Genomic DNA, 144,179 nt, shown 5'->3' with positions numbered 1-144,179 from the left:
GGGTAGTATGGTGACGATTTATGATGGATTACCAAGAATCCTGTAAAGCAATTGATTAATCACCTCATTAATGAAATGCGAGCCGCGATCACTCACCAATTCCAATGGGCAGCCGAATCGTGATATGATTTGCTCATATACAAATTTTGCAGTTGTTCGTGCATTAGCTTTCTTTGAAGTTCTGGCTTCTACCCACTTCGTGAAATAATCCGTGGCTAATGATTATGTAACGGGCTTGTGATGGATGAGCTGCTAGACTAATCGGCCCCACAAAATCTATTCCCCATTTCTGAAATGGTTGCCTGACAATGATGGGGATTAGTGGCATCTTGTCACTTTTTTGTGGGACAGCACAACGTTGGCATTCTTCGCATCTTTTGACGAACTCTATGGCATCCCCGAATAACATAGGCCACCAAAGTCTAGCTTGGAGCACCTTTCGAGCTGCAATCTCTCCAACAAAATGCCCACTTGCTATCCCAGAATGAGACTCTTCTAGTATGGTCACCCAGTTTATACAATTCTTTGGCAATCAATTGATATGGTACTGCAAGCTTTATAAGCCTCCGCATCTTATCTTTGTTTAAGGGTACATCCTGCGGGGGAAGCCATAAGCCAAATACTCTGAGATCTCATCACTCCACTCAGGTATCATATCCAGTTTGAATAGGCAAGCATCAGGAAGTTCATCGTCGTCGATGCCAGTTGCTGGTTCTCCATTTGGAACTCTGGACAGGTGGTCGGCCAACACATGCTGTGTTCCCTTCCTTATCATGTGATAATAAAGTCAAATTCCAACAACAATAGTAGCCAACGTGTGATTCTTCCTGTGGTGCAAGGTTTATTCACTAGATATAGCAAAGCTTGATGGTCTACAAAAAATATGAACTTGTTAGCCAAGAGATAATGTTCATATTTCTTGACTGCGTAGACCATGGCCAATCCTTCTCTTTGTAGTTCACCTCTACATCATTCAATTGACGACTAGCAAAGCAAACTGGATAGTCCAATTTGAACTCACTAGGTTGGGCTAGCACGTAACCAATTGCAAAATTTGATGCATCGATGTGTACGTGGAATATGAGATCCCAATTGGGGGGTCACAAAATGGGTGTGCTTGCCAAGGCTTGTTTTCAGACGATCATAAGCCTCTTGACACTCGTTGGTCCACTCAAAGATAATGAGCAGTTTATACAAGGGTCTGGCTATCTCTGCATGAAATACGATGAAGCGTCAATAATAACCCACATGACCCATAAACCTTTGCACACCTTTGTAGTTGGTAGGCGGTGGTAGTTCCAAGATCAACTTGACCTAGGGTTTAGTGATATCCGATATAATCAACAACATTCAAACACCTTCCTTAAACAGTTCAAATGATCTTCCCATTGAGAATGTGCACATAGATCATCAATAAACACTTCCAACCACTTCTGCAAGTAGTCCTTAAAAGTTGTGTACACTTCCAACCACTTCTGCAAGTAGTCCTTAAAAGCTGTGTACATTAACCTTTGAAAGGTTGCCGGGGCATTTGCGAGACCGAACGACATAACCTTGTAAGCGAATGTTATGTTGGTGTTTTGGTGCTATGGACACCTGATTGTATCTAGAAAACCCATCCAAGAAGTTGTACGCTTCCCTTCTAGTCACTCTTTCTAAGACATGTTTGGTATTGGTAATGGGTAATGGTCCTTATACAAGTGGCTGCATTCACTTTCTTAAGATCAACACATACTCTCAGTTTCCCATTCTTTTTAGGTACTATCACAATAGGTGGCAAGAAATTCGTATGTTCGATTTCATAGATAAAGTCAACAGCAGCCAATGAGCTTATCACTTTCTTAAGATCAACACATACTCTCAGTTTCCCATTCTTTTTAGGTACTATCACAATAGGTGGCAAGAAATCCGTATGTTCGATTTCATAGATAAAGTCAGCACAACCAATGAGCTTATCAATTTTCTACTTTAGAAGTGCTGCATACTTTGGATTCATCTAGTAAGGTTTCTGCCTGGGCAGGTCGTGATCCTTCCATAATTGGAATCGTATTTTGTACCACCTCGACGGGCGGTACCCCTTTCATTTCCTTGTATTCCTTGAGGAGAGCAATGAGCTCTTCTTCCTCTGTAGAGGTCAAATCTTTGGCAATATATACGGGCCTTGCTTCTTCCCCTGATCCCACAATATCAACCTCCTTGACTGCTATTGGGCCATCGTATGATGCTGGCAGCCCTTCTTTTTTTAACCCTAGTGGCTGTTAATCGGACCACTCTCCGATCATCAATTGTATAGTTCTTGAAATGGTTAGGCACAGAGAGTACATTCGTTTTGTCCTCATTGTCTGTTTTGGTTTTTTCCATGATTTTCTTGGCCTCACGTTCTGCCTCTGCCAAGGCTTTGTTGTGTTTTCGTCATCCTGATTTTGTAAGTTTGGTTGTATCGGTTTCCTTAAGGGTTATTTTCTCTAGATCTCTCCCTTCCAACGATATTTTACTCAACTCTTGGCCCCCCCAATCCTTGGAGAATTCATCATGTACCCTTGTAGCCTCAAGGTATCTCAACCATTGGGCATCCGTAGGTCTGCTTTTGCAGCAATGCGTTTTGTCGGCTTAGGTACCGTTTTTGTCTCCGCCATCGCCTGATGCGTTGATTACTAGTACGAAATCACACCACGGTACCTTCTGTACTTTATGTCTCCTCCATTGACTCCCCATCCATGGTTTGCCAATCAACCATGTGGATAGAAGTCATAGGGATGTTTCCAGATTCCAAATACTGGGTTCCCTTAGGTTGCATCACATCAATTGTGGCCAACACATGCATCCAATTCTCACTGAAGTCCGGGGGAGGTAGTGATGCATACATCTCCGTATCCTCCTCATCCTTGGTCTCCCCCTCTGTGGGCTGGCATATTTGTAGGGATGTGGTTCGCTCCGTTTGTTGTGACCGAGTCGTTACCGAACAATTGCCCTTCCATGGGGTGTGCCTTCCATGCTCTTAGATCAATCTTCAATATTTGTGAGTCCCTGCGTACATATACATGATCCAAGGCCCAATCATGCACCAACTTGGATTCCCTCATGAAGGGTCGTCCAATATTATGTTATATGTATCAGGTTGGCATAGGAAGTCCATGACCACAAATGTATGACAATAGTGGAACGTGAAGAGTCTGAACTTCACATTTTCCAAGAGCCCGATGGGTCTCAAAGATGTTCCATCAGCCATCTTGATGGTTAGTCTGCTTTTTTGGGATCCGGCTTCCCCCAATTTTCCCAGCAATGTTTGGTAATGATGCTAACACCTGCCCCACCATCCAGGATTTTTTAGATCCGGCTTCTCCTAATTTTCCAGCAATGTTTGGTAATGATGCTAACACCTGCCCCACCATCCAGGATTGCCAATGCCTTGTATCCATTATGATGAATCGGGATGGTAGCATTCATGTGTCGTCACTCTCAGATAGTAGCGTCCCAGTTGGTTAACTGGTATCTTAACTACTCGCGTTCCTTTGTATGCCTTAAGGGTCTTTCTGCCAAGGGTGGCAAAGCATCCTCAATATTATCAGCTGGCCTTAGACCTCCTTCGACCCATTCTTTTATATATGTCCATAAGGTGGGTGAATATACAAGTGAATAGGGTGTGTGCGGGAACAAGCCCTTGGTTAGAGGCTGTAAAAGAGAATGTGTAAATGTGAAAGAACCTGTGAAAAGGTGAGAAGAATCTACTCGGAGAGAATAAAGGGTAGCATGAGAAGATTTAGGAAGTGTGGAGATATTTTGGGAGATATTCTGGGAAAAGTGAAGAGGTGGAGAGAATCAAGCAAAAGAGGTGGAGATATTCTGGGAGAGGTGGAGTGAATCAAGGAGAAATCAGTGGGATTTGATGCTTGGATGTAAACTCTATAAATTGAGGCATTGGCCTAGTGAGAATTTGCTGGTTTTTTATTATCCATACCTACATTAAGCTATTTGTTAATTACTCACTAATCACATTGATGACACGAAAGCGGTATAGCTGTATATGCCTTTATAGAGTGTCACACTTCTACACAGTGATACAAACACACCCAGAACACCAGACCCAAGAGCATGTACAAAACTTAATTTCAATACAAGTCTTCGTCTTTACAAAGTTGAACATCCATTCCTTTAGCCCATCACAGTCCTCCCAGGACCATTACCAGCCTACCTTCTCCCTGGCCACTCTATGCAATCGATAGCCAGTAGCCCACGACGACTCTTCCCCAAGCTCCTCTCAGTACATCATCACCTCGGCCCTCGAGCTGCCCTTCAGACACCAGCGCGGCAGCAAACCAACAAATCACACACATCCCTCGGCTCAGACACCAGGGGGCAGTAACCCAACGAAACAACCCGCACACTCTTTCACTGGCAGTGATACTAACCAAAAACAAAACACGAGCTTCTCAGAGGCATCTACCTAATCAAAACAACTCACCTCTGAGCTCTGCAGAGCTGTGGCAGTAATACGAGCAAACGAGCAAACGACAAGCCAGCTGCGCTACCAGCCATCGACAGCTAAACAAACAAGCACACCACCCTGCGCCGCTCAGAGAGGCGGTTACCCAACAAGGTAACACACAAAAATGCGGCATCACCAGCCTCAGAGAACTGGCGGCCAAACAAAACAAAAAGAACCCATCCTCTGTCATCGCCACTTCATTGGTCGCCTGATATCATGCTCCAAATGTCCAGATTGTAGGCGAAGAATCGCTTCTCAGTCCTCGGCAGAGCCCTTAGCTCGACACATAGGCTCCTTACCCTTCATCAACTTTTTCAAACTACGAGCTACACCCCAACAAACACATACGCTCCCACTGACCGCACACCCTCGCTCCTCAGGAACTTTTTCCTCTTCACACATTTTTTCTTGCCGACTTGGCGATCAGGGTCCTTCATTTCTGCAACCGCCATACCCTCCTCCCGCAGAGCCCTACACACTGTAGATCATGTATATATGCTACGATGGCCACGACCATCCTCTCCTGTACAGCCGCCACACACTTTTGTTTTTGCTGCACCTCAACAAGGTAACCTCTGCTGCGCTACCAGCAGGCTGTGCCAAAAACAACAACTCTGGTGCTCATAGCAATATTCTCCCTCTCCTTGCTACCAGCCCCCCCCGCAGTCAGCAGAGCCGACAAAGCAAACAAAGCAAGACCTAAAAACTCCCCGCTACCCAAGGCGGCAAGCCCAATGAAAGACTCCCCTTGTCGCCAAAGTGCAGTCGACCTTCTCTGTCTCCACAGCTTCGCAGTGTATGTCACCTTCTTCTCCTCTACATCTCTGCAGTGGACGCCACCACCTTCTTCTCTCTGCTGTCGACACCACCTTCTTCTCTCTGCTGTCGACACCACCACCTTCTTCTCTCTGCTGTCGACGTGCTCTCTCTCCTTCACTGCTTCGCTGCAGTCGACGTTCTTTCCTTCTTGGCTTCGCTGCAGTCGACACCAGCATCTCCTCTACTTCTTTTTGCAGTGGAGCCTTCTCTCTCTGCTTCCTTGGCTTCGCTGCAGTCGATGTTCTCTCCCCTTCACTCTGCTTACAGTCGACGTCTTCCTCTCTCTCACTTCGCTGCGCTCCCTTTTGGCGACTCTTTTTTCGTTTCTCCCAGGGATTCTCTCCCCCCCCATACAGTAAGCTCAAAAACTTGAGGCCACGTGGTCTCTTCCATCCTCCTTGCGCACGCGTGAGGGTCAATGTGCCCAAATGCTATTGGTGGCCGCCACCTTGATTTTTTCTAGAAACTTAAAGCCTCTATTCTCACACTAAATATTATTATTTAAGGTCGTTCACACTGTGCAGCCCCTTAAACCACACCCCCATGCCACTTATGTCTTTCATTCTTTGCCCACATGCCATTAGCACATACACTTCCATTAAAGTCTAAAGTTTGATTGCCGCATACAACCACACATCCAAGATGCCCACACTGAGTCAATGAGTTCTCCCATGACTTTACCACAATACGGAACATCACTCATGTACACATGTACAAGTTGAGTTTGGGGTTTTTCAAAATATTCACACGTCTTAATTATTTGCTAATCACTTTTTGTTAATGATGTTGATTCTAGTATTTGATCCACCATAGCTCATCACATTTCTCTAATTTCAACATAGTATCACAGCCATGCCTAGAATCCATCAGGTTTATGAGCCCATTATTTAATTAATTAGGATTAGTATATAATTAGAAAATAATCAAAATTTTAGTTATTTTTTAACTCACCTCTGTACCTTGAGCTGGTGGAGGAGCTCTAGCTCCTTGCACACTCATCATTAGGCCAAACCCTTTTAACCCTAGCTAGCCAACTCATAGGAGCTCCAGCCAGTCAAGACAAAAGCGCAAACCGCCGCCGGCTGCTACAGAAATCGATGATTTATCAAGAGCCTTTTTTTTAAGGAGATTTTGACATTGCTGCTTCATCCAATCAAATTGCTCTAATTTCTCTTAGCCCCAAGGGTTTTCAAGCATGCTCTACAAGCTAGTAAAGACAGAATTCAATTTAATCAAGTCTACAGTGAGATCCAAGCTCTTCATCAAATCTGCAGGTGACTTTGGTAAAACAGAGATTAAGCTTTCAATATTTGGTCAAGTCTTGTGTTTCTTGGCTTAATCCTCTACTAGATTCATTGCTATTGATGGCTTTGAAAGCATTTGAGCTCATTTGAAGTCTAAGGCACTAAATCTGGACTCCCCTCATACTCTATTTTCTACACACTAAACAGATGATTAATTTGTTAATCAATGCTAATCACTATATTTCGGTGCAATTGAGGGTTCAAATTAACCATTAGGTATCTAATACAGATCCCTATAACTTCAGATTGCAATTCGGAGTTGGTTTGATACTCCAACCATTCCGTACAAATTGGTTACCCTTGATTTAATGTAATTTTTGGTAATTTTATGCTGATAAATTTATTGTAATCATCTCTTAAACACCAGATTGAGTTGTAAAAGGGTAGACACTGTTCTTGAATCTTGAAATTGGATCAAGAGATAAGACCCCCTTCACATCATCATGAGTACAGCACAAGAAATAGCCAAATTTAATGGGGAGCAGTTTTACACATGGCAGACAAAAACCATGTATTTGCTCATGAGGAAAAATCTATGGGGGCTAGTTGAGGGAAGAGATGAATGCCCAGAGACGAGAGGAAAAAATGAGTGGAAGAGCAGGAATGAAAAAGCATTGGGACTTATTGCACTCAGTTTAAATGATGAAATCATTCATCACATCACAGGGATACAATGGGCAAAAGATGCATGGGATGAACTCAATAAATTATTTGGCACACAAGCTAAAAATTCAAAGATAAATCTGTTAATGCAATTCTACAAATTGGATATGAAGGAAAGTGAACCTTTAATCACACACTTAAACAAATATAAAAGCATTAAGCAACAGCTATTGGCAAAAAGGTAGAAGATGATGAGGCACTAGCAGTGCTTCTGAAGAGTGTGGACAAAGGTGAATATGAAAATATTGTAGCAACACTAAAGAATGTACCTGAATTGAAGCTACACGAGATAGAAGCAGCTCTACTAGAGCAAGAAAGCAGAGGCAAAGAGAAGAAATGGCTCGACTCAACAGCAGGAGAAGAAAAAGCATTCTTCACCTGAGGAGGATTCTCTCGAGGACGAGGAAGAGGCAGAGTGGGAGGAAGGACCTTCACTTGCCACAACTGTGGAAAGCTAGGACACATGGCAAGAGACTGCTACAGCAAACCCAGCGGAGAAGGAATGACATCGGTAAACTTCATGGAGGCTCCAAAGGAAGTGGAGTCGGATCATCTTTTCTGAGAGAGAGAGAGAGAGAGAGAGAGAGAGAGAGAGAGAGAGAGAGAGAGAGAGAGAGAGACCCCACAACCCAATGTAACCTGCCCCAATAAAGTAAAACCACCTCTGAGCCACACCGATGATGTAGGCCACGTGGTAGATAGATGTATGTGTGAGCACTTTAGTCAAGGTCGCGGGCAACTATAGTAAGCCTTGGACACATAGAGAGAGAGAGTGTCAAGGACTATGAGTTTAGGGACTTGAGGCACTGGTCGTGGGCTATTAAGTAAGAGAGAAACTTGGTACAGGGTCCAGGTGTGTTAAGTTAACTTGAGGGGAGGTGTGCTAGACACTGGTCCAGGTGTGCTAGGAGTATTCACTTGAGGGGAGGTGTTGAAATATACAAGTGAATAGGGTCTGTGCAGGAACAACCCCTTGGTTAGAGGTTGTAAAAGAGAATGTGTAAATGTGAACCTGTGAAAAGGTGAGAAGAATCTACTGGGAGAGAATAAAGGGTAGCATGAGAAGATTTAGGAAGTGTGGAGATATTCTGGGAAAAGTGAAGCGGTGGAGAGAATCAAGCAAAAGTATTTTGAAACCTTGGAAATCTACACAATGATGTGTCATGATTGCCCAATTTTACACAATGTGCACAATACAATAATGGTCTTGCCCTTAATTGTGGACATTCAGTGGTGGTATGATTTAGTCTGCACATGGAACACCACACCAGTTTCCCTATGGTAAAGGTGACTATGCCCATGGCCTGACATCCCTCTTCCTTCCCTTACCTTTAATTTCTCCAATATGGCATTGCTGAGCTCATCCACAATTATATGTCCGACTTGCTTGCTTTGAGTTCCAATTTCTTGATGACTCGAGACACGCGAAGTCGTGGTTACTGTCGATGTTCTAACATCCTCAGGTTGTGGCAATTCTAACATGTTATCTTCATATTTGATTGCCAATTTGCAGCATGCATCAAGGGTAGCTGGCTGGGCTAGTACCAAGTAATCATGCATTTTATGGTCTCTAACCCCTCTCTTGAAAAAACAAGGTAACAATTGATCATCTGTCAATCTTTCCCGAAGTTTGCATCTTGAATTCAAGTGTTTCAAGAAAGAAACATAGTCTCTCATAGACTCATCTTCCTTCTGTTTGATGTTATGTAGTTGGGCCACAGGGCTCCATCTGTCATTACATTACGTGCAAAGCTGGGCACAAAAACATTTTTTAATCGGGTGAAGCTAACCTTGTCCTTAGGCTTAAGGGTTCTGAACCACTGATGAGCTTTTCCTTCTAAGGTCAGCGAAAAAGCATGTATCATAGTCACATCACTGACTGGTCCACAAGTTTCACATGTAGATTCAAAAATCTCTACATGCTGGATAGGATCTCCATCTCGAGAGAATTTTTGGACAAGTTTTGAGATGATATGGGGTTTCATCTGGGAAGGTCGGGGTTCTAGAGTAGAACCTAACTCCCTGACCATTCCCCTACCCATCTCAGCTGCAATATTTAACAAGTCTACCCTTGTGGCTCCATTAAGGTCCATGGCTGGATCGTTTCTAGGTCTCTAGGGAATTGCTCCCCCCCCTTCCTAGACCTCATCCCCTACCCATATTGGCTCTTCTTGGTATCTTAGGTTTGTGGACTTGTCCGGTTGTGGTACCCTAGTGGGATTCCCCAATAGTAGCCTCTGTGCATCTTTGTGTAATTAAGAGCTCCATATCTTGTAAGAATGTAGGGTGATTGATCATTAGCTCTATGTCCTTCTTGGTATAGAGCCGGTCCTCAACTTCTACAGCCAAGTTAGCTATGTTACCCTCTCCTTCTCTGGTTGTAAACCCTTCCTCCATTCTGGATTCCTCATTGATGGGTTCCAGGTTCAGAATATCCCCATCACCTCTTCAGATTCCTTTCCTCGTGATTGGAGATGGTGGTTAACATTATCTGTCTCCTTTCTCTCAGCTCTTGCCCTACGAGTATCAATCTCGTGATTGGAGATGGTGGTTAACATTATCTGTCTCCTTTCTCTCAGCTCTTGCCCTATGAGTATCAAGCTCTTGTTTCCTTAAGCTCAATTCTCAGAGTTTTCATTCCACCTCACTTTGTTGGAGGTCCAATTCCACTTCCTCGGTGGTGGGAAAAAATATTTGACCTGTCCTAACTGCACTTTTCATATCTCGTCTAATTTGAAGGGTGCCAATATTTAACAGCCTAGAATTCAACGTCTGGAATGGCGCTTCTTGTCTTGGACTGAGTCCAGCGTTAGTTGATGGACCCATGCCGCAGATTGCGCTTCTTCATCATGATTGGTTTGGAGACCAAAAAATCCTCGGGCTATATCAATGATCCCACTGGACTTGGTTGGAGAGTGTGGTTTGTCACCTTCCCCAAACCCAATGTATCTCAGCCCTTCTTCCATGGATTCCTCACTACTGGTTTCTGTGGTGGTCAAGTTTCTCAAGACACTCAAGTGTGAGCTTGCGGACTATCCCAATCCCACACTTCTTTGGTAGGAAGTTCCTAGATGATTTGATGCACTATCGTCAGCAGGCGGTGTAAGATCGTCTCCGATGAGTTTTTCAAATCTTAAGTGTATATATGTATGATTTGAAAAGATATTATCCAACCCAAATTGATTCAATTCCTAGTTCTATCGCTCTGTTCAAGAGGCGTGAATTAGCAGAGAATATTTCACGTCGTGAAATAACAGGACTCAGTTCACGTTATGAAAAAATGGTTCACGTCATGAAACAAAAAGTGTTTCACGCCGTGAACTGCTTCAAAAATGGTTCACGTCGTGAAAGTCTAGTGCACTTTCACGTGATCCAATTTCCCTCAAGATTGAATTCCTTCTTTAGCCGACCCTCACAGCCTTAGTTTTGTCAATTCGTTGGTTTTGGTCTTCACGTGAAACAACAAGATTTAGTTCATGGCGTGAAACAAAAAGTGTTTCACGCCGTGAACTGCTTCGAAAATGGTTCATGTCATGAAAGTCTACTGCACTTTCACGTGATCCAATTTTGGCGGACTGAATCGTGTGTGTCAGAGATGTCAGGATAAGGGTTTCTATTTTAAGAATGTAATCCCGCGATTTTTGGCAAAAATCCCGACACTGATTTAGTGAGCGACTCGTGGCGTGAAATTGCAGGAAAATGGTTCACGTCATGAACAACTTCTTGCACTTTCACGTGGAGTTTTTCGCATCGACAATTTGTAGTCTTGGGTACATAATACTTATCCAAATGTTGAAAATTAGATTGTGCCAATGCTAGGGAATGAAATGCAAGTTCTTGGCTCAATCAATGGTCCCTTATGTTTTTGATTTTTTGAATTTTTTGAAAAAAAAGAAGAAAATAACGGCCAACCTGCTTCTTCACGTTGGTGTTTTTTGTGGTGCTAACATCAAAGTTATCAAGAGTAACCAATGAATCCTTTCCTAAACTACTTCACAACATTCACAGCATCAAAACTATAATTTTTTTCTGAACCACACACACCTTATCCTTCCATTTTCCACACAATGCATTACCAAAATGCAAAGGCAACAATGAATACTATGCAATGGGAGCTGAAACTCAAAGAGTATGGAAGAAACAAAGGTGTTTCCCCAGCAACGGCACCAAAAATGTTATGGGCTACCACACCTCTCCAAGAGTGATATCTACACACATTCACCTATTGGACAAGCAGTAGAACACAACCGTTGTGGGGTACTTGCTCATGTCTCTTGAGGCCTCCAAGCTCGCTTGTATGCTCCAAACTCCAAGCTCCACCCCCACACTGTCACTGTGGAGTCGCTCACACCATCACATAGGCCAATCACACTCTCTCTCACTCTCTCATACAAGCATAAACACACAAGCATGAAAGCGGCACAATGCTAGAATGCTCTCACTCCTCACTCTCTCACAAAGTACAAGGGAAGAGCTCTCAATAGCACAAAGGGGATTGTGTCCTTTTCATTATGAGAAAATACCTTATATACAATTGGCTCTTATTCACACTTGGGCGTCCAAAACTTACTAACTAGGCCTTGGGTGGCCAATCTCTCATAATGTACAACCTTTATAGTGCCTTTACATGACACTTATTAATGTCCTCACTTGAGGATCATGGTGTTAATCCGAATGGAATTAACAGGGGATAAATTCACAGCTGCATGCATTTACAAACTCAAATTGGGCTGGATGTTACAGTCCATGAGTGGTTTTTGCTTTCACCTTAGTGATTCATGTATATCATGGCTCAACAAGAAGCAACCCACTGTGGCCACTTCTAGCTTTGTAGCTAAGTACAGAGGGTAGTGTATACAGCTACAGTTGAGTGTGTTTGGCTCAGATGCCTTATTATTGATTTGGGCATTGGTGAGTCCTTAGCCACTACCATCTTTATTGAAAGACAGAGCGCTATGGCAGTTTATGAGAAATCCAGCTTTTCATGCTCACACAAAGCACATTGAGGTGTATTATCATTATGTCAGGGAGAGATGCTCCGCAAGGGGAATTAGCTTGGCTTATGTGCCAACACAGGATAACATGGTAGATTTATTCACAAAGGCTATCTCGGCCAACAAAAGAGAAGTTTAAAGCTTTGAACTTACTTTCCTTTGGGGATTAGTCTAGGCTTCCTCTCATAGTCCAAAGAGTGTGGCATATCTCTATACTTTTAGTGCTAGCTCACCCCTTGTCCCAGGGGGGATTTGTAGCCATATTTGGCAGTGATGTGTGTGAATGCACTAGGACTAGCCAAGGCACTTTTTCCCTCTTTGAGAGGTTTTCTTCCCCCATGCTAGTATACACCCATCTTAGGGTATACGTATCATCTTTGTATAGCACACATTCATTGTCTATCTATCATCTCATTTTGTGCTCCCTTGAGCTTCTCCACTGTGTGTGTGTGTGTATGTGAGTGTGCCTTGTTCCCAACACTTCAAACCTATTTCCAACAAAGATTTGGGTAAATACAACTTAAACTAGGCCATAATTTAAGTTGCCTAGCCATATGCGAATGAACCTACTTTTTGTCAAAAGTAGGTACTTACCTATGTCGGATTCAAACAAGAAGAAGCAACCCTTTAGAGAATTTATAAGGCACAAGTGTACCGGATTTCATGCCAAGGCGGTCCCTAAGTCACGATATTTTAACAAAATACACGTTTTTGTATATTGCGAGAAAATTTGGAAAAAAAAATCGGCAGTCTCCCTTGTATTTTAGACCAAATTTCAATTTTAACTTGTCTAAAGAAGCATAATTGGGTAATTGATAACAAAAAAGGGAAGGAATAACTTACCCAATTGTAATTAGAGTGATCAATTATTTCTATAAATAAACTTAATTAATGGCCAGAAAGCATGCATATTATACCAAAAAAAAATCAATAAAAAGCATAGCAAATGCATCATACAAGCCCTATTTCCAATCAAAAGAGACTAAGTATGACTCAATTACATCTTAGATTCATTTCAGTTTGGTATCTATGCATCTATGGCAAAGAAATCAAAAAATCGATAAAAAAACACATAAAAGCATAGTTTTCAAGGTTTTGGATCACTCGCCGAGAGAGATTATGAGAGTGCTGGGTGATTCAACTTGGTGCAAAACGGTGAGAGAATCCCTTAAAAGCAAATCATGTTGCTCCTCAGTCCCATTTGCTTCAATTCGCAAAACAAAAGCCATCTAAGATTTGATATATCAACAAATTGTACATCAAATATGTACTGGGGACAAGATCACGCTCACTTTTAAGATCATGTGAGACTTTTTCACGTATGTTAAATATGGGGTCAGGCTCATATTTACATCATAGCACCCGGAGTCAAAACAACTGGGACTTGACACACAGGGCAATTCCACAATACAGTTCTTACATGTGCAAGACCATGTTAGATTGTGACTGCGTCCACCTGCTAAAAATAGCAAATGTGGACCCATGCGTGGTATGTAGCATGCAGGTTGAAAATTTTACGCGAGGCACACTTTGATTGCTTCAGAAACATGCGTGCATGTGTCAGATGGGAACAAGATTTGATATTCCTATAGAACGGTGTACTAACTAGGCATATACCAGGTCTTATCTGCATCTAAGGTCAATAGTCCCCTTTTTTTTCCAAATGTGAACCCCGTCTAAGCCAATAGGGCTACAATTGACAGATCACATGTTTGAAGTAGGCTTGATGTCCGTTGGATGCACAAACAATGTCCAATGAGCCCAAGGTTTGATATGCTAGTGCTTTGGTATATGATAAAGTTTTGTGCATGAGCCCTTGGCATTTGGTCAGACCTAAGGCAATGTTTCTTCCAAATGTGGACCCATGTATGCCTATGTTTGGCATTAGGTCAAATCTTTGCCTAGGAGCATTATAGACAAGCTACTTTTGGTGCCAAACTTGCCTAGAACAATATGGGGTTTGACATGCTTGTAGTCAAGGCATTTGACTACCTATGTATGAGAGCCTGTAGCAAATAGACGATGGTAAGGTCCCAGAAGAAGCAAACACGGACCTCCTACAGGCTAGGATAGCAACAACTAATGCAAACAGTGCTTCATGATGTACCTGGAGCCTTCTAGATAGGGTTTGACTAGGCTAGGATTGTCGGCTAAAAAGTAACAGTTTGGCTTTTGAAAATGTAAAAAATTGCCTTTTGCCTTTTGTTAGTATGTTCCCATGGGCCAAATAACATATGATTGGAACCATAGAAGGTCCTTAGAACCCTAAACAAGTGTAAAAGGTTTGGTTTGGATTAATCGGATGTCAGATCTAAGGTCATCCAATGGATTGATTAGAACAAGCTTTGTGTGCCGATCAATTACTAAAAATAGACTCCACATGATCCCAATCTTAACCAAACTTGGTATAAGTCATCAGGACACATTCCATAATACTCATGTTAAACCTCATTGAAAATCAACAATTGTGAGGCCAGTAGTTAGAGTACTGCCTTAAATTAGAGCCCAAGTCCAAAAATGTGACTGTGTGAACGGGAGCTTAAGAGAGTAGCTCCAAGTTGCACTTGGCCAAACCGGGTCAATCTTTGTAGAAGGCTGAGCAGGGATGCTGTAAACTTATATTCAAGAGCTTGAAGAATTCGAACACCATTACATCCTAAATTTTGGCAAGATAAGATGTAATTTACATGTATTTAGCCAAGGTACAAAAATATGTCGAAGGCCCAATTAAAATAGTGTGAAAACATAGCAAACATGATCAGACAGACTCAAGACCTAACATGTACCAAGACTAGGGAAAAATTTGCGCACATACTAGAGGGCATTGCGTAATGTTGACCAGAAGACCCTATTTTGAGCCCATGACCATACCATCTACGAATTTCCCAGAAATCAAATTTTTAAACCTATTTACTGCCCTATTTTAGCAACTAGGTAATCCAGAATGGAACCATACTTGACATACATGGAAACCTATGTGCAAAGCATAGATTTGTATGAGCATAGGGAAATCGAATTAGATTACGATCAAATTTTTACCAAACGTGAACCCTTGATGAGGTGGGGCTGAAAATTATGTCCGAGGCCCTGTTCAGCAGCTTAAAAAAGGTCCTTCAATTGCCCAGAACAATTCAAGATTTGGTATGCCTGCTGCAAAATAGTAAAAAAACTACACACCTATCAGAGGGTGAAGTTGTTTGATGAGTGGAAGCCCGTTTTTTTACCAAATGTGGATCCCTGATTAGGAGTAGTATTATCTGGTTTAAAACAGATGATTTTTACCAGTTTGAAGCCCCGTGGAAGCAAGTAGACTATCCAGAATTGAACCAAACAGTTCTAGTTGTTTTGCTCTGCCAAGTGTGTGCATGGGGAAATCTAAGTAGATTACGGTCAATTTTTTAACCAAGCGTTGAGATTTTACTGAGCCGGAGGTGAATGCAGTGTTCGGAGCCCAGTTCAGCTGCTGTAGAAAAAGTGACCTTCCTTTGCGTGGAATGGTTTGAGGAATTATATGCATCATGAGCAGCCATTGGAGTGTACATACACCAAGGGATGAAGAAAATTGAGGAGAGTAAGCCCCTCTTTTTCCCAAACGTGGACCCCCTATGTGGGCATATGGCAAGAGGTGTGTGATCAAGGTTTTGAAGAGGTTTCCCTAACAAATGACCCCCCTATCATTAGTAGATGTGAACCAAATCTTGTGTGCTTGTAGAGGGACATGGGCAGGTGCGTTGTGCAATTTTTTGAAGTAACCTGTTATTAGTAAGGCACACATCTAGCCAGACTTAAGTTTCCACAGACGAGTTGTAATGCTATGTGCAAATCTTTGCCTGAGTAACTTAGAGCAGGTCAAAAATATAGTGAATAAAGTCTAAACCCTTCTTATTTGATATGCATTTAGGCCAATGTACCCTTTAGGCATGTGCAAATCTTTGACTGCATCAGGAAATGAGAAGAGGGTGTTGTTACCAAACGTGGACCCCCTTTGAGCAGTTTAGGTGCCAGTTGACCTTCTTAGAGGTTTCTGAATGTCAAGAAAATTCACAAACTTGGGAATAGAAATGAAATTGAGGTTTTCATACTGCAATTGGGCAACTATAAGGCCTTCTTCTAGCCAAACAGTCTCAGTAAAAAGAACAGTACATATGACCAACTTTACATATCCTTGTCTGGGGCCATCTTTGAGCATTCCAAAATCATAGCATTGACGTCTAGAATCCTTGGATATTGGACATGCCTAGAGTCCATAGCAATTTTTTTCCATATGTAAATCCTTGATACTATACGACAGGCAGAAGAACCCTATTTTACCAAATGTGGACCCTTGATGAGGTCGTCCTAGGACGGCTAAAAAATCAACAAAGTTTTCATGTTTTTTTTCCCTTTACAGTAGTTAAGTTGGACAAAATGCAACTAAACCTTAAAGACATCAAGTACTTAGTGTTTTGCACTCACATACATGAGCATAGGTCAAATAGATGCTTTGAAGGGGTACTACTTCCAAACATGGAGGCATGTACATAAGTGGCCTTTTCAAGTGTCTGGTGCTCAATTCTACAGCTTAGAATATGCGCTTCAGCCTATCAAAAAACCGTTTGACCTATTAAGAATCTAGTACATACATAAGACTACTCATATGCAAGAGGGATCTGCAAAAACCAATGAAGATAAGGCTGTGTTTTTACCGAACGTGGACCCCTATAGGATAGCGTCACACCAGAGGTCCGCCAAGGGATTTGAAGCAGTTGATGATGCCAATGAACCCCCATGTGATGTCCGTTGTTGATGAACCCCCATACAATGTCAATTGTTGTTGCCAATGAGACCCCATATGATGTCCGTTGGTCACCAAAATTCGTAGGCCTATGAAACTAGATACACTTGGAGTCCTGCAAAGGCATACTAAAAACTAATAGGTGGAAGGCCCCTAAGCTACCAAACATGGATCTTTACTGCCTATGTTTGGCCAAATAGTCAAATCTTTGTCCGGGACCATATTGGAGTAATAAAAAAACATAGCATTTGTACCCTGGAACAACTTGACCTTTGATATGCCTGTAGTCCATAGGATTTTCTACCCATGTGAAAAAAAATGTTACCATATGACAAGCACAAGAGCCCCATTTTACCAAACGTGAACCCCCTAGCAGGCAATTCACACTAGTTATGCACACAGTGTTTTGAAGCTATATTTATGGCATTTGACCATGGTGCCACTACCTGAATTGGTTCAAACTTTGCAGAGGTGTTAATTGGTGTTAGAATAGATTACATGCAAAATATTGGTGCCTTCAAACTTTCAGAAGACTCCATGATGGTCAAACTTTGACTTTTCAACTAGGTTCTTTGTTGCCAATTTTACACAGTCCTCATGAGACAAATGAATACGCTAACTTAGAGTCCCTAGATGGGCAAGCTATTTCACCCATGACATATCCATATTGAATTTAGTAGCATGGATCCAGTTTAGTACCAATCCGGTCATCAAATATGCAAAAGGCAGCATACTTTCTAAAAATAGCGAGTGTTGAAAAATGACTTTCTGACCTCTGATCCCAAATCCCTCTCATTGACATAATTGGGAAATATAAAGGCGCATTCTTATCAAATCTTTCACTATTCCGATGGAGGGAATTGCTAAAAATAGTAAATATGTCTTTAGCTTTACTAGTCCAAAAAGATGGTCATAGCCCAGCCCTCCAAGGGAAGACCCTAGCTAGGTGCATCTATTCACTTCCATGCTTTGTATGCCTAAGTATCCACATGAGAACATTAACCCTATGTAATATCTCAGCAATCAAAGCACGATTTGTCCCCTTTTTGCTAGTCTAACACTTCATTCTATTCCTTTGGTTATACATGTAAATCTGTTACCATGTGGCTATTTGGAGTGCACTAAAAACATAGCATACCTGCTCAAATAGGCTCAAGAATTGGTATGCTTGTAGACACCATGATGGAGAACATACCTATAAAGCCTTGCAGACATCTGACATCATCCGATATTTTGTTTTGCCAAACGTGGACCCCCTTTGAGCTTATCTGGGCCACTTCATCCCCACCCTTGTCTTGCGCAGGCCATAACTTTTGATTTACAGCTCCAATTTGCAATCAAATAGTCAAAAGTTATTTATTGAAAACAAGGATTCCAATATGAAAGAACTTTGCAAAACTAGGAATTTCCTCAAAAATTATAGCTGATTAGGTTAAATGCAGTTAAGCATCATGGCATATAGCTACCCCATGAACCTTCAACTTGAACTTACTTGCCAAGAACCTTCGGCCATGCAATGGTCTCTCTCTAAACCCAGAAAATAAACCAATAGGAGGTTGAGTGCTATTGTCTATACCTGAATTAGGTATTGAGCTAGAGGGTAGATTGCGCATAAGCTCATCAATCCTCTTTTTATCATCCTACTGATATCCCTTGGTCCACAATTGTTTTTTCATTGTCATTTTGATTTCCTAGGCACAGTTGTTCCTTGTTATCCCATGTGTTTGCACACAACCTGCCTATAGGCTTCCATTTTTTAATAATCTTTTTTCTCTTTATAACCTTGAAAGTGGTTTTCAGAGACCCATCCCTGGCTTTGTGTCCTTCCACTACCTGCAAATCCACAGCGGATGCTTTCCAAGTAATAGGGCATAAGTTTCATGTTTTGATCCATTTTGCTGTTGATGTTGGTCTCAGGAGCTAGGCTAGCTTGTTCACTTTTCCCAGCAAGGGTGGACCCTTTTTCACTTCTCAACAACGGAGTTGGTTTTACAGCATGTTGGCTCCACTCATCATTGCAGAGAGCTTATTTGGCTACCCAAAAGGAGTTCTTGGCTTTGGAAGAAGTTGGAAAATATCAAGTCCTTCTTGGAAACCCATCTTCGCTAGCCTTTTTATGTGGGTTTAGAGACCTAACCCACTGGCATGCTTCTCCTTTAAGGCAAATTCTAAATGAACAGATCCTAGTGGCATCATCAATATGTCCCATGGCCTCATAAATTTGATCGAGCTTCTCTAGGTACTCAATGGGATCTCCAGTTCCATCAAATCTGGTCTCATTCTTAAGATGTGGATTGGAATTTTGCCTAACTCTAATTTGTTATACTTTAATTACCTAATAATTATGAAGGATAATAATTTTCCTTGGAAGTTATAGCTAGTACAGATTGTATAACAAGAAAGTTCTCAAAAGACTTGAGTATGTACATCCTTACAAGTCTTCAAGGTCGTTAATGATTGGCTAGTACTTACCTCTAGACTCACGCTACCAAGCTTATCTCTGGAGGCTCACATGTCTAGACTCATAGCTCATATGTATAGGTTCATGTCTCATATCTCTAGGCTAACGTCTCACATGTCCAGGCTCACATTTACAAGCTCATGTGTCTGTGCTAACATTTATAGGCTCACGTGTCTAGACTCATGTTTGGTGCAAGACTGTGGGCTCATGGGGACAACGCGAGAGCTATTTGGTCTCATTTTTTAAAATTTTAAAGATTTTTTGGACTTATGGGATCATCAAAGATTATAATCTTAGTTAATAGTTATCATATTACCTATCCCACTCTAATTCACACCTAATTATTTGATCTCATTTTTAAAAAATTTAAAGATATTTTGGATTTATGGGATCATTAAAGATTATAATCTTAGTTAATATTTGTCATAGTACCTATCCCACTCTAATCCACACCTAATGGAGCTTAATGTTAATGTTTTTAGAGTGGATTCCACTCCTAGTCACAATTGATAAGCTTTTCCTTGGCTCAATGTGATGAATTCTAACCTTGTGGGCTCTAAAATCATGTAAATTAACATCAAATAAGGGTTTTTCCCTTCTAATAAGAGATGAAACTAGAATTCCCTAATGCAAATAAACTTTACAAAAAAATCAAAAGAAACAAACTAAACACATCTAAGAATCCAAAACTATATGTTTTTCATAGTTTGACCTCCTAATCAACATCGAACAATAATATTGGGTAATCCCAATAGCTTAGAATGTATGGATAGAAGGATATAGTCCCTAGTTTGTCCCAGGTAGTGGCGCCAAATATGTTCAAGTCAAGAGATTACCTTAGCCTTTCCAAAGCACGTGTCGTTGGGCCTTGCCTTAGAGACATAGTTGTAACTTCCCGATGTGGGTGTGCTAGCTTATTCGACACGTCCTCGCTCCATTTTGTAACACCAAAATGCTCCTTGTTGATGGGGTTGAGGGAGAGCTCTCTTTGCTTAGATAGAGGCAAATGGAGATGGTCCTTCATGATGGTTCTCTTTCAAAAGATAGGGGAAGAAGAGGAAGCTATTAAGCTGCAGCTCCCTGCAAATGTTCTAATAGGCAAGAGCGAGGGACATAATCAAAAGCTTTGTAGAAATCCACAAAGCAGCAATATTCGATGGCCCGTATAATCTAAGGCAAAGAAATTCCTCCTAAGCCTACCTATCTGTACCGCAATCTCTCAACCATAGAGCTGATATTTTCCTCTAACGCTGCTACATAGATCTTGGCCATTTTGTGGCCAATCATAATGGTCATGTGTTTATTCAGATCCTTGGGGTCTCCCATTTTGTGGATGGGCACAATGGTGTTTGTGGTGCATGATAGGGGAAATCCTTCACAAAGATCTCTATTGAAGAGATTTGCAAGGATGGGAGCAAGCACATGTTGCTTATGGGCAAAGTGTTCCCGCATAGAGACATGACCTTTTGCTCTCCCATTATGCAACCTCAATTGACATTAGTGGCATTGAAGAGGAAAGATGATGTGGGTCGTCTCGTGGGATGTGTGCCATGTGAGTATGGGCTGATCTAACACATCACACACAAAAAAATAGTTTGAGGTACAAAACCAATCTCTAAAATGGAGATCCTTCATAAAAATTTAAGTCATTTCCTCTTGGTTGGTTACACTTAGTAGTGGTTATATGACACTACTTGCATGGCATGATTTTAGTATTAAAAAGGAATGAGATTAACTAATTAATTCATGGTAAATAGCTACGTCCCCATTGTGAAAGTGGTAGTATGATAATACCCTAAACAACCTTGCTATTATGCAATAGATTGTGAAAGCACACAATTGTTGATGATCCAATCAACAAATTATGCATTAACTACATTGCTTTCATGAGAGATAATGCCAAGGTTTCATGTTCAATAGTCTCATAGCACATAAACATGAAGTGGATGTCCTTAAGAACCTTTCTTTTCCAAAGTATCCTTCTAGGCTTTCTTTACTTCTAAAAGATAAAAATGAAAAAGGTTTTGTATGCTCGATCATAATATCATGAGCTTTGCAAAAATATTCCAGATAGCATTAGACCCATGATTGTTGACCAAGAGAAAGAGAGTATTATTTTAAAAATCCCAAGTTTAAAGATAAAATCCATTTATAAACAAAACATTGCCAAGAGAGGGCATAACATGATTAAAAAAACTAGTTGTGGAAAGTGAGTGTCATATAATTAAGAATGAATCTCTGATCTTAAATAAAGTCAACTTTCATGTGAGAGAGAGAGAGAGAGAGAGAGAGAGAGAGAGAGAGAGAGATGCATGCACATGCACATGGACATACGTCATACACATATTTAAGAAAGTTGTAGATTAGAAGTATATGAAAGGTTTTACTCTAAACAGAAGCCTTAAGAACAACAAATAATTCATAACACATCAACATTTTATTTCCCTATACATTATAACACATCACACATGTAATAAATTTTTATCTTAATTGGTCACATCTTCACAAACCTATTACATAACATGAATATGGTTCCCATTATGTTCAAGAAGATGAAAGGGGAGAGGGGCATACTTGGTAAACAAAGCAAGAGATGGATAAGTGATCATCTTGAGCCCCTTGACTATGCATATGATGAGGAGTACATGACAATAACTCCCTACATCCACATGGTTAAAAATCCCATTTGTACTATAGTGCTCTTTGAGAAGGTCTAGCCCACCCTATCATAGGCATTCTAGAAGTTGAGTATAAGTACTACAAGGTCTTATCATTGTTGTGCTCAACTATGGCCATTGCCTACCAAGAAGTGAAGATGTTATCCATGATGTTCCTTTCACAAGTAAAAGCATATATGCATGCCATGATGATGTTGGGAAGGAAAGGCTGAGCCACCCACTAATTTCTTTAGCAAGGATTTTCTAGGTAATGCTAAGGAGGGTGATGGACCCTATTCTTAAGAGGAACCTTTGCACAATTATTTCTTTCTTGTGGGAATCCATGCCAATGTGCATGATGATGATGCTTGCCCCCATCATACAAGCTTCACATACATTTGACATAACCATCATGCCGATGTGCATGACAATGTTGCTCCCATCATACAAGCTTCACATATATATGAGAAAATGCTGGTAGATGTGCCACAATCCTAAGCTTTTGTATCTCTTTTAAGATTACAAAACTCAAGTTCCCAAATCTTTCATGCCCCCCATAGCTTCCTTGTCCCAACATCGCCTTGGGCTGATAAAGCTGACATCTTATATAAGTTGTTGCATCGGATTCCTCCCCCCTCCCATGACATTGTCACTTGCATCTATGATGACTACACTAGCCTTATCAAAGAGAACCTTCAAGTCACGGTCAAATACTATGGCTACAACAAACATCAAATTTCTCTTGATGTGTGGCACATAAAGGACATCGAACAACTTCTTTTAGTACCACCATTGCGAGAAACAAAAGAAATGGTACCAACCTATGAGGGAGCCCATAATTGGTACCATTTCTCTTCAAATAGCAGACTGACATAAAACAAGCTTTGTCTAGAGCCTAATCTCTAATACCATGTGAGAATACATAGCAGAAAGAATAATCTTTACAATATAAAGTATTGAATTGTAGAAAGAAGCAAGGAGTAAACAATATTACTAGCTTGCAAACTTTGATTACAATAGCGACAGTGGCTGTCCGCGCCCGCTCGTGTGCCCCGGGTAAGGAGATCTAGGTAGATTCTGGAAATGTCTTGTTTATAAGAGTGCTTGAACATAATGGACTCAATGATGAACAAAGGCTACAACTAGCTAGCTAGTCTATATTTATGCCCAAGGTCGGCACCACAGATATAGCATGTCAACCAACCCACGACTTGGTCCAAAATGACTAACTAACCATATCATCCGCCAATTGGGATTAAATTAGACTATAAAAAATCCCATAGGGACTGCATGCAAATCCCACGATTGTCTGAGACTATCTGGACCCTCAAACAGCCCCCATAACCCAAGAATAGTGTGTCCTTGGTTTGCGGTATCCAGCACACACATGCAATTACATAGCCTAGGCACAAGCATCCATTCTACTTGGCAGAGGTCAAGTCTACGTAAACCATCTCCTAACCAGATACCACATTTTGCCACCATCCAATGTCTAAACTGGGAATTGTCAAGTGTTCCTTGAGTGATCACTTGGGTGCTGCCCGAGTGATCACCAACCACAATAGTTACTCCCTCTCCTGATTCCTCTCGGCTGACTCCTTCCTTCTCCTTCATCGGCACTTCTTTCTTCCTCTCATCTAACTCCTCATTACTCGTTGTGTCGATTGTCAAAGCCCCGAAGTAAGGCGCCCAGGGACAGAATCCCTATTGCAGAAAAAAAATGAATCCTCTTTCCCACCTCCTCTGCTTCCTCTCCACATTCTGCATCCTCCCTCTGTCTCCTCCAATTCTCTGCCTTCCCTGAACCCTCTACCCCCTCATTAGCCCGTACCCCTTTGATTTCACCGGTAACCCCTTTCCTTGGTCAAACGAAAACCTCTCTGTTGGTTCGTACTTTCCACACGGAATGCATTCCGATTGCATCTTTGAACCTTACGAACTTCTCAGCTTGAACAGCAGACAGGCACCACGATGGGGCAGCATTGCAACAGCTGCAGGCCTGACTACGTTGGGACGGTAGCAAATGGTCAGGTTTCCTTTCTTGGCCATGTTTACTATTTTGGTTGAGTTTACTTTCTCGACCAGGTTTACCAAAGTACCTATCTCATAGAATTCTTTCTGAGACCTGTGCCCTGATTCTGATAGCCTCTACAGTTTGGCGCAAAGGGAACGGAATTCCTGATGTGGAGTCAATACTACAGAATCCTACAAAAAAAACAGCTTTGTACATCAGCATGCTTGACTTCCTCGTGGCCATCCCTTTTCTTCTTTACTCACTGAGGACAGTGAGAACTCTAGGTGGGCAACCTATAGCCACCAAGGGTGCCCATAGTGGACCAACTTAGAAGAACCAGCCGAGCAAGTGTACGCTATCAACATAGCAAGCACCACACTGACACGCAGCTGCCACCGCTACACCGCTGTCGCACTGCCACTCCAATGGCATCTTCCAGGGATAGGATATTCCACTAAAGGTGCTACACTGACACTCCAACTACCTAAGGCCACCACGTCGAGGGAATCTTCCAAAGATATAGTGGGGATGCCGCCTACTCAACCGGGGCATATATGGTCCCTCGACGGATCCTAAGGGCATGTCCCGTCTCAGTCTACGACATTTTCTTGCACACCTCTTCTCATACCTTTGTAGTCTATGTTTGCGGTTGTTTTGTATTTGACTGAGTTGCACATCGTCTCCCTCTCTTCAATGTGAGCACTGTTGACTGTGTGTGGCACAATGACGGCTTGTATCAGTGTTCTCATAGTAGTTCAAGTGTCTTGCTCCTCTTTGCAGTCTTGTCTCCTTGTGTTGTGTTTCCTTTTGTCTATCTTTTGTATCCGTTTCGTGAGTAGTGAGGATTTCGGAGAGAGAGCCAGCCCATCACTTAGTGTGCCGGGCAACCGACCCTGCTACACCAAGACAAGGTTTGCACGATTGGATGGTGCTGAAACCACATCCGTGTTTGTGCTCAAGGCATTTGAAACAAAACCAGCCGGTGGAACCCACTCGCCTTGAGCTAGAGTTTCCCTAGAAAGCCCACCTCGTTGCTTGGCCTACCTTGGTTGACATTGAGGCCACAACATGTTGTCTTGGGAGATGTGAATCTCATTAGGCCACCACCCCTCATACCATCCGCGATGGGACGGGGGACCATGGTGGACACAAGAACGTTTCGTATTCTCATCCTTTACCACACCATCCATTGATTCATACTGCCTCTATCCTGAGTGCTCAACAATGCCAAATTCCTTGAGCCCCAAAGGCTACCTAGCTCCATTGCAACTATGGGCAAAGCCAACTACCCTACATCACCAATCTAATGATCATAATTTCCCAAAAAAGGGATGTCGTAAATGTCAAAGAAAGCAGTTAAGCTGGAAAGGTCTTCATGTTGAAGGAATGCACACACATTGACACACCTTCAACCCTTTGTCCATGCATGTCCAGTGCCCATGTGAAGAGGAATGAACACATGAACACACCTTCAATCCTTTGCACATGCATGTCCCCTAACCTTTGTCCATGCATGTCCAGTGCCCATGTGAAGAGGAATGAAGACATGAACACACCTTCAATCCTTTGCACATGCATGTCCCCTACCCATTTCGAGGAATGCACACACGAGCACACCTTCAACCCTTTGCCCATGCACGGCACCTACATATTTCACTACGGATATCATAATTTTTTCACATCTTTCACGGTTTGCCCATAGACATACACCTACACCTAACCTCGCCAACACCAACTCTCCAGGTACATCTCTGATTGGGGAGACCATGGCAGGCACAAGCATGGCCCATGGTATGACCTAACGCTTGGAGAACCCTTGACCTTCTAGGTACCTCCAAAGAGCCTCAATGTATGCAACCTCTGCTTTGGGTTTCAATTCAACACCAACACAACCTCACGCAACCTTGCATATTCTCCCACGAAGAAGCCCAATCTCTAGGCATCACTGTGAGCTTGGGGTTTCATATCATATCACACCAAGAAAATAGTCTGCCATATACACGATAAGTCACTCCATGGTGGTCTATTTTACTCGCTCAAATGAGCACTTATCCTTTGTAAAACGATGCTAAAATATATAAAGCGGCCTTCCCTTGTGCTTAATGTCAAATAGAAAAAGTCTATGGACTCCATTTACATACTTGCTCAAGACTAGTAATAGAGGTCGGACCATTTTTAAGATTGACCGATCTAGTGTGAAAACTAGCCACTTGTATATAAGTCATTTTTGACAATAAGCAATTAACAATCATTTCTATCTAATTGAATACTTGTGAGCTCCCCTTCTTCTCTACTCTTCCTTGCTTGTGCTCTATTGAATCTTGCATGCTTGATAGGATTGATCGTAGGATTTCTACTTGTAATAGCTTCCTCTTCTTCCCCCACCTTTTGTGAGAGAGAACCACTACAAAGGACCATCTCCATGTGCCTCCATCTAGGCAAAGAGAGCTCTCCCTTCACCCCATCAACAAGGAGCATTCCAGTGTGACCATGGAGTGAGGTTGTAATGGACGAGCTAGCACACCCACATCGAGAAGTTGGAATTGCGGCTCTAAGGCAAGGCCCAACATCACACGCTTCAACAATGCCTTATAAGATAAGATCTTGCCTTGAACAAGGCACTAAATCTGTACGAGTACTACACTGATGATGAGCCAGTGTGTCACATGACACCTTAGTGCATGGGTGCATGTGAGCATCCTACACTCTTTAGTATATACATTGATGAGATGCAAGCTTTTGTTGTCCATTGAAAATCCCTTTAACAATTTATTGTTACAATCGTAGGAGACCTAATTTTCAACGTTGTTCCTCATTGTAGCCCTCCACCACCCTTGGAGGTAGAGGTTCACCACTCGCTCATGTAGTGGTGCCCATATTCTTGTATGCAAATAACAATGTCTTGATCTCAAATTCAGCCAAGTTTTACATAGATGCTGGAGAGGTTTCGCATAGAGAGACCTTACCGTCAACCTTGACAAGAGAAAAGTGGCCATGGTCTTTAACACATCCTATGATCTTGCATCACGACTATCCTTCTTGTGCAAGGATGCCCCTCGAAGTGACCTTCATGGGCCTCTGCTTCTACATGACGACGGCCATTTCTGATCGACTAGATCAACTAGCCAAAGGCCATGCATCCCTAGCCCCTTTTCAAGCCCACTTCCAAGAGCCTCACACTAAGTATTCGAATTTTGACACTTTGGTATGCATAGCAACCATGTATGATGTAACTTTTTTGGGACCAAGGCTAGGGGGGTTACCTCTAGAAGAGCATAGAGACACTACATGTTATGATGCTCATGCATGATTAGAAGTAAGATGCCCATGCCACATAAGGTTGTGCTAACAAAGTTCGAGGTGGCCTCACTCACCATAGATGCATCATATCCATATTGGTTGAGGAGGTCGGCTCTAGGTAGATTTCGGGGTGCCTTAATATAGCCTGTCATCCGGCTTTGGGACTTAGAAATTTTTCGAAGTCCCAATGCCATGTCCAAACATTGGTCCGTGCAAAATGTTACGAACATATCTACAGACACATGTCTAGACGTCACGTGTATAGACGTGGGAGGTGGGATTCAAACCAAGTACCTCCCTCATCCCAAGCACGTGCCTTACCAACTCCACTATGGCACAACCGTGACCAACCCATGTTTGCGCATGTATATAGCCCGGTGTTTATACATAGGTGCCTACACCCGCGGGCAGGGGCCGACTACCGGCCGTGGGCCCGATCAAATGGGGTGCCGCGTATTGAGGCACCCCGAAATCTACCTAAAACCGAGGAGGTCATCCTTACTAGTTTACATTTTTAGTTTCATACAAGGTCACTTGCTCACATCACATCTGTACACGCTAGTTATAATTGTTTTTCCTTTTCTCTCGGTTACTTTTTCCATGGCCAAATATTTCCATGTACCACTTATGGTCTCATAGACCCTTGAGCTCTTTTGTAGACGTCTCTCTCTCTCTCTCTCTCTCTCTCTCTCTCATGATAACATAGATTCTATGACGATGATGATCCCATTTTGTATCATATGACTCGGATTTGACATTCCCTACTCATAGCTCTAGTCTTTGTTTTCTTTTGTACCATGATGAGATTACATGGACACTATTGTATCACTTTTGGTGTCATAGACCATTGGGTCTTTTGAAGACGTTTACTATAACCTTCTCTCTCTCTCTCTCTCTCTCTCTCTCTCTCTCTCACACACACACACACACACACACACACACAGCCTCTTCCGGGAGGGTTTCGGGCCACTATTGGCATGGGCGATGCAATATGAGGAACATAGATGTCTCAGGATGACATAGGCACGGAGTAAAGAGAGGACATGCTGAGAGACAATGCCAATCAATACAAGACGTTACCCAAAGATCCATCACTAATTTCTTCACAGCACAAGCATCCACATCAGCCACCAACATTGACACTGCCGCATCTACATCGGCTCATACCAACCCTACATGGGCCATAATCACATCCCAAATGAGTCGTAAGTGGGCAGGCCTACTCCATCCTACGTGCCAAGCACCCTCGACCCAAAGCAATGAGGATGTCCACCACACATACAGATCCATGAGATTCTCCGATGACATGGCATGCCCTCACCATCCCATCAGGAGGCTTATAGAGTCATGATCAGTTTCAGTTTCCGTGTTCTTTTTTAGTTTTTTCATGGCACTGTAGTATACCCATGGTATCATTGTACTATTCATGGTCTCATAGGCCTTTCGGGTCTTCTGTAGATGTTACACACGCACATTCATATAGAAAAATACAGCCCGTACACTTCTATACTTCCAGACTCTCAAATAGAAAATTAAATGCTTAAACACTGCTCCTCCTGACAGCGATCAATTTATGTCTGTCAATTGTAATGTAAATAAAATAAAATATTGTATCGAGTCACAGCCATTACTCTGCTTCTATCAAAATGAAAAGAGGTTTATCTGCCAACCTCTCCCGTCCCTGCACAAGTACAAAAACGACCAAAAGCTCAAAACAATTCACTGGAATCTCTACTTCAACCATACTTGCACTCTAGACTAACCTTGAGTTCAGGTATTTCAATAATGCATGCGCATTCTACCACTTCAGCTCCAGCCCTCTCTGGATACACAAAAACAGCACACATGATGTGCATTCTCTTCAACTTTTAAAGATGCAATAATCTGTTCCATTTTTAGTTAACACTGGTATTTTTGTTCTTTTTTTAGCTTCTGAAATTAGTATAGGAAGCGAAGATTACCAAGCAATTTAACGGCAGCACACAACGTGCCACCTGTGGCGATAAGATCATCAACTACAAGGGCCCGATCACCTGGTTCAACTGCACCCACGTGCATCTCCAAACGATCCGTTCCATACTCAAGCACGTACTCTTCATAAATCACTTCACCTGTCCGAAACGCAAGAATTCCACACGATTATTTAGATGAAAGAAGCACACCCAATCCAGGTGTAAGCTGAGTAGAGGAGCATGGGAAAGCTAGAAATAAGGGCAAAAAAGGATTTCACTAGATGCAACAAAATACCTGGTAGCTTTTTGGGTTTTCTCATGGGGACAAACTTGGCACCGAGTGCCAAAGCGATAGGTGGACCAAATATGAAGCCCCGTGCTTCAACCCCTGCAAAGAGCAAGAATTCTCTCTCTCTCTCTCTCGCTCTCTCCCAACAGACATGATCTAGGCGCTCTCTCTCTCTCTCTCTCTCTCCCCCCCAACAGACATGATCTGGGGGATCATTGCATTATATGATTCGGTCATAGGGCGGGTGAGAGGCCCAAGAGGATTATCAGAGGAGATCTCCAGTACCATCAGGGTGAAGAAAGGATGCACAGTCTCCCACTCTTTGGCCTCTACATCGACGAGATTTCAGCCTTCATTGACATAGGAGGTCCATACTTCTTTATGCTAATGACATTGTGCTTATTGCACATTCTCCAAAGGCATCTTAACAAATTACAGGACTTTTGTGCGCAGTGGGATCTCACAATAAACTTGGGAAAACCAAGGTTATGATCTTCAACACATCCCCTCTTTTCACATCTCACTCAGTCTCACCTACATAGGCAGCCCAGTGGAGATTGCACACTCATATGTATACTTGGGAGTCACTTTTATTGGACTGGTCTTCTCGATGAGCCATGCTGTAGAGGCTAGACTAATGTGAGGGGGTACTTCTCTCACTTTCATGGAGAGACAATGCTTCCATGCCCATTTCTAGAAGCCGAGGACCAAGATGTGGCTATTTGACTGACACCTTGGTCACTCCGGCATTGATGTATGGAGCACCTGATCTTATAGCAGTCAAATGGCCGAAGATAGAGAGGCCTCGGATCATGATGCTCTCCCGTATGATACGCAGCAAACCATCAGTCCCACATGATATTATCCTGGCAGAGTTTGCTACGGCACCCATGGTAGTTGTCACGTGCACACCCTATGGGTTGCACAATTGACATGGCATCCATAACCATTTAGCAGGCATTAATCCATTTATCCAGGCATTCATCCATTTATTTTGGCATTCAAGCATTTATCACAGCATGTATGGGACTGTTTCAGCTCCTACATCCGCACATAAAGCATACAATAGCATATAGAGCATTTACTACATCAGATCGGGCCTGTTATGACCAGCCGACAGCTGCATCAGCAGCTGACAGCATTAATAGGGCATTTATTGCAGTCATGAGGTCTCAGACACCTGGCCGACAACAGCATACCTGCCCGACCAGCATCAGTACAGCATATATAAGCAGCACATCATACATTCAGTTGATCATCTCGATTATCTCATCATCGTTTGTGGTCTTCAGCCCCAAGACCCTAGGTGAGTGAGGAGTTAAGCATTTAACATCTCATATCTCAAGCCTCTTCTCAGTGTTTCCTATCTAGGGAGCAAGGAGAGACCACAGTTCAACATACAACAGATCAGCATCTTCATTCAGCAGCATACAGTTCATCTTCCTACCTGCTACATAGAGGAAAGCCCGCATCTAAGGGTGGACCTCAACATTGGAGAAAGGATCAGTCATTCGTCATCAGCATCCAGCATATCTCTCTCATCCCAAGAAGGATATTCTTTAGGACAGCATCATAGATCTGTTTAGATCTCATTGTAAACGCATTCATTTAATATAGTTGCATTGCATTACATTGACACCTTTGTCTATCTCTTAAGTATCATTAAGTGCAAGTATTGAACCTCTGTAACACCGAAGATAGACTTTTTGGCGTTTATGTAGAGCCCATTATCTCGCAAAAGTTGCAAGACTTTCTCATCTTTCGCATGCTACTCCCCAGTGGCTAAGAATATAAGTATGTCATCAAGAAATATGAAAACACACTTACCCTAAACATCATTTTATTGAAGGTTGCGAGTGTATTGGTAAGCCCAAAGGGCATGACTACAAACTCATAGCGACCATGCTCTATCTAGAAAGTTGTTTTTGAAATGTCAACTTCAAAAATGCGGACCTAATGCTAAGCACTTTTGAGGTCGATCTAAGTGCACCGTCTAAACGCTCCAAAATGTACTCAATCCTTGGCATAGGAAACTTACTCTTAATGGTGAGTTTGTTTAATGCCCTATAGTCTACACAAAGGCGTGTCCTTTTGGACAAATAGGATGGGTGCAGCAAATGGTGAGGAAGATGGCCGAATTGAAAAGATGTAGGGGAGAAAAGAGCTTGAGCTCTTGCAAGTGTACACACACTCACAAAACCCTAAAAGAGAACACACAAGGTGAGAGGCTGAAAATCTTCTTCTTCTTCACACAACACTCAACACACCATATACAAAGATAAGAGTACACGCAATATGAAAAGGTACTCAACCAAATACATACTAGGGTTCTCTATAGTGTGAATCCAACTAAATGAGCTGGCGCTACAACTATGTCAATCTCTGGAATGGCTGATACATAGCCTGTCATCCCACTGGCCGCATATCACCCATGATCTCACCAACCATGCCAGTGTTGTAAGTGTGGGACCTATCCCACAAGCGGGTCATCAGTGTCCACCGCCTGACTAGATGAGCTCGATATCTCAACACTCCCCCTCGAGCTCAACTCCATCTCATGTACACCAAGCGAAGCTCTGAATCTGCGGAGCTTCTCTGTACCCAATGCTTTGGTGAAGATGTCAGCGACCTGATCCTCTATGCTAACATAAATAAGATCAACGTCTCTTGCCAAAACCTTCTCTCTGACAAAATGGTAGTGGACCTCTATATGCTTCGTGCGAGCATGAAAAACTGGGTTCCTGGCCAACTGTATACTGCTAATGTTGTCACAGAAAATGACAACTTGTCTATCCACTGATAGACCCAAATCTGCAAGTAGCTTTCTCAACCAAGCTACCTCACATGCTGCCATAGCAGCACCTCTGTACTCGGCCTCTGTACTGGATAGAGCAACCGTAGGCTGCTTCTTGCTGCTCCAAGTCACAGCAACACTCCCCAAAGAAAACATGAAGCCACTAGTAGATCTTCTATCTGAGATACTACCAGCCCAATCAACATCTGTGTACCCATGTACACATATCTCTGTCCCAATTTCATAAAATAGTCCACAATGCAAAGTAGACATCACATACCTCAGTATGCGTCTCAATGCATCCAAATACGGCTTCCGAGGAACCTGCATAAACTGACTCACCAACCCAACAGCATAGCTCAAATCTGGCCTGGTGATCGTCATGTAGATCAAGCTTCCTACTATGCGCCTATACATAGTAGGATCCTCCAAAATCTCTCCTGAATCTGCACTCAACTTGCCATTTTGATCCAATGGCACTGAGATAGGCTTACAGCCTGTCATACCATACTTGGACAACATGTCCAAGCCATACTGTCTCTGCAGTAATCCAATACCATGTGGTGACCTAATCACCTCAATGCCCAAGAAATATCTGAGCTCCCCAGATCCTTCATCTCAAACTTCAATCTAAGCAAGATCTTTACATCAAAGATCTCTACATCATGGTCTCCCGTAATGATCAGGTCATCTACATAGATGACAACAAGCACAACCCCTCTGTCACTGTGTCCCACATACAGTGAGAAATCTGCATTGACTACATGAAAGCCCATAGTGACAAGATATTCAGAAATCTCATCAGACCATGCTCTTGGTGCTTGTTTTAAGCCATACAAGGCTTTCTTCAACCTACACACATGCTCGGGGTGACTCACATCCTCATAACCAGGTGGCTACAACATATACAGCTCTTCCTGCAAATCCCCATGCAAGAATGCATTCTTTACATCCATCTGATGTAAAGACCATTGCTTTGACGCAGCCACTGCTATTATAACTCTCACTGTTGCCATCTTGACAACTGGGCTGAAAGTTTCCTCACAATCAATGCCATATGTCTGCGCATATCCTTTGGCTACCAATCTAGCCTTGTACCTGCTTATGCTTCCATCACTGTTATGTTTTACTTTGTACACCCACTTGCATCCAATGGCTTTCTTACCTTCAAGCAATTGCACTAAATCTCAAGTCTCATTTCCATATAGTGCATCCATCTCCTCATCCATAGCTTTCTCCCAACACACATTTCCAACGGCCTCATCAATGCATGTGGGCTCTACAACCTGTACAACTTTTGCCATGTATGCATAGTGATGTGCCACATAACCATCATAGGTAAACCTCTGCACAGGATTCTTCACTCTCCCAGATCTTCGCAGCTTTGCATTCATGGCTTCCATAGCCTTCTTTACACCAGGTGTTCTCATAGAGCTGGTATCCCAAGATCCTCATCAAGGCTCATCTTTGAGCCACTAGACTCTCCATCAACATGAGAATGCCCTATAGAAATGTCAGGCATACTAAGGGGCTCAACCACTTTCTCTTTGCCTTTATGTGATGTACTAATCACATTTGCAGGACTGGTATTATGACACAACTTGCCACTCCATGGTCTATCAACTGAACCACTAGATGAAGACTCTCCTGGTCCACTCAAAGACTGTGATTGTTGACTTGTATTCTGTGCAACCATATTTCCACTCACATCAGCCCCAACAGCTTCTTTTTCAGCAGCATACCAACTGCTCATCTCATCAAAAACAACATCCCTGCTTACCCTCAACTCACGTGTAGTAGGGTTATAACACCTGTATCCTTTTGCTAAAGGAAATACCCAATAAACACACATTTTTCAGCTTTTGGATTCAGCTTACTTCTCAGCTCATCTGGCACATGCACATATGCAATGCATCCAAAGACTTTCAGATGAGACAAATCAGGTTTTTTGCCAGTAAACCTCTCCTCTGGAGTTACATCATGTATGGCTGCAGTTGGAGTCCTGTTCATGATCTAAACTGCTGTAGAAACAGCCTCAACCCAATAGCTATGCGGCATATTCTTCTCTCCCATCAATGCTCGTGCAATCTCAGCAATGTGCATGTTTTTCCGCTCAGCAACTCCATTTTGTTGCGGAGTGTATCTGCATGTAAATTGTCTCCGAATACCATTCTTCTTCAAAAATTCAGAGAACTCATTGGAAAAGTACTCTCCCCCTCCATCTGACCTTAGGCACTTTACATATTTCCCTGTTTGCTTTTCAACCATAACTCTGAAATTCTGAAAATGAGTGAACACCTCACCCTTTTCCTTCATGAAGTATACCCACACTTTCCTTGTGTGATCATCAGTAAATGTCACATAATACCTGCAGCCTCCCATGGACATGGTCTTCATAGGACCCCATACATCTGAATGCACAACATCTAGTGCATTTCTGCTCACATTTCTGTCACGTGGAAATACATGCTTTGTTTGCTTTCCAAATTGGCATGCTTCACATATTTTCTGCATACCTTCAACTTTAAACTTTGACAGCCCTGTCACAATTCCTTTAGTCTGCATAGACTTCATTCTCTGCACATTCACATGTCCAATTCTTTTATGCCAAATATCTGTGTCTGCAACAATTCCTGAACCATTTGCAAACATTGCAACACTCACTTCAGGCATGTTTACATTCAATGTAAACATTCTGCCCACTCTGTTGCCTTTTGCAACCAACCTGTACTTGTCTTTAAAGTCTTCAACATAACAACCATCAGGGTTAAACAGAACTTGCAAACCCTGCTCAATCATCTTACCAACTGAAACCAGATTCTTTGTTATGTTCGGAACATGAAGTACATCTGCAAGGTACCTCACTTTGCCATCCTGCATACACAATGGCACATCTCCAACATGGACAATTCTCAAGGTTTTTTATCTCCTTGAACTACTCCCCATGACTTGTCATGTAGTTCGAAGCACCTGAAAATCAACGTACCATACATCATCTTTATGTGTTGCTTCAACATTTTCAGACATGGCATTAACGACATGCTGTATAACAAACAACCTTTCATTATCCTCATTGTTTCAGCTCGAGGATGCATAGTTGTTTTGTTACAATTTTTCACTTTGCATGTCAGCCTGCTTCTTATAGCAATCTGCCTGCACATGTCCAGGCTTATCACAATAAAAGCATCCACGTGTATCATTATACTGTCTTTGCTAATTTCCACGACCTCTTTGACTCCCCCTGCCTCTGAATTGGCCTCTTCCACCTGCGTGTTGTTGTTCTGAATTCTGGGACTGTTGTTGTTGCTGCTGCTGGCCATAATTCTGATTACCTGTTCGGCCACCTCCTTGGCCACGTTCACGGCCTCCTCTACCTCGTCCTCTTCCTGAACTTGTGGTGTTGCTCTGAACTATTTTTGTTTTGTGAAGACTGTTGGTCTTCACCCAAGCTCTTCTCTTCTATAATCAACATAGACACCAAACCTGTGAAATTGGGAATGTTTTCTCGAGTCTGAATAGACGTCTTGAATGCCTTGTATTGTGGCCCGAGACCACGTAGATAGACTTCCACCTTATCATCATCATCTACTGAAACGCCAATAGATGCAAGGGATTCCATAATACCCTTGATCTTCAATGCATAGTCATTCACAGACATACTCTTTTTCTCCATAGTATGAAGTTCATTCTTCAACTGTATCTTTTGTGCCTTGGTATTCGTTTCATAGAGTTTTACCAAGGTATCCCAAGCCTCCTTGGGGGACTTGGCATCCTATATGTGCCCAATCATGGTGTCCTATATACTGATAGAGAGCCAATACATAACTTTTCTGGCTCCTTGGTTCCAATCCTTGAACTCTTTCACATCTGCGGCAGTCGGATTGATCTCCGGTATCTCCGGTGCCTCTTCATGCTCATCTTCTATATAGTCCCAGTAACTCTTTCCCATCCGGAAATTTGTCAACCTGAATCTCCAAGCATGGAAGTTATTCTTATCAAGCTTCTCAGCAACAATCTAGTTTATGCCATCACTTGACATCTTGCCAGACACCCAAATTTACCAGAACCAGCACTCTGGTTTGTCCTGCACAAACTGCTGTATTTTCTGCAGCGGTACTGTACTACACTCAAATGTCACAACCAGTGACCTCAATGTGCATACATACACCCAATGGCAACTGTTGACCACACACAATGTCTGCACAACCAATCTGTCTTCTTGCAATTCTTAAAACAGAGTTCTACAGAGAAACGATGACTTACCCGCAACATAGCAGCTATAAAACGCGTTTTTTATATATTGATAAAAAACGTGAAAAAAAAATATTTTTTTTCAAAAAAAACTTTAAAAAAACGTTTTTTAAAAATAAAAAACGTTTTTTATAATAAAAAACGTTTTTTATTTAAAAAACATAAATTTTTTTATCATTAATAAAAAACTTGCTGAATGTTTTTTTTTCTAATACATACATTAATAAAAACCTTTTTTAATGCTTTTCATGTATGTATGCATGTTAACACCTATATGTATATGTACATATATGAGTATATACACGTGTATATGTATATATATATATATATATATATAACCTTTTTTGATGTTTTTCATGTATGTATGCATGTTAACACCTACGTCTATATGTACATATATTTGTATATGCACATGTGTATATATACATGTGTGTGTGTACATATATGTATGTACTATGTACACACACGCGCACACATATATATATATATATATATATATATGTATGTATGTATGTATGTATGTATGTATGTATGTATGTATGTATGTATAGGAGACCTCCCATCATGTAAATTTATGAGCATATAAATATACTGCACTAGATATTACAAAAAAAAAAGTATGTATATATGTATATGTATGTATATATGTATATGTATGTATGTATGTATGTATGTGTGTGTGTGTACATACATTATATATATATATATATATATATATATATATATATATATATATATATATATACACGTTTTTTATTATTTAAAAAAATGATGTTTTTTATTTTGGCTTGATAAAAACGACGTATTATACACGTATTATACTTTGCCGTATTATACGTCCCGTCCCGTACCTGACTGCTATGACCCACAATGCTCGAAATCGCCTGCTTTCTGAAAAACGGAGGTCCTAACGCGCCCGAAACGTGTTTTCGGCCTGAAAAATAGTTCCAATGGGACCCAATAGGACAGTATAGTTACCCTATAGCTTTACTCCCGCGAAGAAAGCTCCTCAATCAGAGATCGTTTGCCGGTGCCTCCCGTAGAGTTCCCGACAAGGGTATAGTCGCCAACACAAATAGGGAAGAGTAGATAAAGCTCTTACCCTCGTACCGCTTCCTGTGCTTCTCTTGCTTGCAGCTCAGCCCTTAGTATGAACCAGGCTCTGAACCATGAAAAGATGGAGGAGAAAAGAGAGCTTGAGCTCTTGCAAGCACACACACACTCACAAAACCCTAAAAGAGAGCACACAAGGTGAGAGGCTGAAAATCTTCTTCTTCTTCTTCACACAACACTCAACACACCATATACAAAGATAAGAGTACACGCAATATGAAAAGGTACTCAACCAAATACATACTAGAGTTCTCTATAGTGTGAACCCAACTAAATGAGCTGGCACTATAACTATGCCAGTCTCTAGAATGGCTGTCACACAGCCTGTCATCCCACTGGCCGTATATCACCCATGATCTCACCAACCATGCCAGTGTTGTAAGTGTGGGACCTATCCCCCACGCGGATCATCACTGTCCACCGCCTCACTAGACGAGATCGATATCTCAACACGAATGAATCCGGCTTGGAGAAGCTCAAATAAGTTCTTTTCTCGCTCGCCCTCTAAAGTCTTGGAAAGACGATAGGGGAACCTGCTAGGAGGTTCTAATCCAAGGACCAAATCGATATGATGGTCCTCAGGACGGGATGGGGGAAGACTGGGCGAGAGATCGTCCCTAAGCATAATGTCCTGGTGTCTAGATAGGAGGCCTGCTAATTGTGGGACTAGAGATGAAGATGAGATAGCCGCTATCGAAGAGATAGAAGCTATATGAGCACGAACATAAATCAACGCTTCTTCCTCTCCCTTGCGGATAGCTCGTCGTGCCTGGAGATGAGAAATCAACGCGATGCCAAGAATGCTTCTATCTCCACGAATCATGATGGACTCAAGAAAACCTTTAGAGAGAGTAAAAGTGACTTACCCCCAATTGGGAATAGGCTCATACTGACGAAACCACTAGATTCCTAAGATCATGTCACACCCCAAAAGAGGCGAGACAATGAAATCTCGTTGGAATGAGGCCTTTTGAACTACAAAGACAAACTGTTGTGCCTTTTGAGATATGTGGGTGCAGAGACCAAGTGTGAACCCGTCCACATCCAAATGATAGAGCACTAATGTACATCTCATTTTGGTAGCCAACTGCGGAGTGATGGCATCCTAAGAACTGCCCATTTCAAATAGGACTACAAATTGGAGGCCCTTAAGCTCAGATGAGGCTTTTCTGTGCAGCATCACTCTCACCCTCCTACTTAGCATCAAATACCACGAATGGCATAGGATGCATAGAAGGTAAAAGCTGAACTGTGTTGGTGATAGTAGACGGGGCTAGAGGAGCAAGAGATGCTGTGGCAACTATGGAAGAAGGTGGTTTGGAGGCTTGCTCGGTTTGCCATTTATGGCAATCCTTCTTACCATGGTATGACACAAAAAATATATGTTCTCTGACTAGTACTTCCTTTGCTCCTCTAGAGGAATATAGCATCTAGTGATGCCCACTTTAGCCTTTTCCTCAAAGATTTTCTTAGCCCCCTGACCTAGAGCTAGTACTGTTGCTGGAGTTTGGTACTACACTACGGTTGCTTAGGCTTGCCTCCATTTATCTTCATTTCTTCATTTTGAGCCAGAGTCAAAGCCCGGTCATATGTGATGGATTTAAAGTTACGAACTCTGAACCGGATGTTAGGATCTAAACCACGAATGAATTGATCCATCTTGGCCTCAGATAACCCTTAACTATTGTGCTAAAGTTATAACCTTACCGAAAATTTGAAGCACGGTTGACCCATTTTGTCTAAGTCCATAGAACTCATCTGCCAGGTTGGTCAAATACTGGGGAGCGAGAAATCTGGTCTTAAGGTCATGGGATGTGACATGTGAGGTCTTTGACCGTAGTAATCACAACCTTGGTCTAACTAAACTGCACTTAATGATGTTTAAGAGATAGACAAATATGTGTCAATGCAATGCAATGCAGCTATATTAGATGATGAATGCGGTTACAATGAGATCTGAATAGATCTATGACGCTGAATATGCTGCCTATATGCTGAATATACTGATATGCTGAATGAACTGCTGTCCCACTGTCTTTCCCTTGTCTCCTGGGAAGGAAACGCTGAAGGGATGGCTTTGGGACTGATGCAATGCTGATGTGATGCTGAAAACGCAGATGTTCTCCTGTTACCTGGGAAGGAAACGCTGAGGAGATAGATGCGATTGGCTGAATCTGCTGTTTACTGATGTAGATGCTGAACTGAATGCTTTGCTGGACTGAATGCGTTGAGGGCTGAAACGCTGCAGTCAGATGATATGATGGACTGAAATGCTGAGGTCTCTATTTATATGGGGAACAGGTGCTGGTCGGCCAGCTTGGCTGCAGTCGGCCAGATGCACATGCCCACGACTGCCATATAATGCCATAAAAGGCTGGTCGGCTGACTTAAATGCTGTCGGCTAGATCTATACATGCTGTCGGCTGCCTCCACAATGTCCCAATGCTTGTCTAGATGGCTAATGTGATGCTACAATGCTGAATCCAACCCATACCATGTGGTACATGCTGAAAACATTCATTTAAATGTCCATAAAATGCCTGATAAATCCTGATGATGTTTATGATGCTAAAATGATGCCATGTCACTGTACACCTGAATGGTGTGCACGTGACATGGGATATCCCAGCAAAAAGTTGTGACACCTGTGATGTGGTCTGTATGGATACTAGACCAATGCTGCCACCAAGTGACTGCCTCACCTGTTACGTTGACTTTGTCTTGAGGATCTGTTAGCTTTGCCAATGGAAAATAAGCATTAAACTGATGAATAAATTGATTGACAACTAAATGATCACACTTACCATCATACTCACTAAAATTCAGTTGAGTTCGGATGACAGTTGTTGATGTCGCGGGATGCTGGCTAGGGCACCTATGGGTGGGGAAACTGAAGAGAGGTGCTGATATTTCAGATGCAAGGCCTCCTTTTCCCGTTGGTGTTCGAGTAACGTGTGCTCTCGATCGAGCTCTCATTGGTAATCCCGAGCGGGAAGTTCAGCCTAACGCCAGTCTTCTTCAAGCCTGCGTTGGGCTCCCTCATAGTCCCGTCTGTCTGCTTTTTTCTTCTTACCTTTTGGATTCAACCTCTCGTCTTTGTTGTTCCGTCTCAAAGAAGAGGGTGACGAAATCAGGGATAACTGGAGGAGTGGGTTTTACTACTGTTGCCTCCAAGAGTTGGAGACGCTCCATGAGAAGCTGGTTCTGTGCTCGGAGTAGAGCTATGGTATCTGTAGTGGTAGTAGGCAAGGTCTCCTTCGAGGGAGACGTCTTCCTACTGATGTGTACTCTCCTCTGTAGACATGGTACTGAAGTCGGTGGTCATGCTAGAGCGAAGTATGACCATCCAAGGATGCTCTCACGCTAGGATGTGGTGTGTGTGGACAAGCTGAATCTGATACCAATGTAACATGCAGCGGAATTATGCGTAATGAAGGATTCTATCACACAACGTCTCGCACCGCCTTCTTTATCCTGACTTTCACGAGTCTTTAGCAATCCACTTTCTCACTTCAAACTTTAAGATATGAGAGAGAGAGAGAGAGAGATCTGTACACCTTATTGGGTCCCAAATTACCCACTGAAGGGCCCCCTCCTATTGCTAGGAGTATTTGCTTTATTATCTTTGAAGAGAATGACTTTATGATTGACTTGGGACTGTAGATAAGACTGAGGATTACAATGGGTCACGGCGTACGACAAATATCAAATCCTAAAGGGTTTTACTACTGTACAATGTTGCACTGATGATGAGTTGTCACCATGCACTACAGTGCGGAGTGCATGTGACATGTAGCATATGAAAGTCGTTGGTTGCAACATGCAGAACTCCATTTGTAGGTTTATGAGAAAGAGCTTTCAACAGTAATTCATGCTCTCACGATGTGGAAGCATTATTTGTTGGGAGTTGAATTTATCATTAACACGGATCATCGAAGTCTTCGGTACTTTTTTAGTTGTCTGAAAAGCATATGAGATGGGCAAACGTCCTCTCTATGTTGCATTTTCAGATTTTACACACTTCCGGAAAGAAGAATATAGTCCACCTTATGTAGGACATAGGCTTTGGAGAAGTTTTTTTTTTGGCCTCAGATATGTAAAGACATTGATGATTATGTACGCCAATGTCTGGTTTGCCAGAAGGTCAAATTTGACAGGCGGTCAAATTTGACAGGCATAAGACTCCAAGGTTGCTTCAATCGTTGCCGATTCCGAATCAGCCTTGGAAAAGTATCGCCATGGATTTTATCATGGATCTTCCAAAAACACAGCAAGAAAATCATGCTATTTGGACTATTGTGGATCGGTTCAGTAAACAGGCACATTTCATTCCAATACGAAAGACCATAAAGCCAGAGCATATGGCAAAGATATTTTTTGGCCCAAATTTTCAAGCATCATGGCATGCCAAAGATAATTGTGGGGGACCATGATCCTCGCACCACTAGTCTCTTTTGGCGCACTCTATTTGATAATACGGAAACTAAGCTGAATTTCTCTTCTATTTCTCTTCTACATTTCACCACAGACGGATGGGCAGAGTGAAATTGCAAATTCAGCAATGCTTGATTTGCTGAAATCTTATGTCTTTGACCGCAAGTCAAATTGGAAGAAGTATCTACCACATCATGCATTGTCCAACTGGCAGGCAACTTTAACTTCATGGAGATTGTAGGCATATGCTCACTTATGGTAGTGCTATGTGTGAACAGGGCTTAACCAAGGGCACTTTTTCCCATGTACTAGTGACACACCAAGTGCTTCAGACACTGATATGTCTTGCATTGTATCTGACAGACAGAATGCATCATGGTATTTTGATAGTGGTGCTTCAAGCCACATCACTTCATGCAAAGATGTATTTCAGCACTTGGTTTATGCTTCAAAAGGCCGCACTGTATCATGTGCAGATCATACCACATATCCAGTAAAGGGAATTGGTAATGTCATACTTATTGCAGCCAATGGTGCCAATATTATTGGGGTAAAGGCATTATGCCCACCCTTATAGTGTGTACAAGCCCATAAGTTATAGTACATAGTACACTTAGTACTTTTAATGTACTAAGTGCACTATGTGTACTAGTGCAATATACATGTGTGATAGGGGAGTCACACACTCAATGCTATTGAGTTGACTTATCCCCACAACTCTCTCTCTCTCCCTTCTTCTCTGTGTGTATGTCTCCCACATGAAACCCTAATTATCTCTCCCATTCAACTGGTATCAGAGCTTAGGTAGCTGTCTTGATCCTCTCTCTCTTGGCGCTGATTTCTCTACTGGTCGCACTGTCCATTCTGCCCAACTGGTCGCCTTGCCCAGTCCATGCAGCCCAGCTAAGGCTGCCCACGCTGCCTAGCGCACCCAACAGAGCGGGTTGCCCAGCCAACCAGGCGCATCCAGGCGCCTACAGCAGCAGCAGCAGCGCCCGCAGCAGCAGAAGCAACACCAAGCGCACGGCAGGTGGACATCGTGGGGAAGCGTGTAGACGCCTGGCCACAAAGCGTAAGGCTACAAGGCGGAGGCGGCGAAGAGCTTTCAAGTTTTAGGCGGAGTCGGCGTCAACAAACAGGCCAGCAAGCCGTTGCGCGTCAGACGCCTGGCCACAAGGCGTAACAAAGGTGAAGGCCCAGTCGCGTGCAACGCTGGCCACTAGGCGGAGGAGGCGTCAACAAACAGCGTTGGCTTCGCGTTGGCGCTGATACGCTATCGTTCATTGCTTGTGCCATCAAGAAGCAAACTTGCGTGTAGCGAAGCGATTGCGCCCCAGCAGCAAGCACCGGCTCAAACATCACCTAGCGCCGTACAGGAGCGCATGTGTTCATCTCTGGGCAGCACAGGCGTTTGCAAACTTGGCCAGCTGTAAGCGACGTTGGTGTCTTGGCAGGCCGTGAAGCGCAGAGCTCCTCAGCTATTGCCCACTTGCACAGCAAAATTCTTCTGCAGCAGCATCAGCACGACCCCCCCCCCCTTTTCCTGCAATCAAAAATTGCCTGAGGTATTTGCTTCAATTCTTTGGGAATTTCTTATCAATTCAATCAATTGAGCAGGTACAGGTGCCAAATTGCCCAATTTTGAGCGAAATTGGCAAAATTGGGTGACATTGGTCACAATCAGGATCAATTTGCAGGAAATTGGATGTCAAAATTTAGGGCTTTTGATGTAATTGTGCAATTAAGCATTCATACATGCTATATGATGTGAGAAATCGCACATTCGGGCAAAATTGCAACAAATTGCAGTGCAGATCAAAGGGCTTTTGTGCCGATTGGATTGATTTGCATGCAGGTAATCGCATTTGATGCTTTGGGCAATGTGTTGATGCCTGACAAGCACTCAATGTGCCTGTAAGTCAAGGGGCTTTTATGTACTGGATGTTTATGTGGCCAGGGGGAAGCACTGTGAAGACTCTAGATGCCTTCATGTGCGTTAATGTACCATGTATGATCAGAAATTGATCTCAAATCAAGGGGCTTTTCAAGATTTTATGCTTGTTGAGCTTGGCAAAGCAGCAGGCAAGACTTTTATGCTTTGAATCCTCAGAAATCCACTTGCAGTCAAGGGGCTTTTGCTCAATTTCAGTCCGGGACTGTTGTATGCAGTGGTGGGGACTGTAAAAGTCTGATTTTCACTCATTTAAACAGCCAGGAGAGCATTTATTGCTACTGTACCTGCTGGTACAGATTTGGTACAGCTTTGTACAAGTTTTGGCATGGCTGCACATTGATTTGAGTGAGCAAAAATCTCAATTTCAGCTGCTGTACTTGCCGGTACAGTTTTGGTACATCATTGGTGAGCACTTAGTACTGCTGTACAGTACTTTGGAAGGGCAACAGAGCACATTTAAGGTGCTGTCCTAAATCTGCAGCAACCAGATTTTGGTGATTTCATCACATACAGTGGGAGTAGAGTTGCATTCGTGCTTCCGCAGTGGGAGATAAACTTTGGGAGAACAACTGTGAGCACTTTGTGTGCTTTTGGTGCAGTGTTTGCACATTTTGCAGGGAGTCAGGCATTGACAGGTTGCATATTGCTATGGCAACCACAGGTGAGAGCTCTTCATTGCTTCACATCAAGAAGCTTGAAGGCTCACATAACTATGATATTTGGCAAACACAGTGCTATAATGTGTTGCTCCAGAAGAAGCAGCACAAGCCTATCAAAGAAAGGGGTGTAATGCCCGCTTCTCTTACTGCTGAAGAGTGGGAAGATATGGATGAGCTGGCAAGATCTACTATCATGTTGTCTGTGTCAGACTCTTTACTTTTCAGCATTCGTGAAGAGAAGATAGCTTGGGAAATGTGGCAAAGATTGCAGGACTTGTATGCCCAGCGAAGTGCCTCAAGCAAAGTGTATTGGTTGAAGAAACTCATAGGTCTTCAGATGAAGGAAGGGGCGTCTATGACAGCCCATCTAAATGAGTTTAATGGTATTGTCAGCCAGGTCATTAATCAAAAGTTGGCAATGGACGATGAGTTCAAAGCCAGTTTTCTCTTATGCACTTTGCCAGAGAGTTGGGACACATTCAGGACAGCCACTAGCAATTCAAATGCTATGTTGTCATATGCAGATGTTGAGGGTGCTCTCCTTCAAGAGGAGATGAACAGGAAAAACAACTCTGTTGGAAAGTCCAATGCAATGAATGCACGTGGGAGATCCCAGCAAAGGGGTAAAAGCCAAGAACGGGGAAGGAGCAAGTCCCGCTCCAAAAAGGACTTGGAATGCCATTATTGTGGCAAGAAGGGACACATCAAAAAGCAATGCTACAAATGGAAAAATGATCAAAAGGAAAAGGGAAAAGGCAAAGACAAAGACAAAGATGAAGCCAAAGATGTAAAGCCAAAGGGCAAAAGTGGAGTCAAGATTGAAGAAATCAATGTGTCACATGGAGGTGACAGTGAGGATGAGGTCCTATTCACGTCTTCACTTGATGCCCATTCACTTCTTACAGGAGATAGTCATGGTATGCACTCATGGATCATTGATTCAGGTGCCTCCTTTCATGTCACAGGTTGCAGAGACTTGTTTGTCAGGTATACTGCTGGCAATGAAGGAGTAGTTTATTTGGGTGATAACCATGCATGCAAGATTCTTGGCAGAGGTGATGTGAGGCTTGTGTTTTCAGATGGCTCGCAACTTATGCTGCATGATGTTAGGCATGTGCCTGAGATCAAGAAGAACCTGCTTTCTACTGGACAGCTTGATAATGCTGATTATGTTACCACGTTTGGTCGTGGAAAGTGGAAGATTAGTAAGGGCTCACTGGTTGTTGCCAGAGGCTCTAAGGTGGACACTCTTTATTTCATGCATGCTGGTGTTTGTCACCATGTTAATGTAAATGCGACCGAGCTGCTGGAAATCTCTATGTGGCATAGCCGGTTGGGACACATGAGTGTCAAAGGAATGGAGCAATTGTCTCGTTTGGGTTACTTGCCTTCTCTAAAGTTTTCAAGTTTTCAGTTTTGTGAGCATTGTATATATGGCAGGCAACTCCAGTGCCCCCACAAGAAAGCTCTTGGACAGAAAGATGCTCAGTTAGAGCTTGTGCATACAGATGTATGTGAGATGCCTCAGCTTTCTTTGGGAGGGGCAAAATATTTTGTGTCTTTTATTGATGATGCCACACGCAAGGTGTGGGTTTATCCTCTTCATTTGAAGAGTGATACATTCTCAATGTTTGAGAAGTTTGTTGCTCATGTTGAGAATCAAACTGGCAAAACACTGAAGGCTTTGCGTTCCGACAATGGTGGAGAGTATATGTCCAAACAGTTTCAGGACTTTTGTGATGCTAAAGGCATCAAGAGGGAGCTCTCTACTCATGATCCTCCACAAAACGGGACAGCAAAGAGGATGAACAGGACCATACAGGAGAAGGTCCGTTCTATGTTGTCACATGCTACATTACCTCATGGTTTTTGGGCTGAAGCTGTTATGACAGCCGTTCATCTTATAAACAGGTCACCTAACACGAGGCTTGGTGGGAAAGTGCCAGAGGAAGTATGGACAGGGAAGCCTCCGTCATACAAGCACTTGAGAGTGTTTGGTTGCGTTGCGTACGTGCACATACGCAGGGAAATGCGCACCAAACTTGATCCTAAGTCTCACAAATGCATATTCCTAGGATATGGTGACAAAGATGAAATGGGGTATAGACTTTGGGATCCCGTGAATAGAAAGATTATACGCAGCAATGATGTCATTTTTGATGAAACATGCATGTATAAGGAGCCTGCAAGACAACAGGAGCCTGGCAGAGTCATCTTTGATGATGATGGACATCATGGACAACAACCAAGGGTTGTAAATCAGCCATTACAGCAGCAAAACCAGCCCTTAAATGGTGCTGAAAATGGTCCAAATGGACAGCCAGAGATGGCAGAAGATATCCCTATGGATATACCACAGTTAGAGGAGATACCGGGCATGATTTTTCAACCATATGGCATGGAACAGGAGCCACCAATGGGTGATATGCAGGCTGGACAGCAACCTGCAAATGATGGTCATTGGGTACGGAGGTCCACAAGACCCTCCAGGGCCCCTGACAGGTTTGTTCCAGGGGTTGACTACTTGATGCTCACTGACTATGGGGAGCCCTCATGTTATAAAGAGGCTTTACAGAGGGTAGACAAGGCTCTTTGGGAGCGTGCCATGAAGTCAGAGATGGATTCTCTGCACAAAAATGGAACATGGAAGTTGGTGCATTTGCCTACAGGCACGAAAATTTTGCCATGCAAGTGGGTTTACAGGCTCAAAGTTGCACCTGATGCAAAGCCAAGATACAAAGCCAGGTTAGTGGCTAAGGACTTCAAGCAGGAATATGGTGTGGACTTTGATGAGATCTTCTCTCCAGTGGTCAAAATGACCACACTTAGAGCTATATTAGCTTTGGTTGCTCATGATGATCTGGATTTGATTCAGATGGATGTGAAGATTGCTTTTCTTCACGGTGATCTCCATGAGGAGATATATATGCAACAGCCAGAGGGTTATGCAGTAAATGGAAAGGAGAAGCTTGTATGCAAGCTGAAAAAGAGTCTTTATGGGCTCAAACAGGCACCAAGGGAATGGTATCATAAATTTGATACATTCATGAAATCCCAAAATTTCAGGAGAAGTGACATAGATCACTGCTTGTACACCAAGAAAGCTTTGGATGGCAGTCTATTGATCCTCATCTTGTATGTTGATGATATGTTGATTGCCGGGAAATCTCGTAAAGAGATGGATGCCTTGAAGAAGAGGCTGCATCAAACCTTTGATATGAAGGATTTGGGTGATGCAAATCACATTTTGGGTATGCGGATACTTCGGGACAGAAATCAGCATGTGTTGTATTTGTCTCAAAAGGAATACATTGGCAAAGTCTTGCAGAGGTTCAATATGGATGGGGGGAAGAAGACTAGCACTCCTTTGCCTCCATATGTGAAACTCAGTGCTATGGACAGCCCACAGTCAGATAGTGGCAGGGCTGATATGGCCAAGATTCCGTATGCTTCAGCTTGTGGCAGTCTCATGTATGCCATGGTTGCTACTAGGCCGGACATTGCATTTGCAGTGGGAGTGGTTTCTAGATACATGGCCAACCCTGGCAAGAAGCATTGGAAAGCAGTGAAAGGTGTCATGAGATACCTGAAGGGCACACAGGATATGTGCATTTGCTTTGGCAAACAGGATGCATTAGTGCATGGTTACACGGATTCGGATTATGCCGGTCATCCACATAACCGGAAGTCTACTACCGGTTATGTGTTTACATTCACAGGAGGTGCTGTGTCATGGATATCCAGGACGCACAAGTGCACAGCCTTATCTACTACAGAGCCGAGTATATTGCAGCCACAGAGGCTTGCAAGGAGGCATTATGGCTATCTCGGTTAGTGGTTGATTTGGGTTATACAGGGGATATTCCATTGTTGCATTGTGACAGTCAGAGTGCCATCCAGTTGGCAAAGAACCCTGTCTTTCATGCAAAGACGAAGCATGTGGATGTGAAGTATCACTTCATTAGAGAGGTGATAGAGAACAAGCAAATTCAGCTTGTTAAGATTCATACGGATGACAACCCGGCTGATCTGTTGACAAAGAGTTTGCCTCCGGAGCGGTTTGCTCATTGCAGACACTTGATGGGCATTGGATGAGACCAGTTTCGGCCTTGATATGGCTTTGTATATTATCATGTACATGCTGATTTTTCTTTTCCTTCATTTAAGGGCACTTTGCCTTTAAGTGGGAGGTTGTTGGGGTAAAGGCATTATGCCCACCCTTATAGTGTGTACAAGCCCATAAGTTATAGTACATAGTACACTTAGTACTTTTAATGTACTAAGTGCACTATGTGTACTAGTGCAATATACATGTGTGATAGGGAAGTCACACACTCAATGCTATTGAGTTGACTTATCCCCACAACTCTCTCTCTCTCTCCCTTCTTCTCTGTGTGTATGTCTCCCACATGAAACCCTAATTATCTCTCCCATTCAAATATATGTATGAAAAATGTACTGTATGTTCCAAGGATAAAGAAAAATCTGCTCTCCGTCTCAGCCATAAATGACCAAGGTTTAAAGGTTGAATTTGAAGATGGGAAGTGTTTGGTAAAAGACCCATCAAAGGGTTATGAAATAGTCACTTCTGGAACACGATACAAAGGCTTGTATAAGCTGGACAGCTATGACAAGCGCACTTATGATGCAAATACAGTGGCAGCCCACACTCCTGCTATGCATGATGCAGAGCTATGGCATGCTCGTTTTGGGCATGTAAATTTTCAGAGTTCGATGCTTTTGCAGAAGCATCATATGGTTGATAATATGCCGCCTCTTGAGTCTCCACCAAGACATGTATGTGAGGGGTGTATTTTGGGAAAGATGCAACGAAAACCATTCCCCAAAGATGGAGCTGTTAGAGCTGAAAGTAAATTACAGCTCATACATAGTGATGTATGTGGTCCGATGAAGACACCATCCATAGGGGGGCATCTTTACTTTGTCACATTCATTGATGACTACTCCAGGTTTGCTTGGGCTTACCCTTTGAAAGCGAAAACAGATGTGTTTACATGCTTTCGACACTTTGTAGCAATGGCTGAAAATATGTGTGGATGTAAAGTCCAAACACTCCGCTCAGATAGAGGTGGAGAATACATGTCAAATGCATTCAAGGATTATGTGCTTCAAAAGGGCATCAAATACCAATGTACTGTGCCTTACACACCGCAACAGAATGGTGTAGCTGAAAGGAAAAATAGATCTCTAATGGAGATGGCAAGATGCATGGTGAAAGCACAAAAGTTGCCTCACAAATTTTGGATGGAAGCTATAATGTGTGCAGCTCATGTGTTGAACAGGTGTCCAACAAAAGCTTTGAAAACCATAACACCATTTGAGGCTTGGTATAGCCGAAAGCCAACAGTGGATTACATGCATACATTTGGGTGTTTGGCATATGCACATGTGCCAGAACAACTCCGAACAAAGCTAGATGACAAAGCAATTAAATGCATTTTTGTGGGCTACAGCAATGAGAGCAAAGGATACCGTCTTTATAATCCAACTACACGAAGGATTTTTGTCAGTAGAGATGTGGTATTTGCTGAAAATTCAGAACAGCCCATGTACAGCTTGTATAAAAGCAATGATACAGGCATACAAGACATGTTTGATGGACTTTTACCCATTGCAATTAGGGGGGATTCAGATCAGCCACCCCCTACACAAGAAAATCCACATGTAGAACATGTGGACCAGCCAGCCATTCAGCCCCCTTCTATGGAAGAAGTGGAAGATCTTGTCAGGGAAGAGCAAACAGCCATAGACACAGCCAAGTCAGTGCCAAGATGGTTGCTGAAAACTTTGCAAGAAAGCAAACTTGCAGCTCCACTCACAGGTAGAACAAGGGCTAGTTCCAGCCATGCTTTGAATGTACATCGTGGAGAGTCAGCATTCGCAATGGGTGGTCTCTTTGATTCAGAAGAGCCTTCTTCTTATGAAGAAGCACATGAGAATGAGCATTGGTTGCAAGCTATGCAAGCTGAAATTTCTTCTATCATGAAGAATAATACATGGGATCTTGTGGAATTGCCTAAAGGCAAGCATGTAACTCGAACAAAGTGGGTGTACAAAGTCAAAAGAAAGTCTAATGGTACTATTGACAGGTACAAAGCAAGACTTGTGGCTAAAGGCTACTCCCAAAAAAAGGAAATAGATTATGAAGAGACTTTTGCTCCTACTTCGAGAATGACCACAATAAGATCTGTGATTGCATTGGCTGCCCATAAAGGATGGAAAGTGCATCAATTGGATATCAAAACTGCATTCTTAAATGGGGATTTACAGGAGGAAGTATATGTAAATTGCTTAGTATGATAAGATACATGCTCATCTAACCAGCCAAGGTTATGAGAATAGTCCAGTTGAAAGCACATTGTATGTGAAGAAAACCGATGCCGATATTCTCATAGTCATCTTGTATGTAGATGACATGCGGGTACAAGCATAGCACAAATTTCAGATTTCAAAGCTGATTTGAAAGCTGAATTTGATATGTCAGATTTGGGACCTTTACTCTACTATCTCGGCATACAGTTTATGCATACAGATGATGGCATTGTTATGCAGCAAACTAAGTACATAAAAAGTTTGCTAAAAAGGTTTCACATGGATGAATGTAGACCCATTTCTACTCCGGTAGAACCAGGTGTACGGCTTACTATGGAGAGCCTTTTGAGGCCGGCATTTACAGCCAGGCAGTGGGATGCCTCATTTACTTGTGTAACACGAGGCCAGACATATCTTTTGGAGTGTCTTTGTTGAGCAAATTCATGCACAGCCCAGGCACAAAGCATTGGCAAGCAGTCAAACGCATTTTTCGTTATCTTAAGGGTACCCTGGATCTTGGTTTGTTCTATCCTAGGGGGGCAGCTTGCAGCTTTATGCATACAGTGATTCAGATTGGGCTGGTGATTATGATACCAGGTAATCCACCAGTGGGAATTGTTTTTTTCTTGGCAGTTCATGCATATCTTGGTTGAGTAAAAAGCAACCCACTGTTGCTTACATCTACTTGTGAGGCTGAGTGCAGGGCAGTCTTTACAGCTACAGTAGATTGTGTATGGTTGAGGAGACTATTGGCTGATCTTCGTGAATGTCAGCAGACACCCACCACCATTCTCACTGATAGCCAGAGTGCTATGGCCGTGGCACGAAATCCAGTATTTCATGCACGTACCAAGCACATAGAGATTCATTCTCACTATGTCAGAGAGAGGCTACATGCAGGGGAGATCAGTTTATCTTATTGCCCTACACAGGATAATGTTGCAGATCTATTCACAAAGGCTTTACCTCGAGAAAAGTTTGAAGCTTTCCGCAAAGCTTTGGGCTTACTCTCATTAAGAGAGTGATCTGCTACCTTGTACAGGTTCACACTTCCACTACAGGGGGGATTTGTAGGCATATGCTCACTTATGGTAGTGCTATGTGTGAACAGGGCTTAACCAAGGGCACTTTTTTCCATGTGGTTTTTCCCCTTGGACATCAACAAGTGTGAAAGGACACTCTAACATAATATATTTTGTACTTCTATATTATATGGATGTGGCACACATGCAAGAGTTGACTTGCATTTTGTGGATACCACACTTTTGGCTCTCTCTCTCTCTCTCTCTCTCATTTCTGTGTGTGAGCTTCTCTACCCTGCACCTAACCCTAATGTGCAGGTTTGTGTGTGTGAGTGTGTGAGTCCAACACCCAACAGAGACATCACTTAACTTCTTAACTATTGGAAAAGGGCCAAAACTACGGAATGAAAGCTTGGGACAACGTTTGCCCACTTGTTTCAATCTCTGCTTCATGATACGCAAATAGACCCAATCCCCTTCCTTGAAGTGGACATCTCGTCTAGACTTATTTGCATGTCTGCTATATGCTTCCTGAGCTTTGGTCAAGCGGTCCTTGACTGACTCAATGATCTCAGAAAATGCTTCCGTGGTTTTATTAGCCTCTAAAGATGGAGACACCATTCTCGTCAAAAGAGAAGAAAAATGGCGACCAAAGACTACTTCATATGGAGTCCGACCGACACTGGATGAATGAGTGTCGTTCAAGATAGCTTGGACCAATGGAAGATAGTGCTCCCATTTGGACTGCTGGTCATGACAGTATGACTTGAGGACATCAAAGGCCAACTGGTTATAAATTTCTGTCTCGCCATCTCTCTGGGGATGGAATGCACTAGACAACTGCAACTTAGTTCCGAAGTTTTCGAATAATGCCCTCCAGAAATGCGAGGTAAACTTGGAATCTCTATCTGATGTTATGGTGCTAGGCAAACCACAAATTGGATACCAATGCTTGAGAAACAGACGGTCTACGTCCTCGGCTGTGGCCGTATGCTTGCATGGGATGTGCATGCAGAATTTACTAAAGCGATCCACAATGGTAAAACAATGAGTGTTACGGGATCCAGTGGATGCTGGTAGAGGCACTACAAAGTCCATAGATATGTCGATGAAAGGTCCGTCGGGGATAGGCGAAGGTTGAAGTAAACCTACCTTCTTTGTATGGGGAACCTTGACTTTTTGACAAATCTTACAGGCTTGTACATGTGCATAGACATCACGCCTCATCTTTGGCCAATAAAAGGACCGTTCTAATTTCTCGAGGGTACTGTTGATACCCCTATGTCCTCCAACTAAGGAGTCATGGGCATCGTGGAGAAGAGCAGAACGCTTTTCCCGAGTAACACAGAGACGGTTCTTGTAGAACAACCAACCGTTCTGTACTAAATAGTGGCCAGGCTCAGAAGTGAGTGCCAAACTATACTGAGTACCAAACTCAGGGGAGTCGACATATTGGTCTTTCATACTATCCAAGTCCTTCCCCGTGATTTCGAGAATGGTAGCTTCGTGGACTGCCTGGATATTGGACTTTCGACTGAGAGCATCTGCTACTGGGTTATGCTTACAAGGGATGCATTCAATCATACCTCCAAACTGTTGGAAGGTTTGACTCCACTTGGCCTGTCGATCACTCCACTGGGCACTTGGCATAGTCTGAAGCCACTTAAGTGCTTGGTGGTCTGTTTTCACTGTGAAAGCCTGTCCATAAAGAAAAGGCTTCCAATGTTTGAGCGCTGTGATCACACCCAAAAGCTCTTTGTCATATACCGAATAATTCTTTTCGGCGACATCCAACTTTCTGCTATAATATGCCACGGGTCTATTGTCCTGCTGGAGGACTACACCTATGGCTACATTGCTGGCATCGGTAATGACCTCGAAAGGTTCGTCCCATGATGCTAACTTTAATACAGGTGCTTCTGAGGCAGCTTTCTGGAGTGCATGGAATGCATCGAGTGCCTTACCTGTAACTGAGACTTTCTGCTTGCAAGTCTTCACCTCCTCGAGCAAGTCGGTAAGAGGTGCTACAAGGTTGGAAAACTGATGGACGTGTGTGCTATAGGCCTGACAAAGACCTACGAATGAACGGATTTCTTGGGCGGTCTTAGGAATGTCCCAATCTAAGATCTCCTGAATCTTTGATGGTGTAGCCCAGATACTGAACTTCCTTAATACCAAAGACAAACTTTTTGGCGTTTATGTAGAGCTGATTATCTCGCAAAAGTTGCAAGACTTTCTCCACATCTTTCTCATACTCCTCCGCAATGGCTGAGAAGACTAGTATATCATCAAGGAATATGAAAACACACTTCCCAATGTGGACTGCGAAAATCCTAGACATCATCTTATTGAACGTTGCAGGTGTATTTGTAAGCCCAAAAGGCATGACTACGAACTCGTAGTGACCACGCTCTGTCCGAAAAGCTGTTTTTGGAAGAATGTCAGCTTCAAAAATGCGGACCTGATGGTAACCACTCTTGAGGTCGATCTTAGTGAAAAACTTAGCACCGTCTAAACGCTCCAAAATGTACTCTATCCTGGGCATAGGAAACTTATTCTTGATAGTGAGTTTGTTTAATGCCCTGTAGTCTACACAAAGGCATGCAGACTTGTCCTTCTTTTGGACTAATAGGATAGGTGCAGCAAATGGGGAGGAAGAAGGCCGAATGAATCCGGCTCGGAGAAGCTCAGATAACTGCTTTTCTAACTCGCCCTCTAAAGTCTTGGAAAGACGATAGGGAAACCTGCTAGGAGGATCTGATCCAGGGACCAAATCAATGTGATGGTCCTCAAGGCGAGAGGGTGGGAGACTGGGCGGGAGATCGTCCCTAAGCATAATGTCCTGGTGTCTGGATAGGAGGTCTGCTAACTGAGGGACTGAAGATGTAACGGATGCTACTAATGAGGGAGGGGCTGTTTCAGCACGAACATAAAGGAGTGCTCCTTCTGCTCCCTTTGCGGATAGCTCGTCTGGCCTGGAGATGCGAAAATGGGATGCCAAGAATGCTTCTATCCCCACGAATCATGACAGGCTCAGGAAAACCTTTACAAATAGTAAAAGTGTCCTGCCCCCAATTGGAAATAGGCTCATACTGACGGAACCACTGAATTCCTAAGATCATGTCACACCCCAATAGAGGTGAGATGATGAAATCTCGTTGAAATGAGGCCTTTTGAACTTCAAAGGCAAATTGATGTGCCTTCTGGAAAATGTGGGTGCGAAGACCAGGTGTAAACCCGTCCACATCCAAATGATATGGGATTAATGTGCAGTTCAATTTATTAGCCAACTGGGGAGAGATGGCGTCTTCAGAACTACCCATATCGAAAAGGACTACAAATTGACGGCCCTGGGCAGAGCCATAAGCTCGAATGAGGCTCTTCTGAGCAGCATCGCTCTCACCCTCCTGCTTAGCATCAAATACCACGGATGGCATAGGATGCATGGAAGGTAAAAGTTGAACTGCATTTGAGGTAGTAGGCGGAGCTGGAGGAGCTGGGGAGGCTATGGCAACTGTGGCAGAAGGAGCTTTGGCGGCTTGTGCCGCTTGCCATTTGTGGCAATCCTTCTTACCATGTCCTATAATATGACAGAAAAAACATCTATTTTCTGACTGGTACTTCCTTTGCTCCTCTGGAGGAAGATAACCTCCAGTAATGCCTGCTTTAGCCTTTTCATCATGAGTTTTCTTAGGTTCTTTAGCCTTCTTACCCCCTGAACTGGAGCTATTGCTGCTGTCCTTCTTAGCATCTTTAGAAGAGGCGTTACCTTTCCCTGTCTGTGCAGCTGATTGCTGCTCTGCTGGGGTTTGGTACTGGACTGAGATGCCTGCTTGGGCTTGCCCCCGTTAAGCTTCATTTCTTCATTCTGAGCGAGAGTCAGAGCCCGGTCAGATAACCCTAACTGCTGTGCTAAAGTAATAACCTTACTAGAAAACTGAAGCACTGGGGATCCGTTCTGTCTGAGTCCATAGAACTCGTCTTTCAGACCGGCCATGTACTGGGGCGGGAGAAATCTGGTCTTCAAGTCATGGACAAAGGTGTCCCAGTCAAAGGCTGTGACACCTGTGGCCTAGTCTGTATGAATACTAGACCAATGCTGCCACCAAGTGACTAAGTGACTGCCTTACCAGTGAGATGGGAAGCCGCTAAGTGGACTTTGTCTTGTGGGTCTGTGATCCTAGCTAATGGAAAATGAGCATTAAACTGATGACTAAATTGATTAACTGATGAATAAATTGATTAACTGATGAATGATCACACTTACCATCATACTTACTGAAGTTTGGTTGACTGCGAATGATGGTGGTTGATGCTGCTGCGGGCTAATGGCTAGTGACACCTATGACTGGGGAGACTGAGGAGAGCTGCTGATACCTCAAGTGTATGGCCTCCTTTTCCCATTGGTGCTCAAGTAACATACATTCTCGATCAAGCTCACGTTGGTGTTCCCGAGCGGCGAGTTCAGCCTGACGCCGGTCTTCGTCGATCCTGCGTTGGGCTTCCTCATAGTCCCGTCTTTCTGCTTTTTCTCTTTTCCTTCGGGCCTCGTCCTCTCTCCTTTGTTGTTCCATCTGAAAGAAGAGAGAGATATAGTCGGGTGCTGCTGGAGGTGTAGAAGAGCGTGCTGCTGCTGCCTCCAAGAGTTGGAGATGCTCCATGAGCAGCTGGTTCTGAGCTCTAAGAAGAGCTATGGTGTCTGCTGTAGGCGGAAGAACAAGGTCTCCTTCGGGAGAGACGTCTTCCGGCTGATGAGTACTCTCTCCTGTAGACATGATGCTGAAGTCGGTGGTCGTGCCGGAACGCAATCTAACCATCCAAGGATGCCCCCACGCTAGGATACGGTGTGTGTGGACAATCTGAATCTGATACCAATGTGATATGCAGCGGAAGTCTTTGTATTGGAAGATCCTGTCACACAGATGCTCACACCGTCTTCTGTATCATGAGTTTCGTGAGTTTAGCAATCCATTTCAATACTTCAAACTTTAAAGAGATGAGAGAGAGATATATGAGAACTGTACACCAGATTGGGTCCCAAATTACCCACTGAAGGGCCCCCTATCCCGATAACGAGATAGTATTTGCTTTATTTCTTTAGAGAGAATGACTGTGGATTGTAGATAAGCCAAACGCAAGATCTCGGAGGATCGGAGATTGGTTGATCTGTACACGGCTGTAGAAACACCTCGATGACCTGATCTCAAGCCTATGCACTCTTCCCAAGGGCATGAGGAAGCGCTGCACACCTGAGGCTGAGAAAAGAAGATGGTGGACTGTTCTACGCTATGTTAGAATGCTGTAAACACTTATGAATGCTATGTTACCTTCATCAGATGACTGTTGCATGTATGGATGATGCACAAAAGGCTGGATACTGATGTAAACTGTTGATTCAGGGCTGAGAACTGCTGTGGACAAAAACGCAGACCTGTAGGGAAGCTGCTGGACCGAAACGCGGGTGTACTGATGCTGCTGGACAGAAACGCAGGGGTACTGATGCTGCTGGACAGAAACGCAAGTATGCTGCTGTACGGCTGGATAGAAAACACAGATCTACTGGCTGAAACCTGGCGTTGAACTGGGGATGGTCTGTATGCTGAATCAAGGCCTGAAGTGATGCTGAATGCAGGCTGATTTGATGCTGATGGCAGGCGCCTAGGGCTGACTGAAGCAAGGGGTTCTCAAGGGGCTGGAGAAGCAAGCTTATAAGCTCCAAGGGCTCGATTAGTCTAGGGCTGAAGGCAAGGATACTCCTAGGGCTAAGGAGGAGAGCTCTTAGCACAATGAAGACTGAATGAGAAACTAAGCCCTATGCAAGCCTATTTATACTAATTGGAGGTTGGTCATTTAATAAAGTTTATATTTATAAATACCCAATAATGCAAATAATGCTAAATAAATACTATTAAATATGGAAAAAATACCAAATAAATCCTAGTAAATTCCCTAAGACTTCCGGGATGTTCTAAATGATGCACAGGCATATGAATGCATATTATGCAGGATGCAGAGTGCTTTCTTATGCAAACCCTAAGGCTTCTACTGGCTCTACATGCATGAATGATTCTCTCTAAGTGGGTTAAGGGACTTGACTGACTGACGGACCCGCTAAGGCTGAGGAATGACCTACGTAGCTCGTGCCTGACTTATCTTGGACTGAGGATGTACAATGGGATCACGGCGTACGACAATTATCATCCTATTGAGTTCTAAAACTGTACAACTGTTGCACTTCTGATGATGAGCCATCTTGTCACCATGCACTGAGTGCAGAGTGCATGTGACAAGATTGTCTTTCACAAAGAACGAAAAGCGTTTGGTGGCAACTTGTTCATAGATATCTGGTTAAATTCAAAAACCACCCAGCACTTAATGCAAAGTGGGTTGATGAAGATTATTTTAAGGACTACCAAAATCTCCTTACTGCATATATGGACGCTTTTCAATTGCGGACAACTAATTAGAAGCCAAGGGGGATGCTACAATCCTCCAGAGATCTGTGACATGCGGAAGGATTTCCAAGATGTTGTCTTGGAAGAATTCAAGAGCATGATGGATTCACTCATGGAAGAGTTGGTGACTCTAATGAGAGATTAGAGTTGGTGACTCGTAAGTCAATAAGAAAAGTTGGTGACTCTATATACTGAGTCTATACACTCACGCAGGGGTTGGTGACCCTAGTAAGTGTGTGAGCTCATGAAAGAGTTGGTTACTTTGTTCAGTGAGTATGTGAACTCATGGAAGAGTTGGTGACCCTAGTGAGTTAACTAGACTGATGAAAGAGAAGTTGCCCTCGTGAGTACAGTACTTGGATCCTGCATGGGTGGTGCCCATGGTCACCACTATTTTGATGTACAAGATGGCAAGTTGGGAGATTTAATCCAAATCATTGCACACAAGTATTTGCCTGTGAAATGCACCTTGCATGTGTGACTTGTTTTGTTTGCCTGGTATTTTGCCTATGAATGTCCACGGGCATCAGGGATGCCTCGACACCCCGTGGACACGTGTGTGCACACCTATTTGGGACTAAGGCGGTGATTTTGTGTGTTTTGCAAGTGGTAACCGTGCACATTCAACAATATTTAATTATTATTCCTTTGTCTACTAAAGTTTATGGTCGCAGGTCACACTCATTAAAGTTTGAGCAGACAAACTTATAAATTATAAGAGAGTTCACATCTGGTTGAACTTTATTGATGTACCGAGACCAATTATAAGTGACGGGCACCCGAGCATTGGACCAAGGTCCCACGAGTTGCTAAAAGAAGCTGAGGAGCTATTTTTGAGGCACACGAGTTGCTTTTTTGGGAGCATGGTGTGTTGAACAAGCCAAAGCAGCCAAAAAGAGCAAGTCGACTTCTTCTTGGGAGAGCATAGAGCTGTTGGACAGCAGGGAGAAGAGACTTGAAGCTGGCCGACTGCTCCTACTGGTGCCAGATAGCTGGTCGACTTCATGACGACATGTTGTATGGCTGGTCAACTTCATAAACATGTACTGTAGGGCAGGTCGACAAGGATTTCTCTCTTTTCCTATGCTGGCCGAGTTGTATACAGGCCACAAGAGGCCAGTCGAGTTGCATACAGGCTCTCTAGGGCTGGTCGACATAGTCTCTTGCTTCTCTACAGGCTGCCTGTGCTGTTTTACAGCATAATTCCGAAAGATATCAAGGGTTTCTTGGATCGGAACCGATATGGTTTGTGCCTGGCTTCAACCCTATACTCTGGTTGCTAAATGATATGGCCAAAGTGCCGTTTTGGGGCTGTTGGATTGCACAATTGTGTGGACAGCCCTTAAATCAAGAAAACAACAGGTGACTATTTTGCCCTGGTTGGTGACCAAGGGTTTACTTTCACTAGAAGGCAGTTGGTGACTGCTTAACTTTCACTGAAGGGAGGGGGAGGGCGCTGGCCCAACTTCAGCCCCTAGTGCTATGTTTTGTGCAAGATTATCTTATGTGGTCTCAGGATGTATATATTTATGATGCCTAATGTATGATGTATGATGTATTGATACAATCACTTGAGATGATGGATGCTGAATATGTGCTGTGTTTTGGCCATTAGTTTCTGTATTCACGCGCCCACCTGTGACACATGCTTTTCTTCCCATGAAAACATGTCTGCTGCCCACATGAAGCTTCTGCACAGGCTGTAACAAGCCTTTGCTACAGACTTCAGGGCGCAAACCCCAACCCCTTGCATACATGTTCACCAAACATGTCAAGGGTATCATATGAGTACTGATTCGCAGCCTTTCAGGGAGTTAAACCAGAGGGAAAAACTAGTGTTTCATAAGGGTCTTCTACACATGCGCATTCCCCCTCTCTAAGGATCCACATACAAACATGGCAATAACCCTAAACACCATATCTCTTACGAGACAAAAACAAACTGTTGTGCTAAGAGAAATACCTTGGAATCCCGACGCGAAATAAACCATGAAAGACACGCAAACCTTCGTGGACTCTGTTTAGGTGACTCTGATACCAAGTGTATGAGGCCTCCCAGGCCTGTCTAACCAAGATTTCCTAAACACAATCCAACACGAGATTAGAGAAACCAAATAAAAGGGCTGCAGGCAAGCTCACCACCCGATTGTAGGATCAATACTTCGATCCATCCCCGAGCCAAGGGCTAAGGTTCCAGTCCACAAATACATGCCAGTCAGCACTACGTCCCATACCACCAATGCTTGCCCACAGGGGCCCTCAGCAAGACTATCTACGATCTGCCATGTCCATGGCAGGAGTAGAAACTTTGGTCCAAGCACATATCCATCAGAAGTGCACCACACAATTGACTACACGATAATAACCTAAGGCATCACTTATATAGTGATAACTATCCCTATAAATAGCTAACCTGCTATAGATACCCAATGGCCTAGTTTTATTAATTCTGAACCTTAGTCCTCTGTATCTGCCTTCTATCTCCTAATCCCAGGGTCCCCTAACCCTGCTAGATTAGGCCTACTAATTAGTGGATTAGCTCTAGATATCTCAGCAGAGCAACAAACAATCCCACTCCTCTGAGAATTCAGAGAAAGCTTTATATTGGAGCTCTACCCGTTATCACTTGCAGGGCGAGTGGTGGTAGCAAATGAGGTTCTTCTGGCCACCATGTGGTACATCACTTCATGCTGGGGCGAAGGTGGCCTAGCACATACTAATTGAACCTCAAGCTCAAGGAGGCTTGGACTTGATAGATCCCATGACCCAGAGCAAGGCCCTTTTGGGCAAGCTGATCATGCGAGGATTGCACCACGGGGAGGAACCATGGAAGGATTTCTTGATCAGCGACATTTCCTCCCATCTTTCTGCCCACAAAGGCCCCTGTACACCGAGGATTCGATGGATCTTTTCAGGGCCCCCCTCCGCGATATCAGCATTGGTTTTGAGGACCAGTTTGCAGCAAGTCTCTTCCACACTTGGCAACTTCTCTGCTTCACCCTCACCCAAGTTTCCCCCACCTGTCGAGAGAGAGAGAGAGAGAGAGAGAGAGAGCCCTTGAACCCTCATTTCTGCCTTCCCTCAGGACACATGATCGGCACCCAATCGCACCTCTCGGAGGGGGGGGGAGGGGGGGGGGACTCTAGGCACCTGGCAAAGCTACCGTCGCCTCCTGGAGCTGACACAACAAGACCGCTTGGGCACCCTGAGAGGAGCCTCCACTATGATATGCGACATGGACCTCTTGAGGTCAGAGGTGTCACATCCTAGTGCTTATGACTTTGGGAGAACATCCTGTTGGCTCACGTACAGTGGCGTCCTGGAGAGTGGCAGTGGCGAGACCCATTGATTCATGATCCCGAGGAGGCCATTTCATTGTTTGATTACTCGGCCTCTTAGCCCATCAGAGCTTAGCTATGTGCACGTGGCTAGCCATTACTGGCAGACCAGCAAGCTGTTGCCGCTATGACAGCCCTAAGGAGAGCAAGAGAAATTACCAAAAAGCATGGCCCCAGGTACAGCCAGTATGGCAGCACATCCTGCACATATTTACCTCCGATCCGAGCACTGCCTGCATTGTCACATGGGGGACTGTAGCTTGGGTTATAGAGGCAAGCAAGGCCCTACTTTACAAGGATGATGAACGAGGCCTAGCATTGAGTCTCACCCAAATGCACATCACTGTGAGACGACTGTAGCGGCAATTTCCTTATGGTCATGGACTCCAAAGTCACAAACCAGCTTGCGATGGGAGATCATCAAATAGCAACTTGGCAAATTTAGCAAGCATGGTGCAACAAGGCCATCTCCCCCCCCCCCCCCCCCCCAAGCTGAGGTCATCCCTTCCATCTAGGTGGACCTCGTACACACCTTCCGCCGCCATTGTGGCGCTTGATCGGTGATTTGGAGTGCATGCAGCAGTGGCGTGAGGCTTTCTTCGATGCCTGGCCCCCGGACCCTTGCTATCCAGGGAGTATGGTGAAGTTGCTTAGCAGTAAGGGCTTTTTCCTCGGTCTCCAGATGTAGCCTCCCTCCTCTAGAGTGACCAACCGTAACACGCGGAAGCTCTGGGAGTCTTCTTTCAGCCCTAAACACTACTGAGAACATGCTGATGCAAAAACACAGACAGAAGGGAGAGTAGAGAGAGAGAGAGATAGCTGGAAATTCAGTATATTCATATGGTACAAAAAGGTACCTACTTCTACAGCCCTAGGTTGCCTTCATACAAAAGGTGAACATCACCCCTAACTTGGACCCAACTCATATGGAGTTGAATGAATCCTACAATGAGCATGCGCCCCTTTTAAAGCCCCTTCGCACATCTTGGAGTGCTGGCCAACCAGCAATCGACCAGCCGACTGGTCACATAAATCCATAAAGCTGCGCCACCTGGTCTTCTTGCTATATCTTGATGCGCTTTCAGCCGCCTTGCTATCTGGTACAACCGACGCCTTCTGTAAGCAGCCGACAGCGGCTCCCATGCCTTCCATGCCCTTGCTCCAAGTCCACACTGCCAAACAGCACTCTGTGCTCCATGTCTTAGCTCTAGTGCTCTTTTTTTGGCTGCCTCTTTCTGGACTAGCTCCAGATAATGTCCATGGCAATGCTTGCACATGACACCAACCAAGGAGGGAGCCCCCCCTCTCATATGTATAACTGGACTGCTTTTTAGCAATGTTGTATTCAGCCAAACGAGGACTAGTTCACCGACTACCTGCAACTCCTCCAAGCATATCTCAAGGCTTTTCGGTCAAATGTTTAGAAGCTGAGGGGATGCCACCATTTGGCCACCTAAGTGGTCCTCCCCAGTCTCCTGTCGCTTCATGGGACAGGCTAGGCATCCTTTGTGCCGTTGTATTAAGACCAGTGTGTGGACCCGAGTGCCCAGGATCCCTAGCTCTTGCTTTCCAATGAGCCAAACTTGTGCCCGAAAATGCCTGTATTTTGTTCCATGAAAGGGAGATTTTTCCATGGCAAAGTTGCACATGCACACATGTTTGCATACTTGAAATAGTTTTCACGTTCACGGGCGAGTGCCCTGTCATGAGAATATATTTTAAGTCCTCTTTAAGAATATTATTTTCCCCTCTTGAGTAATTTGGAGACGCCTAGGTTACTCTTGCGTCATGCCGGCTAGGTTAATATCGTGGGTGACACCACTATAAATATTAATACGTGCGGTATATGACGTATGCTTGGGGCCGTCTATGATTATTTCAGTTAGGTTTGTATGGCAGGGTGATTCCTGGGGTACTTACGCCTGATAGTCATGAGTTGGTGATGGTTTGTGCTTGTTTAATATTTGTGGGATTAATTTAATTATTAATTGGGCTTATATTTTCAGGTGATGAAAATTACGAGGATTGATAAATAATGTTGAGGAGAATGTTTCTTATGCGCATCATATTTATTTTTACAAGCGTAGCTTGTAACCTTAGTAATTGATTTTTCCATTTTGATACATTGAAAAAAATACATTTATAATGTTGAATTTATTAAAGCCTAAAGGCTTTACCCTAGCCCCAATTTTTGGGACACTCTATTTTTGTTGTGGAAGAGCGCCGTGCTCTCTAAAAGCACACTTTGTATATTTTTGGAGGCTATGGCCTATTTTTGGTGGAAAAAGCTAATAAAAATACTCTTGTGTGGAGAAGGCCACGCAGAAGGGGGGAAAAGATTGCACCCAGCATGTTTGTCTTGGAGCTAAGTATTATGTTTGCTATGCTTTTGTTCAATTTATTTGATTTTTGTTGAAACCTGCAAAGCATGTGTTTTCATGGTTGAATTTATGTGTTGAATTTCTCAAGTGTTTCACAAGCTATCCTAGAGAACGATTCCGTTTTCAGTGGTATCAGAGCTTGGGCTAAGAGATTTGTGGAAAGGTGGGAAAGGTCTTCATCAACACAACTCTCAAGAAAGTTGCAGGCTTTTAACCGGTGGGCAAAAGAAGGGTTTGTGGTCTTTAACCAAAAATTCAAATTCTCAAACTAGCTCTACTTCTCAAACCCACTTACCTCTTCCCAAAACCATTCTTCTTCATCAAAAAGTGGTTTTGCTCAAAGCTTCATGAATTTCAAATCCAACCGTATAGATGGATTCCCCATAGCCAAAAACCTCATGTGATTTGCTCAGTTTTTGCAAAGGTTCAAGGTAGAAGCAACCTATAATGGACGGACTGCATGCTGTGTGAGCTTTAGCCATGAAAAAAAAAAAATCAAGCAAATTTGAGGCGCCGATTTGCAGCCTCATGGGCAAAAAAACGTGAGAAGAAGACTACCAAAAAAATCAATTAAGTTTACTTAATCTCAATTAAGCCAAATCCTCAACTTAACCCAATTCTACTTTTCCCAAGCCCAATGCATGTCACATCAACTTTTGGAGCTTTCACACTACCTATTTTTCTATTTCAAGGAAAATTCCAAAGAATTGCAATTTTCAGATTTTTGCGTGCAGAAAATTGATTTTTCAAGGCTCAAAGAGGCTTAAAAAGGCCAAATAAATGCCAGAAAATTCCAAAATAATTTCTGAAAAATTCTAAAAATTCTCAGAAATTATCACAGAGGTTTGGCCAAGTTTTCAAAATTGTTTGAGCAGTGTTTAAGGTGCAGAAAATTATTTCTTCAGCACTTCGACTAGCCCAAGTCTCCTAAATTACTCGGAATTGCTCGGGATTTGTGCGAAACGAAGGGAATTCGACCCAACCATTGAACCAAAGTCTTTGTTCAGTTTCAACACAAATCGAATTGTGGGAGAATTAAGATAAGTACAATCATTTACTTTATTTACATACATCAAATAATATCAATTTTACTTATTTACATTGTTTGCATGAGCACTATGGCAAATTTTCCTATTTTACCTTCAATTCAAGAGCAACTCCAATCTCTACAACAACAAATTGTAGAAGAGAGAAAGATGCGAATTGAATTGGAGCGACAGCTCACGAGTCGAAGACGTAAGCGTGACTCTTTGCCATCTTATGATAACGAAGACGACATCATCCAAAGAGCTGTCAATACTACACTTCAAGCACAAAATTCACGGAAAGATTCTAAATTCAGTCATAAAGCTTTTTCATTTCAGAATTACGATGGCAAGAAAGATGCTCGAGTCCTTTTGACATGGCTTAGTCAATCGGATGACTACTTTTCCGGAGAGAAATTTTCCGAGAAGGACAAGATCAAATGTGCGGCTAATCACATGGTGGATAGCGCAGCTTTAGGATGGCGCGTCATCAAGCAAGGACGTGACAAACCGGATTCATGGAAAAGATTTCAAAGGCTAGTGAAAAAGCATTTCTTACCTTCACAATTTAAATCTAAAATTAGGCATCAATGGGATACATTGCATCAACTTGAAAAAGAAAGCATGTCTCAGTATGTGGAGAAGTTTTGGAATACATTACTACAGGTACAGGTTGTGGAGAAAGTCAATGAGAAGGAACAAAAGAGGAAATTCATTTCGGGCCTTAAGTCTACAATTAGAGCCGATGTGAATATGTTCAGACCTCATTCACTTTCTACAGCTATATCTTTAGCAACAAATTCCGAACCCAAAAATGGTTTTCCTAGAGAGGCCAAGTCATTTGAGAGTAACCACTCTAAACCTTTTTCTAAACCTTTTTATGCTTCAAGAAATTTTCTTAAGCCAGGGTTTGACAAAGGCAAGGAGATGGTCAAAGGCGAATCAAATTCAAAGAAAGTCAACGGTGGCAAGCCCAAAGGTCCTCCAATCCAATGTTTTCGATGTCATAAAGAAGGACATATAGCACCAAATTGCCCAGAACGTGCAAAGAATCCGACACCTGCGGCACGAGTCAATATGCTTTAAGGGGACGACAATGAAGATGAATCGCTCAAGCAAGAGGGTAACTCTGACCCCGACTATTCAGAAGCAGAAGGTAAGCCTCAAGCTCGTTCGCTACTCAAAATAAAAGGAAAAATTAATGAGCATGAAGTTATTGTTTTGCATGACGATGATAGCACTCATGACTTTATTTCTGAAAAGGCAATTAAAGCTTTAAACATTCAACCTTCACCTACACATTATAGAGTTAAAGCTGCATTTACTGGAACCAAGTATAATTGCATGCAAGAGGTGAAAGGTTTAACTTTAAGCATCAATTCCTTAACAGAAAAAAGGAATTTCTTAGTTGCACCTTTACAGGGCGTAGATGTAATATTGGGTATGCCTTGGAGACATATGTACAACCCTATTATAGACTATGATACACATAGCATTTGTGTAAGGAAGGACAATGAAAATATTTTCCTCCAATGTCTAGTCAAAGGAGAGACGAGTCCTTTATTGAGTCTTACTCAAGCAAAGCGAGCTCTTAGAAAAAGGGAGAAGACTTATACGGTTTGGGTTAACCAGCTTAGCACTGAGTTTAACACATCCAAAAGTCCAAAACTTGATCCTTATATCTCCAAATTCAAGGATTGTTTTATGGAAGATTTACCTCGAGGATTACCTAAGTCTAGGCCTGAAGACGATAGCATTGACTTATCGCCAGGCAACTCTCCACCTTGTAAAGCTCCTTATAGAGTTAACAATTTAGAGCAAAAAGAAATCCAAAAACAAATCGAGGATTTGTTAGAAAGAGGCCTTATTAGACCTAGTAGTTCACCCTTTGGAGCTCCAGTCCTTCTTGTTAAGAAGAAGAATGGAACTTTCCGAATGTGTGTTGACTACCGAGCATTGAACAAAATCACTGTCAAGAACAGATACCCTATCCCTAGGGTAGATGACTTACTTGATAAGCTTAGAGGTTCAAAGGTCTTTAGCAAGATTGACTTAAAGTCTGGTTATCATCAAGTACGCATGACTGAGTCAGACATATTCAAGACTGCAGTTAGAACCCAGACTGGCCATTATGGGTTATGTCATTTGGTTTAACCAATGCTCCAGCTACATTCAGTCGTATGATGAATCGCATTTTCCTAAAGTTTCAAAGCTTTGTTGTGGTGTTCTTTGATGATATTCTTGTTTTCAAAGAGAATCGTCAAGAGCATGAGCAACACTTGGAGCCAGTGTTTAACCTTTTGAGAGAAAATGAATTATATGTCAATCTTGAAAAGAGTTCTTTCTTTCAAAAAGAGATTGAATACTTAGGCCATATAGTGTCAGCTGAAGGAATCCGTGTGGATCCTAAGAAGATTGAGTGTATAGCCTCTTGGCCTACACCTCGAGACATTCATGACCTTAGATCTTTTCTAGGTCTATGTAGTTACTATAGGAAGTTTGTCAAGAATTTCGCTCATATTGCACATTCTTTGACGGAACTTCTCAAGAAAACTACATTTTTCCATTGGACCGAAAGTCAAGATAAATCTTTTCTAGTACTCAAGGGTGCATTAACTCATGCACTAGTCCTTACACTACCTGACTTTCAAAGACCATTCTTTGTGGTAGTAACTGATGCTAGTGGCAAAGGTTTTGGTGCTGTGCTTATGCAAGACAACCATCCTATTGCCTATCCAAGTCGAAAGCTAAAACCTGCTGAAACAAATTATAGTACATATGACAAGGAATTAGCATGCATGCCTTGAAGATTTGGAAGCGTTACCTAATGGGTTCAGAATTTCTTATCAAGACTGATCAACAAAGCATTAGGCATTTGCTTTCGCAACCCCTTATTTCAGATAGACACATCAAATGGGCATCTTCCATACAAAGTTTCTAGCCCATGATTCAATACCAACCTGGAAAGGAAAATGTTGTTGCCGATGCTTTAAGTAGAAGACCACATATCAATAACATTTCCGCTATTGAAAGTGAACCATTTGTACTTATGAAAGAAACTTATGAAGTAGATCCAGATTTTTCTCAGATATAGATCAAATTGCGTGAAAACAATTGGACACCTCAAGGAAATTGTCACAAGCCCCTATATTCTAGGGACACGCGGATGCGTGTCAGGCCTAGAAACATGCGGATGCATGTATGTATTATACCTGGGCATGTGTATGGATCATATGAGTGGATGCATATGAGTCCAAGGACATGGCAGGACATTTGTGGACTTTCGGGCGGTGTCCGTGTGGATTCCGGCCATGCACACATGGTGTGTTATGATGGCAGGCGGAATATTTTCAAGTACAAGAATGATGATAGGTGGTTCTCCAAGTTTACATGTGCACAATGCATAAATGATGCATGCCATAACTTTATTTTACTTAAAGTGACATTTGCCTAGACAATGCTTGTTATTTTGACTTGTGAAGTCCGAGGGACCGGGGACGCCCGGGCACCTTGTGGACACGTGTGTACACTCCTGTTTGGGCCTAAAACTGTGGGCTTATGGGTTTTGCAGGTGGTAAGTGCGTCCACACTCAATTTACAGCTTACTTCATTTACTACTAAGGTTTATTGGTTTGCAGGTTCACACTCATTAATAAGTGGCCGGACAACTTATAATGCGTTCGCATTTGGTTGGACCAAAATTAATGAAGTCCGGACAGCTTATGGCCATTTCCCATTTGGTTGGACCTAAACTTATAGAAACAGGACAAATGGAGCACTATGGGCTGGACACCTACCTGGACACCTTATGAAGACACATGTCAGCCAGCATGTGTACCCACCAGGCCCCTGAGGTGGCACCTGAAAAAGGCGCCTCCCTTAAGAGACTCTTTTGGGCTGTTTTACTCATTATTCAACATATTGGAGAGCTGGTTGGAGCTTTGGGAGTTGCTACAGGGCTAGTTGCTTGCTTCCCGGACTCACACAAGCTTGGACAACGATCCCCTCACTCTTCTAAAGGAAGGGGGGTCAGCCTATCATCGACCCCTTTATGTGGTGTACTGTCATTTTCACCTTTGTGGTTGTAATGCTCAAATGTTAAGTGCTCTGAATCTTGTTCACATTTATACGATTCCAATACACGCGTCCGCCTCCCGTTACATTGGTATCAGAGCTCAGTTTTTTTCCCACTGGAAAACAGCCTGAGGCTTGGAATCATAACTGGTGACCTGATTTGAGTGTCATGGACAGCCACATTTCTGACAGTGTGGAGAACACACAGAACCGTGAATTTCATGGTACAAGGGATGCAAGAGATGCTGCAGGCAATGATATCTATGGAGATGCAAGTACTCATGACACTGCATTCTGATTTGGAATCTTTGAGGCGTCAAGTGCGACGCTATAGGACTGAAACCGAAGAGCTCAGGTCATTGAAAAATGACCCGGATGTACAAAGGATGTTGGCTGCGAAGGCAAAGGCTTCGGTCCATAAAGTCACTTTTGAAGCAATTGCAAAGGAAATGGATGTTGAGAAACCCCGAGAGCTTGCACTTGCATACCTAATGGTTAAGGATGATGTATACACCGAAGCAGATGGTAGATTGGCTTTCAAGAAGCCATCCCTCATGGCTGCCCGTGACGGTGCACATGATGCACAACAAGCAGGAAGAGCACAGCAAGTGCCAAATGCTGAAAGGACAAGAGTCCCTGGTGCTAGGCTTGATGCAGGTCAAGAGAAGAGTCAGGATGAGGGATCCTCTACTCATTCCCACTTTGCTCCAAGAAGACATATCCGTTCTCGTGTTGAGCTTTCCACTCATTCGGAGAGTGTGGCTCAAGAGAGAACGAAGAGGGATCGTGAATCTTCATCGCGGCATCATCACCATGGAGATAAACAGGATGTACATAGGGATGCACATAGAAGGAAGAAGCCTCGAGAGTTCAAGTCCGGTGACAAGGATGTAAAGTTTGAAAACTTTCAGGGACAGATGGACTCTACCAAAGCACTTGCTTTCATTAGACAGTTTGAGATAGCTTTTTGCAATGAAGACTTTTCGGAAAAGTCTATGCTCAGGCATGTGGGAATGCATCTCAAGGATACGGCAAGTGATTGGTGGCTTGCAAAAATACTTGATGGAAGTGCTGCCCCAACTTGGTCTTCTTTCAAAATTCAGTTTTATGATCAATTCTTACCACCAAACTTTGCAAAGGATGTACGCAAGGAGTGGGATTGGCTGTCCCAAGATGAGGGAGAGTCCGTTGCTTCATACATAGCAAAGTTTTGGAAAGTCCTTCTTAAGGTTACTCCCTTCATGAAGATTGGAGAGGACGAGAAGAAGAGAAAGTTTAAATCGGGGCTCCATCACATCATCCAACAAAGCTTGGGAGTGTACCCAAATAAGACCATACAAGAGCTTATACACTCAGCCATGATTGCGGAGAACTTGCACATGAAAGCACCCACAAATAAGCCATTTGCATGTCAAAACAAGAGCAAATTCAGGGCTGGTTATGACCAGAAAAAGGGTGGACAGCCACCTAAGAATGCTCCCAAAGATGGCCGAGATGCAAAGGATGACTCCGAAAAGAAGCCGGGGGGTAAACGCCACAATTTTGAGCTCTCAAAACAACAATTGGAAGAGTACAGGACAGCTGGAAAATGCTTTAAGTGTGGCAGTAAAGATCATATATATATCCTAAATGCCCACAGAATCCTAAGAATGCTGAGCCTAATGTGGAAAAGCCTCTTGTGAATGTTGTACCCGATGTGCAGGGTAATACAGGGCATGAGCCCAAGAGTAGAGTCATATGCAAGGCTTGGGACAAACTGAAGGATCAGCCCGCTTTGTTTCTTTTTTATGATGCTTCCACAGATAACTTTATATCCGTACATATGGCTGCCGCCATAGGTCTCAATGTGGAAGACATGGGAATGCAAATGAATGCAGATGCCGCCTTTGAGGGCAAACAGATTGATGTAACTCCGGTCATTGGTAAGCTCCGTGTACATATACAGGACTACCTCGACCATGAGAGCTTTTTAGTGGCTCCTCTTACAGGTTGTGATGTTTTGTTGGGGATGCCCTGGCATCACCGTTTAGAGCCTATTAAGGCTTACAAAGAGAAGAAAATCAGCTTTGTACATAGAGGCCGTGAGCACTCTATAGATGCTGGTACTACTGGAAGTACCATACCTCTTGTAAGCCATGTACAAATTAATAAGGCAATAAAGAAATCAGCTTATTCTTACTTGGTTTTTGTACGTGATACCATTGAACATTCTAGTGTTGATGTTAGTACATTATATCGAGACAAGCTTAACTTTTTGAATGAGTTCAAAGATTGTTTTGCGAATGCTTTGCCAGCAAGGTTGCCACCCGAGAGGCCGGAAGATCATTGCATAGATCTAATTCCCGGTACCTCTCCACCTAATAGGCCACCATACAGGGTGAGTGCTAGTAAGATAACCATCAAGAATCAGTTTCCGATTCCGCGCATTGATGACATCTTGGACAAGCTTGAAGGTTCGGCATGTTTCAGCCGAATAGACCTCAAGAGTGGGTATCATCAAGTGCGAGTGGCACCTCAAGATGTACACAAGACTGCATTTAGGACAGCCTTTGGTCTTTATGAGTTTTTGGTGGTGCCTTTTGGCCTTACAAATGCACCCACTACCTTCAACAGGATGATGGACAGGGTGTTCAGAAAGCATAGATTGTTCACGAGTATATTCTTTGATGACATTATTGTATTCTCAAAGAATGAAGCCCAACATCGTGAGCACCTGGCTATTGTGTTTAAAGAGCTTAAAGAAAATCAGCTCTACATAAATGCAAAAAAGAGTGAATTCTTCCTCCCAGAGATTCACTATCTTGGTCACATTGTATCAAAGGATGGTGTGCGCATGGATCCCGCAAAGATACAAGCCATGCAAGAATGGCCAGAGCTGAAATCAATCCATGAAGTGAGGAGCTTCCTTGGTTTATGTGCTTACTACAGGAGGTTCGTCAAGCATTTTGCTTTCATTGCCGCTCCGTTACATGAGTTAACGAAGAAGAAAGCAATCTTTAAATGGACACAAGAAGAGAGAGATGCCTTTCAAAAGTTGAAGAGTGCAATCATCTCGGGATCGATACTCATTATTCCGGATTTGCACAAACCTTTTGTGGTGGAATGTGATGCATGTGGGGACTGCATAGGGGCTGTTTTGAACCAAGAAGGACATGCCATTGCCTATGAGAGCAGACGCTTGCAACATGCAGAGCTTCACTTACAGGTTTATGAGAAGGAGTTGTTGGCTGTAATTCATACCCTTACTATTTGGAAACACTATCTTTTAGGGGCTGATTTTATGGTCAAAACTGATCATCAAAGTTTGAGATACTTTTTGACTCAAAGTAAGCTCTCAGAGAAGCATATGAGATGGGCAAATTTCCTCTCAATGTTTCATTTTCAGATTTTACACACTCCAGGAAAAAAGAATGTGGTGGCAAATGCCTTACCTAGACGACCACAGGTTCATGCTATTACAGTTGCATACCATGAGGACTTATCGGATATGCGTAATACTTATCATCTGGATGAGGATTTTGCACATGTATGGGCTGATTTGCAAGAGGGTATTGCTGTCTCATCTTAAGAGATGGATATCTCATGATGCAAAATCGTATGTGTGTGGTAAAGAACCTTTGCCATAAGGTTATGGATGAGTGCCATGCTCCTCCATATGCAGGTCATAGAGGCATTTTGGCCACAGCACAAGCTTTGGAGAGGTATTTCTTTTGGCCAGATATTCGCAAGGATATTGAAGCATATGTACGTGAATGTGTGGTATGTCAAAAGGTCAAGTTTGACCGACATAAAGCACCTGGATTGCTTCAGCCTTTGCCTATACCAAATGAACCATGGGAAAGCATTGCTATGGATTTCATTATGGATTTGCCAAGGACGCCACAGGGAAATGATGCTATTTGGACCATCATTGACAGGTTTAGCAAGCAGGCACATTTCATTCCCGTGCGCAAGACAATAAAGCCAGATCATATGGCTAGGATGTTTTTGGCACAGATATTCAAACACCATGGCATGCCTAAATCTATTGTGGGAGATAGAGATCCTAGAACCACAAGCTTATTTTGGCGCGCATTGTTTGACAATATGGGTACAAAGCTGAACTTCTCATCAGCTTACCATCCACAGACAAATGGACAAAGTGAAATAGCAAATTCAGCCATCCTCGACTTGCTAAAATCTTATGTATCCGACCGCAAATCGGATTGGGAGAAGTATTTACCACTTGTGGAGTTTGCCTACAACAATACCGTACATACTTCTACGGGCAAGGCGCCCTTTGAGATTATCTATGGCAAGGTGGTACTACCACCCATCCTTCGTACAAAGGATGAGATTTTTGCAGCAGATGAGTATGTCAGAGACTTGGATACTGCATTTGCACAGGTACGGACAGCCATAGAGAGGTCTCAAACCAAGAATAAAAAGGCAGCTGATAAGCATAGAAGGGATGTACAATTCAAACAAGGTGATTGGGTCTTGCTGAAATTTGAAAAGGCACGCCTTCGGAAGAGGGCAGGGAAAGAGGGAAAGTACCCAAAGCTTTTCAACAGGTACTATCGACCTTTTCAGATGTTGGAGAAGATCAATGATGTTGCATTTCCGCTTGTACTCCCAGATCATTGGAACATGCATAATGCTTTTCATGTCAGCCTATTGAGGCCTTATGTGGGACCGACACCGTTTGAGCTGGTTTTGGAAGACCCACCCGAGGTGGATGAGCTGGAAGAGATTCTTCAACCTGAACAGATTGTTTTTCACAAGGAACGAAAGCTTGCGGGAGGCAAACTTGCTCGTAGGTACCTTGTGAAGTTCAAGAATTATTCAGCTTTGGATGCGAAATGCATGGATGAGGCCTACTTCGAGGATTACCCAGATCTTTTGAAGGCCTATCTGGAGGCTTTTCAGTTGCGGTCAACTGATTAGAAGCCGGGGGGAATGTCACAAACTCCTATATTCTAGGGACATGCGGATGTGTGTCAGGCCTAGGATGCATGTATATATTATACCTGGACATGTGTATGGATCATATGAGTGGATGCATATGAGTCCAAGGACATGGCAGGACATTTGTGGACTTTCAGGCGGTGCCCGTGTGGGTTCCGGCCATGCACACATGGTGTGTTATGATGGCAGGCACAATATTTTCAAGTACAAGAATGATGATAGGTGGTTCTCCAAGTTTACATGTGCACAATGCATAAATGATGCATGCCATAACTTTATTTTACTTAAAGTGACATTTGCCTAGACAATGCTTGTTATTTTGACTTGTGAAGTCCGAGGGACCGAGGACGCCCGGCACCTTGTGGACACGTGTGTGCACTCCTGTTTGGGCCTAAAACTGTGGGCTTATGGGTTTTGCAGGTGGTAAGTGCGTCCACACTCAATTTACAGCTTACTTCATTTACTACTAAGGTTTATTGGTTTGCAGGTCCACACTCATTAATAAGTGGCCGGACAACTTATAATGCGTTCGCATTTGGTTGGACCAAAATTAATGAAGTCCGGACAGCTTATGGCCATTTCCCATTTGGTTGGACCTAAACTTATAGAAACAGGACAAATGGAGCACTATGGGCTGGACACCTACCTGGACACCTTATGAAGACACATGTCAGCCAGCATGTGTACCCACCAGGCCCCTGAGGTGGCACCTGAAAAAGACGCCTCCCTTAAGAGACCCTTTTGGGCTGTTTTACTCATTATTCAACATATTGGAGAGCTGGTTGGAGCTTTGGGAGTTGCTACAGGGCTAGTTGCTTGCTTCCCGGACTCACACAAGCTTGGACAACGATCCCCTCACTCTTCTAAAGGAAGGGGGGTCAGCCTATCATCGACCCCTTTATGTGGTGTACTGTCATTTTCACCTTTGTGGTTGTAATGCTCAAATGTTAAGTGCTCTGAATCTTGTTCACATTTATACGATTTCAATACACGCGTCCGCCTCCCGTTACAAAATTATTCTCATAATGATGGCTATCTTTTCTTTGAGAAAAGATTATGTGTTACTCAACCCTATAGACAACTTGTCTTGTAAGAGATGCACCAACCACCATTCATGGGACATAGAGGAGTTTCCGCAACACTTCAAGTAATTTCTTGAGAATTCTTTTGGCCTCATTTGAAAAATGATGTAGCAAAATTTGTAGCTGAGTGTAACATTTGTCAAGCACTCAAACTTAGGCACTAAGTTAGATTTTTCTACGGCTTTTCATCCTGAATCAAATGGACAGACCGAAGTCACGAATAGCACTATCTTGGATATGCTTAGAGCCTATGTTTCCCAGCAACCTAGTTCATGGGATAAGTACATACATCTACTCCAATTTGCTTATAATAATACTCCTCATTCTGCTACTGGTCGAGCACCATTTGAGATTATCTATGGTAGAGCTTTGCCTATTCCGGCTACTAGACTCTCCCATAAAATTGAAGCTGCTGACCAATATACTCGAGACTTTGATCGCATCAAATATCTTTTGACATTCAAAAACCATCCTTAAGAAGATGCAAAATGAATGCCCGAGAAATTTTTCCGAACTTATCTTGAGATCCTTCGATCTTTTCAAACCAAAAACGGAATCGTTCTCTAGGATAGCTTGTGGAACACTTGAGAAATTCAACACATAAATTCAACCATGAAAACACATGCTTTGCAGGTTTCATCTCTCCAACACAAGTTGTCTATAAGGTTGAGTAACACATAATCTTTTCTCAACGAAAAGATAGCCATCATTATGAGAATAATTTCCTTGAGGTGTCCAATTGTTTTCACGCAATTTGATCCATATCTCAGAAAAATCTGGATCTACTTCATAAGTTTCTTTCATAAGTACAAATGGTTCACTTTCAATAATAGCAGAAATGTTATTGATATGTGGTCTTCTACTTAAAGCATCGGCAACAACATTTTCCTTTCCAGGTTGGTATTAAATCATGGGCTGGAAACTTTGTATGAAAGATGCCCATGTGATGTGCCTATCTGAAATAAGGGGTTGCGAAAGCAAATGCCTAATGCTTTGTTGATCAGTCTTGATAAGAAATTTTGAACCCATTAGGTAATGCTTCCAAATCTTCAAGGCATGCACAACTGCTGCTAATTCCTTGTCATATGTACTATAATTTGTTTCAGCAGGTTTTAGCTTTCGACTTGGATAGGCAATAGGATGGTTGTCTTGCATAAGCACAGCACCAAAACCTTTGCCACTAGCATCAGTTACTACCACAAAGAATGGTCTTTGAAAGTCAGGTAGTGTAAGGACTAGTGCATGAGTTAATGCATCCTTGAGTACTAGAAAAGATTTATCTTGACTTTCGATCCAATAGAAAAATGTAGTTTTCTTGAGAAGTTCCGTCAAAGGATGTGCAATATAAGCGAAATTCTTGACAAACTTCCTATAGTAACTACATAGACCTAGAAAAGATCTAAGGTCATGAATGTCTCGAGGTGTAGGCCAAGAGACTATACACTCAATCTTCTTAGGATCCACACGGATTCCTTCAGCTGACACTATATGGCCTAAGTATTCAATCTCTTTTTGAAAGAAAGAACTCTTTTCAAGATTGACATACAATTCATTTTCTCTCAAAAGGTTAAACACTGGCTCCAAGTGTTGCTCATGCTCTTGACGATTCTCTTTGAAAACAAGAATATCATCAAAGAACACCACAACAAAGCTTTGAAACTTTAGGAAAATGCGATTCATCATACGACTGAATGTAGCTGGAGCATTGGTTAAACCAAATGACATAACCCATAATGGCCAGTCTGGGTTCTAACTGCAGTCTTGAATATGTCTGACTCAGTCATGCGTACTTGATGATAACCAGACTTTAAGTCAATCTTGCTAAAGACCTTTGAACCTCTAAGCTTATCAAGTAAGTCATCTACCCTAGGGATAGGGTATCTGTTCTTGACAGTGATTTTGTTCAATGCTCGGTAGTCAACACACATTCGGAAAGTTCCATTCTTCTTCTTAACAAGAAGGACTGGAGCTCCAAAGGGTGAACTACTAGGTCTAATAAGGCCTCTTTCTAACAAATCCTCGATTTGTTTTTGGATTTCTTTTTGCTCTAAATTGTTAACTCTATAAGGAGCTTTACAAGGTGGAGAGTTGCCTGGCGATAAGTCAATGCTACCGTCTTCAGGCCTAGACTTAGGTAATCCTCGAGGTAAATCTTCCATAAAACAATCCTTGAATTTGGAGATATAAGGATCAAGTTTTGGACTTTTGGATGTGTTAAACTCAGTGCTAAGCTGGTTAACCCAAACCATATAAGTCTTCTCCCTTTTTCTAAGAGCTCGCTTTGCTTGAGTATGACTCAATAAAGAGCTCGGCTCTCCTTTTGACTAGACATTGGAGGAAAATATTTTCATTGTCCTTCCTTACACAAATGCTATGTGTATCATAGTCTATAATAGGGTTGTACATATGTCTCCAAGGCATACCCAATATTACATCTACGCCTTGTAAAGGTGCAACTAAGAAATTCCTTTTTTCTGTTAAGGAATTGATGCTTAAAGTTAAACCTTTCACCTCTTGCATGCAATTATACTTGGTTCCAGTAAATGCAGCTTTAACTCTATAATGTGTAGGTGAAGGTTGAATGTTTAAAGCTTTAATTGCCTTTTCAGAAATAAAGTCATGAGTGCTACCATCGTCATGCAAAACAATAACTTCATGCTCATTAATTTTTCCTTTTATTTTGAGTAGCGAATGAGCTTGAGGCTTACCTTCTGCTTCTGAATAGTCGGGGTCAGAGTTACCCTCTTGCTTAAGCGATTCATCTTCATTGTCGTCCCCTTAAAGCATATTGACTCGTGCCGCAGGTGTCGGATTCTTTGCACGTTCTGGGCAATTTGGTGCTATATGTCCTTCTTTATGACATCGAAAACATTGGATTGGAGGACCTTTGGGCTTGCCACCGTTGACTTTCTTTGAATTTGATTCGCCTTTGACCATCTCCTTGCCTTTGTCAAACCCTGGCTTAAGAAAATTTCTTGAAGCATAAAAAGGTTTAGAAAAAGGTTTAGAGTGGTTACTCTCAAATGACTTGGCCTCTCTAGGAAAACCATTTTTGGGTTCGGAATTTGCTGCTAAAGATATAGCTGTAGAAAGTGAATGAGGTCTGAACATATTCACATCGGCCCTAATTGTAGACTTAAGGCCCGAAATGAATTTCCTCTTTTGTTCCTTCTCATTGACTTTCTCCACAACCTGTACCTGTAGTAATGTATTCCAAAACTTCTCCACATACCGAGACATGCTTTCTTTTTCAAGTTGATGCAATGTATCCCATTGATGCCTAATTTTAGATTTAAATTATGAAGGTAAGAAATGCTTTTTCACTAGCCTTTGAAACCTTTTCCATGAATCCGGTTTGTCACGTCCTTGCTTGATGACGCGCCACCATAAAGCTGCGCTATCCACCATGTGATTAGCCACACATTTGATCTTGTCCTTCTCGAAAAATTTCTCCCCCGAAAAGTAGTCATCCAATTGACTAAGCCATGCCAAAAGGACTCGAGCATCTTTCTTGCCATCGTAATTCTGAAATGAAAAAGCTTTACGACTGATTTTAGAATCTTTCGTAAATTTTGTGCTTGAAGTGTAGTATTGACAGCTCTTTAGATGATGTCGTCTTCGTTATCATAAGATGGCAAAGAGTCACGCTTACGCCTTCGACTCGTGAGCTGTCGCTCCAATTCAATTCGCATCTTTCTCTCTTCTACAATTTGTTGTTGTAGAGATTGGAATTGCTCTTGAATTAAAGGTAAAATAGAAAAATTTGCCATAGTACTCATGCAAACAATGTAAATAAGTAAAATTGATATTATTTGATGTATGTAAATAAAGCAAATGATTGTACTTATCTTAATTCTCCCACAATTCGATTTGTGTTGAAACTGAATAAAGACTTTGGTTCAATGGTTGGGTCGAATTCCCTTCGTTTCGTACAAATCCCGAGCAATTCCGAGTGATTTAGGAGACTTGGGCTAGTCGAAATGCTGAAGAAATAAATTTCTGCACCTTGAACACTGCTCAAAGAGACTTAAAAAGGCCAAATAAATACCCAAAAATTTTAAAATAATTTTTGAAAAATTCTAAAATTTCTCAAAAATTATTACATAGGTTTGGCCAAGTTTTCAGAATTGTTTGAGACTGAAAACGGAATCGTTCTCTAGGATAGCTTGTGGAACACTTGAGAAATTCAACACATAAATTCAACCATGAAAACACATGCTTTGCAAGTTTTAACAAAAATCAAATAAATTGAACAAAAGCATAGGAAACATAATACTTAGCTCCAAGACAAACATGTTGGGTGCAATCTTCCCCCCCCCTTGTGCGTGGCCTTCTCCACACGAGTATTTTTATTAGCTTTTTCCACCAAAAATAGACCATAGCCCCCAAAAATATACAAAGTATGCTTTTAGAGAGCACGACACTCTTTCACAACAAAAATAAAGTGTCCCAAAAATTGGGGCTAGGGTAAAGCGTTTAGGCTTTAATAAATTCAACATTATAAATGTATTTTTCCCAATGTATCAAAATAGAAAAATCAATTACTAAGGTTACAAGCTGCGCTTGTAAAAATAAATATGATGCGCATAAGAAACATTCTCCTCAACATTATTTATCAATCCTCGTAATCTTCATCACCTGAAAATATAAGCCCAATTAATAATTAAATTAATCCCACAAATATTAAACAAGCATAAACTATCACCAACTCATGACTATCAGGCGTAAGTACCCCAGGAATCACCCTGCCATACAAACCTAACTGAAATAATCATAGACGGCCCCAAGCATACGTCATATACCGCACGTATTAATATTTAGAGTGGTGTCACCTACGATATTAACCTAGCCGGCATGACGCAAGAGTAACCTAGGCGTCCCCAAATTACTCAAGAGGAGAAAATAATATTCGTAAAGAGGACTTAAAATATATTCTCATGACATGCCCTATCTTCTAACGTGGTTTGTGGCATGTGAACAGGTGGTAAATCTGGCCTAAAAGCCCATGGAATATTGTACAAAAGAAAATACTCCAATAGTATACATCAGTATTGAGGGGCAGGTCATCCCTTTCTAGCCCCAGTGGTGGTGTTCACTGTGTTGTTTTATTTTGTACCTTGTCTTGTGTTGTTCCGCACATTTTAACCCTTAGAAATCGTGCCTCTTTTCAAATAATAATTATATCATGCATCTATATCCACGTGGGATGCCAAGCATGTGGAGGTATGCACCCCCATGATCCATCCCATCTACATATGAGTAATAAAAACAGGCGCCCATAAAAAGTCCACACTTAGTATAGAAGTGTCCACACATTAATAAAGAGAGTACCCGTTCGTTAAAAATGTTTGGCTCTTTACAAAGTGTCCACCTATTTGATAAAAATGTCCATCCATATTCAAATGTGTATGTTATAACACAAAAATGTCCTTTCTTTTAGCACTTAAGATTCCCCAGAGAATACGGAGGCCCTCGGCGGTGATTTCGTAGCTATTCCTAGGTGGGTTGTGTTAAGACAGCCAGGTTTGGGACCAATTTAGCAGCCCTAAAAGATACCCAAAAGTGCCCAAGCAAGGCACCCATAAATGGAACACCATGACACCCTTTGGGTGCAATATTAAAGAATTTGAAGTGCTTTATGACATTATTTTGGAGTAAAAGGACCAGCCTACCCGAACCCGACCTAGAGTGGGTTTGGCTATATAAAGAGGGATTTGGTTCCTCATTTGATCATCTCATCTCAAGGTTTTTGGAGCATACAAATCGAGAGCAACCACTTGAGGGCTGATTTGTCTCATTGAGGATCAACTTTGGGACTTGGAAACCTGCTCATAGACACACAGTGACACTACTAAACAACCAAACATAAGGCTCAAAGGACCTGCTATTGCTAACTTGTTATATATATATATACCTTCTTCATAAGGTCAAACAAATCTGAACTTACGAATTGAGAGATTTCAGAAAGAAATATAGTGAAGAAGGGCAAAGACAAAAACAAAGCATTTGAAAGATCAAAAATAAATAAACTAACAAACCTAGCTACTAAGGAGAGGAAATCAAAAGATAATATCAAACGAAGACTTTTAATTAAGACATTAACCAAAAAAAAACAAAAAACAAAAAATAAAAACAAACAAACAAAAAAACAAAACAAAGCAAAACAAAACAAAAAGACAAAAAATAAAAAACAAAATAGCAAAACAAAGAACTGTAAACTCTAGACCTAAAGCACTAAGAGCTAGAACCAAACATTAAGCTAAACTTTAAAAAAGACTTCGACTCAAAAGTGCAACCATTAACTCCAATGTCTGTCCGAACATGAAGTGTAGGTTCATCAACTCTATCGTAGCAACCGCATTATCCTCCAGCAGTTAAAGCACTTAGCTAGATGGCTTCTTTCATCCGGCAGTTGGACAACTCCATTTACTAAGACAAGCAGCTACGATAAATCTCAAAACACCTCACCCCCACCTGGTCAGCTTCTAAATATTTCTAGAGCTCCGCTACTATATCGATGGGAAAAAAACGATATCCTGAGCATGAAAGTTTGAGAGTACCTGCAACTACAGTTATATTCTTGTCTTTGAATCTCTCAACAAAGATGTCGATGCTGTCTTGGAAAGCTTTGTGATCCAACAATAAGGTTGTTATGTCCTGGAACTTGACACCTGAACAGCACATTATCTTGTCAAAAAAAAAAAACTATGAACATATTCGAATTTTAAAAAAAAAACTTGATACCTGGACAGTGCATTATCTTGTCCCAAAAAAAAAACTATGTACATATTCAAATAAAAACCAGTGTAAAGGAATAAAACACATTGAAACAACAAAGACCAATGCAAAACTTGAAGCCCCTTCACAAAGGCCATGGTCATTGGTAATGTGTGCAGTTGAGTAGAAAGCTTCAATGTTTCAAATGCATAACTGTCAAGACGGGCCAACAGAATGAAAAAGGCAACCCCTAGAAAATGGCTAACATAAAAATAGATCCCAATGCCATGTCATAGGGTTGGTTATGTTCCAATGATAAGCACACAGGCATAAGCTGGATCAAGTTGATGAATGCCTAAGGTTGCAACCCTAGGAAGAAATGGTTTAAGGTGCACCACAATGATAATGGCATGGCTGCACCTCAGGAGCTCTTCATTGACATCTAGGTAGGACATAATTTTCCTGATGTGATGTAGCATGCTGACCAATGTGGCCTTTCCCAAGTTGCCAAACCAACACTTTCCAACATTGTCATCAACGCCACTGAAGGTTTCGTTTGTCTGGCACATTGGCATGCAAGTAGTGTTCGAAAAAAACCCGAGTTTAGTGTAGTTTGCACCTGCATATTTTGAAAAATACCTTCAAATTTAAAACTTGAAGATACAAATACCTCCAGATTTTGGGAAGTTATAGAACAAAAACCTTCAGATTTCAAGATTTTCCTTTATAAATAATTTCACAATTTTTAGATAAAGATTTTCCACTTCTTTGGGAAAATACTTTTTGTTCGAACACTGGTGACTGGATGCAAGCCTCTCAAAGGGCTTGCTCCTAACAATTGGTTGAGACATTATTAATACCAAGTTTTGGTTCGTACATTACAGGCCTGTTCACACGAGTCACGAAGATAAGCTTTGTTTGCTTGCCAAAGCCCAACCGAAACGACAATTCAAAAAAAAAAAGAGATTTGGAAATATTATTACTATGATACATAATAAAAAAACCTTAGAGATTCATCCCTGAATTAGAGTGATGGAATTTCCTTTTTTTTTAATTCACCTTCGATTTTGAGATTCCGCGATAAAAAAATTTACCACGAGTAATACTAAAAAGAAGAAATATAACAATGAATGGAACCTGGCTTGGGAAAATCCAAGATAACTCGGATGGTGTTGGCGATCCGTTTTACGCGAGAGCCTCCATCCTGGCATGCCGACATCTTGAGCTGCTTGAAAGAGGGAGGATGCCTACGGCAACACACAAGGACTGGGTGCTTGCTACTGAAGGAGGGGGAGATTAGAGGAAGCTTCGCGTTTACTATATTGGCGACCCGTGTTCTCGTTTAAACCTGATCAACAAAAACTGCCTGACTTCATCTCTCGTCCTTGGACTTTTGGCGACCTTGATGGACAACGCTCGAGTATGAGTCATGACCAGCTTACTACTCTAAGGGGAACTTATAAGAACACTTTTGTGTCCTAGTAATCTTCTTTGAAAATTGGGGCACCATGGGTGTGCCACCATAATGATCCACCATAGCCCTATTTTAGCTTGCTAAAACCAGTGAATCTTCTCTGAGGAGGCCATACTTCTCTTAGTAAAACTCACATTCACATGCAAGCACACAAACATGCACACATGAACTTATGCACCCATTTTATCAAACAAAATAACTCACATGCAATTACTCATCATACAGACCTACACAAACAAGTAAAACCATCCAAAGACATGTCTCTCAAAGAGTTCACATCAACATAGCATGTAAAAAAGGCAAACATCATCTAGTACCCTGACCTTCTATGCTACCACGTTGAAAACAACATCAGAAAAGAAATGACAACCATGTAGTATAGATAAGGAGTGACGTGAGGTGAAAAGCTAGCTTGCGTCCATTGAATTGTTTAATGTGATATTCTCAAATTGAAGAGGGGACATGGAGGGTCCCAACTCCCATATGTGTTCTACCCTATAAAGTACTTGAGTAATTTTACTTACTTATTGAATGGTCTTAACACTGATAGGACTAATATATGCATAATGATCAAAGTTGAAGACAATTTTAGCAATCAATGGGTAGTGCTTCTTCACGCAGACACAAACCCATCCACACACCATGTCCTTTAATCTGAGAAGCAAGCCCCCTATCTCTATTCGAAGGGATTGACTATCTTCCAACACATTAGTACTCCTTGTCACAGAACTTGTGTGAAGGCTTATCTGGCATGTTTCTATCTGAAGGCGGATTGCAGGACATGAGTTTACAAGATTTTACTCACTTTTATGGTTTATAAGGATACTTGTTCACACTTATAAGTGGGTGGACATGTGGGGATTTGGTGAAGGAATATATATATGAGGTGGACCTGATCTTTTAAACCATGTGTGAACACTTCAAGTGGGTGCCTAGCTTTGCATGGGTCTTGCAAGCTTTTATACATATAAATATTTATGGCGGCTGTTTTCAACTCCCAAAAAGAGGAGTTTTATGGTATTTTTGGAGGGGCTGCCACTTTTAGCGATTGGAAAAGCAAGCATAGGCTTGAAATAGAGGGGGTCGACTCTATGAAGGAGGTGAGAAGTGATGCGCATACACCCAGGAGAAGGGAGACAGCGGGGCTGTCTCTTAATCCGCTGGCCGTACAGATCCTGCAAGCAACAGTCAGCATTCTCTCTCCCCCTCTCTCTCATGCGCTTGGACCTTCAGCCGGCAGAAGCTGTTGGACTCTCTTTCTACAGCGCTGGCCGTACAGGGCCTACTTTCTCTCTCTCTCTTCGCCCACTCGAGCAGACCAATAGTTCTCTCTTTCTACACTAACCGATAGTACAGGGACTGTGGACAGCAGGCCAGCAGCTCTCTCTTCCCCTTGGACTGGCCGTACAGGTGGACTGCAGTGCTTTTCCTTTTCCCCCTTGTGCTGCCTGTACAGTGGACAGTTGCGGGCAGCTCCTTCCTTCTCTTGTGCTGGTCATACTGTGGACAGCAGGCCAGCCACCTCACCTTCTCTCTCTTGCACTGGTACAGGCTGTACAGCAAGTACAGCAATGCGGTACAGCATGGACAGCCACCTTCTCCCTCTTCTGGGCAACTGGCAAGCAGCAGTTTGACATTCTCTCTCTTGTTCCTAAAGTGCAGACCGTACAGTGGTACAGTGGTACAGTGGTCGGGCAGATTCTTCTCTTTTGCTCAAGTTGTACAGTGGTACGACAGCTGGGTCATTTCTTCTCCTCTCTTCCCCACTCCCTCCTGGGCATTGGTTCAGGGATTGTGTTTGGAGGTTTTAGGGACTGTTTTTGAGAGCTTTTTCGGGACTGTTTGAGAGCCTTTTCAGGGCTGTGTTTGGAGAGTTTGGTGTTGGGGTTTGACACCACACCGAGCTATTGATTCGTATTGGCTCTTGGAGCAGTTTGTGCTTTGATTCCTGTGCAAGTGTTTGCTGAGGAATGCTGAGGAAGCTTGTGGAAAATCCAGTGCAGTATTGCACCCGCACCTTGGTTTGATTGTAACCCATTTGTTGGAATAAGGCAGTTCCTACGTTCCGCCTTAGTGTTGTGTTTTGATATTATTCATGGTTATTTCCGCTGTGTTTTCTGTCACGTGCATCCCGCACTTGGATGCCACATAGACATATCTGTACAAAAGGTGCAGGACCAAGGATAGAAAACCAGTCCCATATGAGCCCAGTCCGGGACGAGTCAGCCAGGGTTCCATTCCAATCGTCCGAGGTCAGGTGTGCATTGTCCTGCACATGAAACAGTGCTAGTCTGCGCTGTGAGTCTCCCTCTGGAATGATGTCAGTGGTTCTGGGTATCTGGTATAATATTGGATGCCAGATCACTGTGTAGACAGTTAGGGTTTGCATATAGGAAAGGGGCCAGCCCATAGGGCTACCCCAAGGACAGATGTGGGCATAGGACAGCCCTAGGGCTCCTGGACAGGTGGCCGACTGGTTACACAGCCCCTGGAGGACTGTAGACCAAGTGTGGGGGGGCAGCCCACACAGGCTGCCCAGCAGCCAGATCTGAGGCGCTTGATGGCCAGCCCTTATTTAAGTCATGCGCAGATTTTTTACAGCATTTAATGCTGAATATTCCAGTCATGGAGCTATTTTCAAGCAACCGACTGCTGTAAACCAGCTGACTGCATACTGTTGAGGGTATAAATACCCAAGACACAAATCAGTTCATTTATCTCATCATTCAGCAAGTGCTGAAGCTAAACAAAGGGCCAAGTGTCAGAATATGCAGCGGAGATGAAGACAAGATCTGAAAACACAAGAGCAAGTGCACTGCAGAAAAAAGACAGCAATAGAGAAGGAGAGAGAGAGAGGCGTGTAAATGTGACCAGAATACCTGTAGAGATCCTGTAAAGCCAAACCGGAAGGAGTCATGTGCCTAGAAGCACCACTGTCTAGAATCCACTCCCGAGTATCCGTAGCGAAGAGTCCTCCAGCATGAAGAAAATGAAACATCGGTGTCCATCACCTCCAGGTGCACAAAAGTTGGAGTCTTCACGGTTGCTGCTGAGGATTCTGCACCCTCTTGGTGCTCCGCTTGGGACACTGCCTCCAATAGTGGCCTTTCTCGCCACAATCATTACAGGTCCTCTCTGCATTCAGTTTCTCACGGTCTGAGTCGGACTTTTTCTTAGAAAACTTCTCCGGTGAAGCCTTCCCTTTGCCCTTGTTGTTACGGCCTTTTGATCGTTGACCAGTTAGGGCCTCCGAACCTCCACCCTGTGGATGGTTCGAGAATCTTTCCTCCTAGTCCAAGACCATAGGCACAAGCTCCTCCCATGTGATGATGCTGAGCCTCCCACTGGTAATCAACGAAGAGTAAAATGCTGAGTACTGAGAGGGCAAATGTGACAGCAACGTTATGGCCATATCCTCTGACGATATCTCTTTCCCAGCCTGGAGAACTTCCTGCTGAAGAGCCTGCAGCTTGTTGATGTGCTCCCGCATCGTCAACGACTTTGCAAGATTCATCACCCGCATCTGTACTTCCAAAGAGATCCTCTTCATGGGCGATACCCTGTTATAGAGAGAAGCCAAATGCTGCCATATACCTCTGGCCGGCATCATATGCTTGATATGATTGATTACCTGCGGTGTGCAATTGAGGAAAATGAAAGAACGGACCCTGGCATTGACACGATCCCACAACTGTGTCTGTGCCTCACGCTCCTTCCAAATCGAGGGTGACTCTAACTCCGGCCTTGGAACCCCAACAACAATGAAATCAGAGGTCGTAAGACTCCAAAACAGATTCCATCATTATCTTCCATATGCCATAGTTGTTCTCGTCCAACTGATGGTCCACTGGGAACGTGGGGAGTGTCGGGATCTTCACGAGCCTCTCAGCCATCTCAAGTAAATCTGCCATTGCGGGGATGTAGCTAAAAAGGGTTGGTGGGTGGGAAAAAAGAAGAACTTAAACCTGCAAGTGGCTGTCCAGCGAATCAGCCCGCCTTCCTCTTGCTTCTCCTCTTCCCGGACGGTCCAAAACAGTCCACCAATCAGCAACGCAACAGCCCCCCTCTTGCTCACACAGTTCCCAAGATTTATCAAGAGCCTAGAGCTCTAATACCATGTCATTATATGCAGCGGAGATGAAGACAAGATCTAAAAACACAAGAGCAAGTGCACTGCAGAAAAAACACAGCAATAGAGAAGGAGAGAGAGAGAGAGGCGTGTAACTCTGCTATATATACACAAGATAATCCCGAAATCTTAATCCTACATGTGTGGGGGCAAGGGGCCATTTTATATGGCCCCTATGAGCCAGTCCGCCAGCCCAAAAAGAAGCCGACAAGAGCAAAAAGCTCACGACCTGCTCATGTCTCCAGTCGGCCAACACACAAATGGAGACGTAAACCAGCAGGGGCAATCGGCCAGCATCCAGGACACCTAGACCAGCAGTCGGCCAGTGTCTCGATCAGCGAGGAGCCACAGAACAACCTCCCACACCTGGTAAAAATAGGAAAAAAATAGGAAAAAATATGGAGAGTGGGGAAAAATGAGAAAACACCTAAATCGGGCGGACACACCCACAACAGAGGCCCTGGTGTAAATATACAGACAGGAGATGACTGCTAACACCAAGACAGCCAAGGACAAGTTAACGTAGAAGGGGTGAAGGATTGAAGGTCAAGGGCAGAGATCTATCTCAGCCAAGAAGGTTCAGGTTCAGTCTTTTATTTCAGTTTTGCATCATTCTAATAAAAGCAAATACACCATTCGTGGTGGGGGCCCTACAGAGGGTATTCGGGACCCAATACTGTGTCCTCTTCTCCCTCTCTCTCTCTCTATTTTTCTGCACATCTACATTCAGTTTTGTGCGTTAATTTCACCGCGACAAGTATGCTATTTTCCTGAGCATTGAAGTTACCGATCTCCCCTGAAGCTTCCGCATGTTACAATGGTATCAGAGCCTACTTCAAGTGTAAAGATTCAGCAAGAAACTAGAAATTTTTTCTCGCTCATGTGGTTGGTTTTCAGACTCCGGTGGACTACCCCTTTCAGAGTGACTCCTATCCCTCGAAGGACGGTTGGTTTTCAGCCTTCGAAAGCCTTCGGAAGTCTCCCGCACACATAGTGGATGGTCAAATTGCGCTCCGAAAAGGAAGTGTGTTTTCTTGCTATGGCGAGCGTTGACGACGAGAGAGACCAAGAACCTTGGGACCAGAGTGCACCAGGCAGCCCAACTAAGACATCAAGCATGAGTGTCACAAAGATGTTCCAACAGATGACGCGAGCAATCGCAGACCATACAACCAAGTTGGAAGAGCAAAAGGCGCACCCGCGTTTTCCATCTCCTCCTCCCTCTCCTTCCGTATCCCAGATTCCAGATCCTCTACACAGGGACCCTCTTGCAAGGTCACGACCGCAGCCAAGTTCGATGCTTGAGTTGCAAATGCGTGCATTGGAGATCCGACAACACGAAGACAAAGCCATGCAACGCGTGGAACATGAGCGTTACCTTGCAGCTTTGGCCGCCAGATTGACACCAGAGGCTTCCTCGAATCATTTTCCCGAGAAAATGAACTTTAGTTAAGTATAATGGTAAACTCGACCCCACAACTCTTTATTCATGGTTGCATCAGTTTGAAGCTTACTTTACCGTAGTTAGAAAGAACGATACTGACAGAATGATCTTAGCTAGTTGGTACTTGGAAGGTGAGGCCATTCCTTGGTGGACCTAGTGGACCTAGTGGACTCATGCCCACACCAGATTAGGTATGGCAGCTTATGTGTGGGACGTGTTTGTCCGCGACCTTAAGCGGCGGTTTCTACCGCCCCATTACCTTGAGCGACTCGAAGATGAGTTCAGGGAAGCGCGTCAAAACGCGCAACCAGTCCTTCAGTTTGCCAATAGAATTTCGACTTTATGTTTGCAATTAGACTTATCTGATTCGGACAAGAAAGGGCAATTTTTGTATGGCCTTGACACGCAAATCCAATGGGAGGTGCGTATGTTTAGGCCGGCCACCTTCGAAGACGCACTCTCGCTTGCGCAGAGAGTGCTGAAATGAAGCACAATGGTGGCAAGCCCAAGACTTCCAAGCCGGCTACCGCCTCGGGGGAAAAAGGCCAGAACCAGCAAGGTCTTCCCTAGGACAGAGCACGGGAGCCTCTGGCTCCAAGAACTTGAACAATGCATCCAAGCTTACTCCAGACCAGAAAGCGGAGGCAAGTAAGACGGGTGGCAAGTTGAGTGCTGAGGAGATTTCTCAATACAAGGAGGGTAGGTGTTTCTTTTGTCATACAAAAGGTCACACTTCTCGGGAGTGTCCTAAGAAGACTACTGCTCCGAAGACCGCCGCCTCGGCCTCCCCCCACAGCTTTCGTGGTGAGCCTAGTGGCTGCCCCTAGTTCTTCAAATCCCAATGCTTCAGTTGGAGCAATCCTTAGCCGAGAGCTCGAAGATACGCAGAAGGGCGCCCATGACCAGGACTATGAGCGCAACGAATTGCTCAAGACCTTTGGCTACATAGGTGGCCAGAGAGTTGTTGTCTTGTTTGACAGCAACAACACGGAGGACATGGTCACGGAACAGACCGCTTAGTGTGCCCGTTTTGTCCTCACTTCGGTGGACAAGCAAGTTGAGGGTTTTAGAATAGGCATGACAACAAGCGTCAAGTATGAAGCTCTAGGTGCTAAATTAGTTATTCAGGGCATAGAGTTTAAGTGTGATTTTATGGTTGTCCCTCTTGTGGGAGGAGACATAATTTTGGGCATTCAGTGGTTTCACAAGTTCCTTCCTGATGTCAAGTGGGACAAGCACACTTTCCAGATTAATCGGAATGTGTCAAACGCCCCAATGACCATTTAAGTGTGAGCCAAGAATTCCAAACTTTCCGCTTATAAGTCACTTACAGGCTAAGCGAGCAATTAGGAAAGGCGCACATTGTGCGATGATATACATCCAGACTGCCCAGACGGTGGCCAATGCTTCTGAGAAGTATTTGGCTCTCCATGAAAAGTTCCAGAAGATTTTTCTTCGGAACAATCTCCCTCCCCAGCTTCCCCCGTCCAAACCGGAGGACCACAAGATTGATCTCCTCCCAGGCTCGGAACCCCCGAGCAAGTTTCCATATCGCCTTTCCAAGACAATGGAATCGGAGTTGGACCGCCAACTCCAAGAATTGTTGCAATCTGGCTTCATCCGTCCCAGCGTGTCACCATTTGCAGCACCAATCTTGTTTGTCAAGAAAAAAGATAGGTCTTCTCGTTTGTATATCAATTATCGTGCACTCAATAAGCTGACTATCAAGAGTAGATTTCCGATGCCTCCAATTGATTATATTCTCGAGAGGCTAAACGGGACTAAGGTGTTCTCAAAACTCGATTTAAAGAGTGGGTACCACCAGGTGAGGATTGTGGAGGGGGACATCCCCAAGACTGCCTTCCGTAAGAAATGGGCCCACTATGAATTTGTGGTCATGTCTTTTGGCTTGATGAACGCCCCAGCTACATTCAACCAGCTACATTCAACCACATGATGATGCGTGTTTTCCGGGATTTAATTGGAAAGTGTGTTCATATTTCTGGACGACATACTGGTATTTTCAGCTACGGTTGAGCAACATGACATTGATGTGGAGAAAGTCTTTAAGTTGTTGAAAAGCAACGAGCTCTATGTCAATGAGAAGAAGTCGAAATTTTATTTGTTCCAGGTTCATTACCTTGGATACATAATTAGTGCAGAAGGCATTCGACTTGATCCGGCTAAGGTGGCCGAGATTGTCAATTGGGAAGTACCTCAGACAACTTATGACATCAGATCCTTTGTGGGTATATGCTAAGCATACTCCACCCACATAGACCTCTCGGCAGATCTCACCGATCTGCCGAAGGGTGTCAAGACAAGAAGGCAACGGATTCAAATGACTCCACGAGCGTTGGAGGCATTCAAGAACCTGAAGGTGGCTTTATCAGAAGCACCTTGTTTAGCACTTGCCTCGTGGGACGAGCCATTTCAGGTGATCACCGATGCGAGTAACATCGCAATTGGTGGTGTTTTACAACAGAATGGTCATCCAATAGCTTACATGTCTCGTAAGTTACTCCCCGCAGAGAAGAATTACTCAGTCTACGATCGTGAACTCCTTGCAGTTATACAGGCCTTGAAACATTGAAAACTTTTCCTTTGTGGTCGTGACTTTGAGGTTCGCACTGACCATCAGGCATTACGCTGGATTCAGACAATACCAAGTGCACAGTGGAGTGACCGACAACACCGCTGGAGCCAGATATTCCAACAATTTGGTGATATGATTGAGTACCTTCCAGGAAAGGCCAATCCAGTGGGCTGATGCTTTGGGCAGGAAGGGACAAGTGACTTCGATTCAGACCACTAGACTCGATCTTGTTGGTACGGGACTAGACGACATGAAGCACACGTACGCGGATTCCGAGGAATTCGGTACACAATGGGAACAAGCATTGGATGCCATCATAGAACCATGCCACTTTTTGATACGCAATGGTTGGCTTTTCTACAAAGGCCAACTATGTGTCATGAAGTCGTTCAAGGCAGCTAACGCCTGCAGGTTACTGTTTGGGCAACGGTCACATTTTTTACCTTTTTTTTTTGTCGTTTGGGAGGGGCTTTTCATGGGCCTTTAGCATTGGCCCATAGGCCTTGAGCCTTTGAGGCTTTGGACCTTGGCCTGTCTCTTGCCTCCCTCCCTATAAGAAGACACAGACACACTCCCTCTCACACTTCAAGCTTTAGCTTCACACACACACACACTCTCTCTCCCTCAAGCGGCAAGCCTCAAGGGCCTAGGTCTCAAGTTTCAAGCTCTCACACAAGCAAGCTGTAGCCTCTCAAGACACTCTCTCTCCCTCACACACACTCTCTCAAGCTTCACACACACACACACACACACACACACAGCCATCCTCACACTCAAGGTCTCCCTCAACTTTCAAGGCTCAAGCCTCAACTCACTCTCTCTCTCTCTCTCTCTCTCTCTCTCTCTGTGTCAAGCTATCAAGTGACAAGGAGGCATCCATCATCCATGGCATCCTCCTCGTGGCAGTGGCTCTTCAAGTTCCAACTACCCGTAGAAGGACAACGGGATGGACATGGTGGGATGAGGTCAATCACACCCCATCCCTTCATGGAGGTGGTGCACAGCCATGGACATGCAAGCTTTACCCGTATAGGCAAGTGGGTGGTACTGACAAAGTAATTTTTAAGTGCCGTTCCTACCCCCTGTCCCCGTTCCCTACATATGGCCGTTCCCCATCCGTACCGTCGGCGAGATGTGTTATCATATGTACAACACTATGATTAGTCGTCGAAAAACTTTGTCAAGCCATAGCGCTTCGTGGGTCCCTCAGTCTTGAAACTTCGTGAGGAACTGTCTTTGCCTTCGGCCTAAGCCATGCTTGAAATGGTGCAAAAGGATCTGTTTTGGAACCATAACTTTTGCTTTATCAATAATATCTGGTTCCGCCTCGTCTTTAACTTCTGAAGGGATCGGACCTGCATATGGCTTTAACCAACTGACGTGGAACACATCGTGCATAGTCCAACTCGGAGGTAGCTTCAACTTCATTGAAACCTCATTAATCTTTCTCTGGATGGGAAAAGGTCCGAAGCTCCTGAAAGACAACTTTGGGCATTGCTTGCTCACCTGCTTCAACCTTTGCTTCATAATCCGAAGATAAACCCAATCCCCTTTCGAAAACTTTATTGGCCTTTGGTCTTTATTGGCCTGTTGAGTGTAGGCCTCTTGCGCTTTAGCCAACTTGTCTTTTACTAACTCTAAAATCCGTCACTCTGTTCGCTTCAGGTACTGAAGACGAGGTCCTGGTCAATAGCGACTGGAATGGTCTTCCAAACACTGCCTCATATGGAGTCTTGCCAATAGCTGAAGAAAAACAATCATTCAAAACAACTTGAACTAAAGGCAAATATGATTCCCACTTACATTGCTGATCGTGAACATAACACTTCAGCACATCAAAAGCCAACTGGTTGTAGATCTCTGTTTGGCCGTCCGTCTGTGGGTGAAATGCATTGGAAAAATTCAATTTAGAACCAAAGTTATCAAACAATGCCCTCCAAAAATGACTGGTAAACTTGGCATCTTGGTTTGACACCATAGACCTAAGAATCCCACCAATCGGGTACCAATACCGAATGAACAACTGGGCAACATCCTCGGCGGTCGCATTGGCCTTTGCATGGAATAAGCATAACAAATTTGCTAAATCTATGAACTATAGTTAAGCACTGAGTAATACGCTTACTCGGACTGGGAGGCAGATTCATGACTAAGTCCATCCAAATATCTTGGAAAGGTCCCTCAGGAATTGGCAAGGGCTGTAATAACCCTATCTTCTTTCCACGAGGAGCTTTCACCTTTTGACAAATTCCGGCATTATCGACGGATTATTTGGAGGCTATGCAGCTTTCGTCAAGTTAAGCAGAAGGGGATGTCACGTGCATCCCGCACTTGGATGCCACGTAGACATATCTGTACAGAAGGTGCAAGACTTGGGATGGAAAACTGGTCCTATGTGAGCCCAATCCGGGACGAGTCAACCAGGGTTCCATTCCAGTCGACCGAGGTCAGGTGTGCATTGTCCTGCACATGCGTCCAAAGGTCAGGTGTGTGCATTGTCCTGCACATGAAACAATGCCAATCCGCGCTGTGAGTCTCCCTCTGGAATGATGGCAGTGGTTCTAGGTATCTGGTATGATACTCGATGCCAGATCACTATGTAGACAATTGGGGTTTGCATATAGGAAAGGGGCCTACCCATAGGGCTACCCCAAGGACAGATGTGGGCATGGGAAAGGTGTCGAACCACCCCCATAGGGGCCAGGTGTCATGTGCATGATCAATGCCATGTACCTTCTCAGGGCTAATCCAAAGGAAGGCAACCAGAAAAAGAGCATGAGAACCAGAGTTGGGGCACAAGGAGCAGAAGGTTGGACATGAAGCAAAGCTTGAAGAAGACCTAGAAGGAGTTGTCGGTTGCAGGGAGGGCATCGTTGGCTGTACCAGATCAGGTCGACTGCAACAACAGGCACCTCAATCCATGGAGAAGCGCAACCCGACCAGCAATATGTGCGCTTCGGCCCAGTCGGCTAGTCCGACAGCACTCGGCCAGCTTCTACATTGCTCAAGAATACTATAAAAGGCAAAGTGTGTCCATAGTTGTATTCATTCAATCCTCTAGGGATTGGGTCAGTAGGAGTCCCATAGGGGGACAGAATTTTGGGTGTTATCACCTTTTCTTCAATGCAGCCTAGGGCTGTAGACAAGTACCTTTTTGTACTATAGTAATATACTGAATTTTTCAGCACATCTCTCTCTCTCTCTCTACTCTCTACATATCTGCGTTTTGCATCAAATATTCTCCAAGAGTGTTTAGGGTTGAAAGAAGACTCCCAGAGCTTCCGCGTGTTACATTGGTATCAGAGCATCAGGCTCAGCAAAGCTAAACACTGATTCGGTCCCATATGATGGTGTACAAGCCCAAGGTACAGGAAAGTACACGGATGCGAAGCCCAAGGCAAGGAGCACAGAATCGGGAAGAGCTCCCAAGAGGTTTGTTGGTGGTGTTCCACAGTGCCAGAGGGGATGGCAATCTATGAGCCAGATAGGTTCTCGAGCAACGGTCCCAAGGGAGGTTTATCCTCCAAGGGTGATGTGAGAGTGCCAGACTCATTTCTCAAGAATGAAGACCAAGACAATGTTCAGGGTCAGGGCAGGAATGGATTGTGGACTAGATGGAACTGATGCATAGATCTTAGTCTGAGACAAAGTGGTTTTGTCATGTGCACAGTGTGTATCTACCGTGTGCTATACGCATGCAAGACTAGTTTCGAGGCTTGGGGTAGCTTGGAACTAGGCAGGCTGATTGACGAGCTGAGTTAGGGATATACTAACGGGCGGGCACCCAAGTATGGACGGGCGGGCACCCAAGTGTGGATGCCCGATGACCGGCCAAGAGCCTATAAAAGGGTGGCCAAGGTGTTATTGTATTATAGAGAGTCTCGCGAGTTTGTTGTGAGAGCTCTATGGTCTTGGAGCCTGGATCTAGTGCAGACGTGCACCTGCTTTACGCAGCCAAGGCCGGCAGCAATCTCGAGGCCCTTTTGTTCGTTTGTTTGCAGGATTCGAGTTTCGAATCAAGGTCGATCACGAGGGGATCCGTGGGGATTTGACAGTGGTATCAGAGCATACCTCGTGAACGAGCAAGTCGGTAGGTAGAGAAGATGAGGTCGAAGAACGGTATGTGTTAAAAAACTTGCTGTTTTTTCTGTGCATACTGCAGATTTCAGTTTTAGTATGTGTTTTTTCTTCATCAAAGATACCCATGTTGATGGGAGATGGTAGGTTTAGAAGGGTTGATTGCTTTTGCAAAGAAGAGGTAGATTCGTTTGTGCAGTCGCATGAACGTAGAGAGAAAGCAGAAACGAAAAGCACGATGCTTTTTTGGCGCAAGAGAGAGAGAGCGTTGGGTGAACGATGCGCTAGCGGGTTGTTGTGGGCGGCCAGGCAGCCAAGCCACGTAGGCGCCTAGACTAGACCAGGCGGGCTGGTGCCCAGGCGGCTTGCGTAACCAGCCAGGCCTACGCAGCCAACGCAGGCAGCGCCTAGGCCCATGTTGCCAGCGGCCATGCTGCCCAAGCCCACGCCGGCTGGCACAGGTGCACACGCAGGCTGGTACGAAGATTCTGGCGCCGACAGCAATGACTGCAGCACTCCACGTCAGCTTCACCGTCAGGCTAATCCAGAAGGGAAGCGAAAAAAAAAACGCAAGGAAAGCATTACGTTTTTTTTTTAGTGCTTTCGTTTTTTGTTTTTTTTTTAGAGTTTAAAATTTTTTAAATTTTAAAAGAACCCCCCTCTCTAAGGTTTCCAAGATGTTTTTTCTTTTTTAAGAAAAGAGAATATATATATATATCCATATATATATGTATCTATATATATTATATTCAAGAAAAAAAAACACACAAAAGCTAAAGCAAAAGCTAAGCCTAGCTTTTGTAGATTTTTGGCTTTTGGGAAACCTTTATAAACCCCTCTAGTGGGCTTCTTGCCACACATCTCTCAAGTTCTCAAGTTTTCAAGCTCTCAAGCTCTCAAGTTCGCTCGCACTTTTGTTGTGCAAAGATCGAATTTTCTCTCCACGTATACTCTTCACGATGTCGACCCAAGAATCGGAGTTGGAGCCCCTTGTGGAACGCGAAGGCTTGCCGGCTACGGACGGTACCGATGCCGATCTTTTTGACGATTTTGTGTCAAAATCAGATTTCCAGGAGTTCAAAGTAGCTCTCGAAGCTTCTTCGACGGAACGTCAGGCACAAATCGCAGCCCAGATACAGGCTTTGCAGAACTCCATCGCTCTATTGACCACTACCCTCTCTGCTTTCTCGGGTATGGATACCTTGGCTTCAGCTTTAGGCCTCAATATTACTCCGGAACCGTTCGGGGGCGAGCAAAAGCAGAGAACCAAGGAGATCGTGGACACATGGCTACACAAGTGGCAAGTTCACTTTCAGTTTCATCCATATGATGATGGAAAGAAGATCCAGTTAGCAGCAGGTTTCCTGTCCGGCAAAGCTTTGCTTTGGTGGAAGGAACTCAACCCTAAGCAACGACTTGGGCACAATTTGAAGATATCTTCAAGAAAGAATTCCTCAAGAAAGAGGATGACTATGATGTTGTTGCCCGGTTTTCAGCTTTGACCATGACCTCGCAGCACCTCACTTACGAGGTCTACCTCCAGAAGTTTCGTGACTTGCAGATGAAAGCTACAAAGATGGATCCCACTACTCTTTTGGGGTTTTTCGTAGCTGGTTTACCAGACTCGTACCGATTACAGGTTAAAAATAACAAATGCAAAACATTGGACGAGGCCATCCATTCAGCTCGTATCTATGATGATACGATGGTCTCTTCCAAGTCGAAACCCGTTACCGAGCAAGGGAACAAGCATAAAAGAAAGTTCTCCGCACCTATGGCTAACACGACTGAAGGCAAGTCTTCGGACCAACCTTCGAAGAATACAAGTTCGACACCAGCCAAGAAGAAACGACTCCTTAGGGCTTTAAAGCTCAAGAAGGAAGGACGTTGTTTTATCTACGAAGAAAAAGGACACATGCGTAACGAGTGCCCAAAGCAAAAGGGTATCAAGTCAAACGCAGGACCCAAGCCAAAGGCAGCTAACCAGTTGTCTTTGACAGGTACGTCAATTACTGTACTTTCTCGCCCTAGTACTTGTTCTGATTGTTTGTTCAATTCTAAGGTATTTGGCTTGCATGATCTTCTCCGAGCTTATGGAGAAGTGAATGGCCATAAAATTCACATTCTTTTAGACCCTGGCAGTTCGCATAATTTTGTTAACTACAAACTTGTGCAGAAATTGAGTCTTGATACGACACTTAGTGACCATACCTATGAGGTACGTCTACCTGCGGGAAGACAAGTTTGGAATCGCAAGGTGGAGATGCTTCCAATCCAGATTCAGGACTACAAAGACACTCTGGAATGCTATGTCATGCATCTGGAAAATGTAGACTTGTTATTAGGGATTGAGTGGTTTAAGACTCTTGACGTCCAGATAGATTGGTCTAGTCATATTTTTTCTTTTCAGCATAGGGACACCAAGTATAGTGTTTTAGGTGATTGTATCCATCCCTCTCAGGGACCTCTTGTAAATACAATTGATTTTGGAAATATAATGGATTCTTCTTTGTATACCGCTTTCCATTGTGTATTGATTCCACTTTCTTCTTTTCTGATCCCTTCCATGGATGTGAATGAATTAAGTGTGTTTGAAAGCAAAGAATTACAGAAGATACTTGATTCATTTCAAAATGTATTTCCTAAGGAATTGCCATCGGGTTTACCACCTAAACGAGCAGTAGATCATCGTATTGACTTGATCCCTGGTGCTCACCCTGTCAGTATTCCACCTTACAGGATGAGCCAAGCCGAGGAAGATGAGTTGGCTAAACAACTCGAAGATTATTTGAGGATGGGCCAGATCCGTCCAAGTAAATCACCTTGGGATGCACCTGTGTTGCTTAGGAGAAAGAAGGACAATACCTGGAGAATGTGTATAGATTACAAGAGATTGAACAAGCTGACTATTAAGAACCGTTATCCTCTCCCTAGATCAGATGACCTGATTAACCGGTTAGCAAGAGCGAAATATTTCACGAAGATAGATTTACGTACTGGCTATCACCAGATACGTATTCATGAAAGACATGTCGAAAGAACCGCCTTTCGAACTAGGTATGGCCATTACGAGTTTCTCGTATTACCTTTTGGGTTAACCAATGCTCCAGCCACTTTCCAGCAAATGATGAACGATCTTTTTCGTGAACATTTAGAGAAATTTGTGGTGGTGTTCCTGGATGACATCTTGATTTGTAGTCGTCCTCTTGAGAATCATGTCAGACACCTCACGATTGTCTTATCTATTTTGAGACAGAATCGACTATATGCTAAGTTAAGTAAATGTGAGTTCTTTATGACCGACATCATTTACTTGGGACACAAGATCACTAGAGATGGATTGAGCATTGACTATGACCGAGTTCAGAAGGTTTTGGACTGGCCTATACCGCGAACAGTGAAACAACTTCGTTCTTTTCTCGGTTTTGTTGTTTTTCTTCGGAAATCTGTACGGGAGTACTCTCAGCTCACACTACCGATGACCGACTTATTGAAAGGTCGTGGACGTAAGTCCAATCAGCCTATCACTTGGAATAACGATTTGGATATGTCCTTCAGACTTTTGAAAGATAAAGTCAAGGAAGCACCTATCTTAGCATTGCCTGATCCTAGTCGGCCTTATGTTCTTGAAACTGATACCAGTGACTATGCTATCGGGGCTGCTTTATTTCAAGATGGTAGACCGGTTGCTTTTGAAAGTAAAAAGCTAAACGACACTCAATCTCGTTGGCCAACCCTTGAGAAGGAGCTTTATGCTGTGATTCATGCTCTCAAGGTTTGGAGACATTATTTATATGGCTCCAAGTTTGTGATATTGACTGATCATCAGTCAATCAAGTATGTGTGTAATGCGGATGATTTGAGAGGCAGGAAAGCTCGTTGGGCAGAGTTAATGCAAGATTTTGATTTTGAGATCCGTTATCGGAAAGGGTCCATGAATAGTATTGCAGATGCGCTTAGTCGGATTAGAGAGGTGAATACTTTGTCGTTCACCGAGATTTCTACTGACTTATTTCAATCATTGAGAGGGCTTTGCAGAACTGATAGTTATTTTGGTCCATTTTGGCAGAAGATCCAGGACGGGAGCTCATTGATTGACCAAGACTCGGTGACTGAGCAGTCTACTATTCAGGCTGCAGGAGGCCAGTGGATGATTCGGAATGGTTTACTATTCCGTAATGACAAAATTTATGTACCACAAATCCCGGACATTAGGTCCAAGATTCTGAGGGAGTGTCACGACGCCCCTTCTGTTGGACACCCTGGGGTACACATGACACTATCATTAGTGAAACACACTTTTTATTGGCCGAAGATGAAAGGGTATGTAGAAGATTATGTTCTCAAGTGTCAGATTTGTCAGGCAAATAAAGCTGAACGCTTTAGACAGGCTGGGTTGTTGCATCCTTTGCAAATCCCAGGTAATAAATGGGAAAGTATTTCCATGGATTTTATTACCGGATTGCCAAGAACACATCAAGGCCACGATTCTATTTGGGTTGTGGTAGATCGCCGATCTCCGAAATTATCCCCTAGATACTGTGGACCATTTCGTGTTACACGACGGATTGGTTCAATTGCATATGAATTGGATTTGCCTTCTCATGTGAAAGTTCATCCTGTATTTCATATCAGTAGACTTAAGGAAGTACTGGGTGGAGCAGATCAATTAGTTACTCCTCAAGAAATCATAGATGTCCAAGACATGACATTTGTTCCGCACGAACCTGAAAAGATTCTTGGATTTCGTGAACGACGATTGCGTCATACGCTTATCATGGAATACAAGATCACGTGGAAGGATCGTGTTGAGGAGGACGCTACATGGGAGACATTGACTTCTCTTCAAAGAGATTACCCTGGCTTTTTAGTGAGCTCAGGAGTGAGCTCTTAGAGGAAGGGGAGTATGTCATGTGCACAGTGTGTATCTACCGTGTGCTATACGCATGCAAGACTAGTTTCGAGGCTTGGGGTAGCTTGGAACTAGGCAGGCTGATTGACGAGCTGAGTTAGGGATATACTAACGGGCGGGCACCCAAGTATGGACGGGCGGGCACCCAAGTGTGGACGCCCGATGATCGACCAAGAGCCTATAAAAGGGTGGCCAAGGTTAGTTATTGTATTATAGAGAGTCTCGCGAGTTTGTGAGAGCTCTATGGTCTTGGAGCCTGGATCTAGTGCAGACGTGCACCTGCTTTACGCAGCCGAGGGCGGCAGCAATCTCGAGGCCCGCGAGGGCAACTTCGTGGCGGTATGGGACGTCGCGAGGAGATTGGTCGGTACGTCAACCTAGTTAGCTCAGCTCGTGGCTCGGTGGGAACAGCCAAGACTGTGGGCTTGCCCACCGCTGTCATGGTTGGGAGGTGAGTCAGGCCTACACCCCCTTGCTTGTTTGTTTGTTCGTTTGTTTGCAGGATTCGAGTTTCGAATCAAGGTCGATCACGAGGGGATCCGTGGGGATTTGACAGGTTTGGAGGACAGGCCGGGCTTTCAGAGAAAAGGATTGTCAAAGGATGGATGGATGACAGAGGGACTTTGGGAAAAGATTTGGGATGATGACAGTCACCCAAGAGCAGGTTGGAATCCCATCATCAAGTTTAGCAGAGGGGGATGTCATGTGCATGATCAATGCCATGTACCTTCTCAGGACTAATCCAGAGGAAGGCAACCAGAAAAAGAGCATGAGAACCAGAGTTGGGGCACAAGGGGCAGAAGGTTGGACATGAAGCAAAGCTTGAAGAAGACCCAGAAGGAGTTGTCGGCTGCAGGGAGGGCTGTACCAGATCAGGTCGGCTTCAACAGGCACCTCAATCCATGGAGAAGCGCAACCCGACCAGCAATATGTGTGCTTCAGGCCCCCAGTAGGCTGGTCCGACAACAGTCGGCCAGCTTCTACATTGCTCAAGAATACTATAAAAGGCAAAGTGTGCCCATAGTTGTATTCATTCAATCCTCGAGGGATTGGGTCAGTAGAAGTCCCATAGGGGGACAGAATTTTGGGTGTTATCACCTTTTCTTCAAGGCAGCCTAGGGCTGTAGACAAGTACCTTTTTGTACTATAGTAATATACTGAATTTTCCAGCACATCTCTCTCTCTCTCTACTCTCTCTACATATCTGCGTTTTGCATCAGATGTTCTCCAAGAGTGTTTAGGGCTGAAAGAAGACTCCCAGAGCTTCCGCGTGTTACACCAGGAAGGCCTTGGCTGTGCCCACCAGCCATGGGATGGCCATGGAGGGGCTGTAGGACAGCCCTAGGGCTCCTGGACAGGTGGCCGACTGGTTACACAGCCCCTAGGGTACCGTAGACCAAGTGTGGGGCAGCCCACACAGGCTGCCCAGCAGCAGTGCTTGATGGCCAGCCCTTTTTTAAGTCATGCGCAGAATTTTTACAGCATTTAATGCTGAATATTCCAGTCGTGGAGCTATTTTCAGGCAGCCGACTGCTGTAAACCAGCCGATTGCATAATGTTGAGGGTATAAATACCCAAGACACAAATCAGTTCATTTATCTCATCATTCACCAAGTGCTAAAGCTGAACAAAGGGCCAGGACAGCCAAGGACAAGCTAACACAGAAGGGGTGAAGGATTGAAGGTCAAGGGTAGAGATCTATCTCATCCATAAAGGTTCAGGTTTAGTCTTTTATTTCAGTTTTGCATCATTCTAATAAAAGCAAATACACCATTCGTGGTGGGGGCCCTACAGAGGGTATTCGAGACCCAATATTGTGTCCTCTTCTCCCTCTCTCTCTCTCTATTTTTATGCACATCTACGTTCAGTTTTGTGCATTAATTTCATCGCGACAAGTATGCTGTTTTTCTTAGCAGGAACATCAAGGTTTGCTCTCTAACGGAAAGTGCCCAAAGGGAGTTAGTGGGTGTTGAACCTTGAGTTAGGTCTGTCCCAGAGTGGTGATTGCCAAGAAGCCAAACCACCACAATCGTCTTGACAGTTGAGACACGTGTCTTTTGCAATAAATGCAAACGTAGATGGAGAAACCATAGAACCCTTGGAAACGGGAGCCACCTTAGTTCTCCGAGTCCCATATTCGTCAACAAGTTCAAGGAATAGTGACATAAATTTTGTGGAAGGGATATGGAATGTCTCATTTTTGGGCGAAGCTCTAGAAAGGGAGCAGGAGCGGGAGCGAGAACATCAAGGTATTGAAGTTACCGATCTCCCCCGAAGCTTCCGCATGTTACATTTTCACATCTTTGTTTGGCATTGGAAGTGTCTGTTTATTGCACCGGGTCCCCATCTGGTTTCACCACTTCAAGTACGCGGCACCCATGTCACCAGAGCTTGCACCACACGGGACGACAGCCCTCTCTGCTCCTTACCACCTCAAGTATACAGCACCCATGTCACCAGAGCTTGCACCACTCAGGACAGCATCCCTCTCTGCTCCTCACCACCCCTCAGGTACGCAGCACCCTTGTCACCAGAGCTTGCACCCTTCAGGTACGCAACACCCTTGTTACCAAAGCCTACACCCTTCAGGTACGCAACACCCTTGTCATCAGAGCTTGCACCACTACACCACTCGAGACGGCATCCCTCTCTGCTCTTCAGCTACCACCTCAGCTACCATAGCACCCTTGTCACCAGAGCCTATCTTCTGCTACCACTACCACCTCGAAGTGCCTCTGCATCCACCGACGCCAGCCTTCGACACCGACCACCTCTCAGAGTATTTTGCCTCACATCGACGCGAGCCTTCGTCACCGACCGTGCTTCAACTCCGACATCATCTCTACTTCTCCCCTGGTCTTTCTACTCAAAGTCACCTCACATAAGAGGGCTCTTGTATATATGTTCACTCACCATTATATATAGACTCACTCACATATTTCATGCTGTGTTGTTTTGCTTTGTCTCATACATCTAGTCCTTCCATCCTTTTGCCCTCACAATGCTCATGCATCGTGAGCAAGCGTGATGATCACAAGAAGCCCCATGATAATATATATATATACCTAGATGAATTCAGGAACATGCCCAAATTCACCTTATAAGAAAGTGGAATTTATAACCTCATGGTAGTCATCCACAAGATAATAAACCATCAACTCCATCATGCATAGTATGGACTAGATACTACGACATCCCCACTAACATTATCAGTGCCCAATAGTGGGTGTAGAACTTGGTACCAATATATGCTCCCACACACACCCCACGCGTGCGCACACAACACACACACACACACACACACACACACATTAGAGCATACATTCATACAAAGGTTTGTGTACTGAGTTTCTGTCAGAGCTCCAGAGATACAGGGCAGACTCAACCATAATGAAGCCTAGCTCTAAGGATCATAACAAATAGAAAGAATTATTACAACAAAAATACACTCAATTGGTATACTATCAAAAAATAAACAATGGAGTAGATAAAACAAGATTAACAACCCGAATATATTACTAAAGAAACATGGAGTTACAACGATCTTCTTTCTTGCATTGGGATGTGCTCATTATTATTACTACTAGTGGGCAACTCCACGTCTTTTGAGACTCCAAATTCAAATTCTCCTCCTCCTCTTCCCGAACTTCAGTTTTGTGAAACTTTTCGTTAAGCTAATATAGAGATTACATAATAAAAAACCTTCGAGATTTTCTTTTTTTTTAATTCACCTTCGATAAAACTAGAAAGATTTCGAGATTCCGCAATAAAAAAAGAAGAAATATATAACGTAAAAGGAACCTGGCTTGGGAAAATCCGGGATAACTCGGATGGAGTTGGCGATCCGTTTTACGCGAGAGTCTCCATCCTGGCATGCCGACATCTTGAGCTGCTTGAAAGAGGGAGGATGCCTGCGGCAACGCACAGGGAGTGGGTGCTTGCTACTGAAGGCCGGAATGGCAATGTGAACTAGGGTCAAATGCCGAGAAGATAGGGTTTTGATAAGATGGGCGGGAGAGAGAGAGGGAGAGAGTGTTGCACGTCTGAACAAAAATGAATAAGAAAAAGGTCAACGTGAGGGGTAGGGGGCGTGTATGTGCAAGCGCGCGCGGCTATTCTACTTGGCCACAACAAACCGTAAACCACAGCCATAGCTTTAGAGCTTTTTCTCTTTGTCGCAGAGCCTCTTGAGTCACTACGAGATTGTATGCGAGTTCATGCTTGCTTGTGTGTGTAGACAGACAGTGCAAGCACAGTTTGGTTCCCACGGTTTCCCCACGGTTGGTACTAGGAACAAGATCTTCTTGCCTGGATCACGATCCGCTTGTCAGATTGTTTGCAACAAGGAGTTTGCTGGGGGTTAAGATAGATCTGCTCACCCTATATGGACGTACAATGGTCCATACCTATATTTGGCAACCCGTGTGACAAACTCCGTCCCAAGAGCTTCACACGCAAGCTTGGACTTTCGATGGACAACACTCGAGAATCATAGTAATCTCCTTTGAAAATTGGTGGGTTTGCCGCCATAATGATCCACTATAGCCCTATTTTAGCTTGCCATCGATACACATACCCACCGCCTATGTAGGAGATTGCCTGTTCATGAATTATGGGTGGTGGATACCCCCACCACATCAGCATGGGAGGCAGGGGTATGGCGATGTGTAATGGGCCTTAGTAAAACTCACATTCATATGCAAGCACACAAATATGCACAGATGAACTTATGCACCCATTTTATAAACAAAAGAACTCACATGCAATCCCGACCTGTTCTGGCTTCACAACAAACAAGTAAAACCATCCAAGGACATGTCTCTCAAAGAGTTCACATCAACATAGCATGTATAATAGGCAAACATCATCTGGTACCCTGACCTTCTATGCTACCACGTTGAAAACAACATCAGAAAAAAAAAATGACAACCATGTAGTATAGATAAAGGAGTGACGTGAGGTGAAAAGCTGGCTTACGTCCATTGAATTAATATTCTCAAATTTAAAGTAAATATAACGTAAAATACGATGAATGGAACCTGGCTTGGGAAAATCCGGGATAACTCGGATGGCGTTGGCGATCCGTTTTACGCGAGAGTCTCCATCCTGGCATGCCAACATCTTGAGCTGCTTGAAAGAGGCTGCGGCAACGCACAGGGAGCGGGTGCTTGCTACTGAAGGAGGGGGAGCTTAGAGGAAGCTGGAATGGCAATGTAAAGTGGGGTCAAATGCAGAGAAGATAGGGTTTTGATAAGATGGGCGGCAGAGAGAGAGAAAGCCGCAACAAACCCTAAACCATAGCCATAGCTTTACAGCTTTTTCTCTTTGCCCCGGAGCCTCTTGCGTCACTAGACCAAAAGCCACTTGGCTGGTTTTATTGTACGCGAGTTCATGCTTGCTTGTGTGTGTGTGTAGACAGAGTGCGATTGTATGCACGGTTTGGTTCCCACGCTTTTCACACGGTTAGGAACAAAATCTTCTAGCCTGTATCACGATCCGCTTGTCAGATTGTTTACAATCGTTATAAGAACACTTTTGTGTCCTAGTAATCTTCATTGAAAATTGGGGGGACATGGTTGTGCTACCATAATGATCCACCATAGTGATGTTTGTTGGAAGGTCTTGGCCTCGCCGCCTACATCCCACATGCATAGAGTCCCAAGCAATGGGATCATCTATAAGTAATAGAAGACTAGGGCCATTCTCATCTCTCCTCCACCAATTTTTGTGGCTTGGAAGGGATTAGAGTGGTGGAGGTTAAGCACGCAATGGTGTGAACACTATTGGGATAGGTGACCTCCCAACGAGTGGCCCCCAATTTCTAACATGGTATCAGAGCTAGGGAGGGCATGTTGGGATGCTGTTAGCAGAGCTGGTCGACTTGCCAATTCCTCTCGACGGAGCTGAACGAAGGCGGAATGCGTGTATGAGTGGATGGGCAAGCTTGTTGACATGCCACGTGTAATCACGGGCCAAAAGAACTCACATGCACATGTAAGCACACAAACATGCACACATGAACTTTTATCAAACAAAAGAACTCACATGCAATTACACATCATACAAACCTCTTTTGGCTTCACACAAACAAGTAAAACCATCCAAGGACATGTCTCTCAAAGAGCTCACATCAACATAGCATGTAAAATAGGCAAACAGCATCTAGTACCATGACCTTCTATGCTACCATGTTGAAAACAACATCAAAAAAGAAATGACAACCATGTAGTACAGATAAGAAGTGATGTGAGGTGAAAAGCCAGCTTACATCCATTGAATTATTTAATGTAATATTCTCAAATTGAAGAGGGGACATGGAGGGTCCCATAGGTTGATTTAGCCTATAAAGCGCTTGAGTAATTTCTACAACTTCACCAAAAACTTTTACAAAAGACTTTCTACCACTTGCATACTTCCTCTAGTCCCAAATCCTATTCAGAAAATCACATATCACGTCATCTCATCTTCAAATGTGCTTGAGTAATTTTACTTACTTATTGAATGGTCTCAACACTGATAGGACTAATATATGCAAAACGATCAAAGTTGAAGAGAAGTTTAGCAATTAGTCGGTAGTGCCTCTTCAAACAAACACAAACCCATCCACACACCATTTCCTTTAATCTAAGAAGCAAGCCCTCTATCTTTATTCAAAGGGATTGACTATCTTCCAACACATTAATACTCCAACTCCAACTTGGGCGCAAAGATAGAGACTTCACCATTTAGGGGGGAGAGTGAAAAGCCCTTATTATAACTAGGTACATTTTGAGCTATTTTAGGCATGGAGCCATGCAAAAAAATCATTACATCACTTTTTGACCACATACTCACTTGTTGCCATTGATTTCAACACTCTTTGCACTAAGCTTGTGCTTTATAAGGAATATTTTTGTCTTGCCTAATTGTGTTGCCAATAGACAAGTTTGTAGGCTAATTAAAAACATTAAGAGAACACGGGAAACTTAATGCATAGTTCTTGAAATGGCTGTGCTCATAGCATTGTCAGCAAGTGTGATGATTACAAGAAGCCCCATGATAATACATTCAAGTGGTACTACTATCAGAAAATAAACAATGAAGTAGATGCAACAAGATTAAAACCGTGAATATATTACTAAAAAACATGGAGTTACACGATCTTCTTTCTTGCATTGGGATGTGCTCTTTACCAATGTGTCTCAAATTACTCTCATGAGTGATATGTGAATACAAGACCCAAGGAGGCTATTTATAGTGTTTCAAGGTAGCCAAACCCTAAGAATAAATGCCCAAACTTAGGTATAACCTTTTGCCCACACTTTAATACAGTGTGAACATGCAAAATGATAAAATTCATATACGTAGTTTCTTAGGACTAGAACTAGTGCCGATGGACTATTTTTTAGTTTTATATAGCCTAGTTTGAAAGATGGTCATTTGTATATAAATCAATTTTGACATTAAACTTTTGATCTCTCCTCTTCTCTACTCTTGCTTGGTTTGTATGCTATTAGATACTTGCATGCTAGATGGGTTTCTTGCTTGTAGGTTTCTCCCTCTCATTAGCTATTTCTCTGTCAACCTTTTTTGAGAGAGAACCACCACGAAGGCCATTCTCTTTTTTGAGAGAGAACCACCACGAAGGCCATTCTCTTCTTACCTCCATTAGGCAAAGAGAGCTCTTCCTTCACCCCCATTCCATGGAGCATTTTGGTGTGACAATTGAGTGAGGATGTGATAGACGAGACGAAATGAGGACATGACAGATGAGCTAGCACACCCACATCGGAAGCTGCATTTGTGACTTGAAGGCAAGGCCCAACGACACTTGATTCGACAAGACTAATGTGACTTGAATATATTTGGTGATGGTGTCGCCGGGGCTAGCTCCATTTTTTCATCCATTCCAAGCTATTAGAATCACACAATATTGCTCGATGGTGATTAGGTGATCACACTTTGAAAGCTTTGGATGCTTGGTTTTATTGTTTTTTATTTTGTTTTGCGAAGCTTGGTTGCATTATATCATTTTATTTTCATGCTTGGAAAGAGAAAACCCTAATTATTTACATTATTTTGAAGCCCTTAAGGCTTTGATTTCTTTGCATCATTAAATAAGAAATAGCTTAGCAATTGTGGTTACGGCTGGAATCCACTCCACAAACATATGCTTTAAGGTCCATTTAGAGTGGATTAGAGTGGGAAAGATGATTTTTATTCATGCATTTCATGTTTTTCATGCATTGTTGAAATTGGTAGGTTAGAGCATGCAAAATCGACCAAAACCAATCCAAAAACACTCAATCACTTTCACAAACACGTTAAACGCCTCCATCAAGTCCAAAAAATCTCCAAAAACTATGCCAAACCATATCTCGAGTTAGGAGACATGAGCCCACAATCCCATAAAAATGAAGATCTGAGTCTAGCCAAACGTGAGCCATGAGTCTACAGATGTGAGCCCACAATCACAGCTCACGTCTCTAGAGATGTGAGCCATGAGTCGTCTAGAGATGTGAGTGTTACAATTATTAGAGCATCAAATACAATTATTGCCCATCACTAACCTTGTCATAGGTCCAAAGCCCTACGCACTAGGACATGAGCATGGACGAGTTGGCAAAAAATCTTCTCAACTGAATAGGCGAGTAGTGGTAGGGTGCCAGCCCCAAGGGCATCAAGGCCAGTCCTAGCCACTTCCTCAAGCTGGACACCCATACTTATTTCCACAAAGAGATATGGTTTGGTTTGCAATTTGGCGCTGAAACCATACAAGGTTTTCTAAGGCTTAGACAACCCACCATGACACAACTCATTGTGGGTACCAAAACGAAACCCAACAAGGTGGCCGCTGACACCATGATAGATGCTCCTCGCGCAAGGTAATCATTAGCCCTACCAAACCCACGAATCACCCCTCAATCAGCACAAGCTTTAGAGACCCAAAACCCTCAATCACCCCTCAATCAGCACAAGCTTTAGAGACCCAAAACCCCTTGTTAAGAGGTATGTATAGACCCCACCATTACCGTATCCACCTCTAGTATTACCACCTCCATCGGTTCTTCTAAGAACTGCACCAATACAATAGTACTCAGTGAATCTACTTATCAAAACAGAAATCCAGGAATAAGAGAGGGGTTGTGTTACATTGTGGTTGTCCCCAATAGTCAAGGAGGGCTCCGAGCTATCATGGTCATTCGCCAATAGTCAAGGAGGGCTCCGAGCTCTGGTCACCACCTAACCATAGAGGAATGTGGATAAGCCGAGCTTATATAGTGGCCTGGCTGCCCACATTAGCCCAACTGCCCATGGTCCTCCGACCTGGGCATCTCACCCCTAAACCCCAGACACACTCATCGCACGCACTCCAACGTGTGGACTCTACATCCGATCGAGCTTTGTCGCCACCGTTATGGGCGATTCATGCATGCTGCTAGTGACATTACCCCCCCTCCCCCTCTCTAGAGTTTTCATCCGTGAATACAAACTAGGGGAAGTTGTTGGTAAGCGTATTTAGTTGTTCTCACTTGGGACCTTTTCTAGTTTATCTTCACTTAACAAGTGTCTCGATACATAGTAACCTCGTGTTCCAAACTCTTAACCAGAACTTCAAGGCAAACTACATGCCCTGGTTTTTGCGTGCCAGTAGCACTAAAGTTAGATGTACTTGAGATCTCTCCATGAACTCAAGTTTGTAGACTATGCTACCTGTAGCATTATATGGTAGTGATGTGTGTGAACACACTTAGGACCGTCGGGGCACTTTTTCTCTCACTAGGAGGTTTTTTTTCCCGTGCATATGTACACCCTCTTATCTACTCATTTTGGGGTGTGTACTTATCTTTTGTATCTGGCACACATTTGTTCATTCTATTCTAGTGAGTTTGTGTGCTCTCAAGCTTCTCTATCTTGTGTGTGCATTGTTGAAACCCTAATCCTAATTCCAACAATTGGTATCAGAGCTAGCTTCCTTGACACTTGATTTAGTAGTTTGCCTCCCTCCTCGTGACCCTATTTTTCTGTCTCCAATTGAGATACCCTCTTAGGAGAAGGAGGCGTATACTGTAGTGTGCTATATACGAAGTATACAGTATACAGCACATTATAGTATACAAAGTATACAAAAAAATTTAGGTCTACGGTGCGATTCGGGCAGGTTTTGGGCATCGCAAAGTTTCTAGAGACGTTCTGGAGAGGCATCATTTTGGATTGGTTTTGCTCGATTTTGGGTGTTTGGGCTGTGTAGTGGCAAAGATTTGGTGTGCAGCAGCATCTACAGTGTCTTCGACAACATCGGCCATCATACTTTTGCCACAGTCTATTCTCTACTTTGTGTTATTTTTCATACACTTTGCAGGTGATTCAGTCAATTGGCAGCCATCCAGGGTTGCATTAAGAGAAAACTGAGTACTTGTAGTGTGTTGAAAGATTTTGCATTTGGTAGAAAGTCATGGCTGTCAGTAGTGATGTATTTAACATGTTGTTTGTTGAGGACAAACTTGATGGGACTAACTACCCATTGAAGTCCTATATAATGAGGCATGTACTGGTTGCTAAAGGCCTTTATAGAATGTGGTTAGTGGTAGTGAAACTCGTCCTATTTCACAACTACCAGTGAAACCAGGTGCTGCAGGTACATTTGAAGTAGAATTTGATACAGATGTGGTTCCTCCACATGCACCACCAGTACCTCCCACTATTGCTCAAACGAGATGGAATGGAAGAGATGCACAGGCACATGCATTGCTTGCACTTTCTGTGAGGTGAAGCATTATTCCTCATATTCGGTCATGTAGTAAGACTTCAAAACAAGCATGGAATACACTTGTTGCATTATACCAGGTGCGCAATGAAGCACATGTTGCATATCTGCGGTGCAAACAGTTGGAGTCTAAGCACATGAATGAGGGAGACTCAATGGACAGCTTCCTGACCAAGATCAAAGATTTCAAGGACAGCAGCTTGCTAATGGATGAGATATATCCTGATAATACATTGGTGCCCACAGTTCTCAATGCATTACCGGATTCTTATAAGAGTTTTACCTCTACCCTTAGACTCATGATGAAGGGAAATCCAAATGCCTTTACATTTAATGAGCTGGTTTCAGTACTCTTGCAAGAAGAGCAGTCTAGGCAAAACAGATCTAATATGCGAGTTGGTGTGACCAAGATTTTGTTGCCAATTAGAAAGGTAAAGGTAAAGCTTCTTTGCATGGTGGCTATAAGCCAAAATCAGAATCCTCAAGTAAGGATACAGAGAAAGAAGGTGATAAGCCTAAAAGGAAGGGCGAGTGTCACTATTGCAGGTAACTAGGGCATTACATAAATGAGTGCAAGAAAAGGCTAGAGAAGGAGAAAATGAAAGAATCGGACATGGCTGTGGTGGCTGATGCATCTGCACCAAGTGCAAAGAAGAGGAATCTGCAAGTTTTTCTCAAGATGATTGGGCATGGACTGTACATTGCAGTTATGACCCTTCTGTTCATGATGTATGCATGTTAGTGGGCAGAATTAGATGCTTGGTACTTTGACAGTGGTGCTAGTAAGCATATTACTTCACAAAAAGGTTTGTTCTCATCTCTGGAATTCGTCTCCCAAGTGTAGGAACCATCACGTGTGCAAATGGTTCCTCATATCCTATCAAAGGAGTTGGTAGAGTTGTGCTCACTGCTGCAAATGGGGGTGCATTTACTCTTTTGAAAGTTTTATATGTGCCAGGCATTAAGAAGAACTTGCTGTCAGTTTCACAGCCTTAGCCTTGTCAGGCTTGACAATGAAATTTGTGGATGACAGATATACAATTCAGGATAGAAATGATGGTTATTTTATCATTGCCTCAGGTATCTTGTTTAATGGTCTATACAAGATGGATGTATAGACCATGCAACATGATGCTTGCTTAGTCTCTAAGACTTGTGCTGTGAGTGATGCAGAATTATGGCATGCATGATCTGGCAATCTGAATTATGGCTGTTTATTACGCCTTCAAAGGCATGATATGGTGTCTGAGTTGCCAACTCTTGAGACCCCTACTAGACATGTATGTGAGGAGTGTATTCTTGGTAAAATGCATCAGGTATCATTTCCAAAGGATGGATTTGTGAGAGCTGTTAAGAAATTACAGCTTATACATAGTGATGTATGTAGTCCTATGAGACACCATCTATTGGGGGATATCTCTACTTCGTCACTTTTATTGATTACTCCAAATATAGCTGGGTGTATCCATTAAAGCAGAAGTCATAGGTTTTTATGTGCTTTAGGCACTTCATATCCATGGCTGAAAATGCATGTGAATGTAAGGTTGGCATCCTTCGTTCAGATCGAGGGGGGGAGTATATGTCCAAGGAATTTCATGCATATATGGCTGAAAAAGGTATAAAGTATCAATGTACAGTGCCATACACACCTTAGCAAAATGGTGTGGCTGAGAGGAAGAACATGTCTCTCATGGCACGATGTATGGTGAAAGTCTAAGATTCACCTCATGGTTTTTGGTTAGAGGCAACTATGTGCGCAAACTATGTGTGCCCTACCAAGGCCTTGCAATCTAAAACTCCTTATGAAGCTTGGCATGGCAGGAAGCCTTTTGTGGCTCATTTGCGTGTTTTTGGTTGTCTTGCTTATGCTCTTGTGCCTGAGCAACAATGCAGTAAGCTTGATGATAAGGTAATTAAATGCATATTTGTGGGATATAGCTCATAAAGCAAGGGATATAGACTCTCCCATCCAGCCTCAAAGCGGATTTTGGTAAGTAGAGATGCTGTTTTTGTTGATAACTCAGATCAGCCCATGCTTTCATGCAAAAACAGCAGAATGTACTGCAAATCAGCCTTTTGGATGAGGCAATTATTGAGGATGTAGTGGATGAGGAGAGAGTAGCCATAGAAGAATCTAGGCATATGCCAAAATGGCTTATATAGACATTGAGGGATAGCAAGTTGGCAGCTCCTTTACCTAGCAGTACTCGTGTAGGTTCTCATCATGCAGATTATTCTCATATGGATCACGTTCTCATTTCTACTTTATGTAATGAGGAGGAACCTATTTCCTTTTATGAAGCACAGGATAATGATCATTGGGTGCATGCTATGCAGGATGAGGATAACTCTATACTCAAGAATGACACCTGGTATTTGATAGATCTATCTCATGGTGGCAAGAAGGCCATTGTTGGTACTAAGTGGGTTTACAAGTTAAAACGCAAAGCAGATGGTAGCATTGATCGCTATAAGGCCAAACTTTTTGCAAAGGGGTATGCCCAGAAAAGGATATTGATTATGATGAGACCTTTGCACCCACATCTCGTATAACTACCATTAGGTGTCTCATTGCTTTGGCAGCACATCATGGGTGGAATGTACATCAGTTGGACATTAAGACTGCATTCTTGAATGGTGATTTACATGAGGAGGTGTATGTATCGCAGCCTCCTGGTTTTGATGTGAAAGGGGAAGATTCTAAAGTATACAGGTTGAAAAAGGCTCTTTATGGCCTTAAGCAGGCTTCTAGAGCATGGTATGAGAAGATTCATGCATACTTGGTTGTAAATGATTTTTGCACAACAGTCCAACAGAAAGTACCCTCTATGTGAAGAGAAGTAAGGACACATTTTTTGTCATCGTTCTATACGTTGATGACATGCTGCTCACACGGGACCCAATATAGATCATATTTCAGCCTTTAAGGCTGGTTTGCAATCATCGTTTGAGATGTCAGATTTGGGGTCCTTGCATTATTATTTGGGGATTCAGTTTATGCAACGCAATGATGGCATTGTTATGCTGTAGTCTAAATATATACAGAAGCTATTGAAGTGGTTTAATTTTACTATAAACCTGTGGATACACATATGGAGACACGTACTCGACTTAATCTTCAAGATGCAAGAGACTCTTTTGATGCTATTTTGTATCAGCAGGCTGTTGGATCCCTTCTTTATGTATTCAACACGAGGCCAGATATACAGTATGCGGTCTCACAGTTGAGCAGATTTATGCATAGCCCCAGGTACAATGCATTGGCAGGTTGTCAAGCGGGTTTTTCGCTATTTGCAGGGCACTCAGTATTTTGGATTGTTTTATCCAAAAGAGGGGTGAGTCACAGCTGCATTCTTTTAGTGATTCAGATTGGGCTCGATGTTATGACACGTGAGTGTCCACTAGTGGGTTTTGCTTTCGCCTTGGTGATTCATGTATATCATGGCTTAGCAAGAAGCAGCAGCACCAGCCTACAGTGGCCACTTCTAGAGCTGTGAAGTTGAGTACAGGGTAACTTTTATAGCTACAGTTGAGTGTATGTGGCTCAGATGTCTTATGGGGCTGATTTGGGTGTTGGACAATCGTCTAGCACTACGATTTTAACTAACACCCAGAGCGCATTAGCAATTGAGAGGAACCTAGTGTTTTATGCTCGCACTAAGTTCATTGAGGTGCATTACCACTTTATCAGGGGGAAAGACTCTCTGCAATAGAAATCGGCTTGGTCTATGTGCCTACACATGACAACATGGCAGATTTATTCACGAAGGCTCTTCCTCATGAAAAGTTCAAAGCTTTTCGTAAAGCTTTGGGCTTACTGCCTCTTTAGGGTTGATTGGGCATACCCTGTACATGTTCACATCATCACTCCGGGGGGGATTTGTAGCATTATATGGTAGTGATGTGTGTGAACACATTTAGGACCGCCGGGGCACTTTTTCCCTCACTAGGAGGTTTTTTCCCCCGTGCGTATGTACACCCTCTTATCTACTCATTTTGGGATGTGTACTTATCTTTTGTATCTGGCACACATTTGTTCACTCTATTCTAGTGAGTTTGTGTGCTCTTAAGCTTCTTTATCTTGTGTGTGTGCATTGTTGAAACCCTAACCCTAATTCTAACACTACCAACCATTTGTAGACTACGCTACCAGCTTATTGAATCTTCTCCTTGCATAGCTCTATGGCCATAGGAGATCTAGAGTAGATTCCATAAAACAACGTAAATGGAGAAAATCCAGTCATGAACAACAAAAAATAGATTTCAAAGGTGAGAGGTACTCCTCTCCACCAGATTATTCATCTATGCACAAGCATATACTCTAGAGCCTCGTTGGGTTTCTAGTTTGGCCACTATCATTCTACGGATGGTTAACCTCACTCTTACTTGGAGTGATATTTAACCTTTAAAGATTTTCTTCAAAGATGACTATCAAACTTTCTATCTCTGCCCAACGTTATATCTGCAGGGGCATGCCATATAGTTTGTGGAGATGTTTGATAAAGAGCCTTTCAAACTCAAATGTTTTCACATCTTATTAGTTGATCAAATGTTGACCTTTTATTTTTCCCTTCAAGAAGAGTTTTCATCTACGAAAACTGTTCGGAAAGTTGTAAACAAGTGTCTGTGTGTAGACCATATGGTTATCTATGCATGTAACTTCCCTAAGTACTATGACAAGGAAAGCAAGACACACAACACATATTTTCCTTAAGTACTATGACCAAGGAAACATGCAACGCTCATGTTTCATCTAGAACACCAAAACATATTTGCCACTTGTTGCAACTAAGAAAGATGTCAATAAAACACAAATTGCTACTAAGGCATCGATCATGTCTTTAGTATATGCCAGAAGTTCTCAAATCCTCAAGAACCTTATAATGAATGTGCTCCAACATTCAAGGAATTCCTTATGGTTAGAAACCAACATCAAAGATGTTTTTTTCTTGTGGTTAGAAACCACATGGATTTAATTCAACAAATTTACACAATTGTTACAAGTATTTTACAAATTGTTCTATAATGTGGTAAAGTTCAATTGACCTTACACATAGTTTAAGGAAAGCTACACTTCTCTCTCTCTAAAAGTTCTTGCATTCTTCCAAGTATAGTTTGCACATCTTGCAACGAAGATGATTTCCACATAGACAACATCTATGTGATGTATAGTGTCTATGCATTACTAGAAAATCAAGAGTATCGTGCACCAATAAGAGCACCACTCCCATCCCACGAGTAGATACATGCCTATCCACATGTCTACTCCTGCAACCACTTTGGTTGCTTGGCAATACATATCTATGTCTCTATGGCCAACCATGTCTCTACAGACATGTTTATGGGCTATCTATGGTCACATCCAAAAGCTAATAGCACCATCTAGACACACCTCTACAAGTGTGGTCTCACTAGACACCTCTACTATGTGAAAGAATATTGTAAACCATTTCAATTATGGTAAATGATTTACTATAAAGCAATAAATGAGAAATTATGTATTGCCTACCCATTCTGTATATACATATGCTATGATATGTGGATTAGGTATGCCTCCAACACACCTTACACTGATAGACAAACAAAATCATTCTATGTAATTTGAGACTGCTTTGACATGAATAACACAATATCCAATTTGTGTTTAATACCAATATGAAGTCTGGTGTATAAGAAATCTTAGTTGCCCCCTCATGACAATGGCAATGCACTACCTACCCGTAGTAGGTGGCAATATACTACTGAGCTGTAACTGATGATAACAAAAAATAACCGCTCTTGTACGCACTTCAAACATATTACAAAACACAAATTGGATAATCTAGTGGAGAGGAGTACCGCTCTTATACACAAGTTGGACTTCGCCACTTATCCCGTCTATCTTAAATACCAAATTCTTTCTAAATTTGGCTAAGTAACTCCGTACACTTTACAAATAACTCTGTACTCTTTACAAGAAACTCCGTACTCTTTACAAGCAACTCCGTACTCGTGGATACACATTTCACACATACTCAACTACACACTGAATACTCTTACCGATTTGGTTTAGCACCAAATTTTGACAAGGTTAGGGCTTTATCTAGAATAGCAAGCACCTAAGGTTTGTGACTTTCCATAAAATTTGAGCTCTTTTGAAAGTTAACACCTATATTGGTTAAATGAATCTATTTATTTCTTCTGATAAATTTATCACCCCCATTTGACACAAGGTCAAGCAGGTATGAAGGGTCCACCCCCCCAATAAGCGCTCCATCTTAGTACATAACCTAAAAGATTCATCTGATCACTCTAGATCCATGCTCACTCTTCTTCTCATAGAAACCTTGACTAATCACTCAAGATTAGCACACCTTTCTAACGAGGAAGGCGATGATTGTTGGAAAGTGCACACGCATACAACAATGCCATGCTAAAGTATAAAAAACAAACAAGATAACTACTAGGCATTCCGTACTAGCATTAAGATCAAGATTTGTGTAATCACTTCGAATTAATGCCAAATCTAGTATGGTTTGGCTCTAATCTCTCCAGATTAGCTTCAAACCTTGAGGTTACTTCTGAACCACCATGCTTAGTCCTAAGCTCGCCAGACATGTTAGAATACTCTGCTAAGCTCTCTGGCTACTTAGAATTCTTTCTAACAAACACAATCATGGTTTATAAAACTATGTTGGATCCAATGACAATAAATAACCATGCTTATCTTGAGTGAAGTACTTCTCACTTTAACTAGGTAGTAACCTCGATAATGATCCACTCATTTCCCAGTGCCTTGCAACTGGTAGGTTCTACAAGGAAACGAGCTTTGCAACACTAAATAGCCCAAGCAAACTACGAAATTACTTTTTAAATTTATTAAAGTCATTCCAAACTTCCATAATTTGTATGGTAGCAGCCAAACATATGCTAAAAAATGAACACCAATGTTGGATATAGGCGAGATTACACTCCCTGAATGTTGTAGGGTGTGCACCACATATCGGAACCATGTAATAATACTAGTCTCCCTGCTTCACCAATGGTTCTATAGCACTCACAAACTAGAAACTGCTCTGTCTCAACACTAGTATTTAATCATGGCTATGCTATATAGAGCTTCTCCAAACTCTGTCGTTGGATTTCTTCCCAACAAAAGGCTATAAGTGAGTCTCAAACTCAATCTTGTCCAAACACTTGATCACTACGGAACAAGTGTACAAGCAATCAAAGGGTCAACCTATGCATATAAGCCTTGGTGTCCCATACCACCAAGACCACCATGACCTTCATGAACATTTGATGCCCCATACCATCAAATGAGCATGATGCTCACCATGACACATAAGCAGACTTTTCCTCTCCTTGCAACAAAATCTTGACCATATGGATGACTACGCACCCATGGGTGTTTGCACTAGACGAACCATGCACAATCTATTCCAAAGTTCAACATGGCTATAATTTGAAGAACTATATCAAGTTCTAAAGCCTCAGATACTCAATCTAGAGTATTTAAGAGAACAATTTGATAATGTCCCAATGGCCCACTACATAAACTACTGATCAAGCCAGTATATGAAGTAATAAGGGAAGGTCTAAAGACTAGCCACAAGGTAGCTTCTAGAGCAAGACCTCTTAGGGACACTCCCATCCAATCAAACAAAAGGATCAATGACATACTCCAATGGTGGGTAGGGTAGCTATGTACTTTATTACAAGTCACGTCGAACAATTAGACCATTCACATTATGAATACCAGGTTTTGGTAAACTCTGAATTGAAAGATCACTACAGACCTCACTCTAAGATCACTACAAATCTTAGAACAGTTGATCTCTATGGACCAAGCGAAGACCACTTTGGTTGTTGATTAGCACAACACTACGGTTGCTAAATGACGCAATGCCACTATTGTTAATGTGCCCAGAGATGCTTTCTTGTTAACTAGGGACAAGAACCATGGGCCACTTTGGTCTCAATCACACTACGACAAATTTTGTAAACAAATATAAAGCAAGTTTTAGTTGGGTTAATGACTATCTTAACCAAGTAGTCAAGACGGATAAACTTGTCATAGAATTGTCTCCAAACAAGTATGGTTAAAAATAACCATAAATTAGACCTAAGGAGCACATTTACTCAGCCCAACAAATCAAAACCCGCATTGATTACAAAATCTAACATCCATGTATGCTTACATAAAAAGTTGGTGGGGTGTTACAACTCCCACAACTTATAAAACAAATTACTAGTTATCAATGTAAATTTACTGATCCTCGAAGACCAATGGCAACTCCCGTGGGGACGAGCTGTGTTGGTGCCAAACTATTCTCGAACTGCATCGGAACATACCCTTGCTTGTATCATCTTGGATTCTCGTAAGCCACACACACGGGAGGTAAGGGCTGGTTTTCAAACACCATCACTTGGAGGTGACACATGCCAATAAAAAGTTTCTTCACTCGTTCTCTCTGCTTCTCGGTGGTAGACTTCAAGAGCTTTACCACAGTATCGGACTCTTGCTCTTGCATGGAAACCTCTTCAAAAAGCAGGTAAGCATCCAAACAGGATTGTATCCACTCACCTAGCTCTTGCACATCTATGACGTAAAGAATTTTGCCCATTTCCCCATGACATGGGCATACTTTGCGACAGTTCCTTTCCTTGAAACGGGGTCAGGAAAGAGGAAGAACATCTTCTGCAATTGCCCTTTTTGGAAATAGTTCAGGAGTCTGCCAAATCCATAGTCAATGTTAGCAAAGCAAACCTTCGATTCCAAAGAGGCTTGCTGGATGCCCATGTGGTTCAAATTTGATTTTTCACCATTTCCTAAGATAGCCAAAATTAGTTTTCCTTCCATTTCTCACACTAGGAGAATCCTTCAAATCCCTGTTTTCGCAATCACCCACTTCTACATTAGTTGAGTCCTTGATATCCCCTTTATGGCCATCACCCACTTTAGCCTCGAGACAATCGGGACTAATCGTTCAACTGGTACTCCCACAGCATCCACAGCATTGAAAATGCATGCTCCATCTATGTGTAGCTTCAAGCCATAACTCCTAGCCAAAGGCTCAAATTTTTGTCGATATACTTAGGACTAATGCATCTCCCTCTAGAACTCAGATGCGTATTTTCAATGTAGATAAGTTGTGCGTTGCTTACTCTTGCTACAAGAGCTGTCCATGGTCCTCTTACCCGAGCGTCTCACCCCTGAACCCTGAACACACTCGCCCACGCGCTCCGGCGTGTGGACCCTGCATTCGGTTGAGCTCTAGCGGTGCTGCTCTACGGGTGACTCATGCATGCCGTTATAGGCTACATGACAGGCTGATTCATACTATCCCACCTTAATGCTATCACGCTCTAAGCCAAGACAAGGGCATTAGTCAAGGGAACATTGAGGGTTGCCAATAAGAAGAAAGCTAATGAATTAGAACCAGAGGACCAAAAGAAGAAGACCTTGAAGAGCATACAAATACATAATACACAATCAGTTGTCAAAGGCAGCAATGTCATGACTATTGAAAGTGGTTTGGATGAGAGCTCAAAGCTGCATCTCTTGTAGAAATAGCTAGCGATCTCTCGCTCAAAATAGCTCTATCTAGAAAAAATAAGCCCATTGATTACACAAAACTTCCAAAGAAACTCAAAGAGTATCCCAATCCAGTGTCGGAGAAAGAGCAAATAAAACAAGCCACCCAAGAGCTCATGATGAAGGTGCAGCTTGAACTAGAACTTATATTGTGAGTAAGTGCGAACCACCAACCCTGCCTGAGTGTATCTCTAACCCCATACTAGAGCCAATCATAGAACCTAAGGGTGAACCTTAGAGCCTACCAAAGGCCTTGACCAAACCTATGACCATTCTTAAGAGGCTGCAGCAGCAGAAAGAGCCACTTTTGGAGTCTCTCCCTTTGGAACCAATTTAACCAGACTCCGCATTGTTAGATATGCATTGAAGGATGAATCATCAATGGGAGGTGAAAGTTGGCCTTCCATGGGTCTCATCATAGTCACCGTAACAATTTCTTCAAGGGTGATAACTTCATTTCAAGGTTTGCAAGACTAGATGGGATGGAAATAACCTCCCTGTTCATGTTAGGTGCATAATTCCTTTTGGGAGAAAATAGTGACTTTTAATGAGGGATAGCTGGTGATTCGTCTAGGAAGGACTCCTCCTACTCAGAAGAATCAACTTTTGCATTGCCCATAGTCACCTGGCCAAGAAGGAGAAAACCACATAGAAAGCCTAAGAAGAATCCTCTCCCTGTGGAGATGGATATTCATTGGCATCGCTACATTAAGGCCATGGATTCACATGAGACCTACACTAGATAGTGGGAAAGTTGACCTAAACAAGGTTACCCTTTAGGCCAAGAAAATGGGCAATAAAGGTGACGGTGGGGAGCCCACAAGCTTTGAGCAAGCTCTACCGAGTTGCTAGACACAAGCTCAAGCTTGAGGTAGAGAAGGAAGCCAAACTCAAAGAGCTCATTGAGCCACCTCAAGAGGAAGATTTATGCCCAAGTACTTTAAGTCCTACAACATTGGATACATAGTAGCACATGACAAGAAGTCTAAAAGAAGCTTGGGTGGAGAGCCTTATACCCAGTTTGGGTGGAGACCCTTATACCTCTAATGATGACCCTTATACCTCTAATGATGGCCCCACTGAGGTCAAATTAAGTTTTGTTGGCCCTAGTGAAATTAAGCGAGTATTTATTATTAAAGACCCCATCCTTGAGCAAGAAGAAGAATTGTTAGTCTTGCTCAAGGAATTTTAGGATGTTTTGCCTCCTGAAAATACAATGTTGACATGAAGAGAATTCCTTTGAAGTGATGAAACACACCATCCTCTCTATGAAGCTGTAAAACCATCCAAACAGAGAGTCTACTAGACAAATGGTCAAAGAAGAGTTAGACAAGTCCATTAATGCAGGATTTGTATATGAGATTAAACACATCAAGTGGCTATTATTGATAGTGATCGTTCACAAAAAGAATAGAAAGCTTAGAGTGTACATTAACCTTAAAAAGGTTAATACCACCACACTTTATGATCATTATTCCCTACCTTACACGTGTTGGAAAGAGTCACTAGAACATAAGCTGATAGCTTCTTGGATGGCTTCTTACGTTACAACTAGATGACAGTTGATCCAGTTGATCAATACAAGACAACATTTGCTATGGAGTGGGGAACCTGTGATGCTCACGTGTCATACCATTCGGCTTGACCAATATCCCCCCGCCACCTTCCAACACTTTTGATATATATATAGCCTTCAAGGATCTCCTGGAAGATCCTATGCCATTTGCTTATTTGGTAACCTTGGATGTTCCCATGACTAGTGCACTCATTTGGCTTGGAGCCTTGTGATGGAATTATCCACCTTGTATACTCACAACATGGCTAGGCTCATCGAAGTGATAATCACCCCAATGGTGGTAGAAGCATGTCATTGCTACTTTGATGAGCCTAAACATGTTGTGAGTGTACAAGGTGGTGTAGGGTCCTTGTGAGGATATTATGTAACATAGTGTGGGCCTTTAGATCAAAAGCATTGCATCGGGGCAGCTATGTGCCATATTGCTAAAGTCTCTTGCTCTTTGTTACACCATTGCTTCGAATAGGGAGGCATAATAATCTAAAGTTTTGGGATACCCATAGGGCTTATACAATTGCTTATATGGGTCTTGTAATTCATAAAACTCATAGTAGCTTTCTTGGTCTTAGGTTTTTGTCTACAAGAAGAGTCATCGAGTATTGTTGTTTGTATTGGTGTAGTTCTTGGAGGAACTAGTTAAGGTGGTAATACTAGTGGATATGGTTATTGTGGGGGTCTATACATACCTCTCAGTAAATTGGTGCAGTTCTTGGAGGAACTAGTTAAGGAATACCAAAGGTGGATATGGTAATTACGAGGGTCTATACATACCTCTCGGTAAAGGGATTTGGTAGGCATACATTGTAGGCAGCTTGCACAATATTGTTGCTACCTAGGCCTTATCAACAAACACTCCATACTTGTATGGTTTTGATAGCAAATTGCACACCAAACCATATCTCTTCATGGAAATAAATGTGGGTGTCCAGCTTGAGGAACTGGGTGGGTTGGCCTTGAGGTTATCCTTTTGGGGCTGGCCATGTCACTATTGGCATAATTGGTTGAGAAATTTTTTTGCCAACTCATCCATGCTCATGTCTTTTACTGGGACTCTTGCTGGTGCTAGTTGGGCAGCTTTAGCCATAGAGGCTTTAGGATGATGCATCCCCTATCTCTTGGTTTAGGTGGATGACCTCTGCATCCTTGTCTTGAAGATTATATTGACTTGCAGTAACTCTCATTAAGGGTGCTCATCAAAGGTGTAGTGTCTAGACCAATAGAGGTGGTTGTGAAGCCTCTTGCTCTTAAGACCGATCATAAATAGATCGATGAGAGTGATAAATCGTTTAGCCTTTCGAGGAGCTGTGTACTTGGTTCTAGCAATTTAGTCTACACTATATCTCCTTCCTCTTGCTCTTGAGGTTGTAGATTTGTGTAATGGGGCTCCATTGGGTGAAAATCCCATAGTGTTAGTGTGTTTCAAGAACTTATAGCTAGTCTTTTCAAGTGGGGTTAGTGCCCTAAACCACTGGCTACCTTGCCTTTAAGACAACAAGAACTCACAACTAGCATTTTCAAGTGGGGTTAGTACTAGTTGATCAAACTTTTCTAAATTGGATCTCTAGTTCCGTCAAATTTGGTCATCATCCTTGAGATATGGATTGGCTTTGTTTTGCCCAATTTTGTGTCTCTAGGTGCGTCCTCTAGGTATGTTGTTCGTGGTAAATCCCAAAACACTATCTTAAGCATATTTTATGCATATTCACGTGCAGTGGAACATAAGGGAGAAGTTGGATAAATCCCTCTTCAGGGTTTGGTGTTTTTTGCCCCATGGGATTAGGTTGTGTAGTTTCCAGTGGTACTTGTCTGATGTAGGCTGACTTTAAGAGTGCAAACAACTCTGGACATGTTATATGAATCCTGTTATGGAACCCCTTGGGTTTGAGGTCTTCCTTGTCATTGGCTCTTTCCCTTCCCCGAGTTCCCTATTCCTTGTTTGAACCAGAGAGAATCTGGAACTTGGTTTCATGTGGTAAAGAAGCTTCTATAATGGGCTTTTCCTTGAGAAGATGGGACTCATGCTTGCACTATGTGTTCTTGCTGAGTGTTTTATGAAATGTTTGTCCCTAATGGTATATCAAAAGAGACATGTCCTGATTGCTGTAAACTCTCATGGGGGTTGGGCTACTTGACCATGGTCAAACCTAGCTAAGGGTTGACACTAAACATTTACAAACCCCCATCTTACGGTCAACAAACCCAACTCATGGTTGACAATAAACATTGTGGCATCTCCATTACTTCCCAAGGAAGCAAACCTTAAGGTTATTGGTCTTATTCTCTCTCCTTTACTAGAGTTTCACCCAAAGATAAGGCAGTTTAATGTTCTTTTTCATGAAGTTCATGATGTTGTTTACACGGAACCAATGGTGGGTAATTATGGGACTCAGAGAACCATAGTAGCTCCTTTTTTCAGGGATTTTCTTATTTCTTTGCTCATGTCTACATTTAAATAGCTCATCTTATCCCAAAGCTCCTCACCTTGACGTAGATCCAAAGGCCTCTTGCCTTCTTAACTAGGGAGCCAACACTCTATTGTGTGCTTTGTTGGTCGTTTGCTTGGACGATCTCTACTGCTTGGTTTGAACATATTCATACATGTGTGTTTTACCCAGGTTGCAGAAAGTATATATATATTTTTAATTTGAGTTTTCTTTTTTGGTTTTTACAACTTTTTACAATGGACTGACTCACATCTCGTGCCTCACATTTCACGTCTCATGCCTCACGTTTTCATGTCTCATGCCTCACGTTTCATGTCACACGCCTCACGGCTCATGTCTCATGAGACTCATGTGAATTTCAAGAGTATTCTTTAAAATAGTCGCGAACACTAGTTCTAGTCAAATGTAAGTATGTCATGAAGTTAGTTACTTCCCTATTTAGCATGAAGCTCATGGTAAGGCCGCTTTATAAAGTCCAATGCTGTCTTACAAAAGAAAGCTGCCCATTCGAGTTGGTAGTACGACAGGCTAGGTGGGTGAAACCATATTAACCTATATGGTTAATAAAGCTTAAGGCTTCTACATAGGAAACCCCTACATTTGGGTTCCAAGGTGAAAGAAACCCATGGCCTAGGTCTCAAGAAACACACCACCAAATGTCAATACAAGATGGAGGTGGAGATCCAAAGCCATGCCCCCACCAATGCCGCCCCCAAAGTTTAAGCAAGAGTGGAGAGAAGTAACTTCCACCTTGATTCATATGTTGACAACACAATTAAAGCAATCAGAAGAGTTTGTTATCACCAAGTCCATGTGTGGTGGCCATACCCTTGTCAGGTTAAATGAAAGGAGAGCTGTCCACCGTGCCAACAAGCGTGAAGAGGGTTGGATACACACTCCCTTGGCTTTGCCGCCATGCAATCTCAAAGCTAAAAGGGATCACCACAGTCCCATAATACCCCCATTACCTACTACGACACAATGCCAACTCACTATGTGGAAGGCTAGAGTTCAATCAACTACACTAGCAAAGTTGGTAATGGTAACATCAAAGCTTTGTAGTAGATGCGCAAGTGATTTTTCACCTTTGCTCACTGAGCCCATACGATAACTCAAAAATCCAACCACCCACTTGCATGTGTACACCCCTTTCTATCCATGCACATAAAATAACCACATGTGCACACACACAAAACGCCAGTGCACACTCTCTAAATACACTCCACACTTACTCACATGCATACACACATATAAAATAACCACATGTGCACACACACTCTACTAGACTAATTGCTATTGATGGCCTTGAAAGCATTTGAGCTCATTTGAACTCTAAGGCCTCAGATCTGGGCTCCCCGCATACTCTGTTTTTTGCACACAAAACAGAGGATTAATTTGCTAATCAATGCTAATCACTGTATTTTGGTGCAATTGAGGGTCCAAATTAACCATTAGGTATTTGATACAGACCCCTATAACTTCATATTACAATTTGGAGATGGTTTGATACTCCAACCATTCTGTACAAATCGGTTACCCTTGATTTAATGTAATTTCTGATGATTTTATGCTGATAAATCTGTTGTAATCATCTCCTAAACACCAGATTGAGTTGTAAAAGGGTAGACACTGCCCTTGAATCTTGAAATTGGATCAAGAGGTAAGATCCCCTTCACATTATCATGAGTACAAACACAAGAAATAGCCAAATTTAATGGGGAGCAGTTTTACACATGGCAGACAAAAACCATGTATCTGCTCATGAGGAAAAATCTGTGGGGGCTAGTTGAGGGAAGAGATGAATGCCCAGAGGTGAGAGGGGAAAATGAGTGGAAGAGCAGGAACGAAAAAGAATTGGGACTTATTGCACTCAGTTTAAATGATGAAATCATTCATCACATCACAGGGATACAATGGGCAAAAGATGCATGGGATGAACTCAATAAATTATTTGGCACACAAGCTAAAAATTCAAAGATAAATTTGTTAATGTAATTCTACAAATTAGATATGAAGGAAAGTGAACCTTTAATCACACACTTGAATAAATATAAAAGCATTAAGCAACAACTGGTAGCTATTGGCAAAAAGGTAGAAGATGACGAGGCACTAGCAGTGCTTCTGAAGAGTGTGGACAAAGGTGAATATGAAAATATTGTAGCAACACTAAAGAATGTACCTGAATTGAAGCTACACGAGATAGAAGGAGCTCTACTAGAGCAAGAGAGCAGAGGCAAAGAGAAGAAATGGCTCGACTCAATAGCAGGAGAAGAAAAAGCATTCTTCACCCGAGGAGGATTCTCTCGAGGACGAGGACGAGGAAGAGGCAGAGTAGGAGGAAGGACCTTCACTTGCCACAACTATGGAAAGCCAGGACACAAGGCAAGAGACTGCTACAGCAAACCCAGTGGAGAAGGAACGACATCGGCAAACTTCATGGAGGCTCCTAAGGAAGTGCAGTCGGATCATCTTTTCTGAGAGAGAGAGAGAAACCCCACAACCCAATGTAACCTGCCCCAACAGAGTAAAACCACCTCTGAGCCACCGATGATGTAGGCCATGTGGTAGATGTATGTGTGAGCACTTTAGTCAAGGTCACGGGCACTTATAGTAGCCTTGGACACATAGAGAGAGAGAGAGAGTCAAGGACTATGAGTTTAGGGACTTGAGGCACTGGTCGCGGACTATCAAGTAAGAGGGAAACTTGGTATAGGGTCCAGGTGTGCTAGGAGTATTCACTTGAGGGGAGGTGTTGAAATATACAAGTGAATAGGGTGTGTGCAGGAACAAGCCCTTAGCCTAGAGGCTGTAAAAGAGAATGTGTAAATGTGAGAGAACCTGTGAAAAGGTGAGAAGAATCTACTGGGAGAGAATAAAGGGTAGCATGAGAAGATTTAGGAAGTGTGGAGATATTATGGGAGAGGTGGAGAGAATCAAGCAAAAGAGGTGGAGATATTATGGGAGAGGTGGAGAGAATCAAGCAAAAGAGGTGGAGTGAATCAAGCAAAAAGAGGTGGAGTGTGGAGATATTCTGGCAGAGGTGGAGAGAATCAAGCAAAAGAGGTGGAGTGAATCAAGGAGAAATCAGTGGGATTAGATGCTTGGATGTAAACTCTATAAATTGAGGCATTGGCCTAATGAGAACTTGCTGGTTTTTGATTATCCATGCCTACATTAAGCACTCACTAATTACATCTTAATTATCATCTAATCACTTTGTTAATGATGTTGATTCTAGCATTTGATCCACCATAGCTCATCACATTACTGTAATTTTAACACGGGGAACCCTCACTCACAAGTCAAGACCATTGGGTCACCTATCATCGGCATAATGCCATGCCATCTTTTAACTCCCCAAAGTAGCCCCCTACATCGAGAAGGTTGTTGGCCTTAATACCTTCCAAAACTAACCATCATAGGGCCTACATTTCACTCCCACCCCACCCCACCCCACCCCACCCCATCCCACCCTTCATTGATTCCATATCACAAACACCATATTTCAGAGGAGGTAGAGATGCCAAATGGGCCACATTGCAAGATCACTCACAAGGAGGGTTTACTAAAAAGACACCACCCAGTATCGATACTTAAGTAAGGTACATCATGGTGGTCGGTAGCCTCTCGGTTGATCTCATGAAAGAAGAAGCTCACAATTATAAGCTCATGGTTGTTTGTGATTAAATAACTAGAATCGTGAGACCAATGAAGCATACGCCCACCATCGGAACCCAAATGCTACAAAGTGTGCATGCACCATACCCTCACCATCGATGTCTAGATACATTTATGGATGGGGGGACCATGGTAGGCAAAAGCTTGGCCGCCCATGGTATGATCCATCACCAAGATTCCCTTGAATGGTGCATGCATAAGTGCTTGTTCTAATTTTTACATGGTGACTTACATGAGGAAGTTTACATGGTGCAACCACTAGGATATAAGGGTCATGCACACCTAGATTTTATTTGCACATTATGCAAAGTCTTATATGGATTGAAGCAGGTACACCTAAAGCACAGTCAGATAAGATAGGGGAGTATCTTGTCACTATTGGATTTTAGATATGCAATGCTAATTTCTTTCTTTATGTGAGAAAGACTGACAGGGGAATTGGTCTAGTGGTTATCTATGTTGATGACTTGATTTTCACATGTCATAATAATTGATGACATTCATGAGGTGAAGATGGTTCTTAAAAAGAAGCTTGAAATGAAAGATTTGGGTAAGTTGCGATACTTCCTAGGTATAAAGATGATTAGATCACATGATGACTGGCGAGACAATGATTGATGACATTCATGAAGTGAAGATGCTTCTTAAAAAGAAGCTTGAAATGAAAGATTTGGGTAAGCTACAATACTTCCTAGGTATAGAGGTGATTAAATCACATGACGGGATTTGGCTTTTACAAAAGCAGTATGCTTTGGACATATTATCCAAGTATGGGGGATGACAAGGTGTAAGCCAATCTTAGTGCCATTGGAGTAGAACAGGAGGTTTTTCACATTTCTCATTCCACTGAAATGGTGTATCCTTCTTCACAAGGAATGTTATCAATGGAGAGGCTATTTTGGCATAGTTTTTAATAAAAAAATTATACCATTCCCACCAAAATCCTTTGGCTTCCTCTACACTGTGTGATTTTGGCCATTCTACAACTGCCTTCACCTTTAGTAGGGTTAGTTGAAATCCTATCCTTGGTCACAATGAAACCCAAGTATTCAATCTTGGGTGCATTTTCCCTTGCGAAGAGTTTGTGATTCCTTAAGATCTCAACTACTTCTCGAACATGCTTTTCATGATCATTTGCATTCTTGTATGCTCTTTTAGCTTCTAGGCCTTAGTAATGACACTCCATACTTATATAGTTTCGGTGGAAAATTGCACACCAAACCATATCTCTTCATGGAAATAAGTGTGGGTGCCCAGCTTAAGGAAATGGGGGGCTGGTCCTTTCATTACTATCATATTCGGTTGAGCAAATTCTCTACTAAATCCTCCATGCTCATGTACTTGACTAGGACTCTTCTTGGTGCTAGTTGGGTATAACCCTTATGCCGCACAAGCTTTAGATGATGATGATGCATCCCCTATCTCTTGGTCTGATTGGGCAACTTCTACATCCCTATCTTGTTGATTGTATCTTGTGGGCTCATGCTTTATGGACTCGCATCTTATGGCTCCTCACTGCTCATGTCTCATGGGTCATGGGTCATCTCATGGGTCATGACTTGTGGACTCATGGAGTAAAGGAAAAGAATTTTCCTTGGAAATGGATGTGGGTACAAATTATATCATAAAAATATCAATAGAACATGGGTAGTGTGTTCTTATTAAAAGTCTTTAAGGTGAGTTTAATTGACTCGTACAATATTAGGTCCAACTAACCTTAGAATCATGCGAAAGTACTTGTTAACTCACATCTCACATCTATTATAACTCACAATCATGTTTATTATAGCTCATGTTCACATCTCATGCCTGTTATAGATTACACTTGTAGGTCTTTTATGCGTGACTGTGGACTCACGTCTCCTATCTGAGAGGTGTCTTTGCCTAGTTTTGAGATTTTTCAAGGTTTCTTGGACTTGTATGAGGGTGATTAAGAGTTCTAATTCTAATTAAGGATGATTATATAAGTGATTAAGTATTTTTAAATGATTTTAGTTGATTTTGGGTGATTAAGGTTTCTAATCCTAATTATGGGTGATTGTGCAAGTGATTAAGTGTTTTTAATTGATTTTATATACTCTAAGCTACGAATTTCAATAAAATAATACATGAATAAAATCAAAGAAAAAAGTTACACCGTAATCCACTTAGTCATTAGGACTTAAGGCTTATGTTTTCGGGTAATCACTCTTAATAATAACACTAGCTAATTGGCCTAATGCAAACAAATCCCTCTTGGACTCAAGTCTCATGCAAATCACCAATAAAACTAGGGTTCCCCCTTCTAATCTTGCAAACAAATCTAAGCCTCTTGGACTCAAGTCTCATGCAAATCACCAATAAAACTAGGGTTCCCCCTTCCAATCTTGCAAATAGAATATTAACCTTATGCATGACAAGCTTCAAAACTAGGGTTCCCCCTTCCAATCTTGCAAATAGAATATTAACCTTATGCATGACAAGCTTCAAAACAAAAAAGCAACAAAACTAGCACATCCACCACTGCTCCAAAGTCGTATCAATTTTGGAGTTTGACCTCCTAATCAACAATGGGCAATATTGGGTGAGGTGATTCCAATGGCTTGGAATGGATGGAAAAACAAAGATAACCCTAGCAGTAGTGCAAAATGTGTTTAAGTCAAGAGTTTACCTTAGTGTTTTTTGAAACAAGCGTCGTTTAGTACTTTACCATAGACTCACAAATGCAATTTTCCTTGTGGTCCACTAGCCCGCCGTCCATCGCATCCTCACTCCATTGTCACACCTAAATTCTTCCATGGCTATGAGGTGTGAAGGTAGAACTCAAATCATCTTGATGGAGGTGAGAAGAAAGTTGTCTACAATATGGAAGATAAAAAGATCATGCAAGAGAAATCCTACAATTAAACCTATCTAGCAAGCATCCATCAAGCAAAAAGAAATATTCAATAAAATATAAGAAAGAGAGTAGGGAGAAGAAGGAAAGGTCACAAGCATTCTATTACGAAGGAATGAAGATCACACACTATAGATCACACACGAGGTGGATAAAGATAAGAAGATCATGCAAGAGAGATCCTACAATCAAACCTATGCATCCATCAATCAAAAAGCAAGATTCAATAGAATACAAGAAAGAGAGTAGGAAGAACAAGGAGAGGTCACGAGTATTTTATTGCAAAGGAATGCATGTGTATTGCTTAATATAAAAATGACTTACATACAAATAACTATCTTTCACACTAGGCTAGACAAAACTTAAAAATAGTTCCAAGCCACTAGTTCTAGTCCTATGCAACTATATAATAAAGTTATCACTTTTCCATTTGGCATTAAGCTTAGGTTAAGGCCACTTTATAAATTTCAGCGTTGTCTTACAAGGTTTAGGCTTTTGTTACATACGAGTAAGATGGCAAATTGCCTTACGAGACGGTAGGTTGGGCGAGTGAAACCATGTTAACATGTAACTTGCTTAACAACAGTTGTAAACCCTTATCACCTAAGTAAGAAAATAAAGAGTGCTATAGAGCAATCATAGTGCTATGATAGAGTGCTATAGAGCAATCATTTGTGGGATGCAACCTCAAGCAAGAGGAAGGTGAGACCATGTGGGACTACTGTTAATCCCATTTTGGATTAACAAAGATGCTCCTCCAATTGAGGACATTAATAAGTGTCATGTAAAGGCACTATAAAAGTTGTATTGAGATACTGGCCACCCAAGGCCTTAGTTAGTAAGTTTTAGGTCCCCAAGTGTGAATAAGGGCCAGTTGTATAAAAGGTAAATTCTCATAATGAAATGACACAATCCCCCTTTGTGTGCTATGAGAGCTCTTGTCTTTGTCTTGAGAGAGAGAGAGAGAGAGAGAGAGAGAGAGAGAGAGAGAGAGAGAGAGAGAGAGTACTCTACTGCATGTTCCTCTTTCATGCATGTGTGTGAGAGAGTGAGAGGTATATTGCCTTGCAAAGCGACTCCACGATGCGTGGAGCTTCCAAAGTGAACTTGGGGAGCCTCAAGGGACGTGAGCTTGAAGAATTGGTAAGTACCCAATGATTGTTATGTCTATTGCTTCTCCGGTTGTGTGGAGTTCCCTCTTGGGAGGTGTGGTAGCCCATAACATTTTTGGCACCGCTACCGGGAAAACACTTTTGTTTCTTCCATCCTCTTAGAGCTTCAACTCCCACTATGCAATATTCACTATTGCCTTTAAATTTGGAAGGTGCATTGTGAAGAAATGATGTAGATAAGGTTTGAGTGGTAGAGAAAAAATTACAGTAAATCATGTGTTGGAAGTGTGGGTGAGTACTTAGAGGAAAGCTACACTCAGTGTTTTGTTCTGTTTTTTAAGAAATCACAAAAACTATGAAAATAAGGAGCCATTGGTGGTGATTAGGACTTGCATTGCATTCCTCACTCATCCCTGGCACAACCTGTTTGGATCATTTGGATAGGGAAATCACCCTCTAACATCATCCTATTAACGCAGATGTTAACACGTGAAAGTGCAGGAAATGTTTCACGTGTGAAACATAGCCTACTACTTCACAACGTGAAAGACCTTCCACAATTAGCGCGTTGGGAATCTTGGGATTACCTCACTAAAATTAGGTCATCTTATCCTGACACATTTGATGTAGCGAAACCGAAAAATCTTATCACGTGAAATAGCAGCGAAGCATTTCACAACGTGAACCACACTTTGTTTCACAGCGTGATTCATATTCTGTTTCACGACATGAAGCATTTGATACTTCACAGCATGAACCATAACCTGCTACTTCATGGGTTAATACTTCACGAGTTAACCCTTCACACCTTAGCACTTCACATGTTAGCAGTTCACGAGTTAAGCTTTCACCACGGACTGCTAGTCCACAAATTAAGGGTTGTTAAGACCAACGTAAGAGAGGCACCCTAATTCCACCATTGGAGTTTATCCGACTCAAATTGAAGTAATTCTGAGCTAAAAATTTGAAACGTGAAACATCAGATGCTGCAGTGTGAAAAATAGTTCACGACGTGAACAACATTTTGTTTCACGGCGTGAAACTGTTACACCTGCTACTTCACGACGTGAACCATTCTCTGTGGTTTCATAAATATGTGCTATTTCACGGCCATAAAACATTGTTCGGTAGAAAAAAAGGTGAAACGATTGGAGTAGTGATTTCGCCTATCGAAACATTCTCGTGTACTTGAGGTCTGGTAAACTCAGTGGAGACGACCTTAACCCTGATGACAATGCATCAAATCAGCCCTAGGATCTTCCTACCAAATGAGTGTTGGTTCAAGCCACACTCAGTGATGAGCACTTAATTGAGTGTTTCAGCTTTGAGGAATTTGACCACCATAGAAATAAGTAGCGAGGAATCCATGGAACAAGGGCTAAGATTCTTTGGCCTTGGAGAGGAAGAAAAACCCTCTTCTCTAGTGAGATCCAGTGGAATCTTTGATATGGCCAAGGGATTTTTTGGTCTTCAGAACGGCATGGAGGAAGATGAAGCGCAATCTGTGGGCATAGGCCCTTCAACAGAGGGTAGGACATGGTCAAAGACCGGAATTACCAACCCAACCTTCTAGCCCTAGGAATACTAACACAGTAAGGATCAGTGGGATGACCCCCAGAGTTAAAAGGAATAAGGAAAGCGCCGCTAGGATAGGTCAAGTCTTCTTCCCCACATCGGAGGAAATAGAAACCGACTTGAAGAGGGTTGACGTAGAGCAACAATTACGGCTATTGAGCTTGAGAAAACAAGAGCTCGATACATGAAAAAAAAGGGTAGAACAGTGGAAAATGGAGGAAGTGAATCCATTTTGACCACGTGGCAAGGAACCAAAAACATATAGAAACGCCAGATAACATATGGATGGGAATAACAGAAGGAGTGATGCCAACTCTAGAACCCATCAATGAGGAACCAAGGGTTGATGAGAGCCTTGAGACACAAGAGGAGGAGGACAACCTACCTAGGGCACCTGCAGGTGGTGAGGATCGTCTCTATACAAGAGAGGATATACAAGAAATGATCAATGATCCCACGTACCTGTAGAGCATGGAACTCTTGATCGAACAAAGGAGGGCCGAGGCTACTAACAATGAGCCAGGCAATGAGGATTTGCCTAGACCCATCGATAGACCCAAACTGAATAGAAGAACCTCTCCAGGAAGAGGACATGGTCTAGGTAGGGGGGAGGGTAGGTCCTTAAAGGCCAATTGTAGATCCCAATGTAGATCTAAATGTAGTCATAAGGGTAGATATACTAAACATGACCGCAAAAATGGGCCGAGGTATGGTTAGGGAGCTAGGCACTACCTTGGAATCCAGAATATCCCAGATGAAGCCACATATTATTTCAAAGCTTGTGTAAAATGTCTTACGATATGGAGACTCGATCAAACATGTGGAGATCTTTGAGTCTACCTATGAGAAACATGTGGGCCAGTGAGCGACGTAACCACGATACATGCTTTTTCTTTGACCCTAGAAGGGAAGGCTCACCAATGGTATCAAACACTAAAACTTGAGGATAAAGTCAAATTCACTCGACTTAAAAATGTGTTCATACCGAGCATTGCTTGAAGTGGTGATAGATGGAGTCATGTGGCTTAGCTCCACAATATTAAGAAAAAAGAAAATGAGTCCATGTGGGATTATGTTTCTTGGCTCAAACACTTGAATTCAAGATGCAAGTTGAGGGAAAGGCTAACTGATCAGTTTTACTACCTTGCTTCCGAAGAGGAGTCTGAGATCATAAGATGCATGATTATCTAGTGTTAGCATGACCAAATACTCTAGATACTTGCTTCTGTAAGATGGTAATTGAACATGAGGACAATATGCTTGAGTTGCCACAACCAGAAGATGCCAAGGCAGCTTTAGTAGTTGGCAACATCGCGAGTCTCTAGTCATCAGGACAACATAGGAACCAAGAATAAGCAAGTTGGTAATATGACAGTGGAAGAACTCAGTAATGCCATCTTGGAGAAATTAAAAGTCAAGGATAGGAGAGAAGTATCAGGAAATGCTCATCTCTATCCCTAGAGAGAACTGATTTGGTGCTTAATTTGTAGACAAAATCGCACGAGCACCGAATGCCCTCACTTAAGACCAAGGCAATTACTCTATTGTGCTCACTGTCAGAGACACAGCCATGTGCAAATATCCGAGGGTTCATCCCTTAGCACAACTGCGAGCACCCAGAGTATCTCTAGCCTTGCTAGAACCACCAGTGCAAACCAATGTGGCTGCAGGGCAGTCAAATGCCTACCTATCAAGAGGAATGTTCTGAATGTAGGACATGTCACCTGTTTCTACCCCCACAACCACCACATGCTAAAATCAACCAGGTGTTGATTGAGGAGCCCTTAGATGAGGGAGAAATCATGCACGAGGTAGAAGTCAATAATGACTACTACGAGGAGTCCACGAAGATCACACCAGAGTATTGTCTTACAAAACAGCACGTCAGTACAAGTGTTTCAAACCACAGTACAATGGAAAGGAAAAGACATAAACTCAACTATGTGAAGGGAACCCATACAATGTTTTCATTGTAATGGACCTCATCAAGTAGCAGAATGTCCTCTTAAGAATGTGGCTAATGCTCGCTAAGCTCAGCCAGTCTCGCAGCTCAGACCAACGTGATGCCTACAATTTCATGTGTGAAGTGTGGTGCCGATCATTTGATCAAAGATTACCCATATCGTGCCAGTAGTTCCACCGCTACTTCTAACCACGCCACTATCAGGACTATAACTGTGTAGCCTAGGAATATCACGTCACTTAATGTCCTGACACGAGTGCAAGTGAATAAAGTGGACAAAGGGAAAAACCGAGGAGGTGTTACAACCTCTAAGACTAGGAGAAGAACAAGAGTGAAAAAAGTGGGCAAGGGGGATACCATGGTCATAATTCAGGATGAATTTGAAGAAGATACCATTGACACTAGACCCACCCAATCAAAGGAAGAAGGTGACCACGTGCCAAAACAGGTTGGACATGCCTAAGAATCTACAAGAGAGAGACTATTAACCCCTAAGGGGATTGGAGAATATCAAAATCCTGAAGAAGAAATAAGAAATATTAAAGAAACTAAGGCCCTGGTTGAGGAGTGTCAATGAAACCACGAAGCCAAGTTAAGAGCTAACAAGGCTAGGTATACAGTGTATCCAAGAACTGGGCTATTCAAGGAAAAAAGATTGAACGTGCCTACTCCATTCCCAGAAGAGTCTGAGGAAGGGACTCAAAGTGACCTCATGGCAAGAATGTTTGAGGAAGCAGATCAAGATTTGTTAATCCATTCATTCCCTAGGATTGAATACATGACAAACATGTGTAAAGAGCTCTCACTTGCCAAGGAACCTAGAGACATACGTAGTCTCGTATAGCCATACTGTCCACAACTCTCAAAACGCCGCGGACCATTTCTACGCAGCACGTTGGTATTGTGGGTAGATGTCAAGGATTGGGAAGAAGGAAGATTGAACCCCATGTCCACTACAGAGGGGAGCAAGTCACCTTTGGCAGAGAAAAACCTAGTGCACGAGGAAGAAGGAACACCCAAGATTCATCAAAATACTTGTCAACCAATTGGGCCAGTATTATGAGAGTGATGATATAAATGCCACAATTCCAATTCACCCCACAACGGGTACCAAGCACTGGCTATCCTAGATGGAGGCGTGAGTGTGAGAATTATTACCAAATGATGTTGGGAAAATTGGGGAAAGCCAGAATTGGAAAGAGCAGATCTAATCGTCAAGATGGCAGATGGAACATCCTCAAGACCAATGGGGCTATTGAAAAAACATTAAGATTAAGGTCTTTTTGTTTCGCTACCATCATACATTTGTTGTAATGGACTTTCTCCGCTAGGCAGATTCATATGACATTATCTTGGGCAGACCCTTCATGAGGGAAGCCAAATTGGTGCATGATTGGGCGTTAGATCAAGTTTATGTGTGAAAGGATTCCCAGATTCTGAAAATCGATTTGCATACATGGAAGGCACACCCCAAGGAAGGGAAATTGTTTGGAAATGATTCAATCACTAGAGAAAACCACATCCTTATAAGTCTGCCAACCAGTTGAGGAGAATTCACGGGAAGGGGAAGAGGCCGCAATGTATGCATTGCTTCCATCTCTAGATTTTAACAAAAATTGGATGCACGTGCTTGCTACTATAGATGTGTTGCCCCCTATAGGAGCCCAATACATTGAATCGGGAAGCATTCCTACCACCTCAGTGTGCATGGTAGATGTGCAACCAATAGAATAGGAAATAGAGGATGAAGCCTCCAACATAGAGGGTCTGGGTCGCAAGGCTGCAACATCACCCAACGCCTTAGGAGATGGTGTAAACAAAAGAGGTATATTGTTCGATTAAATTTCCTACTACAAAGTAAATCCACAGACACCCAGTGGCTAAGATATCTCGAGGTCACTAAGGTGCACGAGGAGTTTTCTAAGAATTGGGGTGAGGAGTTGAGTAAGATAACCCTGGAAGGAAAACAAGAGAAAAAGGCTATGCCACAAAAGCCGAAAATGCCTAAACTCACTAAGGCAAGACATAGAAAACAAAATAAAGCTCTGGTTAAAGCCGAGCACGAGGTAAAGAAGGCAATGGCTCAGACAAATGATAAGGAGGATGACAAGCTAGACCTGCTCTCATTGCCGGACCATTTTAAAACATATGCCATTGATGAAAGAAAGGTGGTCCAATTGACGGCAAAAAGAGTAAAGGAAGATGACCAATCCACGTCTTAGCGAATGGCCCAGTTGAAGTTAAGGAGGTTGATATTGCAGAGCCAGGGGAGGACACGAAACCTGTCTATGTTGCTAAAGACTTAACTGCGGCTGCTAAACTAGAAGAGCTCATAGCTCTCTTGAAAGAATTCGAGGACTGTTTTGCTTGGAAATGCATAAAAATGAAGGGTGTACCACCCAAGGTGGTCCAACACACTATTCTGATCATGGAAGGATTGAGGCCATCTAGGCAAAAACCGTATCAAATGAATCCAAAATATGCGGCAATTATAAAGGAGGAAATTGATAAACTCATTGCTTGCGGATTTCATCTATGAAATCGAGCACACAGATTGGCTTTCACCAATCGTGATTGTGCCAAAGAAAAATGAAAAATTGATAAACTCATTGCAAAGCGGATTTCATCTATGAAATCGAGCACACAGATTGGCTTTCACCAATCGTGATTGTGCCAAAGAAAAATGAAAAATTGAGGTTCTATGTTGATCTCAAAAAGGTCAATGCAGTCACCAGGAAGGACCACGACCCACTGCCATATACAAAACATGTAATAGAACGGGTAGTAGGTAAAGAAGCCTACAGCTTATTAGATAGGTTTTCAGGCTATAATCAGGTGTCCATAGCACCAGAAGACCAACAAAAGATGGCCTTCAATATGATGTTGGGGACATTTGCTTATAAGGTTATGCCTTTTGGCCTCACCAATGCCCCAACAATTTTCAGCGAGACAACTGATGTGCACAGCCTTTAAGGACTACTTACAAAAGTGGCTAGAGGTATTCATTGATGATCTATGTGCACATTCACGCTAGACTGAGAACTTTTCTTGCTTGAGAAAGGTGTTTGAAAGATTTCAATTATATCATATATTCCTAAACCCTTTAAGGTGTCAATTTTGGGTCAAGCACGGTGTAATCTTAGGGCGCACATTGTGTCTAAAAATGGAATTTCCACTGATGAGAGCAAGGTAAAATTGATCTTGGAATTACCCCCACCAACCATCTACAAAGGTGTAAAATGATTTATGGGCCACGTTGGGTATTATTGACGCTTCATCATATTCTATGCTAAAATTGCCTAGCCATTGTATAAACTACTCATTGTCTTTGAATGGACTGAGGAATGCCAAGAGGCCTATGATAAGTTAAAGAATTCACTGGCTCATGCATCAATCCTGAGACCACCTTATTGGGATCTTGTATTCCACGTGCACATTGATGCATCAAACTTTGCTATCGGATGCGTATTGGCGCAACCTAGGGAATTCAAATTGGATTACCCAGTTTGCTTTGCCAGTAGTCCAACAATTGAATGATGCAGAGATAAACTACACCACCATGGAGTGTGAAGGGTTGGCCATGGTTTATGCTGTAAATAAATACAAACATTACCTACTGGCCAACAAATTTGTATTCTTTGTAGACCATCAGGCCCTGTTATATCTGGTGAACAAGCATTGCACTACATGAAGAATCACGTGATGGTTGCTTCTACTCATGGAATTCGACTTCACTCTGTCACACACGGTGAGAAAAGGAACACAATATGTTTTGGCTAACCATATGTCTAGAATTCCTAATGGAGAATTGTTGGCAACAGGAATCAATGATGACCTTCCAATTGTCTATTCAAACTTGACATGGTGCCTAAGTGGAGTGAGGAAATATCTGACTATCTAGCCCATGGGTTCCCACAAGATCGACCCTTGAACAAAGATAAGATGTGTTAGCTTATTAAGCTAGACGCACCTTATCAATTGATTGTTAGAGAATTATATAAGCTAGGCAAGGATGATATCCTCAGGAGATGTGTGCAGAAGATGAGTTTTTCACAATCTTGAAGAAGCACACGCAGGAATAACCAGAGGACATTTTGCGAGAGAAGTAACGGCATGCAAAGTACTTCAAGTAGGATTGTGGTAGCCTATGTTATTTGGGGATGCTATAGAATTTTTAAAGAGATGTGAGGAATGTCAACAATTTTCTATTCCATAATAAAAGGACAAGATGCCGCTCACCCCCATGATTGTGAGACAACCCTTTGAGAAATGGGGTATTGATTTTGTTGGATCCATTAGTCCAGTAGCGCATCCCCCATCACAAGCCCATTATGCGATCATGGCTACATATTGGGCAGAGGCAAGAGCCTCTAAAAGAGCTGATGCTCGGACTATGACCAAGTTCTTATAAGAACAGATCATTTCCAGATTTGGCTGTCCACTTGAATTAGTTAGTCATTGGGATTCACATTTCATTAATGACATGATTGAACAATTACTTACAGGATTCCTTGTAGTACATTGCTAATCATCATCTTATTACCCACAAGCAAATGGCCAATCTGAGAGCACAAACAAGATATTATGTACTATCTTGACCAAAACCTTGGAAGCTAGTCACACGGATTGGGAACACAAGCTAACTGTAACACTATGGGCCTATCGCACATCATATAAGGTAGCGAGATAGGATACACTCCCTTTCATCTAGCTTATGGCATTGATGTGGTAATGCCTATGGAATTTTTAGTTCCTAGCTTGACAATTGCCATACAAGAAAGGCTCATTGAAAATGCATTAGCCGAAAGGTTGGTTGACTTGGAAAAACTCGATGAAACATGGCTGATTGCCTCGTATGGACTTATAGTCGAGAAACTATGAAGAAAACACTGGTTTGACCATAACTTGAAACATAAAGAACTGGAAACGGGGGACCTCATCCTCATGTATGGTGTGGGATGCACCAAGAAAAAGAAACTAAAATGCAGAGGGTAAGGGCCTTTTAGAGTGTTCGAAATCACCCTCCGAATTGAAACTATTGAAGGGATAGAAATGGAAGGGTATATCAATGAAAGTAAACTCAAGCAATATTATGGACCCCTGACTTAGGAAATGCTTACACAAGAGCATCTCCTAAAACAAAAAAAAAAGCTAGTCAAGGAAAAGATCAAACAAGCTCAAGAGGAAGCCAAGGCAAGGGAAGCCAAAGCAAAACAAAGACTCCAAGTGAGAATGCTACACATCAACATGGCTTCTCACCTTGCTTGACAAGGATGACTTGGATATTGAACCTGAACAACTTAGTGTAAAAGTCTCTACAAAGGAGGGCCACACGACAAGAATTGCACTCATTGATATGGGGTTAAGTCATAACTTGATTTCCTATGAGACATAGGTAGCTTTAAACAAACCCCCCTTAGAGGAAACTAATGCCGAGGTTCAAAGTGTGCATCCATTTGTTACACATGCAATAGGACTTTTGAAAGTAAACATCTTTGTCAGAAATAATCCCTTGGTCGAGAAGGTGTTTGTTATGCCTGTAGAGGGACAATGGAAGAGGACATGCTTCTTGGATGGACATGGATTTGTGCCAGTAAACTGCCACATCCAATGGGAAAAACGAGAAGTGCAACTCAATGATGGCAAAGACACCATCACCGTGCCCTTATGGAGTCCATCGAATAAGGGGAAATAGGAAGTGGCATGCAACATGGACTCTCTAATGCCACGAAAAATAGAAGACTTAACAGAATAAGCATCTCATCGAAAGTCTTCTTGCCTTCAAGAGAATCAAAACAAAGGTAGAAAAAGTATCTAGGAAAAAAACAATGGGTTCCCAAGGCCCAGCTTTAAGCACAAGGATACTATGAGACAGACAAATCCTCATGGGTAGCAAAGCAAAACAGACATGTTACAAGCTAGATAGGGACAGGAAGTTGTATTCCAGGCAAGCCCGCACACAACTCAACATTCAACAGTGGTGGGTCTGAAAGGACTTACTAGCAGCATAGGGTTACTATCAAGGAAACAAAATGGTATGGGTACCAAAAACAAATCCAAAACCCGATTCCGTATGTACTTCCAGAGAAACAGAAGAGTGCCATAAGCATAGATAGGATTAAGTCCTAGCAAAATCAAATGCTAAGGAAATACCAAAGTTGATCTGGAAAAAGAAGCAAGTTCAACCAAGTAATCAAGGGAGAGCGAGACCGCCAATGACATCCACCAAAGGAGGAAAAGCTGAACCAAGTCGTGGACAAGGATGAGAAAGACATGCACTCATAGGCACAGGAAGCAAAACAGGTTCACCAAGATTCGGTGGATGTACTCCTCCACTGGATGAAGGAAAAAATCAAAAGTTCCCACTCAGAAATTATACGGTTGCAACAACGCATTCCCACAGGCTTCAAAGTACAACAATGGTTCCCATGGCACTAAAAGAATGAAGGAGAATGATGAACTAGGAAAAGCTGAACCAAGTTGTGGACAAGGATGAGAAAGACATGCACTCATAGGCACAGGAAGCAAAACAGGTTCACCAAGATTCGGTGGATGTACTCCTCCACTGGATGAAGGAAAAATCAAAAGTTCCCACTTAGAAATTATACGGTTGCAACAACGCATTCCCACAGGCTCCAAAGTACAACAATGGTTCCCGTGGCACTAAAAGAATGAAGGAGAATGATGAAGGCTATCCAGCTCCAACTGGGTACAAGGTAAAATGGTATGTTTTTCATGCCATGAAACATGTTTATTCGTTTCACATGTACACTTCTACTCCTTAGAATGCATAACATATAGCCTTGGAATGCTTGAGCACATAGAAAATAATAGGGTATCAATATTTACATGCATCAGGGTATAAAATGTTTCATGTCATGAACCAGTTCAAAATGGTTCATGCCGTGAACTACTCAGGACTGTTTCACACCATGAAACAATTCAAATTGGTTCACACCGTGAATTGACTCATGCCACTTCATGTCGTGAACCGCTCAGGACGGAACATCTCAGGACGGTTTCACACCGTGAAACAATTCAAATTGGTTCACGCCGTGAACTGACTCACGCCACTTCTGTCGTGAAATGATAAAAAATCCTCACACAAACATGTGGCATACCCAATTAAGATGGCCATTGGGGGCCGATCATAAATACATCTTCTTTCCCGTTTTATCATTTTTTCATTGCCCGGTTTGCTTCATTGCGTAGTATTCTTGTCTACATCACCTTCTAGATTGCATGCATTGTCAATGTGCTTCTCCCGTGCTTGCTTGTACGACCATCGATTTCTAGGTAGGAGCTCTTCACACTTTCAATGATTTCATTTGTTTTCTTTACATCAGTAAAAACAATGGTTAAATCATTTCCATGAAACCATCTCTGCACACATTGACAGAGTCTATGTAATCCTGGTTTCATTCATGTTGATTTTTGTTTGGTCATTCTTGCTTTAAATCTTGAGACCAACAAATATCCTCATAAATGTATACAAGTATGACTCGTGAAATATCAGTCTGCTCTTTCATGGAGTCAAATGAAAAATCTCGGGTTGGGAAACATATAATAAAATGGCTACGATTGCATGCCCACATCTAGGCTACCCATCACCACAAATAATCCAACACACCTGCTCTTTCATGGCTCTTTCATGTTTTAACGTTGGCTACTACATGGGTTAAGTCTTTCACGGCTTAAGCCCTTCATG

At 42.8% G+C, this 144,179-nt stretch overlaps 1 protein-coding gene across 3 annotated transcripts; it reads right to left on the bottom strand.

The window, feature by feature from the left end:
* Positions 1–28,929: 28,929 nt before the first annotated feature.
* On the bottom strand, positions 28,930–106,428 carry LOC147637851 (adenine phosphoribosyltransferase 1-like). Of its 3 annotated transcripts, none has more exons than XM_086799691.1 (6): positions 105,964–106,428; positions 82,136–82,246; positions 29,720–29,812; positions 29,434–29,583; positions 29,236–29,294; positions 28,930–29,153 (listed from the first exon to the last, which is right to left on the bottom strand). In XM_086799691.1, exons 1-6 carry the CDS (start codon positions 106,043–106,045, stop codon positions 29,100–29,102), a joined length of 549 nt encoding a protein of 182 aa, XP_086655817.1. In that variant the 5' UTR covers positions 106,046–106,428; the 3' UTR covers positions 28,930–29,099. The 3 variants fall into 3 exon arrangements, with proteins under 3 accessions (XP_086655817.1, XP_086655818.1, XP_086655819.1); XM_086799692.1 differs by lacking the exon at positions 105,964–106,428 and adding an exon at positions 104,726–104,885; XM_086799693.1 differs by lacking the exon at positions 105,964–106,428 and adding an exon at positions 83,430–83,558.
* Between the last annotated feature and the right edge of the window lie 37,751 nt (positions 106,429–144,179).

This window comes from Cibotium barometz, chromosome 6 (assembly GCF_041138505.1).
Source record: "Cibotium barometz isolate CiBa-2024 chromosome 6, ASM4113850v1, whole genome shotgun sequence".
NCBI classification, from domain to species: Eukaryota; Viridiplantae; Streptophyta; class Polypodiopsida; order Cyatheales; family Cibotiaceae; genus Cibotium; species Cibotium barometz.
Note: the sequence above shows the minus strand (reverse complement) of the source record. Positions and strands in the feature narration are given on the sequence as shown.

Coding starts and splice junctions, on each gene's coding strand:
- LOC147637851 (XM_086799691.1), bottom strand. CDS start 106,045: ATGTTGGCATGCCAGGATGGAGACTCTCGCGTAAAACGGATCGCCAAC. Junction 29,813..82,135: donor GAATATAACTGTAGTTGCAG/GTACTCTCAAAC, acceptor TGCTCTTTGCAG/GGGTTGAAGCACGGGGCTTC. Junction 29,295..29,433: donor TGCTGCCGTTAAATTGCTTG/GTAATCTTCGCT, acceptor TTGTGTATCCAG/AGAGGGCTGGAGCTGAAGTG.